Source organism: Adiantum capillus-veneris, chromosome 4 (assembly GCF_014529385.1).
Source record: "Adiantum capillus-veneris isolate H3 chromosome 4, ASM1452938v2, whole genome shotgun sequence".
Taxonomy (NCBI): domain Eukaryota; kingdom Viridiplantae; phylum Streptophyta; class Polypodiopsida; order Polypodiales; family Pteridaceae; genus Adiantum; species Adiantum capillus-veneris.
The window spans coordinates 55,180,444-55,288,371 of NC_140934.1; the positions used below are offsets into that span (position 1 = coordinate 55,180,444).

The 107,928-nt window shown below is 43.9% G+C and overlaps 1 protein-coding gene and 3 pseudogenes across 1 annotated transcript; 3 read left to right on the forward strand and 1 right to left on the reverse strand.

Moving 5' to 3' along the window:
* The first annotated feature begins 3,030 nt into the window (after positions 1–3,030).
* Positions 3,031–57,961, forward strand: LOC147459194 (protein sym-1-like). The gene is made up of 5 exons (XM_086510509.1): positions 3,031–3,343; positions 4,884–5,039; positions 56,941–57,073; positions 57,382–57,421; positions 57,503–57,961. Exons 1-5 carry the CDS (start codon positions 3,065–3,067, stop codon positions 57,591–57,593), a joined length of 699 nt encoding a protein of 232 aa, XP_086366635.1. The 5' UTR covers positions 3,031–3,064; the 3' UTR covers positions 57,594–57,961.
* On the reverse strand, positions 21,928–23,569 carry LOC147459195 (uncharacterized; annotated as a pseudogene).
* LOC147459196 (uncharacterized) lies at positions 23,621–34,479 on the forward strand (annotated as a pseudogene).
* Positions 35,327–38,356, forward strand: LOC147459197 (uncharacterized; annotated as a pseudogene).
* Positions 57,962–107,928: the final 49,967 nt, after the last annotated feature.

Sequence of the window (107,928 nt, forward strand, 5' to 3'; positions counted from 1 at the left end):
TCCTTGAGCTTCTTTAGTTTTTGTGACCTTCGCCATGCAAGAAATGATTTGCGATGTCCTCCCCTCTTGTAGCCACAGCTTTCGTCGGAAGAGGAGGAAGGTGAAGAAGAAGGAGAAGAGGGTGACCTCTTCCTAACCCTTTTCTTCCTTTGTTTCCTCTCTTCCCTTTCGGAGTGACGAGGAGAAGGACTATGTGTTGATCTTTTCCTCTTGGGAGGAGTGGGCGATCGTTAAGACCGCCATCTTCGTGGAGCCACATCATCAGAGGAACTTAAACTTTCATTGCTTTCTTGCTTTTTGGATTCCTCCTCTCGAATGGGAGAGAGTCTTCTTTTGGGGGTCTCTTCAATAGGCCTCCTAAGCTTTCTCTCCTCTCGGAGAGGAAGGTAAATTTCATAAGCACGGAGTTGTTGAGTAACTTCGGCTTGCAAAGCAGGGTTGCCCATAGCTTGCTGCAACCTAGTGACGAGATAATTCACAAACATGGGAGCATCATCATTAGCACCTTCATGTGCAAAATCAAAGTTATCAATGTTCATTCTACTCTCTTGATTATTGTCAGCCATGTTAACAAAATTTATGTATGTACTTAGTGTATGCTTTGGCAATTCAAAACCTTAGTTGCCACTCCTCTTAGACTTTGAAAATCGGCTCTTAAGTATCTACACCCACGGCTCGAAGTGGTTAATTATAGAGAGTAGTGGAGTAGGTATAACATAGCAGAGTTGCCGAGGGCTAGCTCCTTTCGGACTTCTTATGGCTCAATAATGGTAAAGCCGTAGGCAAGTCTAAGAAGACTCCATTATTAAGTCCAAAGCTCCCGAGGTGTACACCATATCCCACATAGTGGGCTCAACAAAACCGATAATAGATCCCAGTTCCACTTACCCTAATATAATTAACAACATCAACCATTTATAGGCTACTTAAGGACCTCTCTTCTTAAGCAAGAAAAGAGAAACCAAATGCTCTGATACCAATGTAATGGAATTGGCCTATTTAACTTGAGAGTAGTGAAAATTAATGAGAGTACTTTTGAGAAATGACTTTGTGAGCATAGCAGGTGAACATAATTGAAAATAGTAACATAATCATAGCTATTAGTTAACTTGGCATGAACAATAGTTTTGCAAGAGAGAGAATTTAGAGAACATGACAACAATTGAGGATCGGATTTATGTGGAGCCGGTCCCCCCTCCAATAGGCATTTGTATTATGATTTCTCCCATTAAGAGAGACTTGTTACAATACAATCTTTGTATTCCTTGTGACCTAGGTGATGCAATGAAGATGGAAAGCTCCATGCATCACAAACACAACATAAACTTGAAGAAAGCTTTAACTATCCTAAGCCTCAGTCCCAAGACCTCAAACACCTTCGAAGGTGGAGAGAGTTAGTAGGGAATGAGGGTAGGGAAGAGGAAGAAGAAACATTTCATAGGAGAAAGAATTAGTTCCTCACTTATCATAACTCTTGTTGCTAGCATATATAATAGCATAGTAATAAAGAAGAAGAAGATGGCAAGCTTAAGCATTGAAGTATGGCTCTTGGTTGGATTTGCACTCCATAGCCAAGAGTGTTGGTGTAGGCTCTCAACCTCTACTTGCTTGGAGAAGGAGAGGGAGCTCTTGCACTTTATATAGCACACAATAAGAGTGTTTGTGAGTGTGTGTGGGTGAGTATACCCCCTAAGCAACCCCCTAGCTTGCTTGGGTCGACCCCCCCCTTGTAGTTCATGCTTGAAGCTCATTGGACCCCTCCAGGCCTAACCAATCACAAGCAGGAGGCATTACAAGCAACAAGGGTAGCCTTGGGACAAGTGTCCCCCTTTGTCCTTCGAGAGAGAGAGGGCTTGAGAAATGCAAAATCAATTAATTAAATCTCCTAAATTATCATTGGACCCCTTGGGTGGCCAACTAATAGGCTTCAGGCACACCATGAGGGCAACACGAGGAGAAACTTGACAAGTGTTCTTTTGCTTTCTTTGTATCATGCATGTCTTGTGTGAGTGTATGGGTGTTCTCTCTAATCCCCCCTCATGTAGGGCTCGCCCCCTCCTTGTAGGGATTGAATATTTGACTTTTTGACACCTCAAGCCCCTCATGCATAGGCCCAGTTCCCACCACAAACTTGGCCCTTAAGCACTTTAAGCTTGGGCTAGGTTCTCACCTCAAGTGCAACCCTAGCATCTTAAGCATGTCAAGCACCTCAAGCATCAAGCACCTCAAGCATCTCAAGCACCTCGATCATCAAGCACCTCAAGCACCTTAGTCATCAAGCAGGACAAGCACCTCGAGCTGGGTCGGGTTCCCGCGCCTCAAGGTCAGTCCTAGCTTACCTAAGGTCAAATGACTTTTACACACATTATTGGAGGTCTTCAATGAACCCAACCCTAAGGTCTTATGCTCCATTGGTTAGCCTTGCTCTTTGATAGACCATCTCTCATTTGGGCCCCTTTACCATTGGCCCCGTGTTGATATAGATCTATAAGCACATGTCTATATCTTAATCCTTGTTCCCGTTTATTCTCCCACATTAAGTGATCAATTTAATATGAGAAAATCATTTGGGTTGGTTAGATATTACATATTAGATTTTATGACAATCTTGTTCGAGGGTTTTCCATGCTGTGCTGGGGGATGGTGTTGTTCGGCATCCTTTGAACACTCTTGTGGGCGGTGGCAGAGCCCTTTGGTGTGGTGGCATCCAAGGATTTTCTCACCATTATTGTTAGGATCCGTCTTCCTTTGTATGGGCTTGAGAGATCCTTGTAAAACCCTCGGTATCGTTCTAGTATTGTGATGCTTTTTCTTTGTTTGGGTTTGGGGGTTCCAACCCCCCCCCCCCCCCCCCCCCCCCCCGACAGTTTCGGTGCTGTCTTGCATGATCTTTTTGAGTAATGCTTGTGGCTGTGGCTCGATTGAGCATTGTCTGATATTAATACAATACACTCACATATTGTAAGTTCTGCAAAAAAAGAAAAAAGAAAAAAAGAATGCACATCCACATTATGTTTGAACTCATGACGCTCACCGATTCCTCAGCAGTGGGCGGGCAAGGGACATGGACGGCCCATTGTCTCGGTTGTGGACTTCGTCCTGTTCCTTTTCCTCCTCCAGCGGAGCTCTGCGCTGGCGGTTATCGACTCCGGCCTCTGCTACTGCAGGTGGCGATGCCCGCCCTTCCCCTTCTGCAAACGATGAGCAGCCCACGGAGCTGCGCTTCCCACTCAAAGCTGCCTGCACGGCCGGCGTTCTTGCATTGCTCGGTGACACCGCTGCTCAGCTGCGCTCACGATGGATCTTGGCTACCCTGAACCAGCCAACTGACCTTCAAACAGAGGTATAGCAAATAACTTCCTCTCTGTGTTCTGTTCTGTGGCGTAAATTTATGTATGATATATCCATATGTTTTTATGATTGTATATAGGTGCACATGAAAGCGAGCGCGGGCGCATGCACGCACGCACACACACACATAATACATATTTTTCGCACATACATTTGTGTATTGTAGATGAAAATGCATGTGTATGCACGTTGCTAGCATTGTTAGACCTTTACGTTCACCTTCTAGATGCTTTCACTCCTACTTATGGCTTTTCCCACGCGGACAAAGGCCTCTGTTTGTGGGTTGGCCACCTTTCACCCTTGTGGTAGGGATTCTAGGCACATATAGAGTTTGCACCACACATTTTGCCTAGTGTTATGGGTTTTCTCCATTGGAGATTTTTAAAGGCTTTGTCTGACTCAGACCTTACTCATTGGTCATCTTGCATCATTCTGTGCTGGAGTCATTGACCTGCCCCCCCCCCCCCCCCCCCCCCGCTCTTCCTTCTCTCGCATGTGTCTTTGCATGTTCTCGTGTTTGTGTTTCTCTTCCGTTGCACACTTGGACAAGCATTTGAAGTTGAGCAATCAAAGCTTTGCACTTTATCTCATGTTCATGGTGTGAATGAATTTTTAATATAGATTTTGATATGCTGATGTTCATTTCGAATAAGCTTATCTTATGTTTCTCTTTTATTTGAATCATAATAAAGGAGTCGACTGAATGTGTGGGAGCTAATAAAGTGAGAAAAGTAAGAAATTATGATCTAACCAACTAAAACATTTGGATAAAACACAAACTCAGCTCACAAAATAGAAAGCAAAAAAGACAAAGAGGAAATTACCTAAAATGTTTAGACTAAAGAGATGGGCAAAATATAATGAGAGAAACGTACTTTAAAGAGTCTTGAACAAGAGCCAACTTTAAAGGCATTCACCATGAGATAGGGTAAAAGACTTAATTCTTACATTTGAAACGCCTAGAACTACACAAATGCAAGAGAGAAGATTGAATTTTGATACAAATAGAGACAACATAATATAAAATCCCAATGGTCTACAAAAGAGGATGAGAAAATTGTGTGTGGGCGATTGTGTGATCCACTTTGAAATAGAAATATAAATTTCAACCATCTCTCACATAGGGACTACTTATATATAAGACAATGCTTACTTAATGCTCCTTTTACAAGAAAAAGGTTTGCCATCATTGGCTCGCCATGTGGCACTAATCATCAAGCTTTCTTGAATGGTCTACAATTGCTCCCAAGAGTTTTATGCTTTAATAAGGCCTTATGTAGGCTAAAAATGAGGTGAACAACAAACCAATCAACTTGAAAACTCAACAACTTCTTTGCTTGTTTGAACCGAAAGAATAGGATCACCATCTTTATCTTGTGTGGCATGGACACAAGCTTGTATATATGCATAAATACACACATACGTATGGTTGCATGTGCGCGTGTGTTTACACAAAATACCCCAAGTTACTTTTGTATGGTAATTTTCTTTCTTTGGGAAGTGTTTGAAGCCATTTCTTTGTCCAATTATAGTTCACTAGCAAGAAAAGTCTCGAAGGCTATGATTGGCTCAGGGCACTACGAATGACTTCTTATGGATTTCTTATATATGGTCCTTCTTCACAAATTTGGTACAATTTTCTTGATCGTGTCTTACGAGAAAAGACACTTACAAATCTATCTTTGAAGGTAATTTTTTTTCTTTTTAATTTTTTTTACTTTGGGCCTTAGAAGTTATTGGTATAGGTCATTTTCTTTGAGATTTCTAGCCTTTCTTTAAAGGATCACTAGTCATGAAAGAGAGCTACACCATGTGTGAAAGTAATATGGTTTTATGGTTATCAAATGGTATTGAAGTTTTGGGTCTAGAACCAAAAACATTAAATATCTATGCGTTAAGATCTAGTAAACTACAAATTGTGAAGGGTTTTGAGGCGGTTTTTATTGAAATGGATTATCATAAGATGTGGAGTAAAAATTGATTGGGGAAAATATTTATGGGGGTTAACACTTTTGATTGCTAACAATCAAACCAACATACAACCATACGTTGATGGTGTGGCAGAATGACGTGGTAGCTTTTTATTGTCAGTTGTGAAAGCAATTGACTTTACGGCTTTTTGAGGCATTTGTTTGTAGCCAACAAAGCTTTTGGAAGGCGCCTAGCTGTTGGACCTCAGTTGCTTTTGTATCAATGCCTATAAATATGAGCCTTGGGGATCTATGCCAGACTTTGGGGCCCGAACATTTGGAAGTGGAACTCCTACACTCTATGTTGTTACTTCATTTTGTTTCAATTTAAGTATTCAAAGACTAGTGAATTAGTGCAAAATCTTCAAAGCTCTGATACCAATGTCAAGTGCAACATAATTGAAATGGTGAAGGTCTAGGTTTTACACTTTCACAAATCCTTTGCTTCCTTTCCTTGCATTAGTGTTTCCTTCTGGCTTGAATGACGGTTCCTTTTACCTTTCCCTGAAGAGAGGGAATGAGAGTGCAATAGAAATATGTAGAGAGAGAGAGAGAGAGAGAGAGAGAGAGAGAGAGAGAGAGAGAGAGAGAGGGGGGGGGGGGGGAGAGAGAGAGAGAGAGAGAATGACACACGATGGGTTCCCAACCAGCCCTCTTAGGACCTCCCCACACTGTTGCCAATGTGGTATTGGCTTTAGATTACGTAAATGGAATGTACACACATGCAATACTTCAAGTGCAGACTCTATTGACTCGAACGATGAATGTTGTCGTGGTAACTCCTAGTAGACTCGAACGATGAATGTTGCCGTGGTAACTCTTGAAGATGAGGGACCTCTGGGGCTGATTTGATGCACCTTGGATCCTTTTCGATGTGGGATTGCGGATGGCCACCAAGGGGTAGATTTGGGGCAGATTTACTCTCCCGATATGAGAGGAACGAAGGACCGAAAACGCAGGTCTTGACGATGCCAATGATGGACAACAATGGAGCCCTCAATGAGAGCGAGAGAATTGTCGAGGGGAGGCTCGTTGGGTTGCCAAAGTACTGGATTACAATGGGAAGACGCTAGCGATGCCAGATCCAAGCAAAACTGGAAGGGGATAGGCTGGAATCTGAAAACGCTAGGGGATGATCTCCAGATGTACAAGCGCTAGGTTGAAAATTTGAAAACGCTGTTAGATCTGGTTGCAAAAACGTTGGGCTGCTCTGTCTCCAAAACGCTGAGCTGATCTAGGCGCTTGCTGTAATGCTTGGAAACGCTAGGCTTGATGCTTGCTTTAGAGGCCCAATTTGCTAGTTATAAACTCCTTTAGGTTGAGGTAGGGCAAACTGTCCACCAACCCAACAAATTAAATCATTAAATGATTTAATTTATAAGTTTTTAAGGAGGGTTAAAATTCGGGTGAAACTGTCGGAGGACTTGTGTCATCGATCTTGACCCAACAGCTCTCGAGACTGGACACTGGAAACTGTGGGCTAGGGAGAGCTGTCCAATGGTACGAGTACAATGGGATCCTGGAGAGTGGCTTTGGAGGCACCCTTTCTCTTCTGCAGACCACCCAGGTGTCCCTTTCTTTCAGTACACTGTTTGACTGGGACGTCACATACTGGCAGCACAGAGAGGCTTCCCTTGCTGCAACACCTCATTGGCAGGAGTAGGGTCTCAGCTGAGTTCTTGGCAGCTTTTTGGGAGAGGTTGTGGGACTCCAGACAGTCGAGGCGAGTCACTTTGTTTCAGTGGCTGGTCGCACACAGAGCTACAACAGTTGGGAGCTGGCTTGTACATAGTGGTCTCTCGGCCGCATGTGCAGCTTGTGACCATCTTGTGGAGAGTCAGTGTCACTGTCTTTGGGACTATCCTTTGGCACACTAGGTGTGGCTTCGTGTTCTTCGGCTAATGCCTACTCTTTCCACGGCTCAGCAGTATACTTTGGGGGACAGCTGCTTGGTCCACTCTCACGGGCCTGGCACTTGAGTTTGAGCTATCTTCCACCAGCCCCACCACTCGGATCCTCTGAAAACAGCAGTCTGCCACTTGCGGAGCCTCTACTGCAACTCGCTGTAAGCGTCCCTCACCCTGTAACTCGAAAAACAGGGAGGGTACAGTCTCTGAGCAAGCCTGAACTGAGATGAGAACCTCCAGTTGCGTGAAGGCTCCCATCCATCTGGGCGCTGTTGGCTCGAGAGGTGCGAGCCACTCAGCTGGTACTGCCTTTGAGATGTCCTGGCACATGCTCTACACCCCTCTCATGCCCTGTAGCTGAAAGCCCTGCAGCTCCTCTGACAAGCCTGAAAATTGTAATTAGTCATCTAAAGAGCTCGCTGGACCCGCTGCCATGGGACCCCAAGAAACATGAAGCCGACTACCAACCAAGTGGTCTCTCTGAGTGCTAACCATGGGGTTCCAAACAAGAAGCTGTCTCAGGCGCTCCTCCGTGCAAGTAGGCTGACGCTGCTCCAGGCCGCATCGCAAATGCTCCCATGATCGAAGCAAACTCACAGCGAAGCGGTCCTCTAGTCTCTTGCTCAAGCCAACTCTGCGCATCTCTGTGAAGATCCATCTGGTCGAAGGTCGCCAAGGGCCTCCAGCCTGAGGCACCCTAGCACAAAGCCGTTGCAGCAAGAACTCCTTCTAGGGCTCCTCACCTGAAATAAGTCCTCTGACGATGAACTTCCTAAGAAGGGCTCTGCTCTGCTGTGCTGGGTCTATTATCCCAAGCCCTCCCTGAGAACAAGGAAGAGTGATGACCTGCCAAGCCACTTTGGCCCGGGCTATCTGAGTGTCACGCCCTGACCAAAGGAAGTTCTTGATCAGCCTCTCTACCTGGCTGATACAAGAACTCGAGAAGATCCAACAAGAAGTGATGTACCACATAGTAGCCAACAACACATGGTTGGCCACTACAACTCTGCCTGCCAGAGAAAGTCGTGCGGAGCTCCAATGTAACAACTTCCTCCTGATAGACAGGAGGAGGGGAGCAATCTGCTGCTAGACAAGTCCAAACCAACTTGACAGCCCAAGTACCGAACTGCAGTCCCTGGGGGAATCCACCTGAAACCCTCACCTGGCATCCAATCGGGCACAAGAGCACTACCAACCGAGAAAGCCACAGTCTTTCTCCAGTTGATCAGTGCGCCAGATGCACAACAGAAGGTCTCTAGAGCCTGCTCACACTTGTGAAGGTTGGCCTCCTGGCCATCCAAGTACAAGGCTAAGTCGTCTGCAAACTCAACGTCCAATAGCTCATCTCCCAGAAGAGGAAGTGCTAAGCCCCGTAAACCAACTTGCTACGACACTAAAAACTTGCGCATCGCCTCAGCGTAGAACAGAAAGAGGAAGGGGGCAAGAGGGCAGCTTTGTCTGACCGAACGTGTGAGCATGAAACGATCACCTCTACCTTCTGACAAAAGTACTTGATTGTGTGCCCGTCTGTATAAAGCTCACACCCCTCTGATCCAAGCATCTGAGAAGCCCATTCTGCGTAGAGTGCCCTCCAGAAAGTCCCAGTTAACTTTGTCGTAGGCCTTCTCAAAATCGAGAAGAAGAATCACCACATCCTCACCACGGAGCCGCGCTAGGGCAGAAGCCTCCCAAAAAGTAAAGATGTTGTCAAGGATACTACGCTCCTTGACAAAACCTGTCTGAGTCCCATGTATAAGGCTCTCTAGAAGTGGATGAATCCTCAAACTCAGAGCCTTGGCAAGAATTTTGTAGGCTGAGTTGAGGATGGTGATGGGGCGCCACTGTCGAATCTCATCCAAGGAGCCACCCCCCTTGGGAATGAGGTAGATCAGGCCCCCACTCATGCTGTGAGGCATCTCTCTTGTGTGCAAGATGTATTGAAAAGCACTACAGAGATCTGGGCCAAGCAAGTCCCAATACTCCAAGAAAAAACTGGGAGTCAAGCCATCCTCACCTGAACATGTCACGTGACACATCCCAACCCTATGTGTCCGTGGACAAGCTACACCACAGCAGGGTTCAGTCAGTCCGATCAAGTTAGATTAGCAGTGATCTGGCACTTTTGTGAGTCTATTCGTGGACCGTGCATGTCCAGTCACTTAGCATAGATGCATATCCTCTGGTTGCACACAGCATGATCATCGGAATTCCCATCAGAATCCATTAGCATCAGTTACGAAATTTTCGAGTGCAATATACTAACGCTAGCAGATCAGCAAGTCAAGCATACCAGTGTTTTTGGATTTCAAGTGCAGATCTGCCTGGCATTTTTGACCAGCAGCAAGAAACCTCAGCGTTTTTGATTCTCAGCCACACCGCAGCAGAAAACACAGATTTTCAGCCTTATGAGCAGTAGCAGATTCCCCCAAAGTTGGTTGCTGATGCTCCCCCATTTTCAGCCATAAAAACGCAGCCAAAACAGTCATTTTCAGCCACCGAAATAGTCCCCGAATTCAGCGATTAGAAGATCACAGATTTCAGCCATCAAGTCGTCGTCGTCGTCATCACCGTCGTCGTCATCGGCATAGTCTCATTGCATCAGTCCATTGCTTTCGCATTGTACGCCTTTGTGCAATCAAAGTAGACCACTCTCGCCGACGAGAGTGGGGCCTTCGGAGGAGGGTTTTACAACCTCTCGGTGTCGTATCTCTTCTCTCTCCTTCTCTCAGTCTCATTCACTTGCACGCACAATATCCACTCACTTTGTTCGTGATCACAGCACTCGACAGGACGGAAGGCTCTCTCCTTTCTTAAGAACTAAAAGGAACCTTGAGCAATAAAGATCACTAATCTTGAGAAAATACAACATTCATTACGCTGCACCTTACATTGGTATCAAAGCTTTGGAAGTGTTCTGCATTACTCCAGGAAAGAACCACCGGAACCACAAGAATATTTTTTGCTTGTTGTGATCGCACGAACCCAAGTTTACTTGGGCGTGGCGATTCCTAATCATGTTTTGTTGAAGAGTGACAGGAATCCCAAGAAAGAAGGGCTTGTCCAACCTCCCCTTGTGTCTCTTTTCACTCATTGAGAGCGGACCGTGCACTTAGCGGCCGGCCAATCGACGTGAGGTGGGAAAAAGCAACCTTGGTGTGAGCGCAAGGCCGCCAAGGGGTGCGCCCGCAGAAAAGGGTAGAACTCGGGTGAAGAGAAGATCCTTCTCCAACGCGATTTGCAAGCGAAAGAAAACCTCAAGAACCTCAAGAACCCAAGTTCCTTGTGAACTTAAGAACCCAAGACCCCCAAGAACCCACGATTGCAAAATGGTCGTCACTCAAAGCGGAATGGATACTTCGCTTGGAGGTGATGAGCATGAGAGGCGAAGAAGAATTTTCCCCACTAGGAGGTTTTTCCGACCCTTCCCCATCTACGACAAAGATTGCACTAACTCCTTTGGAGGAGTTAAAGCAGACGTTTAAGGAAAGAATGGCAGAAATGAAACGCAGACTCGCAGAAGAAAAAGCAGAAAGAGAAGTAGAAAGAGAAGCAACAAGAAAGGCAAGACAAGAACAGCGCGACCGACACATGCAAGAGTTCTTGCGACTCTTGTCTCCAGTGCCGGCACCGATGCAAGAGATTCAGGAGACGGAGACTCTCCCAGTCTCTTCTTCTCCACTGCATGACACACAGGATTTGCATGATTGTGTAAAGCATGATGATGATTTGATTGACAATGACTTGCATGATGAGAAGCATGATGAATTGAATGATAATGATTTGCATGATGATTTGAAGCACAATGATAAGCATGATGATTTGGATGCCAATGATTTGCATAATGATTTGGATGACAATGACAAGCATGATGATTTGCATAATGATTTGGATGACAATGACAAGCATGATGATTTGCATGACCAAGATGTGATTTCTCACAAGTATGATGATTTGCATGATCAAGATGTGATTTCTCACAAGCATGGTGAGTTGCATGAAGAAGATGGGATTGTTCACAAGGATGATGTGTTAGTTGATGTTTTTTCTAGCGAAGCTAACCTCGTTGTAGATTCAATCCATCACCAAGAATTGATCTTGGCTTTTGAGTCGAGGTCCACAGATCCCCCACAAGAAGATTCGATAGATCCAGAAGAAGCGATCTTGGCTCTCGAGCCTTGGTCCAAAGAACCATCACAGGAAGTATTATGTGTTCACATGATTGATACGCACGCATTGTTCGAGTGTTTCATTCGTGAAGGTTTCCTGTATTTTAGTCAGCATCGTTATGTGATCCCTTTTCCTAGGCATGCCATATTGTATGTTGAGCACGTTTCTCTCATGGATGAGCACGAATGTATGCGGATTGTTCATGAAAAGCTGAAAAGTTTGTATGTAAGGAAGTCGCATTCCATGTCGCTTCCTTAGCATGACACAATTTCCGAAAGAGCACATGATAGTATGAGCACCAAGCATGGGCATTTCCATTGTGATTTGCCACAGTTGATTGATTTTGATCAAACAGAAAAGATTCGAGCGCATTGTTTGCAGTGTTTGATGAACGGGTTGTCACTCCGTCTCTATGTTCATCTACATTGCATACACAGTCTTTAGAGAAGACAAGATTTTTTTCCTTCACTTTACATGGAATAGGTATGTTCATGGTTTTGTGTTGGAGATGGTTTCAGGAATTTTCAGCCATGGAGATTCTTGAAGACAAACGAAGCAGGACTCTAGACGAAGTTGAAGCAAGAAAGGAGATTCAGAAGACTTTGTCGCTTTCGACGCGGCCCAAAGAAGCAAGCGTTGCAGACCTTCATGAAGTTCAAGTACCGCACAACCCACACATCAGAGTGGGCTGGCCAAGAGTCCCTTCCAGGATTCCGGATGCTGTTGGCGATCTCCCTCGACGCCATACAGTTCAGTACCAGTACCTCACTTTGAAAAGGAGGGGATGTCACGTGACACATCCCAACCCTATGTGTCTGTGGACAAGCTACACCACAGCAGGGTTCAGTCAGTCCGATCAAGTTAGATTAGCAGTGATATGTCACTTTTGTGAGTCTATTCGTAGACCTTGCATGCCCTGTCACTTAGCATAGATGCATATCCTCCGGTTGCACACAACATGATCATCGGAATTCCCATCAGAATTTATTAGCATCAGTTAGGGGAGTTTTCCAGTGCATTTAGCCTATTTTCCTATTTATTGGTTATTTTCACTTATTATTTTTAAGTGACTTTCCAACAAAAGTAGGTAGGGCAATTTTGCTAAGTTAATATATAAGCAAACCCAAGTTAGCACTTTCTGGCAGAAGAGGCAGCAGGAGCTTCCCGCTCAATAGGCAACTTCTCAGCAGTAACCCCCCCTTCCCAGCAGTAGACCCTCGCCATCACCACCCCTCCCTTGGCGTTTTTCTCCGTACAGCCATCGCCATAAGCCTCCCGTTCTGGCACTTTTCCCGCGACAGGCTCAGCCCATCCCTTAGCGTTTTTGCTAATGCAAGCATTGCTGAATTTCCCAGCGTTTTGAGCAATATACTAAAGCTAGCAGATCGATCAGCAAGTCAAGCATACCAGCGTTTTTGGATTTCAAGTGCAGATCTGCCTGGCATTTTTGACCAACAGCAAGAAACCTCAGCGTTTTTGATTCTCAGCCACACCGCAGCAGAAAACGCAGATTTTCAGCCTTATGAACAGTAGCAGATTCCCCCAAAGTTGGTTGCAGATGCTGCCCCATTTTCAGCCATAAAACGCAGCCAAAACAGTCATTTTCAGCCACCGAAACAGTCCCCGAATTTAGCGATTAGAAGATCACAGATTTCAGCCATCAAGTCGTCGTCGTCATCACCATCGTCATCATCGGCACAGTCTCATTGCATCAGTCCATTGCTTTGGCATTGTACGCCTTTGTGCAATCAAAGTGGACCACTCTCGCCGACGAGAGTGGGGCCTTCGGAGGAGGGTTTTACAACCTCTCGGTGTCGTATCTCTTCTCTCTCCTTCTCTCAGTCTCATTCACTTGCACACACAATATCCACTCACTTTGTTCGTGATCACAGCACTCTACAAGACGGAAGGCTCAAGAACTAAAAGGAACCTTGAGCAATAAAGATCACTAATCTTGAGAAAATACAACATTCATTCCGCTGCACCTAATAGAACAGCTACCACGGGGGAGTGCACTAAGAGCCTTGTGCAACTCCTCAAGCTGAAGTGGCAGCTCAATCCTTTGACGCATGTCCTCAGTCACAAGACAAGGCATCTGTGCCCACACCTGCTCTCTGCATGCATCCTGACGCTCTGACTGGGGCTCTGCAGACAGTAACTCATGGTAGAAGTCAGTAGCAACTGCATGCATGTCCTCTGGCTCAGAAGCAACTGACCCGTCGGGCCTCCTCAAATGACTGACCTTGGCATGCGTATCATAGTAATAGGGAATGGTCGTTTTCAGGTCTCCGTTCCCCGTTCCCATTCCAAGTTCCCGTTCCGAATCCCCGTTCCGTGTTTCAAACGTGAGTACCCGTAACAGGGAATGGCATTTTGTTTGGCGTTCCCGTTCCGGTTTCCCGTTCTTGGTCTATGATGCGTATGCCGAGGTCCCACTGCCTCAAAGAAAGCACTAGTCACTCTGTCACCCACTTGTGTCCACTGAGATGGTTGTCGATGGAAAGCAAACTCATGGCGTCGCTCCTCTGTGCTAACAAGCTCCTGGCGAGCCTGTTGTAGCTGCTTCTCCAACCAAGGACTGTCTGGATGCTACTCCTGCATCCTCTGCAAGGAAGCAACGGCGCGTCGGAGACGTTGCTCCTCCTCTCTCGCTGCAGCCAGGCGAGCCAAAGACTCCCGAAGAAAGAATCGACTAAGCTGAGCTAGTCCTGAGGCCACTCTGTTAGCAGGAGAATCATGCATGTCTAAGCTCTCTGTCCAAAGAGCCTCCACTCGCTCTAGGAGTGTAGAGTCCAGCAAGACCCTCTTAGCGATGCGAAGCATCGTGCTCCCCCTCCTCTGCCTATGTGACACTGTGAGGATCACTGGTGCATGGTCCAATAAGGAAGTCCCTGCCAGAATGCCAACTGTCCCACCCAAGTCACAAAAGTGGTCACTCGTGTAGAAGCGATCTATCCGCGATAGATTCACTCCTCCCACTTTGCGGTCCGAACGAGAGAAGGCCAGGCTGTCTGGGGGCCTCACAAAGCTAGAATGCTGCCACACATCCGAAACCCTTAAAGAGTCATACAAAACCTCTCCCAAGCTGCCAGCTCAACTCCATGCACAGTAGCATGGCTACCACCAATCCTGTCAGAGGGGTCCTCCAACATGTTGAAGTCACCCCCTATACACCACTGCCCTGCCTGCGGTAGAGACTCAACAATCTGTGACCAAAACTCTGCTCGTGCACTGCCACATTGGGCGCATAGATGTTCAGGAAGCCCACAAGGCAACCCTGAACCTGCAGAGTGATCCACAGAACCCTGCCTGGCACAATAGTCCCTTTGCCCACAATGGCCTACTGCAAAGAATCCGCAATAGTCATACATAACCCACCCTGGATGCCTCCAGGTCCAAAAGCAGCTGACCACAAAGTATCATATCGTCCACGCAAAAGCTGACCACAACGTCTAATGCGGCTCTCACACAAATGATGCTCCTGTAGCATAAGGAGGTCAATCTCTCCTCCTACAAGGCATTGCTGAAGCTCTTGATGCAGTCGGCCCCTCTGACGCTGAAATTGGGGCCCACCTAATCCTTGCACGTTTCATGAGACGATCCTCATGGGGAGCGAGAGAGAACAGATGCTGCCGCAGCAGCTGAACGTGCTATCTTCGAGGCTGGCTTGGATGGGGAGTAATCTGCATCCGAGCGTCCTCTAGATAGGCGTGACTGCAAAGAGTGCCTGGCCAAAGTCCAAGTAGACCGAGCCGTGCGTAGAGCAACCTCCTCTGTCCAGGAGTCCTCATGAATGTGTACATAGCATGGCGGGCACTGCGTATCAGCAAAGAAGTGAACCACAATGTGTCTACATCCTGCTGCATCTGGAGGGATCACAACAAACTTGGCCAACGGCCAAAGAGTCTGTAACTCCTAGGTCTCCCATGTGATGAGAGAACTCTAGGGCCTCTGTCTATAAACCACTCCAACATTGAGTCGAGAGTCCACTCAGTCTGGTCCCTGCCGCAAAGGGGAAAAGAGAAGCCAACCATTGAGTCCAAGGCCTTTATCCCCCTAGCTGCAAGGAACAGAACATGAATCCTGAAGCAGGCTGCCTCAAGGTCTGGTGAGGAGTCGTCGAGAAAGCGTGTAAAGTCCTAGACAAAGAAGTCCCATCGGCGCCGAATGTTGAAGCTCATCAGACCGCAAAGGGAGACGACTGTACCAGAAGAGGTGGTCGCAAGAAAGGCTGTCCCTCTCTCGCCAAGCGACTCATAGCAAAGGCGTTGCCAAGAGATCTCCTAGCAGTTGAAGAAGGCCCTGCCCCCTGGGTCGACTGTGGGACTGGAACGGGAGTGGGGGGAGGGGGGGGATCGACAAAGAAAGGGGGGCGAGGAGGAGAGGCGGAAGGAACAGGAGGCGGGGGGGGGGGGGGTTGAAGAGGAGGGAGGGAACTCGGTAGTAGGGGGGGCTGTCGAGGGTGAAGCTGGGGTGGAGGTGTCACCAGCTAGTGGCAATTCCATTTTTGTTTATTTTCTCTTTCTTTGGGGAATTTCGTTTGTTTTACCTTTTGGAAACACCCCTCTGGAAATCTAACTGCCCTGCATTGCATAGGCAGTGTGGAACTGTTCAGAGAGAGTCCCGGCCTGAGGGCTAAAGAGCACTAAGGTTGGACAAGGACTATGGTTAGCCAAAGTGGGGTCATTGGCCAGCCAAAGCGGAATCCTTTGCTACATATGTTACATTTCAGTTCTGGGTGTGGTTGCAATGTACAAAGAGGGTCAGATGACCTAGAAGAATGTAATGGGAGAAACTCCTAAATTTTAGGAACTGCTATTTTTGGACGGCAAAATGTCTTCGCGTCATCACGTGCAGTTTGACATGGGGATCATTTTGTTACTCTGTGGTCAAGTCAACAAAGGCTGCAAGTGAGATATTTTTAGACCCGAGGGTCTAAAGCGGGAAAATGCACAAATGAGTGACACTTGGCACTCTGAGGCCAGTTTACTACTTAAAGAGAAGGCAAAAACGTGATTTCAGTTGTGAGCTCGTTTTTGAGTGCTGTCACAAGTGGGAGAGCTTCAATGGAGTGCTGGCTTACCCTCTATGTACAGTGAGGTGCAGGATGTCTTGACCTGCACACCTCTCACTGCTCTCTCTCACCCCTATGGCAGTATGTTATGCCCCTCTAGTGGGCTTTTCATTTGACCAATGTACAGATATGTGGGTTCATGCGCGATTGCCGAGGCAAGAGCCTCTTGCACAGGTACTGGATTAGCTAGCGGCTAATCCCCCGCAGGTACAGGTGAATTCGGAGAGGTTTCACGTGCGAAATCCCGTCCGATTCAAAGGGCAAGTAGCCCTACAGGTGCGGGAGCTCGAGGACTTGCTATGGATGCGACCGGCACGCGAAACGGAGCCCAAAACAGTGAATTACAGCCTGCTGTGTATTTTTGCAGGTTTAGGGTTTCGGCCCTAAACGGACCTTAATACCCCCAGGAGGTTCGGGGACGCGAGGGGACCGCTGTACAGGTGATCTGGCGCATTTTCAGGGCAGAAAACAGAGAATTCAGCGTGCTGCAGATTCTCGCCAGGTTTTGCAAAGTGTGGGTATGCGTCGGGAAAGTCATCTAATGCGTGGGGATACTGATTGTGAAGGGGCCTAGTACAATTATGCTGCCGAAATCGAGCAAGAACAGAAGAAATTCAGCCAAGGTTGTGCAGGGCAGCTTGTAGGGAACCACAAGGTTTATTCCCTCTTTTAAAGAATAAAGAAATACCGAAAGGGGCGCCTATTTAGGGGCCAATCTGGTGTCTGACTCGCATACAGATGCATTCTAGCATCTGTATCCCATTCCCCTCTCTTGTGTCATTATAGCACAGGTAGAATAGACGACTAATAATGGGTGAAAGCTAAATCAAGGTTTGAAGTAAAGTCTACCGTCCTTTTTGAAGTTAACAGCCGGTTTCATGGTTCCATCGGCGGGATTAAATCACTTTTTCCTCAAAAAGTGAGCCTTGGTGAGTTTGGGTTAAAGACACGGAGAGAGTTTGGGATGACCTTGAAAACACAGAGTTTGAAAGTAGATCGAGTGGATTTACAGGTGAGAAAGGCTACGAGAGTCTTTCTTTGGATACATGTGAGAAAGGCTACGAGTCTTTCTTTGCATTTATAGGTGAGAAAGGCTACGAGAGTCTTTCTTTGGATACAGGTGAGAAAGGCTACGAGTCTTTCTTTGGATACAGGATGGATGGCAACAAGGAAGAGGGTTCCTCTTCAGAGGATAGACAGCCTCTTTCAACTGCACATGAAATTGGCGAGAGTGCAAGCCAAGCAGAGAAAGCTTTGTAGGTTGTTATTGCTGTGACCATGTTCCAGCAATTGATGGAGAATCCAAGATTTATGGAGTTCATACAATCTTCATCAATAGCACATCAAGTTCAAGGCAGTTTTGGCATGCCAGGAACAGTGTTTAGGGGTATGCAAGGCATGGTGCCCAACCCCATGTATGCAAACATTGGTTTGCACCCAGGATTTCAGGGCACACAAGTTCAGTTTGGGGTGTCACAAGGTAACTTGGGTATAGCTGGTTTTTCAATCCAATCAGTGAATATGACACCTGGACATCAACATGTTATTGGCCAGGGAGTACAGATGGCTCCCACAGGTGTACCCATTATGGAAACTGTCTCTTTTGATAGTTTGGAGTCAATGGATAAGCTAAAGCCATACAAAGAAGATGATCAGTGAGTCCATTGACACATTCAATGGCTTTGATGAGAGGACAAAGGTTTTCTCTTTCCTCGAACAGTTTGACAAAGCATTTGTTGGAAGGAGCATTTAAAGTCAGGAAAGCTGCCACTTTTCTGAAAAAAAATGCAAGTCAGTGGTGGAATACACTGTTGTTACAAGGATAGACTCCTTCCACTTGGAATGATTTCATACAGGTACTGAATTAGCTAAAGGCTAATTCAAAACAGGTACAGGATGATTTAACAAGATTTCTTGCGAGAAATCTCGTGTAAATCAAAGGGCAAGTAGTCCTACTGATGTAGAAGATCAAAGGCTACGAATTGGTGCAATTGGCACGCAAAACAAAGCTCGAAAGAAGAAAATACAGCTTGCTGTATTTTTCTGCAGATTTAGGGTTTTGACCCTATTTGATGCCTTTTTGTCCCAAGAGCTTTGGGGAAGCTAGAGGACAGTAATACAAGTGATCTGGAGCATTTTAGGAGCTAAAAACAGAGAATTCAACGTGCTGAATTTCCAGGACAGGTTTGCAAAAGTGCTCTATTATGTGTGGATAATCACTTGGATATGTGGATTTTTGGTTGTGAAGGTTTCTACTACAGTTATGCTGCCAAAATTGGGTCAAAAAGAGAATTCTCCGCCCAATAAAAGTGACAGCATAAGTGTAGATCACAGGTTAATCTCCAAAGATCAAGATGAAGAGCAGAGAAAGATTGTCTTCGATGCTCAGCATGCAAATCAGTGATATTGCATAAAGGCTGAAATTGCCTGAGAGTTGGAAGATTCACAATGCGTTTCACGTGAGTCTTCTCAGACCCTATGTGGGTGATGTGCCAGAAGATATGCCAGTTGAAGATAAACCGGAATTCAAGGAACTTGACGAGATCTTGGTCCTGAAACAGATTTTGGCACATAAAGAAAGAAAAGAAAAGGCAAGGTTGCAAGGTGCTGTTTGGTAAAATTCAAAAGCTATTCACCTCTGGATGTCAAGTGGATGGAAAAAAGTGAACTTGCAGAGTCACTAAAAGTATGGGAACTTAAAACCTTGGTTTGCAACCTACCTTGACTCCTTGAGATTCAGAGCTACATGGATTGTCAGTGTGACAATGGCTTCTGAAAGAAATGATGTACATGTTACTTACAGTGAGCTCAAATGAAGTGCATGTGTCGACAGGTGTTGAATACATCCGAGTGTTGACTGTAAGCATGTACGACATAGGTGCAAACGAGGACGTTTGAGATTTCATGAGGGGGGTATGTCACCAGCCAGTGGCAATTCCGTTTTTGTTTATTTTCTCTTTCCTTGGGGAATTTCGTTTGTTTTACCTTTTGGAAACACCCCTCTGGAAATCTAACTGCCTTGCATTGCATAGCTAGTGTGGAACTGTTCAGAGAGAGTCCAGGCCTGAGGGCTAAAGAGCACTAAGGTTGGACAAGGACTATGGTTAGCCAAAGTGGGGTCATTGGCCAGCCAAAGCGGAATCCTTTGCTACATAGGCTACATTTCAGTTCAAGGTGTGGCTGCAGTGTACAAAGAGGGTCAGATGACCTAGAAGAATGCAATGGCAGAAACTCCTAAATTTTAGGGACTGCTATTTTTGGACGACAAAATGTCTTCGCGTCATTACGTGCAGTTTGACATGAGGATCATTTTGTTACTCTGTGGTCAAGTCAACAGAGGCTGCAAGTGAAATATTTTTAGACCCGAGGGTCTAAAGCGGGAAAATGCACAAACGAGTGACACTTGGCACTCTGAGGCCAGTTTACTACTTAAAGAGAAGGCAAAAACGTGATTTTCAGCTGTGAGCTCATTTTTGAGTGCTGTCATAGGTGGGAGAGCTTCAATGGAGTGTTGGCTTACCCTCTATGTACAGTGAGGTGCAGGATGTCATGACCTGCACACCTCTCACTACTCTCTCTCACCCCTATGGCAGTATGTTATGCCCCTCTAGTGGGCTTTTCAATTGACCAATGTACAGTTGTGTGGGTTCATGCGCGATTGCCGAGGCAAGAGCCTCTTGCACAGGTACTGGATTAGCTAGCGGCTAATCCCCCGCAGGTACAGGTGAATTCGGAGAGGTTTCATGTGCGAAATCCCGTCCGATTCAAAGGGCAAGTAGCCCTACAGGTGCGGGAGCTCGAGGACTTGCTACGGATGCGACCGGCACACGAAACGGAGCTCGAAACAGTGAATTACAGCCTGCTGTGTATTTTTGCAGGTTTAGGGTTTCGGCCCTAAACGGACCTTAATACCCCCAGGAGGTTCGGGGACGCGAAGGGACGGCTGTACAGGTGATCTGGCGCATTTTCAGGGCAGAAAACAGAGAATTCAGCGTGCTGCAGATTCTCGCCAGGTTTTGCAAAGTGTGCGTATGCGTCGGGAAAGTCATCTAATGTGTGGGGATACTGACTGTGAAGGGTCCTAGTACAATTATGCTGTCGAAATCGGGCCAGAACAGAAGAAATTCAGCCAAGGTTGTGCAGGGCAGCTTGTATTCATTATAGCACAGGTAGAATAGACGACTAATAATGGGTGAAAGCTAAATCAAGGTTTGAAGTAAAGTCTATCACCCTTTTTGAAGTTAACAGGCCGGTTTCAGGAGGTTGGAGCAGGGACCTCGTCCTGTTGAAGAGGACCGAATCGGTTACCCGTGGGAATCCACTGTTGTTGGGCAGGCGCGTGAGGACCACTCTGAGTGCCAGGTTGTCGCTGAGGCCCCTGTCGTCGTCGACTACGAACCTGCTGCCATCCCTCCTCCGCTGGAGTCCCAGGCTCGGAGGGTGGCTCTGCCTGTGTGCTTTGTGTCTTTGCTTGTTGTTGCTGGCCAGTCCTTGAAGGCTGGGGCTGGGCCTGTGGTGTAGGTCGGGGCCTCCTTCGTGGACAGGCCTTTGCAAGATGGCCCATCTGTCGGCAAATGAAGCACTGATTCGGGAGGCCCGAATACTCCACGCTCTGTATAAACCAACCTCCACTCACCTGAGGAAGTAGGATGACCTTCGGGAGAGTATGGGTGTCCCTAACCAGAACGCGAACCGAGGGAATGCCGGCCGCCTTGGCAGCTACTGAGGCTACCCTGTGAGGTGTCTCCTGGACAGTCCCAATCGCTGAGCCTATCCTGGACAAAAGTGGTAGGTACTCCCTCCGCAAACTAGGGAAGCAGACGGAGATGGGTAGGTCTGCCTCCTCTACCAGAACATTTGCAGCAGGGTCAAAACCATGTCTCCATTGTCGAAAGTGGGCTCGTACTGCTCGGATGGTTAATGTGCTCATGGCGATGACCTTAATGTTAGGGCCCCTCGTCTCACATGACGAGAAAATCACTATGCTCCAGCAGAGATCGATACACGAGGGCTTCTCAAGCCCGAGAGCAAACCATGGCCGGGTCTATAGTGGCCGGCGTCACTAGCGGAGCCAACTCGGCTCAATCCAAAAAGGAAGTACAATCGGGTTCGGAGCCTCAGGATCACCCGTATAGCATACAACGAAAATGGGCTCGAGTCTCTGTCGAGAGACCAGCCGAAACTTCAAAAACCTGCTCGATACTCTGGCTCAGCTGAGACCAGGTGGATATGCAAAGCTGCCACACAAGGCCTCGACGCTCTGGCTCAGTGGAGACCAGGCGGAGAGCAATGACCCACAACCCACTACGGGTGTATTCGACCTCGACGCTCTGGCTCAGTGGAGACCAGGCGGAAGGCAATGATCCACAACCCACTACGGGTGTATTCCAGCCCACAGCCCACTGTGGGCATCAGCAATAAACCAACATAATGTAGGGGCCTTGCGCCCAGTAGCCTGTCAAGCTTTCCTGTGTGGCGACCCCGGAACCCGAAGGTTCAATAATCCTCCATTATGCATGCCTTTGGGCCTTAATCCCTTAGGCGCCTCCAAGTTGCTTTCACATCCGACCTTATCACCTAATCCTCTTAAAGCCACCAAGGGGCGTTCTTGCGCATCATCCCCAAGTGAGTACTCGATGCCCCTTTCCACTAAAGGGCCTTCCCACACCGGGGGCCTCTCGTCGGCTCGGAGCCCTCGAGGCCTCGGAGCATGAACTTGAGTTAGTCTCGAGGGGCCGAGGAGAGGTGGAGGGTCCGAGAATGCTCTCCAAGAGAGGGACCCGTAACACTCTCCCCCCCCCCCCCCCAAAAAAAAGTTCGATGTCCTTATCGAGAGTATATACATTACCCAAAAAGCGATGTGCTTTCTCCTCAACACTTGGCTTACCTCGTCCAGCATCACGCGCATGTATGCATCCCAAAATACTTCCTGATGTACTCGTCATCCAAGCAACCAGCCAAGGAAAACCATTCGCTCCTTTCTTGCGTTGTACAGCCGTACCTCCTGTCTTTGAGCCGTCCCCACCATCAGTTCTCACCGAACTATCAACACCTCTCGTGACCTCAGGGAGTTGTCCCCTGCTCCTCTCCGAACCTTCACAGTTTGTGCGCCGTGGAGGAATCCACCGCGCGTCTATGGCTGTTGGCAGCGTCACCCACTGCCCACTTATCCCCTGTGTAACTCTCAGCAGCCTTTTCCTCCCGCTGAATTTCGTTCCCTTGCATCGATTTTCCTTGCAACACTCCTCGAGTGCCAACCATGCGAGTAGCATGACCATAACCAGTGTTAGCATGACTTGTAGCCTTGCTAGCATTCCCGTCCAAGGATACTTGGCGTACTGCCCCCTGTTCTGTGTCCCGTGAGCCCACTCTAACCGGTGGCTAAAAGGTAATAGCCTGAGCTTAACCACTCGGCCAGCCCAGTTACCCGAATGAAAGGCGGGCTGGTGCCCACCGAAGCCCGCCTTCTCGCGCTGTGTATTTTTGTTGCATTCTCCCTCGGTGGGCAGCCCACCACGCAGAGGGGACAAACCTCGGCCACACGTATCGTGCCTCGACATGATGTTTTTCTCGCACCTACATGTCTCGCCACGCATCTGATTCATTTGCTGGTTCTCCGACACAGCTCGACACATCCTGATTGCGATACACTCCCGACTACTCGCTTTAGTCCCTGACTGTCGAGGTGGGACCCATCGGCCATCCGTGGACTGCATTTGTGCCAGCCCTTGTTTTGCTACCTCCTGCATATCAGAGCCAGACCAATGGCTTCTTTAAATGCTGGGTTCGATGTGGAAGTAGCAGTTTTTTGCTTCAATATGGCGGTGAGCCGATTATGCGAAGGATTGGACAGTTGGGGCAAGTGCTTAACGTTGTCCTGGGGTGAAGGTGAAATGGAAGAGCGCTTGAGCCGCGGAAAGGAGGTAAAGGAAGCATTACGCCAACTGGATCACACCTATGACAGGAATAAAAGGCGTTTCGATTGGGATTGCGAAGAGATGCTTCGAAAAGGAAAACGAATGCGAAAGGAGTTGAAAAAAAAGAGAAAAGGTATGCAAGAGGAGTTGAAGAGGCAAGAACAGGAGCGGAAGGCGTTCCATGACGGGATGGCAACGGTATTGGGACAAATAGACCGCGATGAGGAGATAAGAATGCTTCGTATGCTGGACCGTGAGGTGACACAAAGAATCGATGCGTTAGCTCCCGCCGAGGAGATTTTTCCCGGAGGGGATTGGATGTATAATGCGATGCATGATCGTGTGATGATGGTATACTTGTGCCTGAGCTTTGTATGGCTCCTAACGCTCAGCAAAGTGTGAGCGATCGTGAAGGGCAAGTGGTAGCCCCTATTGTATCTGACCTTCCGTATGTGGACGAAGGAGAAGAATGCATGATTGAAGAGGAGCACCAGGTGGTCCCTGCTGACTCCTATCCCCCGCATGAGAGGGGAGAGTTGGAACACGCAGCGTGTAGCGACCTACAGATGGCTGCATTCGAATTACCCGAGAAAAGGATTGTGGAAATAGGTGGCGATAATCCAATCGTATGCGAAGAAGTGAGAGGAAATGTGGTGAATCTGGGGTGTGGCAGTTTGGTCTTGACGCTTGGGTGTGAAGTGATTACACAGGATGCGAGTCGGGTGCGAGTGGTCTGTAACCGGCCCGTAGGGCGGTAGGCGTTGGCTTTCACCCGAAATTCTTTACTTTATACACACACACAGAGCACTTTGCAAAGAGAACCTGTAATGGGAATTAACACTTCAACTCACACACGGCTCGGAAGCTAGAATGCTCCGAGCAGACGCCGACAACCTGTAGGCCCCAAAATTGGCGCCCCTTTCGGTATTTCTTTATTCTTTAGGAGGGTAAATTACAAGGTAAGGTCCTGGGAATCCTTCACGTGTATCCACCTAGATACCATTTGATTTGGCCAAATTTCGGCAGCATAACAGCCCCAAAACTTGCGCGAAACCAATTCCCCTGCTGGAACTCGCTTCCACTGTCGTATACCCTCTGATTCCTGTCCAAAAACAGTAAATTCAGCACGCTGTATTTACTGGTTTTTGCCCTGTTTTCAGCCCCAAACAGTCCCCTAACTGTCCTTTGCCAGTGGGGCACGATTCCCAATGATCCTGGCGTCCGTACGGCTGAAAAACAGTGAATTTACAGCGCATACACAGCGCTGATTTTACACCTGTACGGTGAGGTTATGACCCTCACCAGTGCCTGCTTTGGAGTAGCAGTTAGCTACCCCTGTTCCTGCTGAAGGAGGCTCTTGCCTCAGCACAAAAGCATGAACCCACACAACTGTACATCAGTCAAATGAGTAGCCCTCTTGTGGGGCATCACATAACTGCACGTAGGGGAGAGAGAGAGCAGTGTGTAGTGTGCAGGGCATCACTCCTAGCACCACACTGTACATGAGAGGGAAAGGAAGCACTCCATAGCTCTTAACCTGTGACAGGTTGCAAATGAGGCCTCTCCCAGCATAAAAATCAGCGCCCATTTTTCTGCAAGAGGAAAGTTCACCAAAATGTGACACTTGGCGCATTTTCAAGCATTTTCCCGTTTCGGGTTCGCCGCTTAAAAATATCCCAACCGACGCGTCGGTTGACTTCACGGCAGAGTTATAAAGTGTTCCCCTAGTCATACCGGAGGTAATGACGCGAACACATTTCACGGCCCAAAATAGCAGTTCCCTAAATTTTAGGAGATGCTTCCGTTGGGCTCCCACTGGTCTTCTGACCATCTATCCTCATTGGGACCGCATCCAAAAGTGCAATGTGGCCCAACTGTCGGATACTTTTTGTTGGTAGTCCCACCTTGACTTTACGCCTTAATTGAGTTCACTTCCTAGTATCCACCAACTTGCTAAGCGCGACGGGGGGACCTATATGATCTTGCTCTGAGCCTAGACATCCTCTTACCATACGAATTCCAGTGCCGACCACTTCCCGTCTGCGGGTGAATCTACCGTTCACATTGGCCATACAATGTCCGACCGTTTGCTACTTCAAAAAGAGGGTCTTAAACAAATAAAATAAACCCCATTGGAAAGAAACCAACAACCAAGGTTAGCAGTTGCCACATCTCTGTGACATGGTTAATAACTGCCACGTCCTCGTGACATACCCCCCTCTTGAAATCGCAAACGTCCTCGATTGCATACCATAAATACACGCCACTGATGATCTTGTGCTATTAACACTCTTTTATCATCGCATGTATCCGCAAGAAAGGTCGTAACATACATAGATACAAATGACTTAATGAGGCCTTCATACTTTTGCCATTTCCATTTATGGCACTGAATTCATATGTACATTTGATGTACTAGCTCTATCATTACCCCTCCTTTGCACACGTTGGGTTGGGGCATAAGTAGGCTGTAACCCAAAGGCTTCAAGGTAGAGCTGCAATACATTTGGTGACTCTGACAGTTCATGCTCTTCCATCCACTTCGCATCCATAGGCGGATAGTTCTTGAACTTCACCAAATAGCGTCTTGCAACTTGTCCTTTAACTTTTCTGTCCTTATGTGCCAAAACTTGCTCAGGTACCAAGATCTCATCAAGTTCTTCAACTTCTGGCTGATCCTCAACTGGCATATCTTCTGGCACATCACCCACGAAGGGTCTTAGAAGACTCACATGAAACGCATTATGAATCTTCCATGCATCAGGCAATTTCAGCCTGTAAGCCACATCGCTGATCTTGTCAAGCACTTGAAAAGGCCCATAGTAACGCATGCTGAGCTTAGGAAACAGCCGTTCCTTGCCCTTCATCTTCTTTAACCTTGCCTTTTCGAACCTTAAAAGAACCCAATCACCAGGTGATAGTAGCAATTCACGACGGTGACGATCAGCAGCCTAGTTCTTCACCCTTTTGCTCCCCAGTGCTCCTAGTGCAGAAGAAGGATGGCTCATGGCGCATGTGTATTGATTACCGTGCGTTGAATAAGAATACCATCAAGAATAGGTTCCCTATTCCTCGCATTGATGATATTCTCGATCGTTTAGAGGGTGCTGCAATTTTCAGCAGGATAGACCTGAAGAGTGGGTACCATCAGATTCGTATAAGCCCAGAGGATGTGCACAAGACTGCGTTTAGAACGACATTTGGTCTTTATGAGTTTCTAGTGATGCCGTTTGGGCTAACAAATGCTCCTGCCACGTTCAACAGAATGATGGACCGGATTTTCCGCTCGCATCAACAGTTTGTTGGAACATTCTTCGATGACATGATTGTGTATTCGAAGAATGAAGAGGAGCATAGGCGTCACTTGACCATTGTGTTCGAAGAGCTGCGCAGTCACAGGTTACTTGTCAATCCTAAGAAAAGTGAATTCTTCCTCGAAGAGATCCACTTTCTGGGCCACATAGTCTCAAAGGATGGTGTTAGAATGGATCCCGCAAAGGTCGAAGCTATCAAGACATGGCCAGACTTGAAGACTGTGCACGATGTCAGAAGCTTCTTGGGATTGTGTTCCTACTATAGAAGGTTTATCAGAAATTTTGCAGAGATAGCATCGCCTCTTCACGCATTGCAAAAGAAAGAGGTCACTTTCAGATGGACCCAAAAAGAGATTTCAGCTTTTAGTCTCTTAAAGGAAAAGTTGACTTCAGATCCAGTTATTGTTCTGCCAGATCTCAGGAAGTCATTTGTGGTCCAGTGTGACGCGTGTGGCAGTAGCATCGGAGCAGTGCTAATGCAAGATGGACGGGTAGTAGCCTATGAAAGCCGAATTTTGCAAGGGCCAGAGAGGACTATGCAAGTCTATGAGAAAGAGCTCTTGGCCGTGATTCATGCGCTTTCTAGCTGGAACCACTACCTCTTAGGTGCTGATTTTGTTGTCCAAACAGATCATCAGACCTTGCGATACTTCTTGACATAGTCAAAGTTATCCGAAAAGCATATGCGATGGGCAAACATTCTTTCCATGTTCCACTTCCAGATTATGCATGTGGAAGGCAAGAAGAATGTTGTGGCTGATGCGTTATCAAGAAAGCCACAAATTTCAGCTGTGTCAATTCCTTATCATCATGAGTTAGATGACATGAAGGAACAGTATACTGCTGATGAAGATTTTGCAAGGATCTTTGAACAGTTACAAGAGGGGCAACATCATGAGCACTACCTCCTCAGAGATGGTTTTATGATGATGCATGGCAGACTTTGTGTCACTAGGCCATTGCGACATAAGGTCATGGAAGAGAGTCATGTCCCACCGTATGCAGGGCATCGTGGCATTGATGCAACAGTTAAAGCGGTAGAGACGTTCTTCTATTGGCCTACCTTGAGGAGAGATGTGGATGCCTTTGTGCGAGCATGCATAGTTTGCCAAAAGGTCAAGTTTGACAGGCAAAAGGCACCAGGGTTGTTACAACCACTGCCGATTCCGGATAAGCCATGGGAAAGCATTGCTATGGACTTTATCTTTGATCTTCCAAGAACGCCGGCGGTAGGCGTTGGCTTTCACCCGAAATTCTTTACTTTATACACACACACAGAGCACTTTGCAAAGAGAACCTGTAATGGGAATTAACACTTCAACTCACACACGGCTCGGAAGCTAGAATGCTCCGAGCAGACGCCGACAACCTGTAGGCCCCAAAATTGGCGCCCCTTTCGGTATTTCTTTATTCTTTAGGAGGGTAAATTACAAGGTAAGGTCCTGGGAATCCTTCACGTGTATCCACCTAGATACCATTTGATTTGGCCAAATTTCGGCAGCATAACAGCCCCAAAACTTGCGCGAAACCAATTCCCCTGCAGGAACTCGCTTGCACTGTCGTATACCCTCTGATTCCTGTCCAAAAACAGTAAATTCAGCACGCTGTATTTACTGGTTTTTGCCCTGTTTTCAGCCCCAAACAGTCCCCTAACTGTCCTTTGCCAGTGAGGCACGATTCCCAATGATCCTGGCGTCCGTACGGCTGAAAAACAGTGAATTTACAGCGCATACACAGCGCTGATTTTACACCTGTACGGTGAGGTTATGACCCTCACCAGTGCCTGCTTTGGAGTAGCAGTTAGCTACCCCTGTTCCTGCTGAAGGAGGCTCTTGCCTCAGCACAAAAGCATGAACCCACACAACTGTACATCAGTCAAATGAGTAGCCCTCTTGTGGGGCATCACATAACTGCACGTAGGGGAGAGAGAGAGCAGTGTGTAGTGTGCAGGGCATCACTCCTAGCACCACACTGTACATGAGAGGGAAAGGAAGCACTCCATAGCTCTTAACCTGTGACAGGTTGCAAATGAGGCCTCTCCCAGCATAAAAATCAGCGCCCATTTTTCTGCAAGAGGAAAGTTCACCAAAATGTGACACTTGGCGCATTTTCAAGCATTTTCCCGTTTCGGGTTCGCCGCTTAAAAATATCCCAACCGACGCGTCGGTTGACTTCACGGCAGAGTTATAAAGTGTTCCCCTAGTCATACCGGAGGTAATGACGCGAACACATTTCACGGCCCAAAATAGCAGTTCCCTAAATTTTAGGAGATGCTTCCGTTGGGCTCCCACTGGTCTTCTGACCATCTATCCTCATTGGGACCGCATCCAAAAGTGCAATGTGGCCCAACTGTCGGATACTTTTTGTTGGTAGTCCCACCTTGACTTTACGCCTTAATTGAGTTCACTTCCTAGTATCCACCAACTTGCTAAGCGCGACGGGGGGACCTATATGATCTTGCTCTGAGCCTAGACATCCTCTTACCATACGAATTCCAGTGCCGACCACTTCCCGTCTGCGGGTGAATCTACCGTTCACATTGGCCATACAATGTCCGACCGTTTGCTACTTCAAAAAGAGGGTCTTAAACAAATAAAATAAACCCCATTGGAAAGAAACCAACAACCAAGGTTAGCAGTTGCCACATCTCTGTGACATGGTTAATAACTGCCACGTCCTCGTGACAGGTCATTGAGATGCGAGACTCAGCCAAGTATATGCTAACAATAATGCACAGTGATTGGGTCACTACATGGGTCAGGGAGATCAGGTTGGGGAAATCTCCAAAGTGGCCTTATAGACTGAATGCGAGTGAGGAGCGGGCTGAAGTAAAGCCAGCAGGATCAGTCAACGCGGGACGGCCTTTTGGCGTCAAAGAGTAGGTCCCAGTAAGGACATACAGGCATGGGGCTGAGGATGGCAGAGCCAACCAACCCTCGTATATGTCGCCTTCGATGAGGGGACAGTTGGTGAAAAGCGCGCGAAGCATAACCGTGTGGAACGTGAACCTCATGGACTGGCCTGACGGGCCAGAGATAACGCACTTAGAGGGCAGGGTGCCCCTTTATTCGAGACGCCTTGTGATGCGGCGGGCGATCTCCTCGAGGGCCGAGAGGTTTCAAGCCAAGGTAGCCTGCACTAGGGAGCCGGGCAAGACACAGGGAGGTAACCAAGGAAGGGCCGAGTGTGTGCCCAAGCAGGACATGGCGTGGGGACCTTGGGATAGAGGACCCATAATTTTTTTTGTGATTAGATGCGGGTACATGGACAGTATGCTCGCTGGGAGCAGCATCGATTGGGACAGCCGACTAATTGATATGGGAGGACGGGGGTCTACGACTCCTCACCCATGCGCCCCGTTGGTCGAGCGGGTCCTGAATGGAGACTCGAGGATGATTGTGAAGACGCACGGCTGCCCGAGTCGGGCATGGCGACATGGGATGCTTGGGATTGTGGCTTACGGGTTAGTTAATGTACCCGACAAAGACCTTCCGGGGGTGAAAATATGCGTATGGGATCCGGGAGAGGAGTACCCATGTAGGGATGTTTCCGCTTGTGGAATGAGCCGAAGGTCTCAAACTCGATCTGATAATAGCCTTGTCCGAGGAACTGAATGTCCAAGATCTTGCCCACCTCTGCGAGAAGGCGGGCCTGGAGAAGATCACGCAGTTCTCCTCTGCTGAGCAAGTCAAATGGTGGGCTCAGCGGGGTCGGGCGAGGGGGCTTCCGTGGAGTCCCTCTGTGGCGGAGCATGAGCCTCCATTTGTGTCTGTTGCTGTGAAGAAAGCGGAGGAGCGTCGACGAACGAGGGAGATCGTGCTGGACCGAGCACGTCAAGGGTGTCGGCGAGACCCGTCAAACAGGAAAGAGGAGTCGATGGAGTGTAGACGAAAGCTGGTGGTCGAGGCACAGGGCCGGCAGGCGGGGGCTGGGTAGCGGCGGGCGGGACTGGTGGGCAGCGAGCGGGAGGATGCAGCGGCAGGTGTAGCGGGCAGGGGGCAGCGGGAGGGCAACGAGTGTAGTGGCGGGCTAGTGGGGCTGCGGGGGAGTTGCGGGCAGTTGCAGCGCGCAGGGGGCGGGCTGAGGGTTGCGCGCAGGAGGAGGAGGGATGAAGCTACGCGAGGGCGGGGGCAGGGGGTAGCGATGGCGAGAGCAAGGGGGTACGGACAGCAGCAGCGAGCAACGTGAACATCCACATGCTGCCCTAGTCGTTTTGATAGATGTTATTACACTACGGTGGGCATTTGGCATGACGTGCATGTAGTTCTAGGTTAGAGGAATCCAACAAGCCATTCCCCGCATCGATCCAATTCTTGGGTGGGCAGATGTGCGACAGTTTCACCCAAACTGGACCCCCCTTGGCTCAACTTATTAATAAATCAATTCATTGATTTATTTGCTGGGTGTGGTGGACGGATTGCCCTACCCAAGCCTAAGGAGGTTAATAAGTGAAATTTCAGTCCTATAAAGGGACCCAAAAGAGCTAGCGACTTCATGATCTGGAGGAAGCGCTTCACAGAGCCTGGCGTTTTTGGTAGAAGCAGATTCAGCCAGCATTTTCAGCAAGACCAGCCAGTGTCTTGGGGTTTTCGGCCATAGCAGTGAGTGCGCGTGAGAGAGAGAGAGAGAGAGAGAGAGAGAGAGAGAGAGAGAGAGAGAGAGAGAGAGAGAGAGAGAGAGAGAGAGAGAGAGAGAGAGAGAGAGAGAGAGAGAGAGAGGACACAAATGCCAGAGATGGTGAAGAGAGGGCGATCAGCCCCCCATGACATGAGGAGAAGACCCTGTCAAGACATCAGATGATCTCTGTGAGATGACTTGTGGAAGTGTGTACCCCCTGACCCCATATATAGGTGCCCAAGGGAGTTAGGGCAAGGCCTGATAAAAATCCCCCACAACCCAACAAGAAAATGATATATGGAAATATATGAGGGCGCTCGGACAAAAGTGGGCGGTCGGCCCCAAACTCGGGCGGTCGGACTAGGTACAACCTAGACTATGGGTGGCCAGCCCGAAGACATACTAGGCATACAAGTATGCCCTAGACCTGTGAAGCAGCATAGTGGTGTAAGTCTAACACCCCCTCTCAGCACCGGATGCAACCTGCGAAGATTCAACCTCCAAGTAGATGAGGCAACTCGTCCCTTGTGGGTTTTTGAACGTACTACACCCAAGGGTTTTCCCAAGGGTATTGAACGCATTACGCCTTATACCTGGGCTAAAGGTAGGAATCTTCCACCAGATGGGGTGATTCCCAACCTGCGAAGATCTAGCTTCCAAGTGGATGAGGTAACTCACCCCTTGTGGCATTTGAGCGCATTACACCCGAAGTTTGTCCTATGGGTATTGAACGCATTACGCCTTATGCCTGGGCTAAAGGTAAGTCTCTGGAGGACTTTAGGAGGGTGGGGTAACTCACCTTCTTGAAGTTGGCGAAGAGCCCCGTGAGGGGAGGTTTTGGACATCTCGGGCCCACCTCACGGGGTGCTTGGGAGGGAGGTGTAAAAGCCTTTCTCCCCCCAGACCTGGGTCAGAGGCGCTCCCCATATTCGGCCACGGGAGGGGGAGAAAGGAGTGGTGACTGCCCTTGAGCTGCGGAGGGATGAGTCTCAAGGAGTACCCCCCAATCGAGTGCGAAAGGGTGGGTGTGTTGTGAACCAAAAAAAGTAGAAGGACTCACTCCATGCTGAGATCCAAACTCCACTTTTCGATGTGCGGAAGTGGGGTATGTTGTGTAAACCTCCCCCTTGCTGGCCAAGCGAGGGGATGAGGGGAAATTTTTGGTGCCCACGCTTTGGACTACGGGGGGATGGGAGCCAAGTGGTCTCTCTCCCAGTCCCCGCGGGAGGGAGTATTCAGGGACCCCCTAATGAAAAATACAACCATATATATAAACGCTCTTGCTTTCGAGCGCTCATTCTTTCAAATTCTCCTATTCTCAAAGCTATCTATTCTCTCAAAGCTTACTATTCTCTCAAAGCATACTATACTCTCAAAGCGATGATGAACTTGTGTTCAGTGAGTGCTATGAGCACACTGCACACCTCTATTGGAAGGAACGAACTCCAGCAGCAACAACGGACAATGTCTATTGGGAGGAACGAACCCCCGAGGCAAACAGGTAGGATACCCGGGAGGCATGAACCCCAGGAGCAATCAGGTATGGCAGCTCTTACCTTGCGAAGCACCTCAAGCAGGGGGAACGAATCACTGCATGAGGTGGGGGACTTACCTTGCGAAGCACCTCAAGCAAGGGGAACGAATCACTGCATGAGGTGGGGGACTTTACCTTGCGAAGCACCTCAAGCAGGGGGAACGAATCACTGCATGCGGTGGGGGAATTTACCTTGCGAAGCACCTCAAGCAGGGGGAACGAATCAGTGCATGAGGTGGGGGAATTTACCGTGTGAAGCACCCCAAGCAGGGGGAACGAATCACTGCGTAGGAATATACGCTTTGATCTCTATACCCACTCTCTTAGCGCAGCTGAAGCGCTCGTAGGTAGGCTAGATGCAGATGTTGCTAAATTGGCTTTATCTGACAGAAAAATAATTCTAAATGAATTATTGGAATTTTAAGTGAGAGGGTTTTTCTCACTAGAGACATCCGAGTACAGAGTATTCCTAGTGCGTCATTCAAAGTAATGACGGGAGCATTGTGAACGGGAATATCTGTAAGGCCACCAAGAACGGGTACTTTTGATGCGTCACATCGGATGGGTGACAGGGAGCATCGGGAAGAAGTATCCGACCATCCTGGAACGGACATCTGTGATGCGTCATAGGATGGGTGACATAGAGCATCGTGAAGGAGATTGTACCGTAAGTTCGGTAGGAAAGGACTAGGTGATGGGTATTCTTGATGCGTCACAAGGTGGGTGACGGGTGTATCGGAAAGGGGATATCCATAGTCGAGAGGAAATCCGAACTGGAAAGAGGAATACGCGTAAAGACGCAAGCACAAGAATAAAGATGGGTTCAAAGAGCTTTGGTAAAAAGCAAGACAAGAAGCGGATGTTTTTCCGCGAGAGAATGCTTGGGAATATGTCCGGGGACGCCTGGAAGGAATAAGTGCAAGCATTGGAATAAGTTTATAAGGTTTAAACTTAAACTGAGTTTAAACAGGTTCACATTGACCGGCCAGTCAATTTTAAGTGAACAGACTAACTTTTAATAAGTTTATTAAGTGACCGGCCGTCCACTTAATAAGTGGGCAGCCAAGTACTAAAATTGCTGCAGGACGTTCTCTTAAAAGCAAAAAAAAGGCCAGCACCTCCTAAATCTGCAAGAAAAGGCCAGCGCCCACTATTTTGGCAAAAAAGCAGTCGACCCTCCCTATTCTGGCCGACCTGCAGGGCTTATAAAGCAGCCAGCGCTCTCATCTCTGGGGAGGTAGAACTCGCAGGAGAAGAGCAGAAACCAGCCAGCGCTCACACTTTTTGCAGGCCAGAACCCGCAGAAGAAGAATCCCACGCTGCCCTCTCTCACGTAGAGCACTCTTGACGCCGGCACCCTGCTGCCGGAAGGAATTCTCACACTTGTACCCTGCTGTCCTGAAAATTCAGCAAGCTTTTATCGCAAAGAAAGTGTCCCAGAAGAGATCTATCGCGACAGAAAAACCTTCTCCACCTCCGAGTGGTGACAGGTAATGAATTTCAGCATTGTCTGTGATGAAGTCCTTTTGTTTTAATGATGCAGGACTGATGCTCGAGTTCCCAGTAAGGGAAGTGTATCACTGAGTTCCCAGCAAAGGGAAGTGATAAACTCCCGGCAAGGGAAGTGAATTGGTGATAAGGAGTTATCTCCTGAGTTCCCGGCAAGGGAAGTGATCTCCCGGAAAGGGAAGTGATCTGATGACATAGTTCCCAGCAAGGGAAGTGAACGGATGAATGAGTTTGAAAGGTAATGATTTTCAGCTTTGATTATGATAAGAATCTTGTGTTTTAGTGCTGCAGGAATCATAAGTAAGGAGCTTGTCTCCTAAGTTCCCGAAGGGGAAAGATATGAGTTCCCGTAAGGGAAAGACAAAAGTTCCCGTAAGGGAAAGATATGAGTTTCCCGCAAGGGAAGGTAACGAGTTCCCGCGAGGGAAAGTGATGAGTTCCCGGTAAGGGAAGTGATAAGATGAGAAGGAGTTCTCTTCTAAGTTCCCGGAAAGGGGAAGTGATTAGTTCCCGGTAAGGGAAGGAACGACCATCGAGTCAGAGATTAGAACGGAGGGGTTTTCTCCGGTTCTTGTGCTTGTAAAAAGATTCTCCCTAATAAAGGATTCTCTTTAAGGGGGGGCACCAGCCCATCTTCTGGTCCCCAGTACTGTGTCGATCTTCTCACTCTCTCTCTCTATTTATTTCTCTCTATATCCTTTGGCTTCAGTATTAAGTGATAAATTCTATTTATCCGAGTATATTTTATATTGTTATGCGCACCCGTTTGTGACAGCAGAGCAGCACTTCAGCAGATGGAGATGCAGGATGTCGAGATGGAGATGCAGGATGTCGAGACCTTACCGAGACCGGGCGCGTAGACCAAGTTCCACCTCCGCCACCGGGGAGCAGTCCATCAACCACGTTAAGGTAACCACCTTCAACGTTAACGGACTCAGAAACAAAAGGAGCGAACTTGGATCGTTGATGGGAACCGGTAAATGGAACATTGTCGGGGTGCAAGAGACCCGAATGTTCCAAGGATGTTGGCCTCTTAGACTCCCCGGTCACGTAGTCTTCAACGCCCTAGGCACCGCAAAACCAGGAGAATGTGGAATGGCGTCTCTGGTCGCAATTGAGCTCAGGCCCTTTGAGCTCAACTTCTCTTTCCTGAATCAGATTTTCATACAGTTTTTTCCCAAAGGGTCAGGGGCTTGGATTCATGGCAATGTGTACATTCCGCAGGGCCAGTTGGGCGAAGCAAGGACAGTCGCTTTGAAGACCCTCGCCCGAACGTTGGGGGCCATCTCGAACAAAAACCTACCGGTAATTGTTGGAGGTGACTTCAACATGAAGACGGGGGCACTGAAGAAGTGGCTACTGAGATGCGGAAGAGGATTCGGGAGCTTAAAGGTTCGAGGCTCGAACCTCACGTACCATTCCACGTGGGGGAAGGGAAAGTCGGACATCGATCACTTCATCGTGAACGAATCCGCCGCGAGACAACTTCTCAACAATACAGTACAGAGGGGGATAGACTTGTCAGACCATTGGCCACTAGTGTGCCACCTACACTGTGGATTTGGGAGTAGTAGCTTTGAGCCAAAGCTACTTTGCCGTCCGTACCCAAATTGGATGCATGTAAGATGGATGTGAATTGCAGGTTATTTCTCGATGACAATCGGTGGAATACTCTGCTGCACCTCGAGCATGAGGACGGACATGCGACCCAACAATGTTATGACAAGTTTGTTTCCGTTGCTACATCAATTGCCAAAGAGGTAGGAGCTCTTCCCACGAAGCCCCCGCCGAGGCCAAGGTCAGGTTGTCGACTCGAACCTCGGGCTCGAAGACTCATTAATGCGCGGCGGAAAGCCTGGAATAAGGTGAGGAACAGAACTGCGAACACTAGGGCTGGCCGGCAAGCGATTAGGGAGTATAAGGCAATAGCACTTCGTGCGAAGGCCGCTGTCCGTGACAATAACCAAAGATTCCTTCGAGCTCTTCGTGGAAAAAGGGAATGAGCTCCTGAGGGAGGGTCAAATGAAGAAATTCTTTACCCACCTCAAGAAAATAGTTGGGAAGGGGCAAGGAACTATTGCCAATCAACCTTTGAACACGAATGGGGAGCTAGTAATGGAACCAGAGAGGCAATTACAAGTATGGGAGGGTCACTACTCCAAGGTATTCGCCGATACGGACGGTACTAGCAAGGATCCTCTTGCTTGGTATGACAAACACGTGCGCATTTGGCCTGGTATACCTGAAGTATGTGACCCGTTGAACTGGTACGAAGTACGGGAGGCCTATCGGCGATTGAAGAGACACAAGGTAGCGGGGGGCAATGGGTTACCACCCGAAGTCTTTAAGCTGCTTGTGAAAGATAAGGGGCTTAGGTCGGATCCCCATAAGCCACGATCAGAGTTGGGCAAGGCTTACTTGCACATGATTGAGGGCATTTACGATACCGGAGAGATCTCGGACTGCGCTAGCGACGCAGTGATTGTGTCAATTCCCAAGAAGGGCGATTTGACCAACATTGATAACTATCGCGGGATCGCGTTAATCTCCGTTGCCATAAAAGTCCTCACTATGGTCGTGATTAGGCGGATCACTAAGATACTTGAAAAGAGGAATTTCTTCAATCCCGGCCAAGCAGGCTTCCGTACTAATGAGGAATGCATAGGGCAGGTCGCATGTTTGAAAAGAGATCGTGAAACTCCGTCACAAGGATGGGAAACCAACTTATGCGGCCTACATTGATTTCAAGAAGGCATACGACACAGTACCGCACGAGGCATTGTTCCTAAAGCTCGCTGCTGCTGGCCTGCAAGGTTGAGCACTTAGATTCTTCCAAGCGCTCTACAGGTCCACCTCTGTTAAAGTCCGACATATGGAACAACTGTCGGATTCGATTCCGGTGCAGCGGGGAGTTCGCCAAGGATGCCCGGGATCGTACTATCTATTCAATATATATATCAATGATATTTTAGACGCAGATGGGGAAACATGGGGCCTGGAAGTACCTAACCTCTTCAAGAGAATAAAAGGACTCCTTTTTGTTGACGACCTGGTTCTACTTGCCGACTCTCCTGAAAGCCTACAAACGGACCTGAATGGGCAAAGACCTGGGGCATGACTTTTGGAATTGATAAATGCATGGTCACGGTGTTCCACGGAGACCTGCAAGATCTCTCTATGAGGATCTTTATTTTGGGTGGTGAGAGGGTTGCGGTGGGTGAAACGTACAAGTACCTTGGCATCGACGTAGACTCGACCTTGTCCATTGAATGCATCGTCAAAGAGCGAGCGGACAAGGGGAGGAAAAGTCTCTTCGCATGTAAGCACCTACTGGTGAACCGAGCCATCCCTATTTGGTATCGACTGATTGTTTTTAAGGCGTGCGTGTATCCAGTGATTTGTTATGGCGCGAAAATTATGGGGGTCCACGACCAGTGTGTCCTTCACTCTCTGCAGCGCCTCGTCGCCATCGGGATGCGAATGTTACTCGGAAAAGTAGCAAGGTCAACCTCTGTAAGGACGGCAACTCTCCATCACGAGTTTAACATACCACCCGTACCTGCCTTTTGTGGGGGACAACGAGCAAGGGCTTTTGACAAGTACCGCTCGGTTTCATCTACTTGGATAGGCTCCTTGGTAAACAAGAAGCCTAAGAACCAACCGTTCAAGAAGTGGACTTGGACGACAAGAACCGAGAACTGGATGAATAAGTATATCCCAGCGGCTGACTTTAGCTCAGTTCGCTACCACGCATGGGACAAGTGGGACGAGAGGCATTCATGCCTGGCGTTGGAGCCCTATAAGGAGGCCGGCTTTGAACAAACATGTGGATACCTGTTGCAGCTCAATAGGAGCACTATAGTGAATAGAAAGGAGGAGAGAATGCTGGCTCTGGCGAGAGTAGGGGGGCTTAAATTGGCTGATAGCTACATGCGCGGACACAGCATTTGCACGTTGTGCTCCCAGTTAGAGGGCGTTCGCTGTCGCATTTGCTGATGAGTTGTTCGGCGGTAGATGAAGCTAGGGGGTGCTGGCTAAACCGATTCAACTCCACCTTCAACGCAATTGACCCTTCGTTGGACCCTGAAGAAAGGACCGTTATCCTCCTTGGTGGGGAGGCTCGCGGGAAGCGGATGCCCTTCTGGGTACGCCGTGATCCGCACTCGAGGGACGGAACCGCAGGGCACGTGCCTATGGCGAAGTTCCTCGGTGAAGTTGTACCCCGGTATTTGGGTGCTCTGCATAGGCGGATGGGGAGATAATGCTCCCCTTTCTATACTGTTATTTTGAATCCGATCCCTTCCGGGGGAATGACGTAATTCTCCCCAAGCGAAGCCAGATGAGCTACAAGAGCGCCCAAGTGCCATTCCCCCCCGGGGGGGTCAACTTCACCTAAAAGGGGGTTGGGAGATGCAAAAGGAAGACATCACCAACCTCAGCGGACGTCACCTGTGAGCCAACGCCCTTCCAAGCGGGTATGGCATTTCCTAGGGGAAAACCGTCAGGTTTCAAAGGCTGTTTAGTGAGGTGAGCGATAAGTTACCTAGAGGAGGCAACTCCAAAGGGAAGACCGAAGCAAGTCCCGCAGTACCTGGGCCTCAAAACAGAGGTACTTGGTTGCTGTCACGCCCAAATCCAAGTGGCGAGTGGGTCTCTCAAGGGATTAGTCATGGCCCTAAGAGTGTAGATAATTCTGAACTCTCGTAGTCCAGAGGAAACTAGTGACAAAAGCGTCTGCCTTCAGTTTCTGGGTGCATAGTTCTGGTCGTTCTTCTTGTATACTTTTTTGTGTATGAGGGGAGCGGCCGGGGTGCCCTACCCGACTCCGAAAACAAAACAAAAAAGCAGTCTGGGGTGTCCCAACCGCCAAGAAATTTCCTTGGTAAAATGCCGTCACGAGCATTGTAGCAAACTGCCCTACTTTGCCGATTTAGGGTGAAGTGAAACCGGCCCGTAGGGCGGTAGGCGTTGGCTTTCACCCAAAATTCTTTACTTTAGACACACACACAGAGCACGATAATTCTGAACTCTCGTAGTCCAGAGGAAACTAGTGACAAAAGCGTCTGCCTTCAGTTTCTGGGTGCATAGTTCTGGTCGTTCTTCTTGTATACTTTTTTGGTGTATGAGGGGAGCGGCCGGGCGTGCCCTACCCGACTGCGAAAACAAAACAAAAAAGCAGTCTGGGGTGTCCCAACCGCCAAGAAATTTCCTTGGTAAAATGCCGTCACGAGCAGTGTAGCAAACTGCCCTACTCTGCCGATTTAGGGTGAAGTGAAACCGGCCCGTAGGGCGGTAGGCGTTGGCTTTCACCCGAAATTCTTTACTTTAGACACACACACAGAGCACTTTGCAAAGGGAACCTGCGACCGGAACTAACACTTAAGCACACACACGGCTCAGAAGCTAGAATGCTCTGAGCAGACGCCGACAACCTGTAGGCCCCAAAATTGGCGCCCCTTTCGGTATTTCTTTATACTTTGAGAGGGTAAATTACAAAGTAGAGTCCTGGGAATCCTTTACCTGTATCCCGCTAGATACTACCTGATTTGGCCAAATTTCGGCAGCATAACAGCTCCAAAATTTGCGCGAAATCAATTCCCCTGCCGGATCTCACTTGCACTTGCGTAAACCCTCTGATTCCTGCCCAAAAACAGTGAATTCAGGTCGCTGTATTTACTGGTTTTTGCCCTGTTTCCAGCCCTAAATAGTCCCCGAACTGTTCCCTATCAATGGGGCACGATTCCCAAGGGTTCTGGCGACCGTATGGCTGAAAAACAGTCAATTTTCTGCACATACATAGCGCTGAATTTGCACCTGTACGGTGACGTTATGACCCTCACCGGTGCTTGCTTTGGAGTAGCAGCTAGCTACCCCTGTTCCTGCTCAAGGAGGCTCTTGCCTCAGCACAAAAGCATGAACCCACACAGCTGTACATCAGTCAAATGAAGAGCCCTCTTGTGGGGTATCACATAACTACACGTAGGAGAGAGAGAGAGAGAGAGAGAGAGAGAGAGAGAGAGAGAGAGAGAGAGAGAGAGAGAGAGAGAGAGAGAGAGAGAGCAGTGTGTAGCGTGCAGGGCATCACTCCTAGCACCACACTGTACATGGGAGGGAAAGAAAGCACTCCATAGCTCTTAACCTGTGAGAGGTTCTCAATCAAGCATCCCCCTAGCATAAATCGAATGCCCCCTCTTCTGCGCTCGACCTCTAATGCATCTGTGAACAAATAGATGCAAAAAGGGGAAGATTTCCATGTCTGCCAAAACCTGCGTATCGCTAAAAACGCAGCAAAACAAACATGTAAACACGCATCTGATGCCTTCCCATGCTGCAAATGAGCTTCTTGATCCTAGGTAAAGTCATGGGAAGCTCAAAAATGGAGAGAAATGGCTGAAAATCATAGTTATCGGCCTCCAAAACTACTCCAAAAAGTCAGTTACGAGTTCTGTTCTCCCAAACTTGGTAAATTGGCCAAAAAGTTCCACTTGGCACTCATGCATGCAATTTCCTCGCATTGGGCTTCCTGCTTAAAAATCTCTCAACTGGTGCATCAATTGACTTTGCAGCAGAGTAATAAAATGTTCCCCTTGTCATTCCGAAGGTAATGACGCGAACACATTTCACGGCCCAAAATAGCAGTTCCCTAAATTTTAGGAAATGATTCCGGTGGGCTCCCACTGGTCATTTGACCATCTATCCTCATTGGGACCGCATTCAAAAGTGCAATGTGGCCCAACTGTCGGATACTTTCTGTTGGTGATCCCACCTTGACTTTATGCCTTTATTGAGTTCACTTCCTAGTATCCACCAACTTGCTAAGTGCGACGGGGGAACCTACATGATCTTGCACTGAGCCTAGACATCCTCTTACTATACAAATTCCAGTGCCGACCCACTTCCCGTCTGCGGGTGAAACTACCGTTCACATTGGCCGTACAATGTCCGACCATTTGCAACTTCAAAAAGAGGGTCTCAAAAATCAAATAAAAATCATTGGAAAGAAACCAACAACTAAGGTTAGCAGTTGCCACGTCCTCGTGACATGAAGATACTGCGTGAAGGTCCCGAACTAAGTGTGAAAACAACTCCTTGTCGAAAAAGAGTGCCAATAGACCTGCAAGTGTCCTGCCCGATAGGATTTGTGGTGTCTAGTCAAAACTTCTGGAGAAAATGGGAAAGCCTAAAAATCGTCATGAGAATGAACGGAAGCCTGTCAATGCATGAACCTGTAACCCAGTGTGGCCAGGTGGCTAAGCTGTGTAAAACTTCAGGAAGGCGAGATGTAGCAATCTGTGCCGTAAACGTCCTCCAAATCAAGGAAAGCTAGACTAAACAGTTTGCATTGTAGAAACTACCGTAAGCCGCAGCAGTCACCGGGAGACCGCACGGACCACCATCGGATGGTGTCGTGTCAGTAGGTAGGGTAATTCAAGATGAGGGGAAAGCCAGACTTAACAATTTGTGCTGTGAAGGGCCTCTGAGAAGAGATGTGGTCAGACCAAGCTGTCTGCGCTTGATCATCCTGTAGAAGTGGGGAAGCCAGACTGAGAAGTCTGCGCTGTGAATAACCTTTGAGAAGAGGAAAGGCTTGACTGATCCGTCTGCGCCGTTTCGCTTGTATCTCCTGCCTCCAATCCTCCGTGTCAACCTAAACCTAAACAGAATCCGCACCGACAACGCCACCAAACGGCAACTTGGTGTGGCTCTTAATGTAAATGAGCTGGGAGTGTCCTACTGCCCAGGTCGGGGGATAAATCTGCTGTAAGGTTACCGAGGGTGAGTGTCAGCAACTCTGAAGGTAGGAATCCAAATGATCAGGAGTGTACAGGAGTAATTGCACTACCATCCAAGCCAAGCTCCAGGTGACTCTTGATGTAGTCGCGGGATGCCTGATCTCCCGCAACTCGCAAGTAAACTCTCCAAGAGAGTCCAAAGCGCTGAAGTCCCACTCCAGTCTGTAGATCCAAGCAATGAATCTGTCCAAGAAGAGATCCAAGCTCCTCTCCCTAAGTCCATGTAGATGCTCTTGTGTAAGCAAGTGATCTGACGTGTCGAGGTCAAGTGGTAAGTGTCTGTCCACCAAAGATGGTGGTGTATGTCTGAATCTCATATGCCATGTCTCATGTGAACTCCTTTGATGAGTGCATAGGTGTGTCCATAGCAAACCACAAGTCACCACCCCCTATGGAGTGCGCAACCGCCAAATGATGTTATCCTCCTTGGTGGGGAGGCTCGCGGGAAGCGGATGCCTTTCTGGGTACGCCGTGATCCGCACTCGAGGGACGAAACCGCAGGGCACGTGTTATTTTGACTCCGATCGCTTTCGGGGGAAATGATGTAATTCTCCCCAAGCGAAGCCAGATGAGCTACAAGAGCGCCCAAGTGCTATTCCGCCCCGAGGGGGTCAACTTCACCTAACAGGGGTTGGGAGGTGCAAACGGGAGACACCACCAACCTCAGCGGACGCCATTTGTGAGCTGACGCCCTTCCAAGCGGGTATGGCATTTCCTAGGGGAAAACCGTCGGGTTTCAAAGGCAGTTTAGTGAGGTGAGCGATAAGTTACCTGGAGGAGGCAACTCCAAAGCGAAGACCGAAGCAAGTCCCGCAGTACCTGGGCCTCTGAACAGAGGTACTTGGTCGAAGTCACGCCCAAATCAAGTTGGCGAAATGGGTCTCTCAAGGGATTAGTCATGGCCCTAAGAGTGTAGATAATTTTGGACTCTCGTAGTCCAGAGGAAACTAGTGACAAAAGCGTTTGCCTTCGGTTTCTGGGTGCATAGTCCTGGTCGTTCTTCTTGTATACTTTTTTGCTGTATGAGGGGAGCGGCCGGGTGTGCCCTACACGACTCCGAAAACAAAACAAAACAAAACAAAGTTGGAATGAATGGATCTCCCAAGGATCGAGGAATAGGATTTCACTTGCCTTGGAAGGTACCCGTCTCTAATGTTGTAGCAGTCCACAATGACCGCTCAGACAACCACCGGATGGCGTCCTGACGAGCAATGGAGTGCTCGACCACGCAATAAGAAAAATTCAGCCCGTTGTCCGCCCAAAAAATACTGCAAAGGGTGCTCAAACACTGGTGTAATTGTTGCTAAATTGGCTTTATCTGACAGGAAAATAATTCTAAATGAATTATTGGATTTATAAGTGAGAGGGTTTTCTCTCTTGGAACACCGAGAAAAATAATTCTAAATGAATTATTGGAAGTGAGGGTTTTTTCTCATTGGAGACATCCGAGTACAGAGTATTCCTAGTGCGTCATTCAGAGTAATAACGAGAGCACTGTGAACGGGAATATCTGTAAGGCCACCAGGAACGGGTACTTCTGATGCGTCACATCGGATGGGTGACAGGGAGCATCGGGAAGAAGTATCCGACCATCCGGGAACGGACATCTATGATGCGTCATAGGATGGGTGACATAGAGCATCGCGAAGGAGATTGTATCGTAAGTTCGGTAGGAAAGGACTAGGTGATGGGTGATCCTGATGCGTCACAAGGTGGGTGACAGGTGCATCGGAAAGGGAATATCCATAGTCAGGAGGAAATTCCGAACTGTGTTAGAATTGTGCACAAGGAAAAGCAAGCACTTGAATGAAGATGGGTTCAGAGGAAACTTTGAGGAAAAAACAGAGGCTTTTTGAGAAAGTAGGATTGCTTTTCGGGAAAGCAGATACTTTCCTGTGAGGAAGTCAAGGAAGTCTATGTCTGCATTGCAATTGTGCATGCAATCCATCCAGGGATGCCTGGGAAGTGTTGTGAAAGCATTGTTTTTAACTTATAAGGTTTTATTGAGTTTTTGGGCAAATTCAGACTATTTTTAAAATACGCCGGCCACTCACTTAATAAGTGGGCAGCCATCTGATAAATAAGGAGATCAGTTAGCGTTTTCTCTCTCTCTTTTTGAGGCAGACAACGCACCAAAAAAGGGAAAAAAGAAACGGCCGTGATCTCTACGTGAGCAGCTATTCGTGCCCGTGGCCAGAAGCTATAAAAGCATCACATGCCCTCACTCAGAGGGGAAGACCAATCTTTGCAAGGAGGAGATGCTGCTGCAGATTTCATCCGCAAAGAAGACGTTGCCGGTGATGCCCATGGCTGCCCCAAGTGTACCCGATGTCGCCAAGACCCAGTGCGCGAGTTCCCTCGCGAAGAAGTGCCTACGGAGCGTGTTTCCATCGTGACAAGCTGCTGTTTTTTCTCTGTTTTCAGCCCATAAACATCGTAGACAGGGCTGATTTACGAGAAGGAACCCGAGAACACACCTCTTTTGTGTGTAGGATTGGAAGAGAGGATTTTCTATGTAAAGATCTCTTCCGAGGAATTGCTTTTCGAGAACCAAGTTGCGTTTCGAGCGTTGAGACTTTGAAGGTAACAATTTTTATGTTATGATCAATAAGCATTTGTTTGCAGGAGTACTTCCTCTTAGTGAGGGAGTAGGATTAGAGGAAGGCATGAGCCTTTGCAGGAGAAAAGCGCTCTGAGGAACTAGAGCCAGATCAGCCCAAGGGTTTTGTACCCGAGTTTGGGAAGTAGATCCACGGATCGGAGAGAGGTAGTCTCTCAAGTTGTGATCCGGAAGTTGGGATTTCCAAGTAAGGACTTTGTGTCCGGGAAAGCAGAGTTGTTCTGCGGGAAGAGGACTCTGGAAATAGAGTTGGAAAAGAGAGTTGCAGGGATGTCATGCCCTGAGTCTGGAAGGTGAGATCGAGAGGCGAGAACCTTGGTTCTCAAGGATTAGGAATAAGGAACGGAAGTTCCTTGGAATAGGGTTTTGCCCTAGGAATCGGAAGCTGAGGCTTCCGAGAACCATCAAGTCTTATTCTAGAACGAACGTGGTAATACGTTCGGTTTAAGTGCTTGTATAGACTTCTCCTCAGTAATAAATATACTATTACGGGGGGGGGGGGACCAGCCCATTTTCTGGTCCCTAGTATTGTGTCGGTCTTCTCACTCTCCATCTCTCTCTATATCCTCTAGCTTCAGTAATAAGTGATAAATCCTATTTATCCGAATGTATTTTATATTGTTATGCGCTCCCGTTTGTGACAGTAATAGAGATTTCAGCGTGCCTATACGCCACCTATCGGTACGGGAGCGTCGCAGAGTGTCAGAGGAGGGGGTTCTCGCACTTTGCAGCCATCGAGGGGCTGAAAACAGAGAAAAAACAGCAAGTAATAAGTACCAAAACGGTGCCAAGTGGGTGTAGGTACCCGTGGATGCCGTAGATCTGCAAGTGCCTGGCACGGAAAACCGCTTCCTTGAGTGCACAAGGGTAGCGTGTGACTGAAAACGCAAATCTGCCAGCAAAAACGCAAGGCTGATCTTCGCTTCTTGGGTGCGATCTGCTGCTAGGGAGGTAGCGCCTGCAGTAGATGTGCAGATCTGGGCCGGCAGATGCAAGAATGCAAGGCTTCTTGCAAAAACGATGGGGCTGAAAAACGCTAGGCTGTTCTGGAACTTTCCCGCGACGAAAGTCCGCAGAGATGCTAGCGCTAGCCTCAGGGGATGAGATCGATGAAGATTCTCCAAAAACGATGGTTGTTGTGATTGCTTGGGAAGAGTACCTGATGCGGAGATGCGCCTTGGAACACGGCAGAGCGTGAAGCTGCTGATACCATGTGAGAGAGAGAGAGAGAGAGAGAGAGAGAGAGAGAGAGAGAGAGAGAGAGAGAGAGAGAGAGGAGACACAAACGCCAGAGATGGTGAAGAGGGGGATCAACCCCCATGACTACCATGAGCAGAAGACCCTGCCAATACATCAGATGATCTTTGTGAGATGAGATGTGGAAGTGGGTACCCCCCTGGTGCCCAAGGGGAGGTAGGGCAAGGCTTGATAAAAATCCCCCACAACCCAACAAGAAAATGATATATGGAAATATATGAGGGCGCCGAGACAACAGTGGGCGGCCGGCCCTAAACTCGGGCGACCTAGACTATGTGTGGCTAGCCCGGAGACATACTAGCCTTACAAGTATGCCCTAGACTTGTGAAGCAGCTGAGTGGTGTAAGTCTGACAATAGCGCTACGCACAGCCAGCAGATCAGCCTAGCATTTTCAGTTTCAAGTCCCTCCATCGTCGGGTGGTGCGAGATCTGCTAACGCTACCCTTTGCAGATGTGGTCTGGTCCTTTGGCAACTCATTGAGCTCTCCCCTCGGCCATTCCCTCGCCGGAATTGAGTGCTCCATTGTTGTCCATCATCGACATCGTCGCGATCTGCGTTTTCAGCCCTTCATTCCTCTCACATCGGTGGGAGTGCAAATCAGCCCCTTAGTGGCCATCCACAATCCCACATCGAGAAGGCTCCAAACATGCATCAAATTAGCTTCAGAGGTGCCTCGTCTTGAGGAGTTACTGTGGCGAAAGTCATCATTCGAGTTAGTAGAGTTTGCACTTTGAGGTATGGCATTGTGTGTGCATTCCATTTACACAGTCAAAAGCGAATACCACAACGGCAACGGTGTGGGGGGCCCTTGAGAGGGTTGGTTGGGACCCCATTGGGTGTCACTCTCCTCTTCTCTCTTTTTCTCTCTCCCTCTACACATCTCTATTGCACTCTCTCATTCCCTCTCTTCAGGGAAAAGTAAAAGGAACCATCATTCAAGCTAAAAGGAATCACTAACGCAAGGAAAGAAAGAAAAGGATTGGTGGAAGTGTAAAACCTGGATCCTCACCATTTCAATTCCGCTGCACCTGACATTGATATCAGAGCTTTGAAGATTTTTCACTAATCCGCTAATCTCCAAAAAGTTATTTTTCTCTCTTGTGTTTTTGGTTGTGTTGGCAACCCTTATGTGTATATGTCACATGACACATCCAACCCCATGTGTCCGTGGACAAGCTACAACATGATCAGGGTTCAGTTCAGTCAAGTCAGTCTAGAATAGGAAGTGATCTGAGACTTTTGTGAGTCTGTTCACAGACCGTGCATGTCCAGACACTTAGATTAGATGCATATCCTTTGGTTGCACACAACATGACCATCAGATTCCAGTCAGATCCCATTAGTAGCATTTTTATAGTGCATAGGCCTATTTTCCCTCTTTTTGATATTTTTCACATATTATTTTTAAGTGATTTTTGTTGGAAAGTAGGTAGGGCAATTTTGCCAAGTTTGTATATAAGCAAACCTAGCCCTAGCACTTTCTGGTAGAAGAGGCAGCAGTAGCACCTTGCTCAACAGGCAACTTCTCAGCAAGAACAACCTCCGCGACTACTCTGGTGTTTTCTCCACAGAAGACCTAGCTTTTTTGCATCAGATCAGCCTTGGCGATTTGCGCACAGCAGATCAGCCCCGGCGTCGTCAAGACTCAGCAGATCAGCCTAGCGTTTTGCATTTGCAGAACAACCGACGACAGCAGCAGATTGTCAGTCCTAGCGTTTTTGCATCTGCATTATACCCCCAGCGTTTCGCAAATTCTCCGCGACGAAACCTCAAGAACCACCAGCGTTTTCAGTTTTCAGCCCTTAGCACTCGTAGAAGAACCCCCGAACCTCGCAGATCTCACCTTCTCGCAGCAGTTCCTCACCGCACGGTTAGTTTTCACAAGGTTTACAGTTTCAGCCCGGAAAACGCAGATTTCAGCATCTGCGTTTTCAGCGCGTCGTCGTTGCATCGTCATCATCGCCGTCGTCATCGGCATAGAGTCAGAATTCAGCAGATACAAGATTTGCAGATTTCAGCCCGTCTTGTCGTCGTCCTCATCGTCGTCGACATCGTCGGCAAGTCCAAGCATTGTAGAGATTTGTGCAATCATAAGTAGACCGCTCTCGCCATAGAGAGTGGGGCCTTCGGAGGAGGGTTTTACAACGTCTCTGGTGTCGTATTCTCTTCTCTATCTATCTCTCAATCTCATACACTTTCACGCACAGTGTCCATTCACTTTGTTTGTGATCATTGCACTCTCTCATTAAGAACGGAAGGCTCTCCCTTCCATAAGAACAAAAGGAACCTTGAGCACAGTACGGAGCACTCATCTTGAGCAAAGTTTAAACATTCATTCCGCTGCACCTTACAGTATACTTCTCACTTGCTTGGAACAAGAGGCCTGCCATTGCATGTAGAGCTGTGCGCCTTGAGCGTCGGAAAATAGCAACCAATTGTATACCAAGTGTTGCACGCGGGGTGCGCCGACGAGGGGGTAATCTCCCCAAAGAGGGTCGTTAGATTCATACAACTTTGATAATCAGACCATAGACTTTTGGAATCAAAGAGAGAGAATACTCTATGTTTTATTGGTACAACGCACACTTTGTACTGAGTTCTACCAAACCGAGCGAAACCTTCCAAGCAAACAAAAAACCGAGCGAGTCTCAAAGTAATAAGAGAAGTTTCTCAAATTCAACTCTTAAACTTACCTTTACCAATCATGATGTGTGGTTTTTCTATGGTTCCATTTGGTAGTGCTCGGTATCAAATAATTTTGTTCTCGACCCTCCTTTGGATCACATGACATATTTAAATTTTTTGCGCTTCTAGTGCTTTTCAATACCGGATGGATTTAAGAAACTTCTTGGATAAAGAAACCCCCTTCCCCCCCCCCTCTCTCTCTCTCTCTGCATTTAGGATCTTATTTGTTGATATTCTAGAAGCATAAATATTCTCTTTGAAGGAAACATCAAGCTATAGGAGACTCAATGCCATAATCCCTAGGATGTTATAGCCCATGTTAAAAATTTGAGTGGTATTTCAAATTTTGAATGAATTTTTTTTCTAAACACTATATTGTGATTCTTGTTATATTTATTTTAGTTTACCACTAAATTGATTGTTTCTTTAAATACTAAGTTGGTATGCTTTAAAATGAACATATCTTTGACAACATGATCTAGTTCATGAGGTTAATTAGTCATGCTTGGGTGGCCTTGTTGCAACACCTACCAGGGGACAGAGGAAAGGAACTATACTTGTCGTTGTAGCTTGTGCACATGTTGTCCTTGAGGACGAGAGATTCTTTCTTCTTACGGACGATAGTCTTTCATCCATGTGGAATTTTTACCTTTGCAGCATTTGAAAAAATGTTGCTAGGTTAATGAGGTGAACACCGCAAGTATCATTGTGACTAACACTAGAGAGAAGCAGAAAAAAGATTTCCTATTCCAAAATTTTAAAATATAAAGTAATGATAGATAATAGTACTAATCATATCTATGAGAGCGATATAGTTATCTCACATAGGACAATATAGTGAGCGAAATGTATGTTTGCACAACCTACACATAAGTGGACTAAAAGAAGCTTGTCCTTAACAAGTAAAGGGCTAGGATACAAAGGAGAGACGAGCCTTGGAGGAGAGGACATTTCCAATTGTGATCTCTTTTTCTTCTTCTTCTTCTCTCTCTCACTCTCGCGCACGCGCGCTTTGTGTGTGTGTGTGTGTGGCGCAATCTCAAGAACAAGTGATGTCTTTCACAACACTTCCACATGCTCAGAAAGCAAGGTTTTTACTAATGAGGGCAACTTTGATTGCTTGCATGGATTTACTTGCAATTTTTTCATGGAGTTCTCGACTGCAGTGGAAAGGATGAGAGAGAGACATGATAGAGTAGCACGTTGTTGCTATAAGGCACGTTTTGCATAGTGGTCTTGGCAGAGTTTTGCTATCACTAGCGAGCTTTGTTTGTTAGTTGAAATGCTATCATTACAAACTCAACCCTGCCAAGTTTTCCAGAGTTGAGAAACTAGTTCCAACTCCCTCTTTCTCTCTCTCTCTCTCTCTCATGTCTAGACAGAAAACAGAGAACGACAGCAAACTTGCCAAATTTGTTCAAGTCATTAGAAATGCCACCTTTTGCTATGTACCATAAAAGACGTATTGAAAATGACGCTATCAAAACCCTGCCTATTGAAGTATCTGAATATACCGAATATACCAAACGACAACGGGAGACCATGTACGTATTTGTAGTTCGACCATTGGTCGATGTTGCCACCATCTGCAAGGGGAAGGTGGTGCCATGCACGGGAGGGAGGTGTTGAGGGCACTTTCGCTGCATGTATTGAACGGTGCAAACAGCTGCATCTTCTAATGGAGACGATGCCCGAGTTCATTTATAAGGGGTGGACCAGCTCTTGTAGCCGAGCGGGCATCATCCTTGTAGCGTACGCAATGCTTATACTTCTGCAAGGGAAAGGTGTTCAGGGCACTTTCGTTGCGTGCATTGATCTGTGCAGATTACATTGATCGGCATCATACTTGTAGCATGTGCAATGCATGGCTGGCACCTTGAGAACGAGTTTGATGTTAATCGAAAAAATGTATCTCTCTCTCTCTCTCTCTCTCTCTCTCTCTCTCTCTCTCTCTGATCGCTGCCTCTCTCTAGTAGGGGAACCCCTCCAACCCTCCCCCTGAGCTACGGGGAGGGTGACGAGCTAGCATGAGCAGAGAGAGAAGCAAGTTTCATGTCCAGGGTTGTGGAGGGCAGGATGACAAATGTGATATTGATAGGTGAAGCCTGAAGGCAGCCAGAGAAAATCTCTTTGTTCCAACAGGTGGAACTCTACAAAGCAAGCCATACAAGGAGACAAAGATAACGTGAGTAATATGCCCTCTTCCTAGTGTAATACCTGTACTTTCCACCACTGGACTTTCTTCAATCCTTCACCGCAGCTAATTTAGTGTTTAGCTCATTCATAGCATCGTATTATTGGGAGAGTTCAAGGGTTCGATATTTTACCACCTTGCGGAGTCAACATCGCGTGCTGCTCAAAGCTCTCTCGCAACCTGAAACTCACCTAAATGCAACGCAAATTTTGCTCTCTGGCCATGCCGGCGCGGATGGCTACATACAGTTTTTTTCCTCTCTAAAGCTCTTCTATGGTGTGAAAATGTCTCCCTCCACGCAACCTAAAACTGCAATGTTAATTCTCACTATCTTTCTCTCTCTAGCCATCCGTGCCGGCGCAAATGGCTATAGCCAGATTTTTTTCTTTGACGCTCTTCTATGGTGTGAAAATCTCTCCCTCCTTTTTCTCTCTCTAACCATCCATGCAACCTAAAACTTCAACGTAAATTCTCTCTCTTTCTCACTCTAGCCATCCGTGCCGACGCGGATGGCTACGGCCAGATTTTTTTCTCTGATGCTCTTCTATGGCGTGAAAATCTCTCCCTCTTTCTCTCTATAACCATTTACGCAATCGAAAACTCACCTAAATGCAACACAAATTCTTCGTTTTTTTTTTCTTTGGCATTGTTCTAAGGGTGGCTTTACAAACAAGCGGCGCCCCTCCCCGCACTAGATGGCAAAGGACGACACAAAAAGTTGCAAGCCGAATGGATGGGCGACGACATGTTCACATAAGACGGACATCCCTTCAAAAGCCAACGTGAAAAGCTATTGGGTGGGTTGGTTAGACCAATTGACGCGTGGACATGACCTCACCGGATCAAATCTCCCGTGTTCACTTTTGCTGAAAAGCTGCAATGTCAGCAACGCCCATTCTTTGGGCCCGGCGGGGGGGGGGGGTCGCTCATAATTCCTGCACAGACGGGCGTGACTAGACTGCCATATGAGTGCCAGCCTGTGGCCATGGCTACAATGTGTGAATCCCCTTCGGACGGCCATTTCAAAGTGGCGCCCTTTTATTGGTTCTCAGTGTTGTCCACCTCCACATGACCGGATGTTTGTGAAAGCACCCTAATAAGTTCTAAAAATCTCTCTCTCTTTTTTCTCTCCCTAACCATCCATGCAACTTGAAACTTACCTAAGGTAGCGTTCAGATTGCGCATGTGCGAACGCTTTTCGCTGAGTTGGACCAACCAAAGGAGACGCCCTTGGAGTAGCTATTCACACTACGCACATCCTTGCTTCCCATGGTTTGAGCTGGCATGCTGGCTGGTGTCCGAGTGCATGTAGGAGCGTTCCGAGGGGGTAAGGGTGCCCATGGCTCGAAGACATCCTTCTCAACCAATCGGGTAGAGAGAAAACCTGACACAATGCGCTTTTTCTTAGCAAGTCAACCGCTCGTGAGCTATGGTGTGTGAACCAGGTGCTGGACTTCGGCATCCTCTTCTTCAATACCTCCTTGAGCAGTCTAATTGCAACCTAAATGCAAAGCAAATTCTCATTCTCTCACTCTCTAGCCATCCTTGCCGGCAAGGATGGCTACAGACATATATTGTTTTCATGGGAAAGATGGCTAGAGACATATTTTTTAATTCACTCATGCTCTTGTAATCTCTTCTTTTCTCTAGCCATCCACGCCAAAGCGGATCGCTAGAGAGAGATTCATGTTCCATCAATTAAGTGCTCTACTCCTCCACACTAGTGCTTTAATAAAAATAATTTGAAAATACTTACAAATTTTAGAGCAATTCAGTACAAAACCTTCAAGTATAGTCAATTTACGGCTAATGATTATCATATGTAAGTTGAAAATTTTTAGCACTACTTTCAACATACCATTTTATTGGCATTGTTATGAGACAACCAAGATTTATGACAAAATCTAAGGTCTTAACTAGGTGGCGTGTAGGTTTAAGAAAAATTTGACGTTGCAATCTAGGATGGGTGAGGAATGGCACTTTTGTGGATCCCCCCCTCCCCCAATTAGCATTGAAACCGATGCAAATAGAGGGATTCTTCATCACTCTAACTTATGTTCAAGCTCCTAAAGCACATTTTTTTAGACAAATAAAAAAGCTAGGATATTGAATAACATTGACAACATCTAAATTTTTGTTGTCTGAAGGTTTAGAATTTGAACTTGCAACAATCATGATTAAATGTTGGCATTGTCACACTTTGTCTTGACAATAGTGCATACAAAAATCACTTTTATGATTTATTTATAAGGATCACAATCTAGGAAAATCAGCTCAACTGTAAAAAAAAAGACTATAGCTCTTTAAAAACAATTTTGATCAAATACAATTTCAAGTAATGAAATTTATTCAAGTGGCGGTAACCTTACTTTTTCAACATAAGGCTCTCGGTTTAGCCACTAGGTGAGCATTGTTTGTATGTGGGTGGTAGGTTGGGGGATGCCCAATATTGTAACAATCCACTTTTATAGAAAGAATGGAATTGGCTCATATTGTAGCCATGTCATTGTACATCCTTACGCGCCATATTTGGCAGTCAATTTGTAAACAATAAATTAATAGCAAGCCCCCATGAGGTCATACAGGGAAGCAGGTAGTAATATATGAGTGGTAACTATAAAAATCATGGTACCACTATGCCCAATAATCCTTAATGTTGATGTAGCAATAGCCATGGATAATGAGGTCCCTAAAGTGAGGTATACCCATCATCTGTTATACCATTATTTATGTGATGTATCTATAGTGGTTTCAACTATTACACCATGGGGAATGTTCTTCCAAGCCCACAATCATGGAAAGATAGAAGGGATGGAATAGATAAACCTTGATTGGTTTGGCTTTTTTCATAATGTACCCTACCCGAGACCCTACCTTGTTTGCTCGATTTAGGGATCGCTTGAAAAATCTCGCTTGGGGTTTGGGATTCCTCTTTGTACTTAGCCTCTGTGCTCAAAAAAGAAATCATGGGTTTCTTCTTGCTACTTTATGTGATATCAACACTTCCAATGAGAACATATATCTAATGGTAGATCGTCGATGTGATAGACTGCCAACCCATTCTACATCCGTGTTTGAAATTCCGTACTGTTTGCCACGTCAGTAATCCAACGCAAATTTTGGCATGTCCGTACAATTGTCACATCATCAGCTTTTACGCTATGTGTGTGTGTGTTTTGGGTCCAACTTTATTATTCTTTGTGTCACTTGGGCCCCATTGAACGGGGTCCCATAAGTTGGCGGGAACTTCTCTTTAAAAATAGGCCACTCGGCAAGAGTTTGCAAGTTGGTAAAATGTCTTCTGTTGCTTCTACTTCTTCACTTTGGGTTTAGGCCCCTCAGCGGGAGTCTGAAGGTTGGCATTGTTCTTCAGTGACTTGACACGTCAGCAGTTTGTGACACCCCCCCTTCTTGAAAGAAAGTAATCATCTATGATTACAATATATCTGCAAAACAACTCAAGTTCGCTCAGAAATTTCCGAGGGCCATTCCGAGGGACAATTCGAGGGATAATCAGTTTTCTCATTCCAAATCGAAGTTCTTGATTTCTTGGGTCGTTGGCTTTCTAGAAGAATCTCATCCAATAAGGAGTCTCTTTCCAGATTGGAGCTCTTGATATCCTGGGTCGTTGGTTTCCCATAAGTATCTCATCCAATAAGGAGTCTCACTCTTGATATCTTGGGTCGTTGGTTTTCTAGAAGTATCTCATCCAATAAGGAATATTCAGTGGTTGGCACATCACAATGCAACACGAATGCTCACATATGCATGTTACAAGACATAGAAACATAAAGCCGCCGATGAATACTTCCCCCGCAAATAACCATCCAAATCCGGGCCATGAGTTGTACAACGACTCCCTCATCACTCCTCCCGCATAACCTAAAAAGGTCTGGGCTGGGAGATATAGAGGCCTTTTACAACCAAACGCCCCCCAAACCGTAGCTTGCGTCGTTTGGAGGTGCTGAGAGTAACCAGTGCTCAGACGTCTTAATACTCCCCCCGTAAATAACCACAAGGGTCTGGACCATGAGTAAAAACAACACTTTTCAAACATTCAACACTCCCCTCGCAAATAGCCACAAGGGTCGGGGCCATGAGTATGTGCAAGCATTCTCAAACATCATTTCACCCTACTCCACCCGGGAGTAAATCACCAATCATTGAAACCAGTATTAAAACCATAATCAAACAATTCAAATCAGCACCAAGACAAGTTCAAAGCAAATACCATCCATTTCAAACAAATTCCAAACAGGATCACCTAAAAAGTTCTCAAATAGAACTCAAACTTAAAAAGCAATCTTGGCATCAGCCAAGTTCGATAAGAGGATTGGCTTTCCATCCTGAAACCTACATCAAGGTTAGGATTAGATTTCTTTCATAAGGTTGTAGCCGACTATTGCATGGTCCATAAGTGCTTGGATAGTCAAAGCAAGCCTCGACAAACAGTATTCCTGTGGCGGTTATGGTAACCCCAAGATATACCAATCATATTGGACCTCCAAGGTTATTGGCTCGAGAAGAGAAACCTATTGAGAGATGTCGAGAAATTTCAAGTTTTGATCTGCTAGGGTTTCTGTGGCAAGCAGGATACCCCACTTTACCAGAAGTTGCAGTCCGAAGGAAGATGTCTGAAGGTATGCAACTTTCAACAAAATTTTTTCTTGAAAGCTTGCCAAGTCCTTGGAGTTGCGGCTTGGTAACGTGCCAACGGAAAAGAACAGATAGAACAACTTTAAGCACTTAAATAAATTGAAAGAGAGCGACGACATGGGGACTGGCAAAGTTCCACCCCAGAGAGTATTGGCCCCAAACGTTGGCGTCCCTTTCGGTATTTCTTTATATTACTTGAACTCAGTACAATGTCGGTACTCCACCCTCTGCACCTTCGTACTGAAGCATGCTAGAGAATGAGCCCTCTGCACATATTTAAAGGCCCTTGGCCTATGAAAAGCGTTTTACATGAAAAGCCTTCAAACTCAAAAGCATCTGGTCCTTGTCCTAAAGCTGCTAGCGCATATTATGGAAATCCGTACAGTGCCACGTCAGCACTTGCCAGCACGTCCTGATTCTTGAGTTCTTGTTCATCTTGTCACTTATGCTTAGTTGGAACAGATGGATTGACCATACTGGCTGGGAGTTGTTGCCAGTGCCTCACTTCGCAAGAGGGGGGATTTAGTAAAAGCAAGATTGCTACTTGGAGGGATTTTTTTGGCCCAAAACTAGCGCCCCTTTATTCACAAAGCTCACAAGGTGCAAGTACAAGAGTTCACCTAGTCTTCTCAACTCATGTCTGTGCTCGACAATACAGAGACTGAACAAATTCAACCGATGCCTCTGGCCTGACCGCAAGGCTTCACTGGAAAGAAACTTGTGCGACCAATGTCCTGGAAGGAGGGCACCCAAAAAGCACCATAGTACCCTCCAGTAATTGAATGCAATCTTGTGAGGTGAAGGCTGCATCAAAGAACTTAAAGCACGAGTGTTCTTTACAATTCCATAGTTTTTTTCAAGCATTAGAATAAGGGGTCATGTCAAGTGCAAACGTCATGGTTTAAAAAGTCTCTCTGCTATTGCATTTAAAGTCTTCGTCGAAAAAACAGAAACACTGTTATGTCTGTTGAGCTACCATGACGGTGGTAAAGAAGTGATGAATATACAGGCCTATTAAGTTTTGAGTCTTTCTGAAATTAGCAGTAGCTTCATAGGTGTTGAATGCCCAAATGCATGCAATGGACAAGTTTGCTGTAAATGCATTCATACCTTGGTCATATCTTTGGGCACAAATGAACGACGTTTCACTAGATCCGCTTAGTCTATGGACATAGAAGTCGACAATGGTCCGTTTTTTCATTTTAAATTAGGCACAAAGGGTAATAATTTAATGTTAGACCCTTTTGTGAACACAAATAACTACTGTGCTTGAAGGCTATTTTCAAAAAGAGAGGCCAAATTTTGGATATCTTTTGAGTGGTGTGTATTTGGCTGATGACTTTCTGTGACAAAGAGCTTGGTTGTGTTATCAGGTTGTTCTGAATCAGGTGGTTCTAGGTCCATATGTGATCGCAGTTGTCTTTGCTTGGAACAGCCTGTGGCAAGGTCAATTGGACAAGCTTCCTGCTCTTTACGCTGATCGTGCACTGTCCACTCTGATTGATGGTAAGTCTCCACTTGCTTTCATCCACCGGCAATAGTCAAGGTTGTCCTTGCCAATAGTTCCATGGAAACTTCTTTTTGGGGTCTATCCCGTATCCAAAGTCATCTGTTTCTGGTCTCCTTTTTGCCATTTCTTCATGAATTTTTGAGGTTTGCATACAAATTATAGCCATAAGAAGCCTTTTCTAAGTGGTTCATTGAAAAGAACCTTGTGGGTTTTGTTCTGTTTCTTCTTCCATTTGACTATGCCCTTACCTCGTAGCAGTCACTTTTGCAAGTCCCTTAAAAGAGCAATGAACACTTGTATGCAGGTTGGAAGTTTTGGATTCCAGCTAGTGTGGTGAATTTCGGGTAAGTTGAACCGTTTGTTAAGCCCCTTCACAAGTGTGTGTATTGCTGATTGCTTAGTTTTTGGTGCTTGTAATTGTACAGGGTCGTTCCTTTGCAAGCAAGAGTGGCATTTATGTCCTCTTGTGCCATCTTCTGGAACTTCTACCTATCGACTACAATGTGTAAAGCTTAAAGACAAGGAAGAAGACAAGGAAGTGGTCAGAGGCAGGTTGAGCTTTTTAGCAAAAAAAAGTGAAGTAGACACTTCCACACCTTGATTTTGACTCCTAACATCTCGACACTGGTGGTGGCTTATTGTGGCAGAGAGGTCAGAGTGAGGCGTTTTAAGGTGCTTATTGATTGTTGTTTGCATGGTAACATAAACCTCTTGCTCTTCACTTGATTTACCATTGATTGTAGAATAGGAATCTGTAGGTAGTCTTAACGTGAATGTGTGCGAGAATGGGGGCAAATGTGACGAAGTTTTGTATCTGCAACGAATTTTCATAAACACTACTATTAAGGAAATCTTAATGTCATGTGTTCTTGCTTCCAATTAAACGTTCAGTTACCTCGCGTTTTTGCAGATTTCCGTTGAAGCTGAAGGACAGACTTCTTTGTAGTAACTCAGCCTGCTTTGCTGCTCAATTTATTTTGATTTTTCACCTTAATTCTATGGGCTACTAGGGACATGGTCCATTCCATTTTGAGGTTCCATGTTTCCTTGTTATAGACTAAATGGTTTGAGAGCCATATTTACAAGTAGCTACCTAGTATTAGATATGGTTCTCAATGTGTGTCAGTGGTTCTTTGTGAAGGTTTCTACTGACGTATCAATTTCAAGGGAGACATTTCAATGGTTTCAGCTCGAATCGCAGGTTTCTCTAGCCATTGCAAATGCATTTGCTGAAGGTGTACCTTTCCTTCTGAATGCTTGTGATAGGATCTCCTTTTTTTCCCCCTTGGGCAAGTCAATTTTTGAGTCCCAAAGCTTGAGAAAACCTATGTCCTGCGCGTAAATCTTGATGGTCTCTACAAATTCAACTTAACGCTGCAAACAATCTCCCTACCTTAGTAGCCTTCAAATGTAGTCAAAATACATTTGAATTTTCTCAACACCAGGCTTTTTTTTTCCATAACGCATGCAGCTGTGCCAACCTTTTTGGGAATACCTAGTCTTGTTACCAAAGGCATAAGTATGTATATCAGACACCAACCACACTCACGTCCTGACTGATCGACAATAGGGGTGCCACATAGTGTTGCATGGCTGGGAAGCTACAAACCCACAAGTGTAGACCAAACCTAGGAGTGCCCAACATTTGAATCTGTCTTGAGAAAAATTATGAACAAGGCTTTGTGCATATTGAGGGGAAGGGGATGTGTAGATTGAGGATGAAGAGAGGAGACCAAGGATGGAGAGTAAGTATCACCAAAGGAATGACAGAATATCCATCTGACCATCATGAATCCATGTGCTACGAAAGTTGGAATTGAAGTTCAATCTGCACTCCTATGTTGTGTCCAAAGTTCTCATATGGGAAAAGGTTGAAAGCCATGCCAAACATGGCCAAATTCACACCAAAAGATTGTTTAGGAGGGTAGGAAGGAGAGAAACACGCAGTATTGAACATCTGTCCTCGTAATGCTAACACAAAATAGGCAATTAACAGCTTGCTGATAGAGGCTGACCAATTGACTTCACATGATGTACTTCAGCAAAGAAACATCACTGTCGGAAGTAGCAAGTCATGTAGGAGTATTCTCAACGGCAACGGCCTTGATGCTATACTTATTCTTGCCAAAGGAAGCATCACCTCATGTCAATTTGAGTGGATTGGTGTATACTTACCCATCCAATACATTTGCATCATGCGAACTCCTGAGAGAGCTTTCAAGGGCTTTATGTAGGATGTCAATGAGATGTGTTTACCCATGGTGAGCTAATTGACGCTTGCAGGCATGTCAGTATGTTGACTAGTGTATTATGAATAGGGGTCTAGGGGTTCTTCCTTGGGACTAACTGACACCCATATTATATGTGGGGTGGAGTAATGGGATCGACGGTCGGGATCTCGAGGCCCACTAAACTTGGCCAACGCGAAAAACAAGGCGCGCCGTCAAAAAGCCGAGGCGCATTAAACATGGCCAACGGGAAAAACGAGGCACGGCGGGGGTGATTTGAACCCAAGACTTGGCTGTTAGAGTTTAGGGTCACATAGGCTAACCACCTCACCCATGCACGCATTGTGTACTCACAACCCTTTTTACAACATTATATTATAAAATAAAATGCATTTCCCAAGCTGTCCAAGTTTAGTGTGTGTTCAGGTTTAGTTTTTGATTTGATTTTTGCGGTTGCGATCTTCTCGGATTTCGCGCGTGAGCTTCTCCGCCTTGGATCCCATTGCCTCCCCCTCTTAAATATAGGTGTTACTTAGTCCTGAGGGGGGTTCTTGCTACGCTTACAGAAATGAGGAGTTTTCTCCTTGGGGTGATGGAAAAAGAGTATTGATGGAGTGCTTATAATTACGTACAATAACCGTAATAGAAGGAAATGAGAGCCATTTGGTACAAAAAATTGGAGAGAATTCTTCACCAATGGACCCATCTAGAATCAGTAGCTTCATATGAAATTACTGACTTTGATCATGACGCATGCGGAATCGAGGATAGCTTCATACGAAATTATTGACTTTGATCATGACGCACCGAGGATATGGCTCCTCATTGATGTAAGCCTCAATGCCATGATTAAATCAATATGTGGATGCAACTCAATCACGCGTTGAAGTAAGTAGAAACACCCATGTACATGCTTTGGTGCAGTTGAATCACAGCAAAAACTGAGTATTTCCTATCAAATTATTGTTGAAAGTGCCAAATTTGATACCCCTAGAGCCTAGCATACATAGCTTAAGATGGGTAAAGTTCCAACATCACTAGTTTGTAGAAATAATGTTTGTTTGTGAAGGCCGGTGAAAGCAATTGCAGGGGTTCTATTTATAGGGAGGAGGGCTAGCCTATTTAAAGAGTTGGTTAGAGCCGAGTCGCACGGCACCCAGAGGTAGTGGGGGGAGTAGGGGGAAGAAGTTACCTAGATTTGGCAACTCCGAATTTCTTAGCTGAATTCTCGATTCTCTTAACACAGCGATAAGAGCACCCCCACCCACAGGCCCTCTAAAGGTGCTTTTAGAGGGCCCTTTAACGGTAAATGGTTTGTCCCATAGACCCTTCAAGATTTCTTAGAGGTTCATTATATGAGGGCCATGATCTAAAACGCTCTTTAGTCTAGGGGGTACTTGAACCACCCTCTAGATTTGAAAGGGCCCTCTGTGACTTGGTATTCCAGGTTGTTTAAGCTTTTGACCTATGATCGTAAGTTCCCTCTCTATTTTTTTGCACATTTTGAATCTGTCAACATGGGAAACTTAGAAATAGATGGGGCACTGAACTTTTTAAAAGGCCCATCTACATTTTAAAGAGCCCTTCCTATTGAAGGGTATATGGACCCTTCATTTTCGAGATGAGTGCATGCCTGTACTTCTCTCCAGCTCTGCCCAGTGAGCGTGTTCCATTTTCGCCGAAATTTCCTCATGCTATGTTACTGAAGCTGTCTTTCTTTGCGGCTTCTTTGTAGGTGCGATGATGTGACTCGGCCCTTACAATGTGCTTTTGACTTGGTTGGCCTAAGGCCTTTTTGTAAAACGAGCCTGCACGTTGCTCCAGATAGCCTCAATGAATACCATTGATCACATAGGATCGGACGACTTCTCTTACACGTTCCAAACGATTATCCATGCACAGCAGTAGCGAACTTTATGCTCTTCCCCGTGCATACAAGGAGAAGGACAGGCGTTTTGTCCCTCATGACAGAGATGATGAAGGAGATCGGAATAGACACGAGAGAAAACGAGCCTGAGCATGGGGCTAACTTCTAAGTTGAAAGGAGAGGAACAACATAGATGTAGTGGTGATGGTAGACATGATAGCAGAAGTAAATGTGACAGTCGAGAAGTCGAAGAAGAGGTGATGATGAAGAACGGAATAGACATGAGGGAAATATTAAAGACAACAAGACCATGACAGAGAGGATGAAATTGAATAAAGAAGGGAACGTAGTCACAAGGATGTAGTGACCAAAGGTCTCATAAACAACATGATGATCATAGGGATAGATATAATGATATGCTGGCAATGACAACTACGTTGAACACACAAACTGCAACGTCAACGTTGGACACAAACTGCAACGAGAGGGATCGAGATGATAGAAACCCTAGCTCTTTAAAAGACCACAAGACCTTGCATTGTTCAATGTTTAATGAGGCAAGGTTTTACATGTCATGGATCATGGCTGCTTTGTGCAGTTGGCTTTCATGATTGAAAGGAAGGGATTGTCCATACATGCTCTGTACTCAATTTCACAACCTGAAGTGGCCATGTAGGTTGCTTCTAGCTTGCTCAACCATGATATTCATAAACTACTTACCATGAAACAAAAGCGACTTGTGGACACTTGTGTGTTATAATAACTAGCCCAATCTTAGTCCAAAAAGGCATGCAAATCAAACGGCAATGATCCCCCATCGGATAAAACAAGTCAAGATGTAAAGTGCCACTCAAGTAACGAAAAATCCTTTTAACAGCTTGCCAATGCTTAGACCTTAGACTATGCATAAATTTGCTAACATGTGAGATTGGAAATTGATTATCTGGCTTTGTATCGTAAACATAATTAAGGCATCAAAAAGTCTGATAAAGAGTGTCATCTGCATTATTAAGACTCAATTTCAAACATGTTTCTATTGCAGTAGCAATAGGTTTGCAGCCGTGAAGCCCAAACTTACATTGTAATGTTTCTATGTATTTTACTCGACACAAGGCAATACCCCATCACATTGCTTAAACTGCATGTCCCAAGTAGTGATGCAAAAGCCCCCAAGTCTTTTATTTTGAAAGCAACATTCAATCAGTCGTGAATTCAACAACGTGCATCTCATTTGGACTAGTAACCAACAATCATCTACATACAAAACGATGTTGAGAAATACATTACCTTAAAATTTGACATACAAAGTGCTTTCAATAGGATTGTTACAAAATCCTTATTTAAACAAATGAGTGTCAGCTTTCTCATACTAAGCATGAAGAGACTACTTCAACCCATATAAATCTTTCTTGCATTTTCACACTTTTATTTCTTGTCCTTTCTTGACAAAACCGTGAAGTTTTATTACATATGCTTCCCAAAATATATCACGATTCATGAAAGTAGTAACAATGTCTGATTGATGTACATTCCATCCAAAGTGAGCTACAAATATACATAGAAAATGAATAGTAGTCGTACGAAAGTGGGAGCAAAATTCTCTTTATAGTCAATCCCTTTTTGTTGTGCATAACTTTTGCAACAAGTCTAGCCTTCTAGCGATAAATCTTACCATCCGTCGACTTATGTTTCAACTTTTAAATCCACTTTGTACCAGTGGTCTTTTTGCAAGGAGGCAAATTACATAAAGTTTATGTTTCATTTTCTATAGTTGCATCATATTTCGATTGCATTGTAACCATCCAATTTTTAAAGTTGTTTTGCTTCATCAAAGAAAGAGATTCCCATTCATCACATAAATTAGGTACAACCAAAGCATAACAATCTGACGCGTATGATGCATGGTGAGAACCTGAATAAGTACGACTAGACATAGACGCATCCAATTTTCTGTTATGCAAAGTATACGCTAGCCATTTTGGTATCATTCTCAACCCTTTTCATATCAAGTATATCATGTACATCTGCATCAGTAATAAGCTGATCGATCACTTTTGTTTGAAATTCCCATAACCTTTACATTTATCTCATTGGAACTTACATTCAAGTTCTACCATTGAAAAGAGGCAACAAAGTGTCATAAATGTCCTATGAGCTTACATTAGTGCCCTTGATACAAGATAACAAAGGATGAATAGAATCTTCCACAAATGCAATATCTCATGAAACCAAGATACATTTTGTTTGCGGATGGTATAACCTGTCACCTTTGCTTTCATAAATGTAACCAACAACAATGCATTTGATAGCCTTATCATCTGTTTTTTTGAGCTGCCTTTATGGAACCAAAGCATAAGCTAAACAACTAAAAACACACATGTGATCAATAGATGGATTCTTATCATGCCATGCTTCATAAGGAGTCTTTAATAGGACACATGTTAAGTACATAGGTAGCATACATGACGATCTCAAGCCAAAATGAATGCGGTGAAGCTTGACTCTTGACCATTAACTATCTTTGTAAACGACTTGTTTTTTTTCTCGACGACACCATTTTGTTGAGGGATATATGATACTGTACACTGATGTTTTCTCACGTCTATTCAGAAATGCATTAAACTCATGAGACATATCCTCTCCCTCTCGATATGAGAAAAGGTTGCCCATAGTACATTTTGAGACATGTTCACTCATAACCAAATTTTTTTTGAAGGACATGAACACTTCAGATCTAGCTTTAAGTAAAAACACCCATGCATACTTGGAATAATCATCAATGAAACTCACAAATGACACGTAATTACCTAGGGATGGAGGTTGCATAAGCCTAAAATATCACTATGCACAAGTTGTAACTTTTATGTAGCCCTTATTGAACCATCATTTGGAAAATTTGAGCACTACATCTTATCCTAATTACAATCTTCACAAACATGCTTAAAAGAAGCGGCAAAGAAGCAACCATATTAGATTTCTGTAAATGGAACAATCTGGCAAAATTAAAATGCCCAAAACGTGTAATCTAAAGTTTTGCATCTAACACAACCTTTGAATCCACAACTACATTTGCAAAATTCTTCCCATATTTGTTATACAAAGTGAGCTTATACAGCCTACGGCACAATATGTGAGATGCAACAATTTTGTCACCAGAACTGAGATAATGAATCGTGCATCTCTCATCCACAAATTTGACAAAAAAGTCGAAGTCTTGTAATTGTAAATACATACAAAATGTTCTTTTTTATCCTTGGTATATAAAGTGCATCAACAAGTGTGAAAGAACTACCATTTATAGTAGTTAAACATCACAATCTCCATTTACAGAAGATTCTCCAATAGTTGTACTAGTAAAAGATCCGACATCTGTCTTCTTGGCTTCTTTGGCCTTTAACTCATGACATCACTCGACCAATTAATCACTAGCCTTGCAATGATAACAACACACCATATTATTTCCTTTTTTCACCAAAATTTTCAAACTAGTTTTTGCCAATAGAAGCTCTAGACATAGGTGGCATGTTAGTCATAAAAGATCCTTGAGAAGTGGCCGCATTATTGTTACCATTTCCTCTTTGAGTAGCAACAAAAGCGTGCTCAACTCACGTCGTTTAGCCCTATTATTTCTTGAAAGGGACTCCCATAACATCAATGTTATGGGAGTTCATAACAACATTGTTATCGCATAATAGTAATGTTATGATATGGGATGTTGATATCTTCAGGGTTTCCTTGGGTCATAAGTCTCCAAGTACTAGCAAAAGTCTGGTGAGAGTCTGGAAACACATCGAGAATAGTATGTACAAGTGAACTGTCAAAAATAACTTCACCTTTAGAAACGAGTCACTCATTGATATACTTATACGAATGAGAAAAGTGGCCATGTTATCTTTCTCTTGCATAATCTTTGATTCCAGCTCTTTCTGTAGTAATGTAATTTTTGCCTCATTCCGACTTGCATAAGAACCAACGAGAGTATTCCAAGCTTGTTTTGCTGATTTTGTTAAGAGAATGTGAAGAGTGATAATGCACTTTGTAGATACTACAATCAATGCATGAGCCTCTGCATCTCTTACATCCCAAAAAAATTGTTCAACCATAGGTAAAACAACTCCAGTGGCAGTAGGTCTGCTAGAACTTGCAACATCGTTAACAAAGCTTGTATCCACAGTAGGCGATGCAAATAATAAATGCCCCGCACAAGACACGCTTTGACACAAGAACATGCATCATCATGTAGGTCCACATTGGCTAGTTATCCCCATCCAATTTGTTCTCAAAAATTGCTTGCATAGTATTGCTTGTAGTGGAAACGAAGGCCGAAATAAACCTGAATGAAAAATATGAGCACATCAAGATCTATGAGTATACCCAAAGTACTAGTCAACTTGCTAACAATCCCTAAATCTTGTAAAAATATGAGAATGTGAGTGAAGGGAAGCAGGTGGCAGTACTAGGAGGATGTGACCGCTCTAATACCAATTGTTGTAATTAAGGTTACAGGGATGCACAGAGCTTGGTGAAGATGAAGAAGCTTAAGTCACACAATAGAGAGTGTATTTCTTAGTGCTCAAATAGAAAGATTAGTTACCCCTAGAGTGATGATCATATATACAATGCATGGAGAAAAAATCCTCATAGTAAGGGAAAAAGTGCTCCGGTGTTTGTAAGTGTGTTTACACACATCACTACTACGTATATGGTAACACATTTATTACCTAATGAACTCTCATTATGGATCTCATGGAATGGAAAACCTTTAAATTTCCTTCACTCTTAGTACTGAACTATAAATATTTAGCAATGCTTAGATTAATATGAATTTCTTCTTTGATTTAGGGCTTGCGTAAGGCTCATGGAAGTGCATGAGAATTGTCTACTAATCCCAAAGATTTTGGAGATTTCCATAAGATTTTGAGAGTGAACGTATAATTTTGTGACTTCTAGGAGTGAAGGTATGATAGTATTAAGGAGAGATCTAAGAGTTAAAGGTAGAGGCAGAGGGGAAGAAGAGACGCAAACAAGGAATATATGAAGGAGAATGTCATCCCAAGAAAGAGTCAAAGGAAGACACAACTAACTCTTAGAAAGAGCCTCAAGACCTTAGAAGAAACTCATGGAAGACCTAGAAAATCGGGACAAAAATTAAACCTTTGAGAATAGTGTTTATTGTATCGCTCATGCAATATCCATTTTGTAAAGAAAGTTTTTTTCTACAAAAGATGAGTATTAAATAAGTAAGGCCTCCATTTTAAGTTCTTTCATTTCATGATGATTTGAAGTGTTCCAATTAAGTTACTCCAACTCTCATGCAACTCCAAATACAGTCCTTCAATTTTATCACCAATTTTGAATAGCAAGTGGCAATACAATTGACTCCAATTAAGTCTCTCCAACTCAAATGTAATTCTAAATATAGTCCTTCAATTTTATCAACAATTCTAAATAGCAATTGGATCAATGTTTACATTTATTCCTATTTAAATTTGTTCATAGCAGCATGTCTAAACCTAAAGCATAGTCTATGCCATGCTCTAAGCCCGTACCTTTAGGACTTGAAAGTCTATTAGCCATGGTGGAATTTTCTTGAGATAGGATGCTATTTTACTTAGAAATTCCTCCTCTTTTCCCTCTTCTTTCTTTTATTCTTCTTGCTTTGTCTTTTCCTCTTCTCCTCATAACTTTTGTCTTCTCTGTTCTTCTCTTGTTAATAGGTCACGAGGAAGAGAAGGACCATAATCTTAGCCATTACAATGGGGGAGTGACTCTGGAGCACCAGGTTCACCTACCTATCAATCAAATTTTTATGATTTAATGAATCAATAAATGTTTCCTTGAATGGTCCCAATGCACAAAAATGAATGACATAGAAACCACTGACTTCAAAATATAAATTCCTTTAATGAATACTTTCAACAAACCATTTTCACCAAAAAAACCATTTTCATTCATACCATGATATTTATTTGTACAAAATACCCCTTGTAGGCAATTGGACAAAAGATGCCTCTTGCAACCAATAAAGTGTGGAAAGCTATGGATTGTGATTAAACGATACTTTCTAGCTGATACATCTTTGCATACAACCTTCTTTCAATTCTTCTTAGAACTTGCAAGCCATAAGATGAGAACGAAAAATCATGACTATAACTAACACAAAAAAAAACAAGAGATTGCTATTTTTAATGCAAGAAACAACCAAATCACAACTACACAAAATGAGGCACTTACATTTTTCTTGGTACAAAGAAAAATCATTTCTCAAGATGGCAATGAAGCTCTTTGTGCATATGTACATGGTGCACTATGAATTCCTTCAAGGGAGTGTAAAGAAGATGAAGAGTAGAAAAGAGGGAAAAAACAAAGAGAGAGAAGAGGAAGACAAGGAAAGAGAGAGAAGAGAGAAAATAACAAGAAGAGAAAAAAGAGGAAAAGGGGGAAGAGAAGATGTGGAACAATGGGAAAGAGACAAGAGGAAATACTCAAAATTACTTTTGAAAGTGAATTTCTTGAGGTAAAAATATCACGTTTACCACTCAAGGTCACCTAAAAAAGAAACACCATTTTTAGAAATCCAAAACATGTTAATGATTTTGTATCGGAAGCTTTATTTTCATTGTCTTAGCACTCTCTCTCTATACACTAAAAGGCAAAAAAAGACAGAATTCTCCTAATGAAAGAAGAAAATGTTGAATGATTCTTAAAGTGGTTTTATACTAGATTGGTAACTATAGGGACAAAAGCTTCCGTATTCAATGTACTACTCATTTTACCAAAAACAACAAAATCTCTAGTTCATTCCGTTTTAGATTAGATAATTTTTTTAAAGGAATTAGTGAGATGGCTGGAGAGGGAGCCTATATTGATGCCATAGGTTCTTCCCGTGAAAGATCCAAGGATAGTCCCTGACCAACCATAACTGCTCAAAGAAACTGTTATGGATACTCCAAGGAATTTGGAAACAAAATCTTCTACAAAAGAAGTTGTATAATTCAAGCAGCACATACCAGTGACAAAATGTCCACCCTAATCAAGTAAGGAAAAATGGAATTCTGAAGAGACCCAAAGGGTGCCAGACAAAAACGATCAGAGTAGAATAAAAAAAGGAACTTGTAAATGGATTATTCCATTCGGACATTTGCAAAGCAATGGTGCAGTTACCAATCCGGATGAAGTTAGAGGATATGCTTTGACTGGTGTCAGCATTCAAAGAATAGTTGATATGGCAAGAGAAAGTACCACAGACAAATAAAAGAGCATACTAGGAATTTGTTCCCTTGGCAGATGACAGGACCCCCACTTATCCTCGCAGTGCGGAATCGAGGGAAAAACATTAAGAATATGTTGGTGGATGGAGGATCCAGATTCAATATTATTACATGAGAGGCATGTAAGAAATACAAATAGCGTGAATTGAAAGCAATTTTGTTTTTTGTTCGAGTAGTGTATCAACAAAGAGTGCAACCTCAAGGTATATTGCGGGTGTTACATTTGATATTGGAAGAATACCCTTTATAGTGTTGGATCTATATGAAATGAAAGCAGATTATCAAATATTGCTCGATCAACCAAGGCTTTGGTAGAGGCTAGGGTTAAGAAGAATTGAACAAAACATACTCTAGTCATATGAAGAGGATCAAAGAAGGCTCCAATTCCATACCAACAAGTCAATCATGTTTGTAAGATAATGCGACCTATTGTTGCCAAACCGGTGAATATGATGGAAGGTTTGACAAATAAACAAGAAGCAACACTTCTAAAGGCGAATCAAGATACAATGTAAATATGTATAGTAGATGTGGAAGCGATTCAAAAGCGCTATGCGGACAATGTTCTGACCAAGCCATGGTGGACGGAGCTCGGACTTGAGTGCCAATAAGGACATTGAGAAGTTAGGTGAAGAGGAAAAATCTAACGAACAGATAATGAACTTGAAGTAGTTTTTACAGTAGGAATATGAATTTGAGAAGCAGATGAACAAAGTCTCTTGGGCCAAGGAAGATGCGATTCAGGAAGTGAACCTTGGGACAAATGACAAACCTAAACCTATCAAGATATGTGTAGACCTGGAAGAGCCTTTTCAATCAGACCTTATAAAGCTGTTGAGAAAATTTATGGATATATTTACATGTAATTATTTTGACATAAGGGGTATGGGCCCTAGATTTTACCAATATCATATCAATTTGAAGAAAGATGTAGTACCTACAAATCAAACCAAGTATTGTATGAATCCAAATTATGCCAAACAAGTAAAAGAGGAGCTGGATAGATGATTGAAGGTGGGATTCATTATTCCAATTGAAAACCTAGAGTGGATTTTACTAATATTTGTGGTCTCTAAAAAGAATAAGAAGCTACAAATCTGGGTCTATTATTGCAAGCTAAATGCGGATATGGTGTCGGATCCTTTTGTAATGGTAATTGATAATAATCTATTTGTTGCAGCTGACAGGTGGAAAAAGAGTTAGCAGCTAATGGATTATGCAAAAGGATATTCCAATTTATGTATATTTGATTATTCAAGTGCTCCTTATGAGCTTTGGCCATTTATGACCGGCCGACCAATTTGCACTCACTTTGACCATTCAAGAGTTCTATAAATCAAATACGTGCAAGAGGGAAATGGGCATTCTTGCACGAGGGGAGATTGCACCCAGTGTCTATGTCGTTCTTCTCCTCCCTCACTTCTCCTCTTGCCATGCCGACGTAGCACTCCGCTGTAAGTGGTGTGCCTGCACGCTTTCTTTCTCTCCCTCCCGCACTCTGTTTGCGTACGGCGCTGCATATGCGTTGTGAAATCTACCAGATGTGCAAATTTGTGCTTTTTATGGATTGCAACATGTTATTTTGGGTATTTTGCAGGGACACCACACTCCCGTTTGTAGCAGTGGCATCAGAGCATAGGCTACACTCCACATATTGAAGATCTTGATAATGAAAAGCTAAGTATTCCAAATATACATATATATATATATATGTGTGTGTGTGTGTGTGTGTGTGTGTGTGTGTGTGTGTGTGTGTGTGTATATATATAGATAGATATATATATATATACATATGTATATATATACATATATATATATATATATATATATACATATATATACATATATATATATGTATATATATACCCCTTGTCTCTCTCTCTCTCTCTCTCTCTCTCTCTCTCTCTCTCTCTCTCTCTCTCTCTCTCTCTCTCTCTCTCTCTCGTCTGATCAACACATCCTTGAATATATATATATATACACCCCTGTCTCTCTCTCTCTCTCTCTCTCTCTCTCTCTCTCTCTCTCTCTCTCTCTCTCTCTCTCTCTCTCTCTCTCGTCGATCGATGCATCCTTGACTAAGTGACATGCATCCCATCTTCCAAACCATTTCTTGATGTCAAGCATCCACCCCGAACTTAGTATTTTGCTCTTGCATGTCTTTTGGACCTTTTTACTTGCTTCATATGTGATTCTAGGAAGTCAATACAAAGGGCTACCTTGTGTCTTAAGCATGTACTCCACAACCCTTTGCATGCCCAAGACCTCAATGGGAAGCGATCCGAGGAAGCGATCCGGACTCGAGAAGTAAGAGCATGTAGGGTGTTTGTGTCTTGACTTGGAGAAAGTTGGTGAGAAAACGCTTTTGGACATTCTCAAACTCTTTCCAAGTAGATTTTCCGATGCTATCACCCCACACCTCCACTCCATAAAGAAGTACCAATGTCACCAATGTTTCAAAGAGGTACTTTTTGAGAGCCCAACACTTGATCTCTCTAGCATTGCACATGTTATCAAATGCATAATAAGCCCTCTTTCCGGCTTCCAAGCAATGAATTGCGCAATCCTTCCATTTATGATTGGATGGAATCTTAAGGCTAAGGTACTTGAAGCTATCTACCACTTTAAGTTGGTCATTGCTGTATACAATGCATGGGTTTTCATCATTGAGGGTCTTTACAAGCATAACCTTGGTTTTGGATCCATTCATGATCAGCCCGCTATGTAGGCAAAAGTGTTCCAAGACACTCATAAGCTTTTGTGCATCTTCTAAGGTATGCGCCAAGAGCATTACATCATCGGTATAAAGCAAAAGCATGATCACCGCATTTCCGATCTTAACCTCTTCTATGCCTTCTTGTTACATAAAATCAAAAACCATGCATTCCAATTTATCAATGAGTAGCCCAAAGAGGGTTGGGGAAAGTGGGCATCCTTGTTTGACACCAATGGTGCTTGCAAAAAATTCTGAAATTCCATCTCCCATATGCAGTCGGCATATCACTTTCTGGTAGATGCGAAAGACTGCATGCAAACATTCTCTCGGCACTTGAAGAATTTGCATACGTCTCCAAAGATTTCCTCGTGGTACCATGTCACAAGCTTTCTTGAAATCCAAAAGCAACAATACAACTTTTTTCCTTTCAATCAAGACGCTTCCATAAGAACTCGAAGGGTGACAAGGTGATCAATAGTGCTATGATGATTTCAAAAACCTGCTTGGCCAAGCGCACATTTGCCGTGCTTTTCAGCCCATTTGCTTATCTTTATCTCCATCCAAATAACTTTGCCATCAAAGAACCAACCAATATAGTGTGATAGTTGTTCACAATTTTTACATCTCCTCCTTTGTGCAAAGGTTTGATCCAATTTGCACTCCAATCATGAGGCATGCCATGCTGAAGTGCAAGGTCAAACATATCACATATCTAATATCATGTTTTCTTGCTTGTCCATTTAATCATTTTAGCCTTGACACCTTGAAGGTCTCTTGCCTTGCGGGTAGCAAGTTTCTCAAGCGTGCAGCATACATCTTCAATGGTAAAGAAGGGAGGCATAAACGTAAGGGAGCTACAACACTCCATCTTATCAACATTGGGTTGCTCATAGAAGTTCTTGCAATGTGTATACATATCCTCAAGAGTCAAGTCACCAAAGCTCTCAACACGCTTGCCTTTTAGATTTTGCCAAAACTTGCCACATGCATGTACTTTCTCTTGCGCTAAAAGACGTTGTTTTTTTACTTCCCACCTTCTCCTCCTTTTTTGAACAAGTGCTTTGTATGTGTGTGAACGTTTCAAGCAAACTTCCTTATCTTTGCTTGCATCCAACCTTAGCAAGTGTTTTCGGGCTTGACTACATTCCATGTCAAACCATTTCTTCTTGGTGCTACCCTTCTTAGACCTTTTGCAAGACATGTGTTTCACCGAAAAACATTCCTTCGCACAAGATCAAATTACTTCTTTGAAAACTTTCCACTTACATTCTAATGTTGGGCTCTCTTGGTGCTCTGTCATGCTTAACATTTGGTCCACCATATCAGCATATATAAGTGCTCATTTGAAGTCTAGACGTAGGTACGAATGATTCACATCATGATTGGAGGCTACATGCTTGGGTATTTTACCATACTTGAGGTCAATACATAACATCCTATGATCCGATTCCAGATTCCATTCACCAAGTGTAAATCTTTGTATGCATTCTAGAGTGGCCTCCGAAAAAAACATATAGTCAATCACGCTATCACCATTGTGCTTTCTACATGTAAATACATTGGTGCCTTGCCATAAAGATCACCAATTACAATGAGCATTCCGGTACTATTGTACATATATAGAAGTGACTTTCTATAGTGATCCAATTCTTTTTGAGGTAGATCCAACTATTGTCAAGGATGATCTTTCTCTTTACCTCATCAGCCATTGTACATACAATAGGTCTTTCTCCCAAGCAAGGAACTCCTTGTTTTCCAAATTGATGTGCACCATAATCCATGATTCCAGACATGCCAAAGTATTTAGCAAAATACTCTTCAATAGCAACCACAAGAGATTGGGGTGTTTCCATGCTTTCCTCCTTGATTCCACGAATGACGATGTTCTTTGAGCGTTTTTGCCATTCTTGCAATTATTGAGTGTCCACATACTCTACATTCTTTGCTTGGACAATAGCTTGCGTGATAGGAGATGTAGAAACCACATTATCCTTACGCATATCAACCCATGATTTGGATGCATTTCTCATCTCACATACATCATGTCGTATTGTATCTATCTTTTCCTCTTTCAATACATGATCACTCTCAACTTTGCTCAAGCGCTCTTTCAATACATTCATGTCAACAAGAGAGTGCTTACATTCTTGAACTTAATTCTCAAGATGCATCAAGCGTGTTGTTTGCATTTCAAGAACCTTCTTGAGGTGCTCATTCTCCACAACAAGAACTCTTAAAGTGCCATTCTCCATTGCAAGTGCACACAGCTCTTCACCTTGCTTGTTGATGGTGTCAGGCATTTTTTGGATAAGCATGAAGTCACTAAGTCATGCCAAAAAGCTTGTCCACTAGTCTCATGTATATATGTGTACATAGCCCTACAAGTTTTGGAAGTGGCCTTGTAAAAATCCATGTACAAAGGTGTGATTTTTCCAAGCTTGAATGCTGATGTTCTGGGTTGTTTGAGACTTCAAAACATGGTTTTTAATAAGTATTTTTAGTCGTGATTTATAGCTTGTGAATCGGACTTGTACATCATGAGTTATGGGCATCCGAAGCAGGCGGTCTTAACTTAGAAGGTGATTGCGAGTGCACGCGACAAGGGAAATTGGGCTAGCTTGGGGCGTCTAATATTAGAAATGATGAAGTTTTACATTTTTGGAGATAGCCTAGGTGGTGGCTTTGAGCCGTGTGTTACATCGTGTCATTTGGTGATCGGAGCAGCAAGGTATGTCTCGGGGAAAATTGTTAGAGAAGTCCTCTCATGCTTTCGGAGACCAATTAAAAGGTGCCCAAGGAGAGAATCATGTTGGCTAAGAGGAGAGAGAAAATCCCTTGGGATAAGAGCCAAAAAATTCCCCTTTTTAATAGCTACAATTCCTTGCACACCTCTCTTTTCTTACAAAGACTTTTTTTTTGGAGTTTTTGGAGAGACTCTCATCTTCGAAGGCTTGTAACTCTCTCATTTGTCATTGAAATCAAGCATATGGATACTCTATGGAGATCTACATGACACAAGATTCATCTTTATGCTCTTAGTTTTTAGCAGTTTTAATCATGATTCAGGTTAGAGCTGTTTCCCGCCTGACTTTATAGGTGTTCGACATAAGTGTTTTTTGCAGCTTTACGGTGTTTGTTTCCAATGGTGTGGTGTGTGCAAGGCTATAGAGGTTCTCATTTTCCTTCTTGTTTACACGCTAGCAACGGTTTCTTGTAATGAGACCAAATAAGCCATGATCATTACTTCCATTGTCGGCAGCAAAGCCGTCCATTGCTCAAAAAAATTATGTCTTTACAAGAATGCATAGAGGGCTTCGTGCTCTTCGATTGAGACTATAGATCACCTAAATCGGAGTTCAAATAAAGAAGTTATGATCAAAAGAGTGAACTACTGTCTACTAGGTCAAAAAACGGCTATGTGTGTGTGTGTGTGTGTGTGTGTGAGAGAGAGAGAGAGAGAGAGAGAGAGAGAGAGAGATTGCACTTCCATCTATTGGTAGTATTGGGTCATGCACACAAGCACCAAAGAGAGAGGTTGCATGGTTTGCACCACAAAAATTAAACAACATGACGTGCCTATAAAAAAAATTCATACTCCTTTGCCCTACTCTTGCATTTCTCTTGCCTGAGCACTGTGAGACTTCAACGTGTCTTCTACATTTGAGGCCAAGAAAGGGCAACTATGTCTAAAAATAATGAAGCAATTCATCTCCAAAGCCTACATAAACGACTCAAACTCTAGTTTTTAGCATCTTGTATTGATTGACAATAAGTCTTCTTATGAAAAGCTACAATTGTTTTAATCTTTAGATGAGACTTCAACGTGTCTTCTACATTTGAGGCCAAGAAAGGGCAACTATTTCTAAAAATAATGAAGCAATTCATCTCCAAAGCCTACATAAACGACTCAAACTCTAGTTTTTAGCATCTTGTATTGATTGACAATAAGTTTTCTTATGAAAAGCTACAATTGTTTTAATCTTTAGAGAAATTTACTCACGACCAAGGGTATTTTGGAAAAATTGAAGGGCATTGGGAATTTATGACAAAATATTGGGGGTGTTTTGGGAATTTTTGAAATTTGAGGAATATTTGGGAATTTCCACAAATTAGAAGGGAATTTTGGTAATTTTCCCTTTATTCTAGTACCGACATGTGAAGTGGTGTTCGAGGTGACATCGGCAAGTGTCGTGACTAAATTTCCCATTTCATCAGCGAGCTCTTTCTCAGAGTCAAAAGAGGAGCTACTTTGACTGCTCATTAACAACATGAATAATACTCACAACTAATCTCTTGTCTCTTGCCACAACATCACAAACAACTTGCTTCAGTGTATCAACAGATTTATCAACCGCATCCTTAGCAATATCCTCCATGGTCTCAAGTACCCCTTTCACATCCTCTGGAACATCATTTGCACTTGAATCATCTGACTTTTGATCGTCGTTCCCTTTGAAGAGTGTCTTTTTCTTGTGAATCACTTCTAACCCTATCCACTGTGGTTGCAAACTTCTATTATTTGCATCCGCAAAAAGATCTGCTGATGATCTGATTTTACCTGACTAGCTGCACACCCCCTTTGAGTACCCCCCCCTGTGCACGTCTCTGTCTGCCAGCCATCAGTTTCGATCATCTTTTTTTGCCATGCCTTTCTTGCCTTGCCACCTACCTACTTGCTTTAAAGTGTGGGATCTAAAAGCCCCCAAATCAAGCAGCATCACCGCGGACTGATTTGAAGGGATTCTAGCTTCTCCAAAAATGACATAAGCTGTACATAGTGATCTCAAAAAATTCCATGTGTCCTACCCAGTCACGTCACTCAATGCCTTGCCTGCTTGCGATTTTAGTCGAACCAAAACCTGTTGCTCCACTCCACATTCCATGTTGCATCGTCTTGCCTATCTGCAGGTCCGAGTGCAAACAAGTGTCTAGAAACTGTCCTCCATCTGCTTGGTATCCCTCGCAACAAACATCTAGGAACTTTTTGACTTGCAGCAGCCTAAGGAGATTCTTCCTCGTACGATGCAGTGGCGATTGTAGTAGCAGGCATGGACATCTGGCACCGTCCACTGTCTCAACCAACATGATGCAATTGAAATCTTGCGCAGGCCAGCTACCCTCGCTTCTTATCTGGAGCATAAAACCGTCCCTGCCTGCTATGCTCAAGCAACTCAGACTGAGACTTCTACAAATCTCTCACACCCACCCCTACTTTGGCGCTCACATATCAGTTCTACCATGTCGCACATGATTTTCTCTTCACAGATTCTTGTTGCATCATTTGCACAACTACTTGCTACCCCCCAAATCAATCCGCGATTTGAAAAGGTCTTGGCTTCTCAAAATATGATATAACTTACCAGTAGTAGGGATAGAAAAATACATTTTTCCTAACCGGTGAAAATAAGGAAAAACTTGAAATTCTTCGGGTTTTTAGGTCAATATTTGAAGCTTTTGTGGGAAATTGCACTAAAACTTGTGTAAATTGCCTAGTTTTCTTAAAGGCAAGCTCAAAATCTAACAGGGATTTTGCAATTTCAGCTAGTTAAAATATAGTGAACCCCAGTTTCTTTTCTATCATTGGATATAAGAGGTATGACATCAGAGGTGTTTCGCATGAGCAAGAGTTGCAATTAATTGGCAACCCCCACAGTTCTATCTATGCACCCTCCACCTCTTCAACCTTGGTTTTCACACACTCATGAGTGGGCGTCCTCAAATCCTTGCACTGGTAAGGTTTGCCAACCTCCACCCATTTGGGTGGAGTTATGAAACTAGGTAGAGTGACCCACCACCCATCCATACCTAACCTTCCACACTTGCTTGGGTCAAAATTCCTCTAAGTAATCTTCTAACTTTTGAGTCCCTCCTATGCAAAATGTCTCTAAGTAAGCTTCTAACTTTGCTTTCTAATCGATAGTGCAGCATATGCGCGAGAGAACTAGACAGAGGCAACATGCATGAAGAGTCAAGTAGAGGCCTAGGGGTGATCGATGCATTATGAAAGGCTTGGCAAGGCAAGATGTAAGAGGTCTCAAAAGACTCTCACTCACCATTTATATCAACACTCATTAACACAGTAAAGGATGTAAAGAGCTGCGACACATCTACATCATGCTCATCTCCACCGCTACTAGATGGTATACATATTCCCTAGTGGGTGTCAGTACTCTACCTTCTACCCCTAACAACTATCACCTCCTTCACCTCCTCCTCCTCCATGCCTACTAAGAAGCCAAATGTCAGCAAGGCTCTATCGTCAAATGCCCTACGAAGATGTTACGGCTGTCCTTTAGATCTTCAAATGCCTTCCATAGGCCATCGCTTGATCCTTCCACCACCTTCCCTTGGTGATCATGTCTTGCCTCCCACGATTGCTTTCGAGTGCAAGTTGATATTTCAAGAAGTCAAAAGGATGTTATCATCCATATGTCTTACACCATGAAGATGTTGTAGATGTCTTTCAGGTCCTTGAATGCCTTGCGCATGCCATCCCTTGATCCTTTCACCACCTTTCTTTGGTGCTCCTATTTGCCCCCCCACACTTTCTTGCATGTGCAAGTTGATATTTCAAGAAGCCAAAAGGTTGTTATCATCCATGTGCCTTAGAGGCTTCTAAGGATTTACAAAGCCTACAAAAAAATCCATTTGGGAGTTGGAAAGGATTTTATTAAGATTGTACTAGAATTAAAGAGCGTTATTCAAAATTCCAAAAAAAAGAAAAAAACATGAAGCAGTGGCTATGTGGATAAACATGAAAGTACAAAGAGGAAGCTCAATCCTAGAGTTATGCATGCACCTCCATGTAAAGCAAGCATCATCACAGATGAGAAGCCAAACATGGACAACATCTGTTGTGGAGGCATGAGCACTACTTTCTCGAACTTTGCATTTGCCCACATGAGTGACCTCCATGGAATCCAGCCATCATGTTTTGGATTGGCTCTCACAAACTGAGGCGACCAATTCATCCGATTTAAGAAGAATATAGTTAAGACTGTTTTACAAGTGGAACCCCTTGTCTTCTACCTACACCCTCCAAGCTTGGGGGCCTTGTGATGAACCAAAAAGCCCTTCGTTCAACAAAGCGTCCTTGCCTTGAAGGTAATCTTGGCGCTGTTTGCTCAATTCCCCTTTGGATCCCACATTTTTCAATTTTCATCATGATAGAGTGAAGTGTGCCCACAATCTACCAGATGGTAGCACCTATGTTAGTTTCTTCAAGCTCTATCTTTCAGCAATGTGCAAGTGGCCTACACGTTTGCAAGAACCTTTCTCATTCTCTTGCAAATGGGTTGTCTAAAGAAGAGACAGGGGGATGGGATGCCAAGTTTTTGGTGTTTAAATTTTATCGTGGATATCACCGCTTTCACTACCACCTTTATTATATCTTATATTACCGCACACTTTTGAAGAACAATGCATACATTTCACCCGAGCAATTGCATCCATGCATTCTTTGCATATTATCAAAGGCTTTATGTAGTGGTACCAAAGAGCTTTGTTGTCATGAAACGGTGTTGAGCAAGGAGCACAATAAAGGATCTCTTCTTCAAAGCACTCCATCACTATGCACACAACACAAAACGCTAGCTCCAGTTGCATCCATAACGCTTCATAATAACAACAGAACGCAATGTGTGAATGTAGATGCAAGGGAGAGAAAGAGGTTATAATTGTGGTTAATGTATGTAGCATTACCGCGCAATGATTTGGAGCCAAAAATTCAAATTTGTGTATGTTTATTTATTTCTCATAGAAAAGTACAAAGCATTTGATTAACATAATTTATCATGCTTTAAAAATTAGAGAGAGAGAGAGAGAGATCAAAGAGAAATGAATGGACGACATGACAAAACATTTTCATTGTATAAAAGGTTTATGCATCATCTTCCCAAATATCTCTACAAGAAGCATCATCCAATTCTAAGCCCGTGGCACTTAAATCAATAAAGAGAGAAATAGAATTGTTGTTTGTGGATGTGTTGGCTTCATCATCTTTGAATTTGTCATCCTCCATCTCATCATCATCATCTTCATGGCAATCATCCTCACTAAGACTGGCAGTCGTGGGATCATCAATCCCTCTCTCTCCTCTATCTCCCCCTCATCCAAAGTAGTTGGTGGGAGATAGTCAAAGATGGTCTTCACTCCATTAGTGGCAAAAATGGTTCTCCCCCCCCTAGGTGGTATAGGAATTACAAATCAAAGTTTTGGTTGGTGGATTGTTGGGATATAGATGACCTATAGACAAGAAGTTCAAAGTGAGTAACATTGTTATAATTTATGTTATAAGAAAATAAGGTTAAAGAATGTAATCACTCACCTATGCACAATTGCATGGCAAAACTAAATTGTCATACCTCCCCATGTGATACACACCAGAGTCCACCATGTAGTGACCATTCGCATGCCATCTAGACACATTTGCAAACCACTTGCACTCAAAGATGAAGGTATGAAAGGATCTAGAATTTACCTTTAGTATCCTTTCAATAGTCCCACAGTACTACCTGACTTCATCACCATCTGTGTCAAAGTTGCCCATGATGCCACAATCCATGGTGGCTCAATGCATGCCAATGTGGTGTGTACGAAAGTGTCGACCCTTTGACCACATAGAGTTAAAGGAAAGGCACTATAAAATAGAAAAGAAACCTCTTATGAGTTACAAGCTAAGAAAAAATCAGAAAATATATATACAATATGGCTTAAGTATATGAGTCCTCTACCCTCCTGCATACTCCCATTTCTTATCGGTGATGAATTCTCCGCGTAATTTTGCTTCGATCATTCTCTCATGAATCCACTCAACATTAGTGAGATCTAGAAAACATGCAAGGTGTCAAGGCACTGGAGGGTTCCCATCTACCTCCATGCGCTTGTTTCCATGATTCCCTCTCCTGAAAATGCCTTGCCTTTGCCGAGAGGCAAGGCAAGTCCACCCACTTGACAATAACCTTTGCATTGAGGATGCAAAATTTATTGACCACTCGGGATAGATCCATATCCATGTTAATTAATTTTCCCTTTCCACTTTGCAAGTGTGAAGTCATCCTTGCATCCTCCTCATTTGACCACATACAACGCATCGGGGGATCAACTTGTGCCAAAAACTCTAAACTGTAAACAAATGCCTCTTGCATGATCCATCCTTCCACCATGCATGCTTCTAGCTAGTACCATATCCACCCAAAATCTTTGAGAGTTTTTAAAATTCTATTAAAAAAGAACATCCATCATGTATGCACTACTCTACATATAGCTATCTCCTCAACCATGTAAACCAAGAGGTGGATTTGGCTAAGAAGAACGGATCAAGGAAATGCATCCTCAAATGGCACACATGATTTCCATAGCAAGTGTTTGAGCAGCACGGATGGCATCTAGTTCAATTTCTTTGGAGCTTACAAATCTACAAGATAACACATAAGAGTACACTAAGTGCTTGTTAAGGATATTGTGTACATAGAAAAATTTAGCTGAGTGGATATGTGGTGTACCTTACTAACTCTTCGAGTTTGAAAATAGCTTCCCTCGCTTTCTTGTCTCGGCATATGCACATACTCACCGGAAAAATGAACTACAATATCAAAATAGTAAACAAAAAAGTGAGAGAAAGTCATATACACAAATCAACATCTAAACAAAATGAGGGAAATTATAAAAAAAGAGAGAAAGAATTACATATAACATCTTGTGCAAATCATGGGACCTCAACACATACAATTGAATGCTTCCACCTTTCTTTGTTGTTATGAAATCTCCCTTTAGTGACCTCATGTATCTTGTTGGTGTGTGAATAGACACAATGGTACCCTTCAATTCATCTAGCTTTTCTTTGGCTAGCATCCATGGTGCTTTAGGAAGCACAATCTTCCCATTGGGGGCTCGATGTGGAGTGGCAGAGGCAGGGAGACATTTCAAGACCCTCAAATCCTCCCTCGTCTCCAATGAGTCCTTTTTGCCAATAATGTGGTCCCACAAGGTGTGAGATACACTCTTGAATATGTGCATGGGATCAAAGAGGTGTTTTATTTTTAAGTCCTTCTAATATGGAGGCCTTAGAAATATGGAATACCTTGACATAGCTTTTGGTGGAATAGTGAGACTTGAATCACTATTATAGTGCTCTTCCCAAATAATTGCCCAATCTGTCATCGTGTGGTTTTGTGGCGTCCTCCCATTTGTTGGAGCCTTGTATTTGCTATGACTTTAAGGCAATAAACAATGGTTGTTTGGATAGGTTACCTTGTGTAAGGCATCTAGCCTCTCTGTCACCAATGATGGCCCACAAGTAGGACATGCATTGTGGCCCCATGTGGACACCCCTAGACTCATATCACATCGTTAGAGAAAAGCTTCAAACTTCAAATGGTAACAAAAGAGAAGAATGAACATGACAAACTAGAAATCTCTCCAAGCCCAAGATAGTCGTGCATGGTCCACATAAGGATTCTCCTCACAATGGCCTCTCTCCTCTCCTTTGGAAGTTAGACATCTATAATGGGGATACCTCTCCATAACTCCTACAAATCCTTGATGAGGGGCTTGAGATAGACATCAATATTTTCCACCCTGGCACAAGCAGCAAAGAAAAAAGTATACTTCCCTTCTTGGTTATCTCATGAATATATGTGTGTGTATATGCCCGTATCTATGTGTAGATATGTATGCATGCGTATATGTATATATGTGTGTATGTGCATGTATGCAAACACTAAGCAAGGGAGCATAGCACCCGATGAATGAACACTTCCTCTCGGGGGTATAGTCCCTTTGTAATCATGGCATTGCAGTTTATGGTCCACTCAGGTATAGATTACCACAACTTATCATTGCTTTTACCACGATCGAGATTGTGATGATACTAAAGAGGTGCCACTAGACTATTGGCACTATTGGCCCCTACTTAGTTCTGATAGTATATATGTGTGTGAGCGTATGTATGTATCTATGTGAGAAAGACAAAGAGTGGTGTAGAGAGAGAGAGAGAGAGAGAGAGGATTGGGTGTAGACATATAGAGAGATATGTAGATAAGAGCTAGGTCCTAATACTTACCAACCTTTAATGTAGATGTTGAACAAAAGACCACCTACTAGGGAGCAACCCAATCATTCTTCCTTTGGTTGGTTCACGTCCCATATGGGCTCCCAGCTAGGGTGGACGTCACCTCCAGCGGACCCAAGTCTTGAGGCGATAAGTCTAAAAAATGGATTTAAGAGGTATCTATAGCTAATGGTTTGGGAGAATGAGTGTTGATTTCTTTTTTTTAGTTTTAGGCATGGCAGATTCTTCCAAAAGGCAATCACATGCCCCCTACCCGACCTGCCACCAAACATCTTCTTATGAACTTAGGGATGGGTTATAATAAAATCCATGCACGTCCTAATGATTGTGTACTCTTTTGAAATGAGTATGAGTATTTGGAACAATGTTCCAAATGTGAATCAAATAGGTATATACAAGGAAAATTTTTCCTTGCAAAGATTCTACAACACTTTTGAATCATTCCAAGGATAAAGAGTATGTTTAGATGCAAGTCTACAACAACTTTGATGACATGGCATCAAAACTATAGATCCATAGATAATGTGATCTGGGTGCTTGCTAATTATCTTACATGGAAGCATATAGAAGAAAGATGACCTGCATTTAAAGAAGAATCTCATTGTGTTCATTTTAGTCTAGCAATGGATGGAGTGAATCCATTTTCATTACAGAGATCCTCATGGAGCACATGGTCTATTTGCTGCACCAATAGTGCATATCTTGCACAATAGAAGGCCACCAAAAACTGCCTCTCAAAATAACAAACAATACCTGATCCTTGCCTTGATGTCCGCTCTCCTCGTGACATTGTTCCAACACCATACCAATCTGCTCTTTGTAGGGGACTCTCTGTAGCACTCTATCTCGGATGTACGTCATCAAATATTCTCCCACTAGAGTGAACTTTTGAGCTTTTTGAACAATCCTCCTCTTTTGCAGCTTTGATAGTCCCTCCAAACATTGACATGTGCTCAAGAAATCATCAAGTTTCTTTAGAGTCTCTCTACCTGCATAAGTAGTCGGGGCCACATATAAACTCGACACTTGAGTTTGCACACGACGGCTAGCCAACCGATCGGCCTCTTGATTTTTTTTCCCTTCTAACATGTTTGAGTTGCACCTCTTCAAAAAACTTTAATAGTTTCTTTATAGAAAAAAACCAATTCTTGAGAGAGTCCCTATTAACTTTCCATTGGCCCAAAAGCTTCTTGATAACCAACAGAGCATCACCTCTTACCATCAACCTTGATATGCCAAACTCTATGCAGTGCTTCAAACCCAAATGTAAAGTAAGATACTTTGCCTCATTGCTGGTATGAACATCCTCCAAGTCATAAGCTTTTGAAAAATTACTATGTCGTGTGGATTTTGTATCACCACACGTACACCTCCTTTTTGTGTTACCCTCCTATAAGCACCATCAAACCACATAGTAAAGGCCCCTACTAGGCTTCAAGTGTAGCACCACTCAGGACAAATATTATTAGCCGTCAATACACAAAACTTATGAACAAATATGATACACTTTAAACTTCCTGCATGCAAAGACTAAAGCCATCACCCACTATTCTGCTTCCATATATGTTGCTTCTCTCGGACTTATTACCCTGCTCTTGAAGTAGACAAGCTTGTAGATTCTTCCCACCTTTTGTTACAATACTCAACCAATGGCTGTTGATTGCTAGGTCAACAACACGACATAACTCAACAAAGCTTTCTTTTTTTTTAGAATTATGGAATCGTGAGGATTATGGTTATAAACATCATTTTTAATAAGTAGGATAGTCTACTTGTAGAAGCTAGGGTGCAATGGAACTTCTACATTGTAAATTCCAAGCCATTTCACCCCTCAAACTCTATTTTTGGTTAACCTAAGGTAGCCTTAGTATATAAGGTACCTAGGTCACTTTTGTAAATACAGTTAATCATAATCAAATTTTAGCACTTTTGCATGCTGTGTGTGAGAGAGAAAGAGAGTAAATGTGAGCTTCATCCTCACGCTACGCTCATCTCACTCATCGCATCGGAGATTTGACTGCACCATCACACTAGCCTCAGCAAGAGCTACGCAAAAACGCCAAGCAGGCTACTTTGTTCAACTAAGTGGAAAGATGTGAATTTGAGACTCTAGACGAGCTGTTTGAGGAAATCATCGAAGAATTCTTGCAAGAAGGCATAGCTCATAATACGGTCTTGCAAATTCATAGATTCAAGAAAAAAGAGGATGAATCAGTACGCAAAGCGGCATTACGGCTCAAGAGATATGTCAACTTTTGTCCAAGAGCTGAAATTCCTACACAAGCACGAATAATGTTGATCTTTATCCAGGGAAAGAGACATGCGGGTCTTCAAAAGGATTTGCATATGGTAAGGAGCATGACGCTAAACAAATTTGATCAAAGAAGATCTTTATCTGGTGGATCACTGTGAGAAATATAAAGAAAACGAGTGTAAGAGTCAAGAGGTCTCTTGAAATCATGGGTCTTGTTCTCACTAATCACAACAAGGTGGATCCACTAGATATACAATTGCAGGAAGGAAGCATAAAGTCTTTAGCACTACACCAATCAAAGAAAGCAATTGCAAACCAAACTCAAATGGTTGTTACCAAGGAATGGAACTGTGAAATTCACCCTCATGAAATTCTTAAGAAAGTGGATGCAAGGGAAACTTGTTGGCGATCTAGGTTTGGGAACCTATATGTAGAGATTGTGTTTGATCACACTGTAAATGGTGCATTTAAGAAAATATTAAAATAAACCTTAGCACAAGGGATGGGCGTAAGGGTCACAGAAAACAAATCCCAGCATGAGAAAAATTGGAGCATGGTCTTGCATGCATATAGTCAAGATGAAGTGTGTTTTTCAACCAGTGGATTGCAGTCTATCTTTTGTACATACTATGCACTTTGGTACAACATGTATCAAGCTTGTCTTTGAGCTACAAGGTTGGTGACTTATTTTAAACGTCAAGAAACACAATGGACCTTTTTGATAGAATCCAAGAGGATAATAGCTCTTTTGCTAGTTTCACCTATAGTGGTAAGCTAGGTTATGAAGAAAAGTGGGACTTGCCACATCAACAAGGAAGCCATACGTGGAGGACACTTGGTACAATATTGGGGCTCATGATTCTAAGTATTGTCTTGGAAGGAGCTAAAGTACTCAATTATACTTTCACTTATGGTGGTTACAAATCCTATCCTTTTTGGCATGATGCAAGAAGTCTTATTGTTAGGACATTGCAGGTGACTATCCTATTCTTTACCTGGATCCATGAGGATATTGGCACAAAATTTTGGAAGTCGTAGGCTTCCCATTTACTCAAAGGCAATTTGAGTTGTTGATCATTGATGCTCTAGCCAGGGAGCCTTGTCTATAGCTTTTCTTGGAAACAGGTGAATGCATTAGAAAGACAATGGGGTCTAGGAGGGCCTCTTTATTTGGCAATTTAAGGAAGTCAAACCTTTTGTATTAAGAAAGTATTCAAAGGACAGCTTTTGAATTCAAACAAAAAATACGGCTAGTTTATTTGAATTCAATGTTTCCCCCCAAAATGGAATTTAAAATCTAGCGGGTAGAACCATATCATGTAGCATATATATGGAAAGAGCATGATGTGTAGATTGCAGATCTATGATCTCCACTCAAATTAGATATCATATGTGGCAGTTACAGAAGGCCAAAAATCATAAAATTTTCCATTTCCTTTTTGCGGGGAAAAGTGCATCCTTTGACCACTCTCACACATCTCTTACACACCCACCATTCTTGCACACATGGCATACATCCATTTATCAAAATGTTAATCACCTCCATAAGCTCATGGCAAATAAAGAGGCCCTCCTACACCCCATCCTCTTCCTAATGGTCCCAGAGATCTCACTAATGGCGACATGCAATGGCTAGTTCAAAAGGCAACTAGATATTGACTCCTCTACTACTCAATCAACTCAAGTATGGACTAGAGGCATGAATGCCTCTAGCTTCAGGGGGAGGGCTAATGAGGGCCGCTTTTCAAATTTTGGACCACCTCTCTCTTGGTATGTAGGAGGAGGAAGGACCTGATGCATGAAAATCACAAAAAAAGGGATGTTTATATTTTGTATATAGCTATGGTTTTGACACATTTGGATCTTGGAAATAAGGAGAGGTAGGAACAAACCCTATGAAAAAAAAAAAAATCATTGGATGCTGATTCTACCCGAGGATCACTACCTTGACGGTCACTACAGGTGAATAATAAGAGTCAATAGTGAAAGGGAGGAGAATCTTATGCATTATTGAGTTAGAGTCAGCAAAATATTATCAAATTCAAACCTAATTCACTTGTGGACACAAAGCTTGCACATGAAGTCAAGAGGGGACCACCTGGAATACTTTTGGAAGGGAAAACATGGACACATATTTTTGTAAGATTTTTATCTATTTTTTTCATTCTCAATTGGAAAAAGTTTTCAACAGCAAAGTTATAGGTGTTGAGTTGATCTTTCAATCCCTATTTTTTAATAATTTTTGAAGCTATGGTTAGGGAGATATGGCCAAAATGGTGGAGCCTATCTATTCACATGGGGAAGAAGTCATGATTATCCAACTCCACACACACAATTTCTTATATGTTTGTCTCCATTATTGTTGGATTTTTTCTTATTTTATTAATATTCTCTCAAATATTAAAAGGAAGCTCTTGGACTCAAGCTATGGAAGGTGGCATGGAGACAAAGCTCGCCATGATGAAGGCGATTAGAATGAGATTGGTCAATAAGAAGGGCACACAAAGATCTTTCATTGGGGGGAATGCCTCTAACTGAGTTTACTTTGTGATAACTCCTCTTGCTCATAATCTCTTTCCTAATCACTCTGTTGGCCTATAAAAGAAGACCTTCTCTTTTGTAAACGGGACACACACTACACACACACACACACACACACACTACCCCATATGAACACTATCCCATACCCACATACCCACACACCTACACATACACACTCTTGTGCTACATGCTAGTAGCATGAACCCTAATCACAACACCATCACCATGTACAAAATGAGCACCATATTTTCACACACTTGTATTGAAGGAATGAAGGCACGATTTAAAGAAGAAGAATGATGGCTACACTCATGATATTCCTCGCCATCAAGTCCCATCCCTCCATTATGCATCCTATGGTCTTGTCCCCTTCTTATCTTCTTGCCCTATGCTGCCTATTGTATTCATCTTTTGCAAGCAATCAACACATTCCATCTTGGTGCCATACCTTGTGTCGTTTGGGATACACTTCATTGTGATGAGTATGGTTTATGCTTATTCTTTTCATTTTGCTTATGTTGAGGTGTGCGGATTCGCCACCATACACACACTCTCTCTCTCCCTCTCATATTCCTATCATCTTGCTACTTGTACTTTAAGGTGTGCAAATTCTCCACCTCTGCTATGAGAAGTGAGCACTTACATGTTTCCCTTACCTCATTATCTTCCTTACTACATCCACGAGTAGCAAGCCCATTCTCACTCACTCACCATTCCTCTCGTCTTGTTTTTTGACCACCCCATCCCACATTTGGGCGTGGATCTTGAAATTGATTTCCATGGCATGTTTGATTGTGTATATGTATGAGTCCTAGCCACATATCTTGCTAGGTGGTGCCCCTATTGTGTACCTCCCATGATAAGGCCATCGTGCATAGTCTTGGTGTAGAGGCCACCCAGTCTATTTTGCACTTCCGCCTCTCATTTGGTACCCCCACTGACGAGGCTTTGCAAAGACCTTCAGTCAACAAAGAGTAGTGATGCATGCCATCAATCATGGATGAGTGGCTACAAGATTTTTCAAATTGGAGGACTGAAGGAGAGGACTATAGAAGCACTCAAGGCCTTCATCAAAGTGCTACTTCCAGGTTGTAGCATCGTTAATATCCAAGAGGTAAGCTCCCCATCTCGCATTGCTTGTGCTATCACTGCATCAAGAGGGAGGGCTACAAAATATCATCATTGCTGTCAACCAAAGCATTCTATCAATGAGTGTTGATAGAGGAGGTGAAGAAAGAACGGTGAGTTTTGCTTTTGAGAACCGCATCAGCACTCTCACATTAGTCAGATTTTGTGTAGCACTAAGTGTTTTCTCTCCAATGGTCAGAGAAGAGTCGTCAACTACATCAACCACAAAGTCCAAGTCACAAAGCCTAAAGCATTTGGTGGAAGCAAGTGGGCCTATGCTCTCTCTAGGCCTAAAGAGTTCAAGTCAAGTACCACCACCCAAGCATCACCGCCGCATGCAAAATTGAAAGCCGATTGAAGTAGACTCTTCTCGCCTAGTCTATTTTGAACCCAATATGGAGGATGACGCCTCACATCACCACTGATTTTTTGGATAACTTTGACATCGCTTGTGTGGTTTCCAATAAGGATGATGACGCTTCACAGCTACGAATCTTTCCTCTACTAATAAAAGTAGAGGCCAAGTCTTGGTACAATGCTTTGCCCCAAGCTACCAAGGATGCATGGAACTTACTACTATGTGTTGCATTCATGAAGAGGTATGATGGAGGCACAACCTCAGAAAAGTTATGGCAGCTACTGACAAAGTTAAGGCAGGGAGGTCTGTTACAGTATGCCACTTACGAATTCAAGTTTGTGGATTTGTGGTAGTGATGGGTTGCCTCACTGGAGGGAGGTGAAGGAGCACCTAATTTCCTGAAGAAGGACTGTTTCATTGTTGGCCTGTGTTCACCGCTTAAAGAGAAGGTGAAGGAGAGATTCCCTGCAACGTATGAGTTGGCAGTGGAAGTAGCCTGCCTTAAGGACAAGAAGCTTCCCATGAAAGCAAGATTCAACGAGTCAGAGAACAAGCTCAGTCCAACTAACCCCACTAACTACAACAGCTACTCAAAAAACCCAACCACAAGGGGCATCAGAAGAGCAGCAAGACTTGTTAAGCCGCATCACTACTCAGCTTGAGAATCTATATGTGCATTTGGTGCAACAAGGGCATGCACACAACCGCAATCATAGCAATCAAGAGCAAGTGAGAGGCCAACAAAGGCAAAACCAAGAATAACACTGCTATAATTGTGGGGAAGATGGCCATGGCATGTATTACTGTCCACACCCAAGGAGGCAAAATTTCAACAGAGGAGCCAGACAAAACCAGGTTTCACCACCGAGAGTAAGACCACTACCATTGAGGGCACCACAACAAGCACCACCTGTGAAAATATTACAACGACCTATGCAACCACAACCACAACCACCACCGCTTACCCTCGTTCCACCTTTACCACCACCACTAGTTGGCAACCACGTAGTGATCAACCTTGATAAGATGAAAGTGGAGAAACACATCAAGGGGGTAGAGGAGGGTAAGACCAATGCTAAAGAGCTAGACATCAAGGGAGTAGAGGAGGGTAAGACCCATGCTGAAGAGCTAGACACCATGGGACTCTCCCTCAGACCTTTATCTTTTCTTCCTTTTCTAAAGCCTGAGGAAGCTTTAGAAAAGGAAGAAAAGATAAAGGCCTAGGGAGAGTCAATCAAGAGGAAGTATAAGCCACGACGAAAAACTGGCATTTTAGATTTCACAATTGGAGAGTCTATAGAATCTTGTGATCTTGTGAGTGATGTTTCTATGCAAGGCATGAGCATCCCTAACGGGGAGGGCTACCCAGCTATCTCAGAGATACCATGGCTCATGGCCATGAGAGCAAATCAATTTTTGGACACAGGAATTCTCAATATACAAGCTAGAAAGGGCAAGGAGATCCCATACAACATGGAGGCTAGTAAGCAACAAGGGATGGACCTAGAGACTAGTGTACTCTCTAGAAAATCTACTACAACATCAGAGGAGGAGTCTACGACAACAAATGATAGTGACAACTCTCTTGAAATCATGGGTCTCATTCTCACTAATCACAACAAGGTGGATCCATTGAATATACGATTGCAAGAAGAAAGCATAAAGTCTTTATCACTACACCAATCAAAGAAAGCAATTGCAAACCAAACTCAAATGGTTGTTACCAAGGAATGGAACTGTGAAATCCACCCTCATGAAATTCTTAAGAAAGTGGATGCAAGGGAAACTTGTTGGCGATCTAGGTTTGGGAACCTAGATGTAGAGATTGTGTTTGATCACACTGTAAATGGTGCATTTAAGAAAATATTAAAATAAACCTTAGCACAAGGGATGGGCGTAAGGGTCACAGAAAACAAATCCCAGCATGAGAAAAATTGGAGCATGGTCTTGCATGCATATAGTCAAGATGAAGTGTGTTTTTCAACCAGTGGATTGCAGTCTATCTTTTGTACATACTATGCACTTTGGTACAACATGTATCAAGCTTGTCTTTGAGCTACAAGGTTGGTGACTTATTTTAAACATCAAGAAACACAATGGACCTTTTTGATAGAATCCAAGAGGATAATAGCTCTTTTGCTAGTTTCACCTATAGTGGTAAGCTAGGTTATGAAGAAAAGTGGGACTTGCCACATCAACAAGGAATCCATACGTGGAGGACACTTGGTACAATATTGGGGCTCATGATTCTAAGTATTGTCTTGGAAGGAGCTAAAGTACTCAATTATACTTTCACTTATGGTGGTTACAAATCCTATCCTTTTTGGCATGATGCAAGAAGTCTTATTGTTAGGACATTGCAGGTGACTATCCTATTCTTTACCTAGATCCATGAGGATATTGGCACAAAATTTTGGAAGTCGTAGGCTTCCCATTTACTCAAATGCATTTTGAGGTGTTGATCATTGATGCTCTAGCCAAGGAGCCTTGTCTATTTCTTTTCTTGAAAACAGGTGAATGTCCCAGAGATCTCACTAATGGCCACATGCAATGGCTAGTTCAAAAGGCAACTAGATATTGACTCCTCTACTACTCAATCAACTCGAGTATGGACTAGAGGCATGAATGCCTCTAGCTTCAGGGGGATGACGCCTTTTTGAATTTTGGACCACCTCTCTCTTTGTATGTACTTGATGGCAAGGCATCAAGGCTTCATGGAGGAGGAAGGACGTGATGCATGAAAAAAAAATGGATGTTTATATTTTGTACATAGCTATGGTTTTAACACATTTGGATCTTGGAAATTTACCGCGTACATTACCACTAAACGCCTATTCCAAAATAAAGGTGCTCATTTGGCCACCCTCAATTGGGTGGCCCAAATGAGCACCTTTACTTTTTACCTACATAAAACAATGAAACCATCAATTGTTTTTTGAAAGAGTATACAAAAAAACAAAAAATTGCAATTGAATTTGTTTTAACTTGACAATTTAATGTGCAGAAGATCAACTATTAAAAAAAGTTACAAAGAAAATGAAAATAGTTGTATATACATTGTGCCACATTGGGACTTGATGAAAGTTTGGAAAAATATTTTTCTATATAATCGTCATCATCATCATCATCATCCACACGCACATATGTTTGATCACCTTGATTCTACATAAACCCAAATCAAAATAAACAAATATCAACAACTCAAAACAATTAATACAAAATTATTTGTTTAAAAGTACTGCTTATAGTGATCCAGCCGCTGCGTCGAATTGCTTGCGAGAGATGTGGTTGTTGTCGAACAACCATCACCAAGTTTCAAAGTTTGTATGTCGCTCCCGAAACTTGACCATCTCTCTGGCTGGTCAACTAAGAGTGATATTTTCTTAAGTTAGCAATAATAATAACAAATCATCAACTATCTTTATAATCACCGATTTAAGTTGTAAGTTAACCAATCTTACATATTTGTCATTACATGCAAATTTACCTCGTGAGCCATAGTGAGTGGGAGTTTTTATGGCCCGAGCTTTACATTGTTGTCTGTAGGATGAGCTTGTTGCAGCCTGATTGCTCTTTTCTTGCATTGCCCACTCCCACTCCGCATCTGCCATGTTACCACCGCGATAGCTCATGTCTGGATCTCTAACTTGGTTGGCCGTTGTGCGTCATACATTGAACTACTTGTTTTTCAAAAATGTTTTTATGTAGCCCTCCAACTCCTGTTGTGAAAAATGTTGATTGGGGGCATTTGGAAATCTAGCATGCAGCATGTCCTCAATGTAGCGCGCATGATCGGGCAGCTGGTCTCTAAACTTTACAAAACAATTCTTATACGTTGAATGTATAAAAATCTAAAGATGGCATCAAAACGCCCTACCTTGTGTTGTATCTAAGTCCACCTCCCCACCATATATTACCCTTTAGTAGTGCCCATGCGTGTCTAGCACAGGTGTGTCAGTATCCTTGTCCTCTACATCAGAGGTGGCACGCTCTCAAATAGGAGACTCCGTCCCCCCCACTACCAAAGAAAGCAAAACCAGCAGATCCCCCTCCGCTTCGTCTCTCTCAGTGCTCGCTGCCTTGAGACGAGCGTCAACACGCACCACTAAAAGAAGTGCATCGACGGTGCTCTGGCAAAGCAGGAGTGGAATGGAGTGGTGTAGGACCCTGCAATGCCATGGGAGTGGGACCGTGCGATGAAAGGAGAGTAGGATGGTAAGAAGGTTTTGTAGATTAAGGTGCAGTCGGTGCGAGGCTCTGGATGTAAGGAGTCTCTCCTTGACTCTCCCATGGCATGGACTGTGGAGAAAGACCGTAGGTCGCAAGTTGCTACTACGGAGTGTATCGGCCAAACAATGCATCCATTGAATGAAGGTACTGGTCCCGTAAAGAGATAGCCCGTTGTAGGTTTGGATCTACCACCAGTGGAGGAACCTGAGTAGAGTAGGTGAAGGATGCCCATGCCTACAATTAACCAAAAAAAACTATAAGAAATACAAGAGATTCTTCACACTTGTGACGATTGTAGCGACACAAATACACGGGAAATTTTTTTCCCTTGGTGTCACTATAAGCATTGCTAAAAACGTCGCAATGACAACGTCATTATACGCGTTTCTATATGCGCTATATAGTGACGCTTGTAGAGACGTGTATCGCGATTGTAATTCCCAATTTAGCGACGCGTAGAGAGACGCATATAGCGACGCCCGAGAATAAATAAAAATTTGGTGGCAGGGCATTCATTGCCCTGCCACCCCATCCACCATATTGAACATAAAGTTTCCAACATAAAGATGCAAAATTGACAAAAGTATAGCGACAAAAATGAATTGACAAAAGTAACATACTGATACATAGGCAAAATCACTTGATTATTAAGCTTTGACCAAAATGTAATAGCTAGAATACAATTGTCATTATTGAGAAAATACATCATTGAGCAATAGTTACAAAAATGACGTACACACGTCACTCATTATACATGCTATGAGAAAAGAAAACTAGTGCTATCTGGCTACGACTAGATTGACGTCGACTAATCTGACGTCTCATCGCGTCCAAGTGGCGTATCTATTGAATTTTGCAAAAAAAAACAATAAGACTTTCTGTAAGTATAAACATATAATTACAAAACAATCTGATTTTTAGCTTATTGTTAAAATACAACAAATGTAAGAGAGTAAAGTTAAATACTAACCAAGCCGGAGCAAGAACATAGAATGTCCATAAGGGCGTTTAAGCCCCTTCTGCCTGCATACTCGCGCTCGTATGGTGTGGGGTCACGTCCGGTCATTGATCACTATTCAAAACATTCAAAGAATATGTTACATTAGAATTTAAGAGTACAAATACCCATAACTACAAACCTAAAGGGCAATGCAAAAACACTTACAAATTTGATCTCAAATGATGCCCATTTTCCGCTCCCCAAGTGGCGTGAGCTCCCTTTCTCTATTTGTGCTCTGGTTGTCTCCTTTTGTTGCTTTCACTTGTCAGGATTCTCGCATGCTGCTTGCTTTGCATTATTTCAATGTTCTTTGGCTAGCCAATCTAGCCTATTGCACCCATGCTTTATTCCTTTTTGCACTTCAGAGCGCTTGTGCTTGCAGTGCTCATGCATCCTCACCTTCATTAGGTCTTCATTGAAGCGCTCATCCTAATTTGACACAGGAAACTCGTCATGCAGCATGCTGATGACTCTGTCTTTTAATTCATTTGGCACTTCACTCCAGGTGTTTAGTATGTAGTGTCGAAACACGTGAGATCAAAGGCCGTGTATGCGCGATATCACCTTCTTGTTGTCCTCATCCAAGATGATGCTGCCGTTGATGTCGATCGAGTGCAGCAAGCCCTCTCGCCTAGGACTCATGAACCTAGGTGTCTTGGCAAGGGTCTTGAGTGGCGTCTTGATGGGGATATGGACGAAAAGTGTCTCCACTGGCGTCTGATGGGGATATGGGCGACAAGTGTCTCTGTGCCCCGAAGCGAGGAGTATCGAGTGGAGTGACTCTCGGAGGAGTAGTGAGTGGTGTGTAGCTAGGAATGGCCGATTGTTGCGCAAAACTTGGCGTAGAGGGTGACGTCGACGACTACAAGGCGGTGTGGAAGCATCAACAATGGCTCCTCCACAGCAACCGCCGCCGCCAGTAGAGCGTTGGTGCCTAGAGGAGTGTGCAAATCATCTAGTCAACATTGAACTCTCATAGCATGCTAATTGCTCCAAAGCAGATGGAGACTCTGAAGGAGTGGAATGACGCGACTGTGCACCGAAGCAATGGTGGTCCTTGTATGACCTCCTTTGCTGCTTGGGGTCCAAGGAAGAAAGAAGCTGATCATCATCTATACATGCATTAAGTACACGAACATTAAACCTTAATGATGAATGGAGAAGAAAATCTAAATAAGTTATAATTTAATTCACAATTTGAATTCCACAAGTTTAGCATAGAGACAAGAATGGGCAAAACTCCACATGAATAAAAATATATATTATAGAAAGGAGAAAATTTTCTCAGAGACAATGTTTATGGATCTAAGAGGTCTCTCTCTCATCCCTATGTCTATATAGAGCTCTCCATCTAGGCGGATGTCCTCCATTTATTTTTTGTAGGTCCTTCGCATCCATCCCATAGAGAGTAGCAGTGCCAGGCTTGTCTGGCACCACCTCAGCGGCTTCCAAATCAGCATCCTCTTCGATCTCCTCCACTGATGCCAAGGTGATACATTGTAGCCCTCATATGCCAGTGCACTACAAGGGGCTACCTCTATGACATACCACCAGTTTGGTGCAGACTTTGTAGGATGGAATACCACCTACAAGAGCCACATAACTTACATGAGTGCTTCCAGTCCACCATTTCTCTAAAGTTGGATGTTAAATATTTACACACTTACTTATTCACAATGTTGGGGTAGTAAAAAAGTGTCTCGAGGTCGGTCCACTTTTTGGTTGAGTCCACCTCAAGGAAACCTGACTCTCCTCTGTGCATAGTAGCATTGCAACCCTCCATGTTTATCTTGAACCATTGCACGACGAACAAACCCACCAAAAATCCTCTATAATCTATTCTCAAAATTTCTTGTAACGTGCCAAAGTAAGTGAGTTCCACCACCACAGGATCTGCATCAGAGGATCATTGTCGACCAGATTGTTTGAATTTTGCCATGATTCCATAATCTTGTGTAAAATGCTTTTTTTCGTTTCGTTCCACCCTAAAATGTTGACTTTTACACCATGCTACTATGTATAACTTATACTACAACCAACAAAGATTGTGAGTGGTCGTCCAAACATCTAGAAAGCCATGAGTCATACATTGCAAATATACCATGGGGCTACAACCCTACGAGTACTCCCACTGCTCCTCAGTCACTTGTTCACCACATAGTTGTGCGCTTTTCAATTGGTTGTGCAACCATCTTAAGCTCATGAATGTCGATAGGCTCTCAAGACCCGTTGGATATTACATCGGTGGTCCTCTTCCCCGTCTCCACTCAATTCATGCCTCTGTCACTTTTGCTTTGCATTCTCGTACTATGAAATTGACTTTTGCATCACTGGATTGTGAAGCATGCAAAATTGATTGATCTTAGCCTCTATATCTTTCGTCATGTTTTTTTCAACACCGAGATTGCACATCACAATCCCAAATATGTGCACATCATCTATGGTACACCAAAGCGTATCTCGGGCACAATCAAATACATCTAGCCACTCTTCAATGTAAACTAGGGACTCTATACCAACAAACCCTCTACCATGCTACCCACCGGACGTGCCTTCTGATGCACATATCCCTTGAGCGTTTTCATGAAACGTTCTAAAAAGAACATCCATCTGGAATGCACTGTGCCTGTTATTTCCACCTCATCAACTATGTGAACAAGATGATGCACTTGAATGGTTAGCATGGTAGTAGAAAGTGTTTCTCGAACATGCAAACAACCTTCACAATGTTTATTTTGGTGGATGGTATGAAACCTACATGGATCTCTTTTTGGAAGATCCATTGCACCAACTTCACGAGTTTGTAGATTTATGGTACGGATGCTAGGAGACAAACAACCCTCAATGGCCATCGGTAAAATAAATTGCAAAACACGTTAAGCAATGGTATTAAAGTCCACACAAGGATATGCTACACAATTCCCACTATGATGTATCTCACTTCAAACATACCTGACACATTTTATGCCAGTCGTGCGACTTCAAACCAATAAGCTTCCCTTCTTTAGTGAAATATGTTTGAAGCGGGTGCATTATGCCAATGGGTGTTTGGATGGATGGAATGATCTCTTTTACTTTGCGTCCTTGGCCTCCTGTCAAAATCCATGGTGCTTTAGGGAGTTTTATCAATCCATCGGGTGCTGTCTGCGGCCAGTATTTCTCGATACGATCCACATTTCTAAGGTCAATTATGACTCCCAAAGTATCTTTTTTGCCAATGAGGGTGCCACGCCAAATTATCCACATTCTTGAATATGTGCATTGGATCCAGCAAGTGATTGATCATGAGTCTGGGCCAATATGGTAACTCATACCATAAAGAGAATCTCTTCATCCCTGGGGGCAAACCGTCATCACACATCTCCTTCTTCTCTAACCATGCTTGAGCAGACATCCTTGGTGGTTTTCTTCCCAAAAAACTGTCACCTAACTTGTGATCCTCTGGAATATGTGCTTGATGAACTTCGTAGATTTGTTTCTTTAGTGAGGGCGCCCGACGTCCATTAAGTCTAGGTCCGCATGTGATGCATGCTCTGTATCCGCTTGTTTGGAGCCCTACACATGGCAATAGATAAGCATGAGAAAAACAAAGGTTTATAGTGTTTGAGATTGAGTATATATCACTTGAGCATTCTGTTAGTCCGGGATAGTCATACATGGTCCACATTAGAATGCCTCTGATCAAAGCATTGCATCAACCTGTGTGTCGGCTCATATCCACCACTTCTATGCCAATCCACAATTGTTGTAGCTCTTCCAATAGTGGACAAACATACCCATCCATATTCTTCACTTTATATCGCCCCGACACAATCAAGCTTAGAAATAGGTGCCCCTTCTTGGTAGTCAACCACAGGGGAATGTTGTAGTTGACAATGACAACTAGCCATACACTATAAGATGTTGACCTTTGACCAAATGGATTTATGCCATCTATAGCCAGGCTGAGGTGCAAATTTTGAGCTTCCCTGGAAAAATTCGACCATGTGTTGTCTATATACTTCCATGCCACACAATCTGCAGTGATCCATAGCACACCGTCTGAAGATCTATTCTCCTCATGCCATGATGCTAGAGCGGCCATGGACTTACATTCAAAGAAATGCTTGATGCAAGGCAGCAGAGGAAGGTGTCACAACACCTTCTGCGGAACTTTTTGTCCGTGAAGATCTACTCGATATCTCTCGGAATCACATTTCGGACACTTCTCCATGTCTGTGTATTCCCCTCTAAGAACAATGCAGCCGTTTTAGGACAAGCGTGAATAGAATTGTAATCCATCCCCAAGTTTTGCAAGATCTTTCTTGCTTTCTCTCTAGAATCTAGCATCACATTATCAGTTGGCAGTATGTGCTCTTTGAGCAATCTACACGACAAAAAAATGCAAAACACTTGTGTAAGTAATTTGGTACATTATACATTTAGAGTTTTTTATTGAAGTAGACACATTGTAATAGATCACCTGAAAAGTGCTATGATGCTAGTGTCACTCCATCCAAACTTTGCCTTCATTTTGAGAAGAATCAAGAGCACCTTCAATCTAGACACACGTGCTCCACCATACAATGGCGTATCGGCTTCGCTTTTCATGTCATCATAGATAAAACTTTTTGAATCCATGATCGTCTTGATCATTTCGTCGATCTCGGGCTCAAACTTAGCCTCATTGGGAATGTGCTCTACATGATCACCCTCCGAGCTGTCAAAGGCTGCATCTTGTGGCCTCACGTATGTTGCTCGAGCAAAGCGCCTGTGAACACGTCTATTGGGTTGCAAGATTGCTTCCTGTTGGCCAGCATCAGAGTCCGACAAGCTGTAATTGGCAACAACTTGATCTATAATAGATGGGTCAAACTTGCCAAATTTGCAAATTTGCTGCAAAGAAACGCGTGTTGTCCGTTTCACAACATGTTTGCATTGATTACAAGGGCATAAGGTCCTTGTTGAGAGATAGGCATTTGATTGGACGGCCCCACATCGTCGTCACTACTCATAATGAATGTACAAACGTTATACCCTAAACACATAGATTTAATCTTCTATTGGCATCCTCCATCTCCCTCTCTCTCTCTCTCTCTCTCTCTCTCTCTCTCTCTTCACAATCAAGAAACCATAGCTCACACTGTAAACTACCTCAAATTCTCCAGCCATGTCTGATCCCTGCACACCTCGGTCTAAAAGTACACGGATAATCTTGTCTTTATTGGTCAATGCCTATATTTGTGGATACGAGAATTCTACATGCCAATGCATGTAGTGGACAAAACCCCTTTGCCTCTTGTTCACTTGTAGCCATTCCCTACTGTAAACTACCTCAAAGAGTTATGGTTGTAAGTGAAGACACCGTTTTGTGGTGTGTGCACCGTTTTACTGTGCACATTGCATGTCTGACTTCATTGTGAGGTACAGTGTCGGTGAAAGCTTTCCAACCTAATGCCACATCCGTGGAGAGAAAGAGAGGGAGAAAGACAAATATAATCATAAACTTACTGCAAACATAATCATAAACCTAACTCTAAATTTAATCCATGATATATCGTGAAGCTAAATTTAAATATAACAACTAAATCCAAAATCTATCCTTAAATCTAAATTTAAGCTCTCATCCCTAACTATCATTAAATATCCCTAACTATGCTTTAAACCTTAAATATAGAGCTAGATCATAAACCTAACCCCAAAGCTCTAATATTAAATCTAAACCTTAACTCTAACTTATACTCTAACTCAAATATAAAAACTAAATCCTAAACCTATAACTCTCTATCTCTCTTTATCTATATATGTCATAGTACGTCTATTTACAAAAGACCAGATGATTGCAGACATTCTGACCAAAGGCCTCAACGAGTCACGTTTCATCCTCTTGCGCTCGGAGCTTGGAGTTGCTTCGGCCTCACTCTTTCTAGATTAGCTTCTTTGCTATTGTAATAGCTTTGTACATATGACATTGTAATCCTACAAGTACCATGCACTATGCACCCTCCACATCTGCACATTGTGATCTTTGAGTCCTTTGTATATTTGTACATAGATGCACAAATCACTTTCACATCATCATCACTGGTTCATATTTTCACATTGTATAGGGGCTTGGTTTTTTCCCTTGAACTCCCCAAGGGTTTTTTCAACTTGACAAAGCTTTTCACCGATCGATGCACTACTTTCTTGGACAATGCAAACATTAGATTAGATTCACAAGAACTTTATCGGATTGGTCTCATAAATCATTTTGACATTTTGAAGACGTTTAATATAACATTTCATTTCATATTCACTCTCTCTTCCTCTATGTCTCTATTTCTCTCTCTCTCTCTCTCTCTCTCTCTCTCTCTCTCTCTCTCTCTCTCTCTCTCTCTCTCTCACACACACACACACACACACACACACATTGTGTATGTGTGAAAGAGAGAAAGAGAGAGGGGGAATTATAATAAATACACACCAATGAACAAGATGTTCAAAAAGACGTCTACCTAAAGATGCCTAGGCAAATATCAGTACAGAAACAACTCAGTCTTTGATTCATAAATGTACAACATAATAAGAATGAAGTATCATTCCAGATGAATTTGTACAAAGGTATTAGAACTATCCCAATTGAATCATCAGGTGTTTTCATAGTCGGACTACAGCAAGCTAAACCTTTTTAAGATGTACACTCTAGTTTGAAGTGGACTGTTGCATGGAAGGTCCAAAGCTATATATGTAAGGTTATTGTTTACACAATCAATCAATATAGCGTGAGTTTTCAATTGTGTTATCAAATCTCTCTCCTCTCTCGCTCTCATTCTCTGCACATCACCCTTCTCGCCATGGCACCTCTGAGGCGGCACCCTCCATAGCCGTTGCACCCATCATCGTGTAGGGACTGCGAAGCTAAGGGGGATGAGGTACAAGTGAAGGTAAATAAACTTTTATCCATGAGCTCTCAAATGAGTATTACGCCCTTGAATATTGCAGGCCTCCCAAGGTTTCTAATAGTGTTAAATATGATTGAGGTCTTGAGAGGTGATCATATTGAGAACTCTCCATATATGTTGCAAATGCAAGAGTAGAAGCTATGCAATCTACCTTGCAAAATTGACAAGCTAGATCTTACCACAGAAATGGTAAACAATTATCAAGGTGATTATCCCCTTGGTGTCAAGATACCCATTCCTAAGGGAGATGAAAACCGCCCAAATCGAAAGTTTTGCTACAACAAGTTGGTCAACCAACACCTGCAGAGTCCACAAACTATTTTTATATGTTCAGTGTCATAGAAGTCTTTTTTCTGTTTGTCAACACAATCATATACTTTTCAGTCAAAGCCTCTTTATCGTATATCTTGTCAGTCATGCCAAATTTGTACGGGCTATAGACACTGCCACGCATGAGTGGTAAGACCTCCCAAACATATTTGTTCTCAGCCCGTTTTTGTTCTGCTTCTCGTGAGGTTACTGGGTACACCTTAAACCCAAGGTTTGGCAATGAACCAAAAACTCTATTTTTGGTACCTTTTTTCTGGGCCTACACCCTATCTGTTCAAGGGGGGGTTACTGACCTAGCACCAGATTATGGATACACCAAATTCCTTGGTTGTGAGAGAACCTAAAACTCACTGTTGACGAGTATACCAAAAACTTGAGGTATCATGAGAGTGGTCTGTCTAGTTCGGGCTTGAGGGGGGGATTGTTGGGTTTCAAGCCCAGGTTGTGGTCGTCTAGCTCATGGGAACCACCTTTTATAGCATGTTGTTATACACTCTAGTTTGAAGTGGACTGTTGCATGGAAGGTCCAAAGCTATATATGTAAGGTTATTGCTTACCCAATCAATCAATATAGCGTGAGTTTTCAATTGTGTTATCGAATCTCTCTCCTCTCTCACTCTTATTCTCTGCACATCACCCTTCTCGCCATGGCACCTCTGAGGCAACACCCTCCATAGCCGTTGCACCCATCAAAGACAACAGATATGTTAGACTTGGCTACGTATGGCAGGCTTCAAAGAATCTATTAGTTGTTATCCATGTCAAACTTAAAGATTATTAGACTAACTACTGTCCTACATATTTAAAAATCTCAAGGATTTTTTTTATTAAAAAAACATATTCTTGCCAGAGTAGCACCATTGGGTTTTTTAATCATTTACTATAACAAATGTCGACTAACCCATATCATTCTATCTATTGTTTTAGGTAAAAATGTATGGAAAAAAACTTGCATGCAATGCAAAGTTTTGTAACTTCATCTTTTAAAATATGCTCCGAGGTCGAGCCATTCACATAGAACAAGCCAACTACTCATAGTAAAAATGGCTATAAATTTCTTTGTACCCAAATGCTTTTAATACAAATGCAAGCTCTCAAATTACTATAACTAGGGTATGTTAGCCCTATACTAGATTATCAAAAAAATGATCCATCATATGTAGGGAATTTATCCAAATTTTTAACCATCAAGAAGAAGATATCGATTGGCTCGGCAACTAAAACAAGATACCAGAAGATTTATCGGATCCGAACCTCTAAGAAAAAGATCCTGCTGGGTGAGCAAGATAGTGAACAAAAGCTAAAGTCAACTAGGAGTATCTCGAGACCAGATGAAGGCCAATACTTTGCAACATGTAAGCATATTTATCAGCATAATACCATAAAGGATTGAATTTTAAAATATTAGCTGAATTATCAACCTAGAGAAGTAATTGCCAGGGTCAGAGAAGTATTAGCCAGAGCGAAAAGCCAAAGCCAGCCATAAAGCAGGCCATCTCAAACCAATCCTTCTTCTATTTAAAGAGGTGATGGCGCATTCTACCCCTCACTTAGCTTTGCGTGTGTTATACTTGTGTTAAGAGTGAGGACTGTGTGTTTTCTTCAGCTCTGTTGCACCAAGCATGGAGTTTACAACTCAGCCAACTCAGGTTGGTCACTAAGCTTAGCATCAATAATTTCGTTATTACTGTCTTTTTTTTTCTTTTTTTATTAAATGGTAAAGTGTTGTTTCATAAAAATGCATGTTCTTTAAAATGGTGTACTTAAATAGTCGGGATGACTATACTTAGCATGGCATGATATAAGTGATTGGACCTCTGTTTGGTGGGCTCTGTTCCTCATTCTACAGCATGGTAAGGACGAGTACGGTGGTCAGCTTTGACTAGCATTACATGGTGAAGGTGGTTTTTTTGGGAGCATTACTATGGTACTATTACTGGTTTTTTTTCCAAGCTGGTCATTACTTAACTACAGGTACATCAAACTTTTTTTGAAGGTTTTCCATACCCGATATTCATTGTTTTTTTTACTGTTGATAATGAAGAAGTACGAGCGAAAGTGCGACGCGAGAGAGAGTGTGAGAAGAAGAGCACGACGATATGGTGAACTCGCTCTACTGTAATGTGTAGAGCATAGTGAGTTCTTATTAGGTTTTACAAAAGAATATGTGTACATACCTGGCGGCCCGCCCACTTACCTGGGCGACCACATTGGGCTTTATACCCCAACAACCTCCCACTTAAAGTCCAATGTGGTACTTTAAGTGTGAGAGAAGCTACTATACAAGCTAATATACAAGAGATGTAGAGAAGTGATGTACTACCCTACACCTAACTGCTTGCGAAAATGCGCAAAGCTCTCTGAGGGAAGTCCTTTTGTAAGTAGATCAACAGGATTTTCTGTGGTGTGAACTTTGACAAGCTGAGTTTGCTTATCCTCGAGCATTTCCCTGATGAAACGATACTTCACATCCACATGCTTTGTCTTTGAGTGATAAACTGGATTGCGAGCCAATTGTATAGCACTTTGACTATCACAATATAACACAGGCATCTCTTCTTTGATTCCCAAACCTGTTACTAGTCGATTAAGCCAAATTGATTCTTTGCATGCCTCTGATGCTGCAACATATTCAGCCTCCGTAGTAGATTGAGTAACACAATCTTGTAATCTAGAACGCCATGATACTGCTCCACCAGCCAATGTAAAGACATACCCTGACGTAGACCTTCGGTTGTCTAAGTCACCTACATAATCTGAGTCTGTAAAACCCTTTACACTTAGCTCCTGACTCCCATAGCATATACGCATACTCTTTGTAGCTTTCATGTATCTCAATATTCCTTTCACTGCCTCCCAATGTTTCTTGCCTGGGTTTGACATGTATCGACTTACTACTCCCACTGCAAATGCAATGTGTCGGCGAGTAGCAATCATTGCATACATCAAACTACCCACTGCAGACGCATATGGACTCTTATCCATTTCAGCTTGTTCTTCCTCAGAAACAGGACAATCTTGTTTGCTAAGTTTCACATATGGTGGCAATGGAACACTCAATGCATTTCCCTTCTCCATATTGAAACGTTGCAAAACCTTGTCAATATACTCTGTTTGAGATAACCAAATCAACTTCTTTGATCTGTCTCTCTCAATGCGCATACCAAGTATATGACTTGCCTCACCCATGTCTTTCATATCAAACAATTTTGCCATCTTTGACTTCAAAGCTGAAATTTCTTCCAAGTGCTTGCCAGCAATCAACATGTCATCCACATACAAAATATGGATCAACCAACTACCATCCTTAGCCTTCTTTGTATATAGACAGTGATCGAACTCACTACGTTTGTAGCCTTGAGAAAGCATAAACTTGTGGAATTTATGGTACCATGCCCTCGGTGATTGTTTTAAGCCATAAAGACTCTTTAACAACTGGCATACCCAATCTTCCTTGCCTTTCTCAACAAACCATTCTGGCTGCTGCATGTAAATTTCCACATCTAAATCACCATGCAAGAACGCTGTCTTGACATCCATTTGGTGCAACACCAAATCTAATATGGCAACCAATGCAAGAAAGCATCTCAATGTAGTCATTTTGACCACCGGAGAGAAGACTTCATCAAAGTCAATGCCTTATTCTTGCTTAAAGCCCTTGGCAACAAGCCTTGCTTTGTACTTTGGCTGACTATCATGAGCGGTGATCTTATACCTGTAAACCCATTTACAGGGTAGAGCCTTTTTGCCCAGTGGTAATTTAACTAGCTTCCATGTCTGGTTTTTATGCAGAGCTGTCATCTCTGACTGCATGGCCAATTGCCAATTCCCGGAGTCCTTCATTTGCATTGCTTCCTTGTAACATGAAGGCTCAGCGCAATCAGTCAACATGACATAGTTCATAGATGGAACAAACCTATCAGGAGGTCGCGTGACACATCCAGATCTACGCACAATAGGTGGCTCAGGCTCAGCCACAACCTGTGGTTCCACTCTATCCAGTCCTTGTTCCTCTTGAGCCCTGACATTTTGTCTTGCACGTGCAGGTCCATCTTCTTAGAAGACAACTCTTCTAATATCCTTAACCCTCTCTGGTTTAGAATGATATTTGGATTCATTAAAGTGAACATCATTGCTGCGGACAACCTTTCTGGATTCGGGATCCCAAAGTCTATACCCCATCTCACCAAAATTACCATAGCCTAGAAAGATGCACTTTTTACTCTTTGGCTCAAGTTTGTTCCTAAATTCCTTTGGAACGTGAGTATATGCCTCACAACCAAAGACTCTGCGATGCTTGTATGAGGGCATTTTGCCTGACCATACCATCTCTGGCACTGAATCCTTCTGCAAAACCTTGCTAGGAGATCTATTTACAAGATGAACAGCTGTTGATACAGCTTTAGCCCAAAACCCATTTGGCAGTTGTGCATTAGACAACATACTTCTGACCTTCTCTTGTATGGTCCTATTCATCCTCTCAGCAACACCATTTTGAGGAGGATTGTAAGGAGCAGTAAGTTCACGTTTTATACCTTTTGACTCACAAAAGTCCTAAAAGGCCTTTGAAACATACTCTCCACCATTGTCAGTGCGTAAGCATTTAAGCTTCTTGCCACTCTGATTCTCCACAAGTGTCACAAACGTTTTGAAAACACTAAACGCTTCATCCTTGTGCTTGAGAAAGTAAACCCATACTTTCCTCGAGTAATCATCTATAAATGTCATAAAGTAAGAAGCTCCCCCTAGAGATAGGTTAGGCATAGGTCCACACAAATCACTATGAACAAGTGCCAACTGTGTATCTCTTCTACTGCTTCTATGCTTATGTGGCTGCTGTGTTTGCTTACCATACAGACAATGTTCACAGAATTCAAAATCATTAAATGAAAAGCCAGGCAAATAACCAGAACGAGACAAGATTTCCATTCCCTTCTTGGACATATGTCCTAACCGGCTATGCCACAAAGAAACGTTCGGCTGCTCGGTTACATTGATTACATTTTTAGAGACATTTGATACATAAATCATGTAAAGTCATCCAGACTTTACTCCATGTGCTACTGTCATAGAACCCTTGGATATCTTCCACATGTTCTGTCCAAAAATGGTGACGTAGCCAGCATCATCAAGTAAACCTGTGCTGATCAAGCTCTTTGTAATTGCGGGAACATGTCTCACATTCTTCAACGTGAAAGAAGAGCCATTCTGAAACTTCAATTGAACATCTCCAACACCTAAGATCTCACATGTCTGCCCATTGCCTAGCCGAACATGATCTTTAGTGGTCACATAACAGGTAAACCACTCCTTGTTTGGAGACACATGAAGTGATGCCCCTGAGTCTATAATCCAGTCACTCAGTGCATTTCCATCAGATGCTGTAAGAAGAGCTGAGTCCATTGTATTCTTCAAGAAGTAGATGTCTCCTGACACTAGACTATCATCCTCTGCAACAGTGTTTGTCACATTTATTTCTTGAATCTTCACTAAGGACTTGTTCTTCTCACCATGGTCTTCAGCTTTCTCTTTGCCTTTTTCTGCTTTCCATTCTCTGCAGTCTCTTTTCATGTGACCCTTCTTGCCACAATGGTAGCATTCTATGTCACTCTTGCCTTTAGCACTGCGGGACTTGCTACGAGACTGATTCCTCTTTCCACCTTTGTACTTTTCTTTGGTCCTTCCCCTGACAACTAAGGCTGTTCCTTTGCCTTTGTCCATTGTCTTTCTATTGGTTTCTTCAGTAAGCAGACTTCCTTCTACACTTGCTATGTTCAAACCATCTGGAGGTGTAGAATTATTTAAAGCTGTGCGAAAAGTGTCCCAACTTTCCGACAATGTGATCAACAGGAACATAGCTCTAACAGGTTCATCAAACTTGACACCTTGAGCTGACAACTGACTATAGATTGTGTTGAATTCATTCAGATGATTGGACATAGGTGTCCCTTCTTTCATCTTCAAGTCAACAAGCTTCTTAAGCCAGTATACGTGTGAAGCTGCACTCTGCTTCTCATAAAGATCACTCAGCTTTAACCATGCTTGATAAGCCGACATCTCGTCTACTACATTGAAGTAAACGCTTTCTGCCAAAGTCAGCATAATGGTAGAAAGTGCCAATTCATCCATTTCGCTCCATTCATCTTCATCCATATCTTCTGGTTTTATCCCCTTGAGCTTTATAGGTTTTATCTGCTTCTTTTGTACCAACACGTGCCAAATCTGCTGCTTCCACAATGGGAAATTGGTTCCATCCAGCTTCTTGATATTGTAAAGAGCAGTGTCGTGTGATCCAGCCATAGCTACGCTTCACAGTAGTTTACTTTCCTGGGAAAAATTCGGCAGAGTTTCCCCTGTAAACTGACCTCTGAACCAATATCAACCTGTCAAATGAACCAAGAAAGCTTCAGATTCTGCATAAATTTCGGCAGAGTCTCCTTTGTAAAATTGCTCTGGTGTACTCAAAAAACAGACCAAAAAACAGCTCAAAAAACACTGTCTCTCTGACACTATAAGCTACGGGTAAACCTGTCCTGCACCTGTACTATCTCTCACTGTCTTGTCACTGTCCTGTAAGCATAGACTGTGACAATGCCTCAACGGCAGTAAAGCAAAGATGCAATCCCAATTGTCTAACTCACAGTCAATACATCCTAGCTGCCTATCTAAGGGTGCTCGAGGGATCGCTCCAAGACCTGTATCACCGAAAGGATCTCAACATTCGAGAATCTCCCAGCTCAATAAAACCTCACTCCACCCTCAACAAAGGCTGCATTAAATTTGACAGTACATAGACTTCCCACAAAGTCATACATCCACAAATTTCCCACTGTATGTTGTAACTGCTGCGGCGGTTGTTTGCTGCGTGACTCACAGCCAGCAAACCCTCAACAGACATACATCATCTCTGACAATACATCCCATGTGGAAGTAC

Excerpts from the sequence above, each read along its gene's own strand:
- LOC147459194 (XM_086510509.1), top strand. The coding sequence starts at position 3,065 with ATGGACGGCCCATTGTCTCGGTTGTGGACTTCGTCCTGTTCCTTTTCC. Across the intron at positions 5,040-56,940 it reads TTACAAATCTATCTTTGAAG|GTTGTTCTGAATCAGGTGGT; the intron begins GTAATTTTTTTT and ends TTGTGTTATCAG. Across the intron at positions 57,074-57,381 it reads ACTGTCCACTCTGATTGATG|GTTGGAAGTTTTGGATTCCA; the intron begins GTAAGTCTCCAC and ends ACTTGTATGCAG.